This window comes from Dromiciops gliroides, chromosome 1 (assembly GCF_019393635.1).
Source record: "Dromiciops gliroides isolate mDroGli1 chromosome 1, mDroGli1.pri, whole genome shotgun sequence".
NCBI lineage: Eukaryota > Metazoa > Chordata > Mammalia > Microbiotheria > Microbiotheriidae > Dromiciops > Dromiciops gliroides.
In genome coordinates, this window is record NC_057861.1 from 711,826,856 (window position 1) to 711,971,034 (window position 144,179).

Consider the following 144,179-nt stretch of genomic DNA (forward strand, 5'->3'; position numbering starts at 1 on the left):
CTACCAATGTTACACATGGGGCAATCTTATAAATAATTACCATCTGTGTCTAGATCAGAAAACATTGTCCCATTCACTCTTTGGTCAGTTCAGATTTCTCTTTCATTTTATATACTTTCCTCACATTTTCTTCTTTAAAAAATAAAACACACCCCTGGAATTTTCCAAAATCCTACTTTATTTGTTGAAAGTCACATACACTGGTCTTAATGTGAATTAGCAGACACTATGCGGCCAACTTTCAACCTCTACAGACTTGTCTTAACTGTTCTCCATTTACAGGCATAGCTTGTTTTATTGTGCTTCACAGATAATGTATCTTTTACAAATTAAAGATTAGTGGCACTCTTGTGCATGAGGGCATATGTAAATGAGTACACTAACTACCTTGACTTGCTTCAGCTTCCTAATTATCCAGGTAACAGAGAAGAGCTGTATGAGGACTGGCTGTATTAACTAAGGAGCATACTTTCTTTTTCTTTTCTTTTTCTTTTTGAGACAATTGTGGTTAAGTGACTTGCCTAAGGTCACACAGCTAGTAAGTGTCAAGTGTCTGAGGCCGGATTTGAACTCAGGTCCTCCTGACTCAAGGGCTTGTGCTCTATCCACTTTGCCACCCAGCTGCCCTTGGGAGCATACTTTCTTGACAGTCCTTTGTGTCTTAGCTGGAAAATTAGTAACTGAAGCCAATTAAGCTCATACCATCTTTGAAGTGGATCCTGAACTATTTGGTGGTGGTGGTGGTTTATAGTTGTTGTTATTGTTGTTTGTCCTTTGTTCTTGAAGAGGATGGTGTCAGATGTCATGACTTGCACTAAGGTGGTTTGTGGACCTTCAAGAGACATCCCTATGTTCAAAGACTTACCTGACTGCAAGTTATGAGACTATGAATATATGCTTCTTATAGCCTTTTTGGAGACAACCTTATTTTAAGCAACTCCCCTAATTTTGGTTATGGGGCTCTCAGAATTATCCTGTCTTGTTTTGTTTTGATGGTTGTTGTTTTTGAGAAATCTCCTTATCAAGATATCTCCTAATCAAGCCTTAAACTGTGAATTGCTTATCACCAAGGATGCCTTCTGATTTGTGTATGAAATCAGATATGGGATGGAACCCACTGACTCATTCCTTTCTAAAATTTTAAAATGCCTTACCTGCCTTTGTTTAAAATGGATATAACCCACACAGTCTATTACCTGGTGTCCTATTCAGCACAGGCTGGAGAGTACCCATAAAGCATGTTAAAATTTTATTTTTCTTCCCTGCTTAATAAAACCTTTCTCTAATTTTATAGGTATTGCCTTTCTTTGGTTTCCTTCCCTTTTAGGAAGAAGGGTATTTAAATCTTGAGAACTGACCTTAGTATTCTCTGGTCTTTCCCTTTGAGAAAAGAGAGATTTAAATTCCATCAAGAGAGCATTTGCAGGGGGCAGCTAGGGGGCACAGTAGATAAAAAAACCAGCCCTGGATTCAGGAGGACCTGAGTTCAAATCCAACCTCAGACACTTGACACTTACTAGCTGTGTGACCCTGGGCAAGTCACGTAACCCTCATTACCCTGCAGAGAGAGAGAGAGAGAGAGAGAGAGAGAGAGAGAGAGAGAGAGAGAGAGAGAGAGAGAGAAAGAGGGAGGGAAAGAGAGAGAGAGAGAGCACGCGAGCACATTTGCCTCAGTTTATACCTGAGTTGAGCAAGTCTATCAGCACCTTTTTCCCAACAGCATGAGCTTATGTCATGTCTCTGTGTCACATTTTGTTAACTCTTGTAATAGTTCAAACTTTTTCATTATTATTATATCTGTTATGGTGATCTGTGATCAGTGATCTTTGATGCCCATATAGGATGGCAAAATTAATCTATAAATATTGTGTGTCCTGACTGTGCCAGTGACCTTCCATTTGTCTCTCTCCCTTTCTTTGGACATCTCTGTTCCCTGAGACATAACAATATAGAAATTAGGCCAATTAATAACCCTATGATGGCCTCTAAGTGTTTCAAGTGAAAGGAAGTGAAATCAATGTAGCAAACTTCATTGTTGTTTTATTTTAAGAAATTGCCACAGCCACCCCAGCCTTCCGCAACCACTACCCCATTAGTCATCAGCCATTACCATCAAGGCAAGGCTCTCTGCCAGCAAAAAGATTAAGACTTGCTAAAGGCTCATATGATGGTTAGCATTTTTTTTTAGCAATGAATTATTTTTTAATTAAGTCATGTATGTTGTTGTTTTTAGACATAATACTATTACACTTAATAGACTACAGTATAGTGTAAACATAACTTTTATATGCTCTGGGAAACCAAAAAAAAAATTGTGTGACTCAATTTTATTGTGGAGGTCTGGAACCAAACCTGCAATAATCTCTGAGGTATGCCGTTATTGACTATTTTAAAAAAAATAATAAATGTTTTTATTTAAAGTTTTGAGTTCCAGATTTTATCCCTCCTTCCCTCCCTCCCCTACACCCTCCCTAAGGCAGTAAGCAATCAGATATAGATTATACATGTGCAATTATGCAAAACGTGACCATCATCAGTTCTTTGGGAATGTGTCTTGACTATTTCAAGGCATACCTAATGTAAAAAAAAAATAGTTCCCCATTGTTCTGTAAGTCAACTTATTCTTTTAAAAAGAGGTATATGATCCCATTGGTAAAGGTATGAACTCCTTAAAACTTTGCTCAATTAAGACTTCCCTGGTCCATAAGATGTCTGCCTTTTAGATGGAAATAAATGGTAGCAATCTGGACAAACAAGGTTTCTTCTCTAGGGATCCAATTTTGTTGGTGAATAGCACAATCTGTTGGATGGTTTCACTACTCACAACATCATTAGGTTACCTATCTCCAGATTTTTCTTATATGGCTTATTAGAAGGTTGGTGATACATAAATCATTCTAGTGGCAAGAAATACTATAAATTCATATGTGACCTTTAATCTCAGTGATATCTATTTGAATGAAACACGTTTGGGTAACATCAGATTACCCAGCTCACTACACACTTAGATTTGTACGTAAGATTATAGCAAATTTTGACTCATAGAATCTTATCATTATTATCCAGTATCAACCTGGGAATGTCTGCCTCGTGTGTCTGCCTATTCTATTGTATCCACCTCTCAGTTGCCCAATTGATTTTCCAAAAATGAAGATATGACCATTTGGCTTCCTTCTCATCACCCACCCTCCCTTCCAACCTCAATAAACTCTGCGAGACTCTCTATTACATCCAGGATCAAATATATTACCATGGCTTGGCATTTAAAGCCACCACATGACCTATTCCTACCTTTCCAAGCATTTTATACTTTCCTCCCTTCCAGAGAGTCTATACTCTAAGCTACACAGGTCTATTTACTGTTCCGTCTACACAATACTTTATCTCCTCTCTGTGTTTCTTAACTGACTGTCCCCCATCATCCCTGTAATATTCTGCCCCCTCTGGTTTTCTTCAAGGTTTAACTCAAATCCTGTCTTTTATAAAAAAGCCTTTCCTAGCCCTCCCAGGATGCTAAATTAATCCTTTTCTCCTAAGTTATGGTTCTTAACCTTTTTGTGGTCATGGATGCCTTTGTCAGGCTGGTGAAGCCTGTGGATCCCTTCTTAGAATGTTTTTAAATGCATAAAATAAAATACAAAGGATTACAAAAGAATCCAATGTATTAAAATAATGTTACCAAAAAATTTTTAATCACAAATTCATAGACCCTAGGTTAAGAACCTTAGCCAAAAGGTCAGGTTACAGCCATCTCACACACACACACTAGCTGTGTAACACTGAGCAAGTCACTTAAAACCTTTTTTCTCTTCTTCATGTGTAAAAGGGAAATGATAATAGTAGCACCTAATTCACAAATTTGTTGTGAAGATCAAATAAGATAATATTTGAGAAGTATTTTATAAAACTTGAAGTGCTACCTAAATGTTAGTTATTATTATGACAACAAGACAGAGGGGAAGGGCCCTGAACAGTAGTGATCAAGGTACACTTAGGGATAGAAGGAAGCCTGTAGTAAGAACATACCTACATCCTGAAGGTCAGAGTGAGGTCATGAGTCAGAACCAGGCAGGCAAGGTGAAGTCAGCAAACAGACCAACAACAAGGGTCAAAGGGAATAGTAGGTCTGGTACTTGGGGATTGATTCATGGTGAGACAGGGGGGCTCAAAACAGGAAATAGATATTGAATCCAGGGAAAAAGAAGGCTTGACCAACAGTCGGGTATTCAAGGCAAGGAAACTAGGAAATGGGATTGGGATTAGACCTAGACATAATTCCTGAATGATGGGTGTAGAGCTTTTTTTTTTTAGCAAGGACTGTGATAATGTAGGCAAATGTTGCTTCATCCAGGCAACATTTATATCTTTACTCTTAGGGCAGGAACTAATAATAATAATAATTTTGATATTTATTCTCTCTGTTTTTCTCTAGTTTACAATGGATGAATGAATGAATGAATGAATAGCCTCCAAACATGGCTAGCTTCGGGTTTCTGGGCATAAGTGATGGGAAATAATTGAAAAATTGACTTCAGTTTGAAAGAGAAGAAAATAGAGAAGGGAAGCTTCTGAAAAGCATTACTGAGAGACCCATAGCCCTACTTCCTAGATCCTTAGGCTTAGGGTTAAATAAGGTAGGGTCTCTTGAGCTCGTATTTGTAATTCCAATTCAGCTGAATCTTGATGGTTTAGGAGACAATAATGTAGATATGGGACAACTGGACTCTTGGGTTCATTTCCTCTCTTCTTTCAATTTTTGGGGCCATTTCACTCAGATTGTCACTTCTCAGAGGGAGAACACAACATTCTTATTAGCACATGACAACATGGAATTTAGCATTAGTCAGATAATTATTTCCCAGGGGAATATGGCAGAGTCACCTCATTAAAACACTATTGCAGGGGGCGGCTAGGTGGCGCAGTGGATAAAGCACCGGCCCTGGATTCAGGAGTACCTGAGTTCAAATCTGGCCTCAGACACTTGACACTTACTAGCTGTGTGACCCTGGGCAAATCATTTAACCCCCATTGCCCCGCAAAAAAACCAACAAAACAAAACAAAACAAAACAAAACAAAACAAAACAAAACAAAACAAAACAAAACAAAACAAAACACTATTGCATATTATATACGATCTCAGACATGCCCTCCAAAGTTAACAGTGAGATGGTGAGAGTGAAAGTTTGTAAGATGTAGTCCAGTTAGTTTTACTGTTCCTTAATGTGTGTAGTAAAGAGTATTGAACTGATAATTAAGCAAGTTGGGTTTTTAATCTTCTTCCTGACACTAATTATCTGTGAGAACTTGGACAGATCATAACTTCTCTGGATATCAGCTCTTCGTCTGTAAAATGAAAGGGTCAGGCCATCAAAGATTCTTACCCCAGGAATTGTTTTTTGATAATTATATTTCAACATAATTTGTTTGATCTATAATCTTGTGTATTTTATTTTATGCATTAAAAAACATTAGTTTTAGAAGATAAACTAGACTTCCAAAGGTCAATGACAAAAAAGATTCAGAACTCCTAGGTTAGATTATTTCTTTCTTTTTTTTTGGCAGGGCAATGGGGGTTAAGTGACTTACCCAGGGTCACACAGCTAGTACGTGTCATGTGTCTGAAGTCAAATTTGAACTCAGGTCCTCCTGCAATCCAGGGCTAGTACTTTATCCACTGTACCACCTAGATGTGCCAGAACTCCAGGATTAGATTATTTCTATGGGGTTTTCCAGTGCCATCATTAAGTGGTTCTCCATAGTTCTCTTAAATGGTTTAGTATGGTGCTGAAGGAGGTGCAAGGTAGGAAGTAATGGCTAATTTCTTCCTGCAGATTAATCTTTTCCATCTGTTCTATTATCAAACATTATCAGACACTGCCTATGAGGTATTTAGAATAGCTTTTGTGATTTGAAGAATAGAAAATAAATAGCCCTAGGGAGAGGATAGTGTGAAGGATGCTGGCTTTAGAGTCAGAGAAACTGGATTCAAATTCTGGCTCCCCTACTTAATATCTTTGGGCAAGTTATTAAAAAATCTCTGGGCTTCATAATCTGCATCTGCAGAAATGAAAGGATGACCTTTAACCTTCCTTCCAGCTTGAAATCGATGATCCTGCAAACATAATGTCTATCTTATCTTTTCAACACCAACAGATTTTTCCACTATTGCCTCTTAAGAAGAGTGAAAATGGTAAACTTTGTATCTTCAGGTAGAACCTTGAAGAGGGTTGTATATACTGCAATATGTATCACCTGGTGTTTAGGGCTAAAAAATTTATTTTCATGTTATTGATCAAATTTGGGTCCTAACAAGTCTCACCCCCTGAGTACCAATGAGGATGTGGTGGGGTGAGATGGAAAGAACACTGGGTTTGGCAGTTGGGTTCAAATCCTGACTGTGCCTCTTATTCCCCATGTGAACCTTGGGCAAGTTCCTTAATCTTCCTGGTCCTTAGTTTCTTCAAATGTAAAATGAAGGAAGGTTGGATTAAATAGCTTCTAATCTCACTTCCAATCTTTAAATGTTTTATGATCTCTCAATGTATATTATCTCTAAATGTTTGATCTTATGATCATAAATGTATGATCTTATGACAATTCACAGGCAGTAGAAACCTTGAGGAAATAGAAGGCTAGAGAGGTTCTACTTTGGCAGCCCAACCTATCACAGGGTCTACAGGTCCTAAGAGTAAGCAGGGCTTTGCCTTTTGTAGGCAAAAGGATGGACTTTTAGGATATATACCCGTACATTGTACAATCTGCCTGCATAGGCTTCCTTAATGATGTAGAAATGTTTCTTGTCCTTTTTAAAATTTCATTTTTTAAAAAATTTATGAAATAAAACAAGCACTTCCATAACATAGAATAAAAAAAAAGATTATTGCACACGAAGCTGCAAATCTCTTATGTACAACTTGGTATTCTTTTAAAATATAGAATGTTATCTTGTAACTTCCTTTTTTCTCCCTCCCCCCACCCCAGATGACCACCATTAGACACAAATATGTGTATATAGGTAAAATCATTCTGTACAAAGTCTATCAGTTCTTTCTCTGGATGTAAATAGCATCTTTCTTCACAGGTCTTTTGCAATCAATTAGGGTATTTATAATAGTCAAAATTACTTAGTTGATCAAAGTTGTTCTTAAAAGAGTATTGCAGGGGGTGGCTAAGAGGCACAGTGGATAGAGTACCGGCCCTGGAGTCAGGAAGACCTGAATTCAAATCAGGCCTCAGACACTTAACATTTACTGGCTGTGTGACCCTAGGCAAGTCACTTAACCCCAATTGCCTCACTAAAGAAAAAAAAAAACAGTATTGCAGTTACTGTATACAATGAGCATTAATTCGAACCTTTCAAGCAGTGGACAGTCCAAATAATCAAATAAAGAGAAAGATTTTGACTTAATAGAACTTTTATTGAGAATGAGCTTATCATGCAAAAAAAAATGCACTTTGAAATTTGAGTTATATTTGAAAAGGAGGCTGAAAAAATCATTGGAATCCAAGATCCCCCCATCCCCCCCTCTCAGCCCTGGATGTTTTAGGAGCTCCTGTGTTCATGAAAAAGCACTCATATTCTATTCCTATCGGATCTAACCCATTAGACTGACATCCTAGGAAACTCCTTCTAGAAAACCCCAGTGGTGCCATGCAGCACTCTTCCTTTCTTCTGAAAACAACCTTCCTCCCCATGTTTACTCAGAACATTTTTTGGTTTTGCAACTATCTACCCACAAGCATCTTTCCTTTAAAAAAATATCCCACTGAGTAATATGCATTAAAGTTTCTTGCTCAAGCACAGACATTCTCTTCTTCTGCCTCAGGGTTGAGATGGCAGGGATTCTGGCTATCTCCCTCCACTCAGGCTCCAAGGGGACAGACAGCCCTTAAGAACGCTGGGTTTTGCTACAGGTGGGGCACAAGAGCTGGCCCTTGGTCACGATGTAAGCTCGGCCAGTCAGTGACTGCTCACAGCCCTCGCAGACAAAGTGCTTTCGGTGCCAGGCCAGATCTTCCACTCTCTGGTAGTCCTCGGAGAATATTAGCTGGCAGAAGAGAAAAAAAAATTAATAAATCACAAGACTCATTTCAGCCCTTGGGTAGGGAAAAGAACTCACTCTGATTTACAAAAGGCAGTGATCTAGCAATATCATAGGTTTAAGAGTCTAGACTCAGTCTATTTAACAAAAAAACAGACAGACAGACAGACAGAAAACCATCTTTAAGTTGATCCATAAGAGACTCAGGAGAGAAATTCTGTACCCAGTCTCTATGTATAAGCGTGGTATTTGGTGTATGTGGAATGCAGAATTCCTAGCCCCAGATGTGAACGATTCTTCAGCTGGGGACTGAGGTTACTTGCAGTCAACTTATTGCTTCATGATATCCTGTGACATTCTTTGGACCGAAAACCAAAAGCCAGCTCTCGGTCCTCATGTTCCCCTGGGCCTGAAGGATTAACCCCTCCTCTTATTCTGAGGCATTTTCTCTGGGTGAAGTAAACCCAAGTGCAGTGAGTTTGTGGTGCTACGGACCTTCTAGGGCTTGATCATTGATTAAGAACATATTTGGGTCCCCTCAGTAGTAATCATCTTAACCTCTGTTTTCAGGCTAGTGGAGGCAAGGGAATAAGTCTGATGTTCATGTAGGTCAGAATCATGTAGACCATTTAAACTCCCATCACTATATTCCTGAATACTCACATGGCCTTGGAAATGACCTCAGAACTAGGAATCTTGGATGTCTCAGTTTGGTATGGACAGTAAAACCACAGGGAACAGGAAAAACAGTCAGGCCAAAAGGGGTCATGTTTTATTGAGGTCTCATGAAATGGGGGAGAGGACGCTTGACTAGGAGTCAAAAGACTTGGCATTGATGTTAAACTTGGCTAAGTCTTTAAAACTCTCTGGGCCTCTATTTGCTAGTCTGTCAAATGGGGTTTATGATGCTGCTTATTCTAAATCACAGACTTGTTGTGAGGACTGAATAAGATGACTCTCTATAGTTATAATTACTAAGAGGTTATATTGTTTTACTGTTGTGGTTTGTCTTTGGTTCTCAGAAAGGACCAGTGACATCAGGAAGGAGATGTCTTTGCTTGCAGTGAATTTAAATGAGAAAGGACTATACAAAGCCATCAGCCTCACTCTCTCCTCTAGAACCATCTGGGTCCAGTGGCAAGATATAGATCAGGACAACTGGAGATGGGTCCAGACACAGTGGGAGACCTTGGCCTTTTTAAACTAAGGTCTTTCCCAGGTTTATCTGAGGCAACATCCATTCAGTGATTAAGGTTAGGTAAGAAATGAAGCAAAAAAAATGGCCTTTTTTACCTACTTAAAATAAATCAATTTGGGAGGGGAAGACCTTCAGGGTTTCTGGACAGAACAGAAACAATTGCTATTTATATTCACTCTAGGCCATCAAAACCCGAAGGATGACCAAGTGAGGATTGAGCTGCAACCTAGTGTTGGCCAACTGGTGAGACCCAGAATGATTTGGGTTTAAGGGATCGTCAAATAACTCCATTTGAATCCCAATGGGCTTGTAGTTTTCTACTTCAGAAAACCCTGCGTGTGACTAAGGACCTGCTTGCTTCAGGGAGAACTATAATCTCTCCTGGAAAGTTGGGGTATAAAAATTCCCACTACTTGGCCATGTGGTTCCCCTCTTCATGGCTACCATCTCTTGAACTGAAAGAGAGAGACGCTACTGCTTCTCCATGCCAAAAGCCAAGAACTTGGGGCCATAAAGTTGCGATGCCCTATAGTTGCATTGTATCCTTTTCCCACCAAATATTAATAAGTATCTTTGGGGCAGAAGCACAATGCAGTGGCCTTTGCTCTTACCCACATGGTTCTAATAGAATGTAAGCTCCTTAAGTGCCTAGAGTATAGTAGGCACTCAATAAATATTTGTTGAATTGAACTGAACTGGATTGAATCAAGAGGTTGCAATGAGAGACAGAAGCAGGGCTTTCAACTCTATGGTGCCAAGAGAGCATCCCTGGTCATAGACATGGAGAGGCAGTGACATAACCATCACCTATGGAGAGGGGAACCATTTGGTAGAAGTTCCCAAAGCCCAGACTTCTGGGAGATAAGACTGCATAAGGAAAAGTGAACCCAATACCATGGAAAGAACACTGACTCTGTAATCAGAGGACTCGGGTTCAAATCCCAGCTCAGATACTTACACCCAATATAATGTTGGACAAGTCACTTAACCTCTGTGGGTTTCTTTCTCTATTGAAAGGATGGCTCCTGAAGTCCATTCTAGTTTGAGCTCTATGACCCTGTGTGACTTGATAATTCCCCAGAGACATATGGGCTCCACAGGGAAGGACTATCTTTACAAGAAATAACAAGCTTACCTCATCGCAGCCCTTGCAACGGGGCCTCACACTCTCACAGTAATGGCGCCCACACAGGGGAGCACCATTTTTCCAGAAGTAGATCAGGTCAACCAGAGGTTCAGAGCACTTGGCACACACAAAGCAGGCAGGATGCCACTGCCTGTCATAACCGGCCCTGTCTGCATACACCACAGGGCAGTCTGAGGGGGCAGCCTGCTTACAGTGCTCACAGATCTGAAAGCAAAACAACAAGAAGGGATGTACTGAGTGGATGGGTCAATTCAGTCACCATGTTGAAAATCAAAGCGGTAAAAATTTATTGAGAGCTTTTGCTGGGCATTGTGGAAGAATCAAAAATATGCCAGAGGCAGTAGGGTATAGAAAAGTGAGTGCCAGTCAAGGAAACTGGGGTTCATATCACACTGCTGACATTTATGGGCTCTATGACCCTGGATGGGTCACTTATCCTCCTGGTACCCCAAGCAGCTTTCTAATACTATGTTATTATCTTCACTGATAGGGGGAACTGTCTTACCTGCATTTTCCTGCAACAATGAAATTATAGGTCCAATTGAAAAACCAAAAAACGACATGTTCTTTTCCCTTGGTGAATTATGAATACATATTATTTTTTAGGAAATGTGACAATAGCAAGAGACAATGAGCACTAGGAGATAATATATGTTTAAGAGCTAAATAGCATAGTTCAGATTAGTGGTGTCAGTTTCAAATAGAAAGGGATTCATGTGGGCCATGTATTTTCTTAAGAAAACCACAAATTCATATTATGTCAGAGTTTTTATTTATTTTGTAAAACATTTCCCAATTGCATTTTAACCCAGTATTTCTGCCACACTGGGAATTTTGGACAACCCCATTTGCCATCTCTTATTCAGACTCCCTGGTCAAGTTTGATGGATTACTTGTTGGGAATAACATAAAAGGGACTGTTGATCCCACACTCTGTAGACTAGCTAATCTCTGAGGTCCTGCTCAACTGTGAGATCCCATGATTTGCTAACCCATGCTAGAGAAGGGAAAGAGCTATATAGATTGGAGTACTCAGGGAAGGCTTCCCAGAAGGGGTGGTCCTTGAACTGTAACTTGAAATGGGTCTAGAATATAGATTGGAGGTAAATGATTCCATTCACTACACACTTATTGACCACTGACTACACAAAAGGCATTGCTCTAACTGCTTCATTACAGGCAGAGAAAGTATGGATTACACCCAGGCTCACAGTCTTACCTCTCTTTTACCCCACATATCAAATCAGTTGGCAAATCTTATTTATTATACCTTTCCTATATCTCTCATATCATCTCAATTCATACAACCACCACTGCTGTGCACACCCTCATCTCCTCTCCCCTGGAATGTTGCAATACTCTTCCACTTGGTTTGTCAGACTTTGTTCTATCTTCACACTCCAATTCATCTTCTACTCAGCTGTCAAAGTGATTTTCCTGAAGCACAGAAATGACTATTTACACCCTCCACCCCCTGCTCTATAAACTCTGATGGCCGCTGGGATGTCCAGGATTGTATATAAAATCCTTTGGCATTTATAATGGGGTCTCTTCCTACCCTTCTTGTCTTCTTACACTTTACTTGCCTCCAGTTGCTCTAAGACCCATCTACATTGATCCATTTGTTGTTCCTAGCACAGGACATTTACTCTTTCTTCCCATGGAGCTTTGAACTGCATCTCCCACCCACCCATGCCTGGAACCCTCTCCCAAGTAACTTCACTTCATGGTTTCCTTTAGGACTTCGCTCAAATGAGACATAATGCAGGAGGCCTTTCTGATAGCTTTCCCCAACCTTGCTCCCTTCCCTCTGAGATGATCCTTTATTTATTTATTTATTTGTTTGTTTTTTGGTGAGGGTTAAGTGACTTGCCCAGGGTCACACAGCTAGTAAGTGTCAAGTGTCTGAGGCCAGATTTGAACTCAGGTCCTCCTGAATCCAGGGCTAGTGCTTTATCTACTGCTCCACCTAGCTGCCCGAGATGATCCTTTATTTACACCGTATGTATCTTGCATGTACATCGTGACTGGCTCACCAATTAGGATGTGAGCTCCATGAAAGAATAAAACTGGTATTTACCATTCTTTGTATCCTCAGGGCTGAGCACAGGGCCTGATACATAGCAAGTACTTAATAAATGCTTGTTGACTGACTGTCAGATCTACAATCTCACCTCATTTTGTTTTCAAGACTGCATTGTGAAGTAAGATCAGTGATAAAACCCCACCTGGAAATTCACTTGGGTTGCCTGTTGACTGATTAATTTCACTGGAGTATGGAGTTCCCTGCTAAGCAAATTCACTCTGTCAAAAGCAAGTTGGGGGGCAGCTAGATGGCACAGTGGATAGAGCACCAGCCCTGGAGTCAGGAGGACCTGAGTTCAAATCCAGCCTCAAACACTTAACGCTTATTAACTGTGTGACCCTGGGCAAGTCACTTAGCCCCAATTGCCTCACAAAAAAACCAAAAAAAGCAAGTTGGTGTCTTCTGGGCAACATGTTATTAGAGAGTTGCTTAGGGCACCAAAATCTTAGTGACTCATCAGTCATGATGTGGCCAGGATGTGTTAGCATCTGGACTTGAACCCAAGTCTTCCTGACTCCAAGCCAAGCCACTGGGAAAAGTCCTGGGCCTGGAATTAGGAAGAATTATATTAAAATATGGCCTCAGGCATTTATTAGCTGTATGACCCTGGGTAAGTAAAAAAAACCTCTGTCTGCCTCAGTTTCCACAGCAATAAAATGGGAATAATAATAGCACCTACCTCACAGGGTTGTCATGAGAATCAAATGAAATTTTATATACACATAAATATATAAAAATATGATAAGTATTATATAAAATATGTATGTATGTGTGTGCGTGTACATGTCTATATATATATATGCATGTATATAGTGCTTAGCACAGTGACTAGCACATAATAAGCTCTATAAAAATGATTATTTCCTTCCTTTCTACTTCCTTAAAATTATCCCATATAAAATTCTAATCCAGAGGCTTCCATTTTTCCTTAAGGTTTTTCTTCCTAGTGTGATATGTATGTAATGTGACTGTATATGTAAACTTTTCTGGATCACTCGGAGCTAACCAGAGGTCATTTGGCAAACTGTATTTATGAAATTAATTCATTAGTTTCATGATAACTTAAAAATAGCTGAAGAGGAAGCTGTGAGTGCTGTTAGGATGAAAAATGTATTTTCTACCTGGCTGGCTGAAAACCCTAAAAGTTTTTACAATTTCGAAGGTCATGACTCCCACACAAATGGAATTAGCTTATTTTTCCCCCAGTGAATACATTCAAGGGACCTGAGGGTCTTATAAAGGATAGCTCAGGATTCTGAAATTTCCTTCTATTGTCTTGAGACCCTGAAGGCCTGGTATTTTTAAATAATTAGGCCTGCCTGGTCATTTGCAGTCCATGGGATTTCTCCAGTGGGTTGGAGTTTGGATCTGATGACCTTTGAAGGGAACTTTCAACTGCAAGACTCTGCTAGTCTGTGAAATCGATCAGGCCTCAGAACATGTCTTCTGATGCACTTTCATTTTGAAAACGTCGAGTGCTGTGGTCCAGGAAGAGCTACGCTCAGCATCTATAGCATTACTGGTTAAAGAAGGGAAGGCATGTCTGAGCAATGTCAGTTCTAAATCCTCAGGGACAGAGGTACAATGCAGTGGCCTGTGCTCTTACCCATATGGGCAATGGGAAAAATTATTTAGAAGAGCTAGGCCCAAGGGGGCAGGCAGGTGGCATAGTGGATAAAGCATCAGCCCTGGATCCTCAGACACTTGACACTTACTAGCTGTGTGACCCTGGGCAAGTCACTTAACCCTCATTGTCCTGCTGAAGAAGAAGAAGAAGGAGGAGGAAGAAGGAAGAAAGAAGAAGGAAGAAAGAAGAAAGAAGAAGAAGAAGAAGAAGAAGAAGAAGAAGAAGAAGAAGAAGAAGAAGAAGAAGAAGAAGAAGAAGAAGGAGGAGGAGGAGGAGGAGGAGGAGGAGGAGGAGGAGGAGGAGGAGGAGGAGGAGGAGGAGGAGGAGGAGGAGGAGGAGGAGGAGGAGGAGGAGGAGGAGGAAGGAAGAAGAAGAAGGAGGAGGAGGAAGGAGGAAGAAGAAGAAGGAGGAGGAGGAGGAAGGAGGAAGAAGAAGAAGAAGGAGGAGGAGGAGGAGGAGGAGGAGGAAGGAGGAAAAAGAAGAAGAAGGAGAAGGAGAAGGAGGAGGAGGAGGAGGAGGAAGAAGAAGAAGAAAGAAGAAAGAAGAAGGCGGCTAAGGTGAGTTCTCTGTCTAACCATAAGCCCAGGACTACTGGAAGGGAGCCTAGTTCTAAAAAGGTAAGCTTTGTCCCAAGCTTGTCCCAAAGAAGAGGCAGGCAGGATGAATTCCCAGCACGCTAAGTCTTCAGATTACTCCAACTTCCCTCCCCAGTCTTGCCTAAAGGGGTAAGCACTTCAGATCACCCAAATACTATGGGTGTGTGCTAGGCTCTGCTAAGCTCTACAAGGCCAAAAGCCAAAAGAGTCCTTGACCTTGAGAGACTTATATTCTCTTGTTGAAGCAACGTGTACAATAACAATTGGTCTGGTGTTTGCAATTGGTTATCTGTAAAACTGGTGGCCCTTTGGACTTGATCTAAAGCAGGCCTATCCTGTATCAAAGGACCTGAGGACTTAGAACTGAAGGGCATCAATGGCCATGGAATGCAATCGTTTCCTCAACACTGTTTTTCAAATGAAGAAATCAAGACCAGAAAGACTTGTCCAACCTCACACAGACAGGAAATGGAAGAGCTGGGATTTGAAGCCCAGTTTTCTCCTTCTGAATCCAATGCTTTTTCATCAACATTACAGTACCAGAACTCTCCTAGGTTCTGTGGAACTTAGAACTAGGAATATTGTTTCCACACTGGAGGATATTCTCTGATCTCTTATTATATAACCTTGATTTTCCTGGCTACATTAATTCTCATGGATGCTCTATCTGCCCCTGGTTTCAACTTTCTCAGCCATCCAAGGGTGCTCTAGGGAATAATAATGCCTCTACTGCCTTAGAATATCTCAACTGCAGGCTTTATTTCTTCCAGTAGCCTTTAAAACAAACAGCCTGATTGCCATTTTATGAAAACAAGATGTCCCAAATAATAAGGTCTGTCAGCACATGTCAGGAATTAATTTTCTTTTCTTGCCGATGAGCTGTTTTCCACGTCTCTTTCTTGTGAAATCTTAAGAGCTTCCAGAGAGTAATGACTTTGGTGACCCAGAAGAATTCCTGTACCCCAACTTCTTGGTCTCCAACATGGAGTTGGGACTCAATCGTGACTATTATTTTTGTTATGGGCTAATAAAAGCAGGGACAGAGAGAGTATAAGACCCTAAGACAAAGGTTTGTTTTTTTTTATCTTTTTTCTGGCCTTACCCCCTAAACATGAGTCAGCTAGAGGATTATTTTCCCTTTGATATTTCCCCTAAATTTAGCTTTTATTCAACAGGACATGGGGCAATTCAGCCACCCTGTTAAACTGCTATACTTCCCAAGGGACTTCATGCATTGTAGTCAAGCCTTTCTTAGCATCTAAATGGCCAGTAGATAGAGAATACCAGGTTTGGAAGCAAACAGACCTGAATTTGAATCCTATCTCAGATGCTTACTAGCTATGGGACTTCTGGTAAGTCATTTAATCCTTTTAAGTTTCAATTTCCTCACTTGTAAAATGAGAGAGCTCCATTCAATGGCTTTTCAGTTTCCTTCCAATTCTACATGTATTACTAATGTTCATTTTCTTTCCTCTGGTTTCCTTGTTCGTCTTCCATTTCCAACTGCAAATCCTATCTCAACTTTTAATCCCTATCTCAAGTCTATTTTGCCTCTTCCATGAAGCCTCCTTTGATAACTTCAGCCCTCATTTATCACACAGAATCATATAAATCTATGATATTGCAGAGCCATCTGAGGTTATCTCAGCCAATCTTTTCATCTTAAAAATTATTAAACTGAAACCTCGAGAAGTGACATTCAAAGTCATGCAACTAATAAATAGAAAAGTAAGGATTTGAACCCAGGTCCCTAGACTCTCATCCAAGATTCTCAATCCTCTGAAATCCTGAAGTACTTTGTTGTTATTAGAGGGTGGGGATGTGCAGTGGTGCCAGAGTCCAAGATTAGCAATACTCAATCAAGTTGATATTTCATAAACAGTGTTCTAATGACAAGTCAGAGGGAGAACAAAGGCACATCATTACTGGAGAATAAGGGAGAAAAATGTTTCTAGACTGACTATTGATTGACTTGGGCACCATGTATCTCATTTGATACCCAACCATTGTGCCTTGGCTGACCGATTGCATAGCTAATAATGGGCATGCTGTAAGAGCACATATTTTCCTATCACAAGGAGTATAGCATGTAGAATTGAAGCTCATGTGTCATGAAAGGGTAGAGCGTCACAATGATGAGTCTAGGAAACTGGGTTATATGTTTCCCTTACCTTCCCTTTCAAGCCTGGACAACCTAAGTCACAGAGGCAGGCTTGATTCAAGGGAAGAGTGATGTTTCCTTGACTGTAAAAAGTGGGAAATGGTATCTATAATGTTCTTATAGAAAAATACACCAAAACAAATACAAATTGTAGCAGAGGTCAAAATAATTTGGTAAAAATGTCTAAAATACAGATTTTTTTTAAAAGGAAAAACGGTTATGATTCTCAAACATATTTTGAGAGTAAGGCAGTGTTGCCCTGCAGAGATCCTCTGGTTCTTTCGTTATGGATAGATAAGAATGATTTATAATTAGCATGCCACTTGTTTCCAAAGAACTTAAAACAGGTTAGTCACTTACAGAGCTCAAACATTTGTCTTCTAATTTTGTCCAGATTTTTTTTTTTGGGGGGGGGAAGAGAATAAACATTTATTAAGCAACTACTATGTGTGATATTATGTTAGGCACTTTATAAATATCATTTCATTTGATCCTCACAACAACAGTGGGAGGTATGTGTTATTATTAACTCCATTTTATAGTTGAAAAAAACTGAGGCAGAGGGTAAGTGACTTGCTCAGTGTCACGCAACTAGTAAGTGTCTGATGCTGGATTTGAACTCAGGTCTTCCTGACTCTAGACCCAGCACTCTATCCACTGCACAGCCTAGTTGCCTTATTATGATAAAATTGTTGATATGAGTAATTTTTTTTTAGTGGAAAACGTCTGTTCAAAATCTATCTTCCTTGTGAGTGCAAAGAATAACAAAGTGATGAATACTTTTATATCCTCCTCCAATTAGCATTTATTAAATTACCAAATCTATTCAAAGCATCAACTAAGCCCTGAGAAAACAAACACAAAAATGGTTGCTGCCCTCAAGGGGCTTACTGTCTATTAGGAGGACAAGGTAAGAGACTGGAAATGATAAAATCTCTAAATGGAGAGAATCAAGAATTCTCTGATAAGAACCCCCCCCCTTTTATTCTTGACAGAATCCCTAGGATTCTCCCAGTGGGAGTAATCAATTTATATTTTTATTTCAGGCAACAGCAGACTAATATGGTCAATAGTTACACATGCTATCCTTTTGGCCGAAACTTCACCATCTTAAAGTGATGGATGAGAAAATCCCTCTAGACTGTGGTGGCTTAACACTATAATCCCATTGGATTGAATGGCCAAGAGTCATATCCCCATCACACACTGCTTCTTTTTGGAAACTCCTTATCCAAATGCTGACCCAAACTAATCCAGAGAGGATTGGGAAAATTTCACTATTACAACACAGTAAATATTAACACAAGAGCCTTAAATCCAAGCTCTGGTTTCTTTCCAATGCAAATACTCACAATTTATTTATAAACACAATCTCCCTATTTCCTCTTATGGTGATCATTCACTATCTTCACTTAGCAACCAAATAGATCATCAGAAAAGGATTTTCTCCCGTACTGTTTCTGATGTCTGTAGCACTCTCCCCCTCCTTCATTGTGAGAGTATTTAAGGTTATGTGTGTCTAATATCTATACTGCCTTTATCTTCCATCTCCACTTCTTTGGGAAGGAGAAATGCATTTGTTATTGAACATGCTGTTCTCTGCCATCAGGGGTAAAAACATCAACAGTTTCTAACTTAAAATTTCTCAAGTCTGTATCTTATCGGTTGTTAGGGGAAGAGGAATAGGCTTCATATGCAGTATAGCTGGTGAATCTTAATGAGGTGTCATTGGGCCTAGTGAACTATAGGGCACAACAGCTCCTTTGGACTGACTGTTTCCCATATGAAAGAGAAGTAACATGGTATAATGGAAATAATGCTGAATTTATAGCCAGAAGTCCTGGGTTCAAACCTCTCCTAGTATGAGACCTTAAAAATTTCTTCTCCCATAAGAAAAGGAAATTGGATCAGATTGCATTTTCCAGCTTTGAATCTATGAGGCTGTGGGACCTGAATAGGGTGCCAGAATTCTGGTAACTACTTGGTTCTGCCAAAAAAGCTACTGCCTAGGCTGAAAGAAAGGACAGGGTTTAGAGAACCCAGAAAACTGATAATTATTTAGGACTATTCCAAGGACTATTCTGGTAGAGCAAGGGGGTAAATAAGATGTCTATTCCATCTCTGCCCTTTCTGTTTGTTCATTTTTCTTCCTTCTTTCATCTTGTTGCTTGACCATATAACAGAGTCTGAAAACAAATTCAAACCCCAGTTCTACAACTTACTTAACATCTCTGGGCCTCAGTTTCCCTGTTCAATGGGGCTGGGGTGGAGCGGATGATCTCCACGGTCCTTCCCAGCTCTAAATCCAATGATACTTTATTCTTCTGGTGATCGAGGAGAGCTGTTTTCAAATTTCCAGAGAAGATTCAACAGGAAAGAAAAAAAGTTGACTAGCCCACAAGCCAAACATTTGCTTGGACAACGTCCTGGAAGATTCATTTGCCCACAAAAATGTACCTTAGCAGCAGCCTATACAAACTCCAACTAAGCTCTCAAGTTGCCTGGAGTTTCCGTCTGTGTCCCAGACATTTGGCTGCTAGGACTGGGAGAAGTGTGTATTTAGGGACCCTCCCAGCCTTATATGGCCCCTGAATGTTCACCTACTGAGATTCTGGGTGATTGGACTCAGTGTGTTCTCTGTCCCCACTGTAGAATTCCAGCCCAAATTAATGGAACTTTATGAATGGAAGGAATGTCCCAATTTTCCTTTTCCTTTTCCTTTTCTTTTTTCCACTCAGGGCCTCCATTTCAAGATTAAAATGTAATCATTTGACTTCATAAAAGGGATTCTGTAAGAATAAAAACCCATGTCCAATAATGGGGATAGAGTAAAACTTTATTTATGGGCCGTGGTGGCTTTTTTGACTGAGGTTCTGGAGTGGGCTCATAGGTTAAGAACTGGAAGGGCCCTTAGAGCCCACCTAATATCTCTTTCATTTTTACAAATGAGGCTAAGTGACTTAGTCAGGGTCACATAAATAATAAGGGACAGAGGTGAGATTTGAAACCAGTTTCTCTGACTGAAAATCCAGCAGTCCTTTCACTGTACTGCAATATTTTGTAGAAGAAGGGAGAAATTCTTGAGCAAAAGGAATCTACTCAGAAACCTGGGAATCAGATTCCTGTAAAGGCATTCAGAAAGCTATTCAAATTGAATGAAACAGCTTGGCATAGACACTCCTTGCTTTAGCCCAGCTCCCTAAGCCTGGGGACACCTCTAAGATTTCATCCCTGTCGGTTAAGATCTTGAAAAATGAGGGATATTGGCCAGATTGAGGTAAACTTGTTTTAGGCTGACTGCCAACCAGGCAAAAGACTCTTTAAGGCTAACTAATCAGGGGTCCATTCATGGTCTATGGAGATGTGTTGGGGGAGAGATGGGGAGGCTGGACAAATGTTCAAAGATTGATTCCTCATCTTAAATTTTCAAATAGTAGGACTAGAAATTCTGAAAGTTAGCTGGCACTGTTTACCCTAAAATCTTTGGTTTCTGGTAGACAACTGAAACACTGATCTTATTAGATATTATGATAATATTAATATTAGATATTAGGATCTGCTAAAAATTCATCAAAACTTCCCCCACCTAAACTAGTAGGAAAATTGAAAGTAAGAGTTGTGGACCAATAAAGTTGGTTTAACATTCCCTTTTTTATGATCTCTTTGGGGAAAAGACCCAGTAATGGTATTGCTTGGTCAAAGGGTATGCATAGCTTAATAGCCCTTTGGGCATAGTTCCAAATTGCTCTCCACAATGGTTCACAGCTCCACCAACAATGCATTAGTGTTCTGATTTTTCCCCAAAAGATCATAAAAAAGGGAAAAGGACCCACATGTACAAAAAATTTATAGCTGCTCTTTTTGTGGTGGCAAGGAATTGGAAACTGAGGGGATGTCCATAAATTGGTATATGAATGTAAATGGAATACTATTGTGCTGTAAGAAAAAATAAACAGGAATATTTCAGAGAAACCTGGAAGGACTTACATGAACTGATGCTGAGTGAGAGGAGCAGAATCAGGAGAGCATTGTACAGAGTATCAACAACATGGGGTGTTGATCAACTGTGATAGACTTGACTCTTCTCAGCAGTACAATAGTCCAAGATGGTTCCAAAGGACTCATGATGGAAAATGCTCTCCAAATCCAGAAAAAAAAAGAACTATGGAATCTAGATTGAACCATACTATTTCTATTTTTTGTTTTTCTTTTTTGAAGTTTTTCCTTTTTGCTCTGATTCTTCTTTCACAGTATGACCAATGTAGAAATATGTTTAATGTGCTTGTACATATGCACATATATAACCTATTTCAGATTGCTTGCTATCTAGGGGAAGGGGGAGGGAGAAAAATTTGAAATTAGAAATCTTATAAAAACAAATGTTGAAAATTATCTCTCCATGTAACTAGAAAATAATAAAATACTTTTATGGGAAAAAAAGCCATGCTAACAAAGTACTAGGAAGGGAAATTATTCCTCCTTACTTCCTCTTCTTGGAAACATTAAGTTGCCCACAAGAAGACTTTTTTGATTTTGCTTAGTCTTAGGTGGCACAATGGACAGATCTGGGACCTGGAGTCAGGAAGATCACAGTTGGAATCCTTCCTCATATGTTAATGAGGTATGGGACCTGGGCTAGTCACTTAACTGCCTCAGTTACCTCAACTGTGAGGATCTACAATCCTTAAAGTGCATATAAATGCTAGCTATTTTTGTTATAAATGAAGGCAGACACCCTGGGCACATAAATAGAGACATCCTAGTTGATTTCCATCAATCAACATTATTTGGGTTTGATTATTCAAGCAGCTATGAACCATAAGACCAGACCTAGAAGAGACCTTACAGGTCATCTAGTCCAACCCCAACCCCCTGATTTGGCTGACAGGTAAATTGAGGCACAGAGAGATGAAAAAGGCACACACAGGGAAGAAGCATCAGAAATAAGATTTGAACCTAGGTCCCTTAATTTCAGAACGCTTATCCTTTCACTGTGTCCCACAGTCTCCTGCACTATCAGTCAGCCCACATTTCTCTGACTTTCTTTACAAGGCCAACAACAACAACAACATTTATATGACACAGAGAACGTTTATGCATGCTAACTTATTGGATCAAGACCATGATGATTTTTAAAAACACTCTGCTGAAATTCAGATACATTGGGCTGCAAGATTTGTCAGGCATCTTATCTACCCCTTCATTCTATAAATCCATGTAGCTGTTGAAAAGGACAATTTTCTAATCTAAATAAGCCAACCTTACCAGGATAATTCTTATGAAAATTTCAATGAAAAATCCCCTGGATCCTCATATCCTCATATCCTCGTTTCTCGTTCTCTCTCTCTCTCTCTCTCTCTCTCTCTCTCTCTCTCTCTCTCTCTCTCTCTCTCTCCCTCTCCCTCTCTCTCATTCTCTTTCTCATCCTCTTATACTTTCTCTCTGTCTCTCTCATCCTATCTCATTTTCTTTCTCATCCTCTCATCATTTCTCTCCCTCCCTCTTTCTCTCATCCTCTCTCCCATTCTCTTTCTCTCATCCTCTCTCCCATTCTCTTTCTCATCCTCTCTCTCATCCCCTCTCTCTCAATCTTTTTCTCATCCTCTCTGTCTCTGTCTTTCTCTGTCTCTCATCCTTTCTCTCTCTCTGTCTCTCTCTTATCCTCTCTGTCTCTCTCATCCTCTCTGGCTCTTTCATCCTCTCTGGCTCTATCTTTCTCTGTGTCTGTGTCTCTCTCATCCACTCTCTCATCCTTTCTCTCTCTGTCTCTCTATGTTTCTGTTTCTCACCTTCTCCCTCTCCCTCTTTCTCCTCTGTTCTTATGCATCATCGTTCGGATTATGGTTGCCTCACAAGATTGAGTTTTCTCCTGTACACCTTGGACCTACGGGCCAAGCTGCCTTTCTGACATCTGGCCAAGTTAGCTTCTCTTTTAGATGGGCACAGACCTGCAGCACTTACCCTAAGACCACCCCCCACCGCCCAATTTGGTTTTAAGTGCAGATCAGAAAATTAACAGGTGTAAACAAGGCTGGCAGCACAAAGACTTCTTTGTGGGAGCAGCTTAATCCACAAAATATGGCCTCTTTTAGGCACCCGGCCAAACTGCAGAGGCAGGGATACCCCCACTTGCATCCACACAAAGGAAGCTAATGTTAACATATTAGAGCAAATTCTAAATAAGAAACAGACAGTTTACCAGGCCATCATAGGCAGTCTCCTACCAGCTTTTACTCCCCGGCCTCAAAAGCTAAACAGGGAGTTACTGAAGGCAAATTCTTTGCCATCGGCTGGAACAAACCATAATACATTCAAACTCTGAAAAAGTGTAGTCACCCTACCAGGGGAAAAAGGTCAAGTAAACTCTCCCCAGCTCAGGTACCACTGCTACATGCAGAGCTGGGTTCAAATCCTGGCTCTACTCCTAACCTGAGTAACCTTGGGCATGTCTGTTAATCTCTCAGAAACTCAGTTTCTTCATCTCTACCCTAATAATAACTAAAAATAGTTCCATCTCTATAATGTTTTAAGTTTTACCAATTGCTGTACCTGTTTTCCTTTGATATCTAAAGTGGAAGGTTAGAGTAGATTACCTCTGAAGGCCCTTCCTATTCTAAATCTACAATTCATTTATCTGAGAGTCATGGACTTGACTCTAGGACCCAGGTTCTTAACGGGGGGTGAAGTGAACAAACTGCATCACATCTTTGTTTTCACTAACTTATAACTGAAACTTACCATTTCCTTCCATTATAAATGTAGACAACAAGTATTGTTCTGAGAAGGGATCCTTAAGCTTCACTAGGCTGTCCTAGGTATCTCCAGCATAAAAAGGGTTAAGGACCCCTGCTCTAGGGGGAAAAAAAATTAAAACCCCAAACAAAAAAGCATTGCCAGATCAGTGCATCGTGTTTGCTAGCAAAATGAATGGCAAGAGATTCATGGCACTGTTATATGATGAAAAGGGTCCAGGCTTTAGACTCTAAGACCCTGTATTCAAACCTCAGTTTTCCCAATTACTGGCAATTTAACTTGGGGCAAGTTCTAGACTCTCTGTGTCTCAGTTTCTTCAAATGTAAAATGAGGAAGGTGGACCATGATTTGGAACCATGTCCTTTCCAGCTCCTCATCTACCATCTCCTCCAGGGATGTTGCACAGACTTTGAAAACTTAATTATTCCTTTGGCATTCTATTCTATTTGTTTCAACTTGAAGGTCAGTCAGCTGGTGGGAAACAATTGGATTATGAAACAGTGCAATGCAATTGGATCTTTCCTTTTTCCCTGTGCCACTGGGCTGCTATTATTATTATTAGTAGTAGTAATAGTAGTAGTAGTAGGAGGAGGAGGAGGACAATGAGGGTTAAGTGACTTGCCCAGGGTCACACAGCTAGTAAGTGTCAAGTGTCTGAGACTGGATTCGAACTCAGGTCCTCCTGAATCCAGGGCTGGTGCTTTATCCACTGTGACACCTAGCTGCCCCTGTGCCATTTATTCTTAAACCAAACTATAAAGTCATTGTCCATTAACAGCTGAAGGAAAAAAACAAAAAAGGAGAGTTCTTCAGTTTTACCTTTTGTCTTAAGTTCTCAGAGAAAAAAATGCTAGAGGAGGTCGATTGTTGGCTTAAAGATCTACATATTTGATCACCAAGATGTCAGTTTCTCTAAGAAAGGATATCTCACTCAGGAAACCCCTGGGCAAAGATGATTTGTGTCAAAGCTCCTGAACATGTGCAGTTGGCTACTGATACGTATCAAGAGGTCCTTGATGGAAACTTTCATCTTGATAGTAATAGCTCACATGCATCTAACCTTGGATAATTTAGAAAGCATTGTTTTCTCCACAACTATGATATTGTGAAGTGGAAATATTGGTATCCTCATTTGACACAAAGTACAAACAGTTGGCTACAGTCACATGGCAAGTAAACAGGAGCATTGTGATTGGAATCTAGATTTCCTGGCTGACGAATGTCTCATTCCATGTTCTTTCTCTCATAGGAAGCCTTCCTAATCTTTATAAAAATGTAGGTTTCCAAGCAACTTTGGGGAAGTGGAGAGGACCTGGGATAGCCCAGTGAATGTTATTGAGGAACAGGCTATGATGCCTTATAAGGAAAGCTAAACTAGGAGTCAGAAGGAGAGGTAGATGGGTGGTGCGGTGGATAGAACCCAGACTTGGAGTTAGAAAGACGGGAGCTCAAATCTAGGTTTGGATACTTAGTAGGTGTAGGACCTTGGGTAAGTCTCTTAACCTTTGTTTGGCTTAGTTCCCTCAACTGTGAAATGGGAGATGATTGTAAAACACACCTCATGGGGTTGCTGTAAGGATCAAATGAGGCACTATTTGCAAAATGTTTAGCACAGTGCCTGATACATCACAAAAACTATAGATGCTTATCTCCTTCCCCCCTTCCTTTCCTTTCTCCGTCACCTCTCCCTTCCCCGCTCTCCCAACCAGTATAGTATTATGGAAAGAGCATGGGGCTTAGAGTCTGACATGCTGGTATGGAAATCTCAATTCTGACCCTAGGAACAACATGGGGTAATAATGGATGAGGTGCTGGGCCTCAAGATCAGAAGACTTTCAAATCCTGCCTCTGACACTCGTTGTGTGACCATGGGAAAGTTCCTTCATCCCTCTAGCCTCAGTTTCCTTATCTGTAAAATGTGGGGGTTGCCCTTGTTGTCCTCTTGGACATCCTGAGAACATTTTAGCCTGACAGAAATGGTGTTGGGGCAAGATGGCTAGGACCTCAAATCACAGCTCTGCTGCTTACAAAATGGGAGACCCTAAGAAAGCCTTTAGAAACTGGACTTTAGTTTCTTCATCTGTTAAATGAGATGTTTGGACTACCAGCCAACCAGCTTTCATTAAATATTTCTTATGTACTAGGCAATGGACTAGATCAGAGATGTCAAATAGATGGCCTGTGGGCCATACAACACTCCCTAGTGCTGTCCAAGCAAGATTAAATTGTAATGGGTAAGGGGCGACTAGGTGGCACAGTGGATAGAGCACTGGCCCTGGATTCAGGAGGACCTGGGTTAAGGTCTGGCCTCAGACACTTGAAACTTACTAGCTGTGTGACTCTGGGCAAGTCACTTAACCCCATTGCCCCACTAAAAGAAAAAAGAAAAAAGAAAAAAAATGTAATGGGTAAATATTTAATAACACAAACAAAAATACATTAGAACATAGCTAATGGTAATATGTAGTTTTCTTTGTTTTGTTTTGGGGGGCAATGGGGATTAAGTCAGTTACCCAAGGTCACACAGCTAATAAGTGTCAAGTGTCTGAGGCTGGATTTGAACTCAGGTACTCCTGAATTCAGGGCCAGTGCTTTATCCACTGTACCACCAAGCTGCCCCCTAATATGTAGTTTTCTAAGTCAATATGCTGCTCAAAATTATGTATAGCTTCTCTTTGGGTTTGCCTATATGGTTTCTAAGATTCCTTCTGGCTCTATATCTTATAACACTATTCATCATACAACTTCTCTGAGTCTTAGTTTCCTAAAAAAAAAAGTGAGGATGACAATTCATGAGAGAAAAGGCATGAAATAGTGGCTAGAGAGCTTCCTCTGAGTCAGAAAGACCTGGGTTCAAGTACCATCTCTGACACATTCTGGCTTGAGAGCCTTAAACAAGTCATTGGACCTCCTTAGTGTATTTGGTAGCTCTTTAAGACTATTGAAATGAATGAAAAACCCTGAGAGACAGAGCTTCTGGGTAATTAATAATCAATTTATTAATTAGGCTAGTTGACAATCAATCAATCGATGGTCAACAGTTTCTCTTGGTAACCAAAGATGCCCAATGGAGACCCCGGAAGCTTTAATTACCTTTGTAAAAAGGAATGCCCCCAGGGAAGCTAGGTGGCACAGTGGATAAAGCACTGGCCCTGGATTCAGAAGGACCTGAGTTCAAATCCAGCCTCAGACACTTGACACTTACTAGCTGTGTGACCCCGGGCAAGTCGCTTAACCCCAAGTGCCTCACAAAAAAAAGGAATGCCCCTAAGAAGTGAAAATCATTGGTTGACATTGAATGAGGAGGTAGGTTATAAATCTTCAGCCCCTCCTGCTAAGAACATAGTTTGATCATGAAACTCAGCAACTTCCAGCAATCTAGACATGGGAATCCATCTCCATCTAGACCTATGTAGTTGGTTTTCTCCTTCATGAGGCAGATCACCCTAAACTCTAATGGAGGGGATATATGGACAGAGGATTCTTTCCCCAAGTCTAGAACTCACCCAGAATGGATTCTGTTTATATTCTAGACAGAAATTCTCCTAGTTGGGTGGGGTCCCACCCAGGATTGAAGAGCATATTCCTTAAGGGCTAGAAGTTATGTCTTCAATCAGTCATGTCCTTCAGAGATTAACTTTAACAAGAGCTGGGACTCGATGAGGAAACTGGGGAGTAAAGCCTGGATCCCAACTTAATAATTGGTTATTCATATAATAGTAAAAGAATAATTTCTCTCGCTATTAAGTACAAAACAGTTCCCTCACTGGGGGTTCTCTCTGCAAATGGAATCACAGGAATGGACTAAATCCAGTATGACCTATTTCATTGGGTTGTTATGAGGCTCAATTAAAAGAATTCATATTAAGTACTTTGTGACAACTGCAAAGTGTTTAGTAATTTCTGATGAAAAAGAAGAAATAGTTTATAGCTTTTAAGTGCTGAAGATAAAGAAATACTTAGAGGAAGTTGAATGTTAGACAAAGTATTGGACTAGCCCTAAAAGCCAAATGCTTTTGCTGCCTGTTATCACTTTTGTTTATAAGGAAACCTGACTCGCAGTCCAACTTATAGCTGCTAATGGTTTCTTTATTTTGCTATGTGTTTTTTTAAATAGTTGCTGATAGACACCATCATCCTTAGAATCCTTGGTGCAACACAAGATAACAAGACCATCTCTATGGAAGAATCGACCTCAGCTACTTTATAGGATAACAGTTGGACAGAACCATCCTTCTCTGACCTCTCTTTGTCCTGGCTATAGTCTATGCCTATAATATTCACCCTCTTCAGCTCTACTCTTAGAAGCCCTGGATTTCTTCAAGACTCACTCAACTACCACATCTTTCAAGAGGCATTCTCTGCTTCCTTCAGATGTTCATGTTATCTTCTCAAAGTACTTTGTATTTCATTTGCATATATTTTATATTGTTTATCTACGTATATACCAGTAGACTGTAAGCTCTCTGAGGACAAAGATTTTCATTCTGTTTTGCATCATCAATGTTTAACACATTTTAGAGTGCAGAGCAGATTCTTAATTAAATGTTTGTTAAGTTGAACTTAGCCCAGTCAGGTCGTTAGCTTGAGAGAGAAGGAAACTTAGGGACACCAAATGAAACCCATGCTAAGCAAAATACTTACATATTCCACTTCCTTTGTTGAGTCACCAACACTTCCATTTGTGGTGGGTGCTGTGCTTCCTGCCCCTTCAGATTTTTCCTGTTGCTTTCCCTCATCTTTGGGTAGGCCACCTTGTCCTGGGAGGGCTACTTCTCCCACTCCAAGGGCATCACTTTTGTATTTCTTGACAAAATCTTCCATCAATTTCACTTCATTTTCTAAAAGGGTGCGACATCGAGAAGGGTCTTGATCGTAAATCGGAAGTTGCCTCATCAGTTGTCGCCTGCGGAGGAAGGCTCCTTCAGTCCCTGTGACTGGCTGCATTTCTTTTGGAATCAATTCCATATAGTGGATAGCCTGCCAATGAAGAAACAGGACATGGCTAGAACCCAGAAGAATCTTTAATTGAGCATTGCAAATAAGCACTAAAAGCCAACCTATCTCCCTGCAAAGAATAATTGGTATTATTATCACTTGGACAATCTCACCCTGTTCAATAGGAACAGCAGGTGCTAATAAAAAAATCATTTTTATCACTTACCCACTAGAAATTGTGGGTTGTTCTCAGACTGGTCAAGTATCAATTTACAAAGCTTTTCATTCGCAAGTGAGAAGTAATGAAAACCTGTTCCCATCCCACAACGATGGCTGTTTTCAGGCCAGTCACGTTACTGTCCACCAGGGATCCTCTTTGGCAAAAACCATTCTATGCCCATTCCCACCATGCCTTGATTTATGTTGGTTCCTCTATTTTATTCCTCCCGAGACTTACCAAATCTTAGTCAACCTTCAAAAGCCAGTCTAGGCCATACTTCATTCACTCATTTTTTTCTGTCATTTCTTAAATATCTACAATGTGCAAAGCACCTTGGTAGATGAGATACAAATATCATTCAGACTTGGTCCTGATCTCTTAGCATTTCAAATTTAGAGGAGATGAGAGGAAGGGAGGCAAAAAAAGAGAGGATGATAGAACATAAATAATATATAAGTATATGTAACACACATATGCAATAATTACATAATGAGTCTTTTTTTTTTTTAAGTGAGGCAATTGGGGTTAAGTGACTTTCCCAGGGTCACACAGCTAGTAAGTGTTAAGTGTCTGAGGCCGGATTTGAACTCAGGTCCTCCTGACTCCAGGGCTGGTGCTCTATCCACTGTGCCACCTAGCTGCCCCCAACTTAACCCTTTTCCAAGACATTATCCATATGTTGCCAAAGTCATCTTTTCAATACAGTACTATGATGATGTATCTCCTCTATATTAAAACCTAGAGTGGCTCCCCAGTGCCTACTGAAAAAAGCAGAAAAATTCCCTCCCCCTAATCGGATCTTCTCTAGAATGTTAAGTTCAGTTTTGGCCATCAGTAGTTTGGTCACTGGAGAGTGTCCAGACATGTGCAATTAGGATGGTAAAGATGCTTAACTTTGTGCCATATGGAGATTCACTGAAGGACATGGGGTGCTTGGCCTAGAGAATGCTCAGTGGAAGCATGATATTTAAAAGATCTGTCCCTCTCTGGGAGAGGGATTTACATTTGTTTTGTTCAGAGAGAAGAGCTCTAAGCAATGGATGGGAATTCAAAGTCAAACTTAGGTGGCTGTAAGGACAAATTTCCTAACAGTTAGACCTGTCCAGAAGTAGAATGGTATGCCTTGGGAAGACGTGGATTCCTCTCATGAAAATCTTCAAGTAAAGGCTGGATGACTGTGTGTCAATTATGTGACAGAGGGAATTCTTTTTCAGGTATGGGTTATACCACACTACTGTGAGGCCACTTTCAACTCTGAGAAAACTTATTAGTTATTGATCATGATATTCAAAGCTCTCTACAGCCTAGCTCCAATCTACCTCATACGACTCCACCTCACATAATCTAGGTTCTGGCTAAACTACAGCTGACCACGTCTTCATAATCTAATTATCTGAAAAATGGAGATCATTGGCTCTTATTCTGAGGTTCATGACCTTGATTATTTAAAATTCATAGCTATTTCAATATAGTTGATTCACTTGTTAGTCCTATGTATTTTATTTAATGCAGCTAAAATGCTATTTTGAGAAAGGATCCATTGGCTTTGCCAGAGTACTAAACGGATCCATTACAGAACAAAGAACCCCTGGTGTAGAGAATATAAAATACCACTATTGCTAGTATTTGCTTCTTATTTGGTAGAATAAAATATTGTCTTTCGTCCAAAAGGGTAACTTATATCCCCGATAAGATCATTAAAGAATCTATGAGAGGGGCAGCTAGGTGGTGCAATGGATAGATCACTGGTCCTGGATTCAGGAGTACCTGAGTTCAAATCTGGCCTCAGACCCTTGACACTTACTAGCTGTGTGACCCTGGGCAAGTCACTTAACCCCAGTTGCCTCACCAAAAAAAAAAAAAAGAGTCTATGAGAGACACAACCTCAGAAATATCTTTGCTTAATGATAGTCTGAGTACTGTCATCATGCAAGGCATAAAACAGGTAGATATCTACTCACCAAAGATGGCCACCATGTCAAAGAACTGGGCACAAATTCTAAATATAGGAATGATTGCTCTTCCCAACTTGCCAATGCATCCGTCTCTATATTGTGAATATATATATATGAACTTTCCTCAATACCAGGGATGCAGTCCCATCTCATTATTGCCTCTTACTTTCATTCAAGGCTTAGCTATTATTCCATCTCCTCTATAGAAATCCATACCATTTTTGTTGTCATGTCCACAAGTACATATACCATAGGTAGCCTGGGCACTGCTCGATGTACCCAACAAACACTTATTCCCCATTTTCTTGAAGACTTCCTTTTTTCCCCCTTTCCTTTCCTTTCCTTTTTTTTTTTCTTTTTTTCTTTTCTTTTCTTTTTTTTTTTTGGTGAGGCAATTGCTAGTTAAGTGTCAAGTGTCTGAGGCCAGATTTGAACTCAGGTCCTCCTGAATCCAGGACCAGTGCTCTATCCACTGCGCCACCTAGCTGCCCCTCTTGAAGACTTCCAATGACAGGAAACCTACTTCTTCCCAATTGGCAACACATTTCACTTCTAAATAGTTCTGTTTGGAAGTTTTTCCTGCCACAAAGCTTAAACTTGCTTCTTTGCCTCTTCCACCCATCCCTCTTAATTTTGACCTCTGGAGCTAGCAGTGGAGCAAATCTAATTCTTCTTCCCCATGATTGACCTTAAAAAAGTTAAAGATACCTATCATCCCTCTGTTCCCTCCTTCTCCCCAACCCCTGGTCTTCTCTGCTCTAGGCCAAGATGTTCCTAGTTTCTTGTATGGCTCTTTATCTGATGTGGCCTTAGGCTTCTTCATTACTCACACACTGCCTTCCTCCATATTCTCTCTCTTGTACCTGAAACTCCACACAACACTTTAGATGTGGTCTGAGGAGGGCAACAGATGGTAGGACCATTTATCTCCCTAGACAATCACATAAGTGAAATTGACATTAGTTCTATCTTGCTGGTTTTGCAACATGGATTTTGTTTCCCCCCAAATTGAAAATCAGCACCTAATTTCATATACAGGCAGTATGTCTAATTAAAAAAAAAATTGACAGTCTAATTTTATATTACTTTCCCTAGAAAATTGTAATGAAATCATTAAGGGATTTAAAAGCATTCCATAGTTTGCTGAGATCAAAAGCATTGGTATCTATGCCCTAAAGAATAAAACTAACATATTTCAAGGCAAATAGAATTCAGAAATTGATTTGGGAAATCAATATAACTGATAACTGTCTGATTGTTTTACACATAATTGGCTGGTTACTGACTCATTATGTAAAAATAAGTATTATCCATGTTAAGGGCCAGAACAGGGGAGAAGGTGAAATCTTTAAAGAAAATAAAGTTTCTATGTTCTTCTTTCCATTGTAGATGTAGCATATCAATAGAGGTTAGAGTACTGAGCTTGCTTTTAGAAAGATGGGTTCAAATCCTCCCTCTGACACTAACTGGGAAGCCATGGTGGTAATAATAATAATTTAATAAATTATAATAAAATTATATATAGTAAATAATAATAATAATAATAATAATAATAATAAAACTACTACTAGTAGTAGTAGTAGTAGTAGTAGTAACAATAACATTCATATAGTTTTGGTCAAGTCATTTAACCTCTATGTGGCTCAGGCATCTTCCTAGGATCTATTTATTAAGTCATAGATGTGCTGAGATATATACTGGTAGAGGTATTGACACATAGGGAGTTGCCAAGACTGAGACTCTCAGATTTGCTTATGGCTTACCCTGATCCCCAGGACTAAGGCTATGCTTTAAGAGAAAGAGAAATAAACACTTCCATCTCAGAGTTAGGTCAACATTATGCATTTTCCTGTGGTTAGAAAAGAATTATCAGCAATGATTAAGTCACAACCTCTGTGTGGCTCAGATAACTTCCTAGGATTTATCTATTAATTCATAGATGGACTGGGATTTGCATTGGTGGAGGAATTGGCACATGGAGAGTTCCTGAGGATGAGACTCTCAGATTTGTCTATGGCTTATCAGAGCCTCTATCTGAGAGATATTTGAAATATCTAGTTCTACACCTTTTTTTTTTTTTTTTTTTTTTTAGTGAGGCAATTGGGGTTAAGTGACTTGCCCAGGGTCACACAGCTAGTAAGTGTTAAGTGTCTGAGACTGGATTTGAACTCAGGTACTCCTGACTCCAGGGCTGGTGCTCTATCCACTGTGCCACCTAGCTGCCCCTAGTTCTACACCTTTTTAGAGCCTAGTGAACAGCATGCAGTTTCCTATGGTTAGAAGGGCATTGTCAACCCTGTGGAATGATTGGATCTTGAATAAGAAAACTTGGGTTGGAATCCTGGATTTACTACTTATTACCTGGGTCACATGAGGTCCAATGTCTCTGAACCTTAGTTCCTTTTTTTTGGTGAGGCAATTGGGGTTAAGTGAATTGTCCAGGATCACACAGCTAGTAAGTGTCAAGTGTCTGAGGCTGGATTTGAACTCAGGTCCTCCTAACTCCAGGGCCAGTGCTCTATCCACTGCGCCACCTAGCTGCCCTCCTTAGTTCCCTTTTCTATACAATTACTGGATTAGATGATTTCTCATGTCTCTTTCTACCCCTAAAAATCTATGATCCTATGACCTATCTTCATAGGTTTCCTTCTAGGATTTCTCATGTCTCTTTCTACCCCTAGGATGTTTGGACCTGGACACTGCCTGTGAGGCTGGGCATCAGGCACAACCAATTCAAATTAGCCTGGTTCCTTCCCTGCAGCAGTTTACAGCTTAAATACCGAGAGTCCCAGACTTTTTAGAAGGTCCTTTTGTTTTGATTGAGATTGTTTGCTGAATTTTGAAGTTAGCTGATTTGCAAAAACGGGAAAGTAAGAGTTCCTGAGCATCTAAAAGAGTTCTCATTTCCTTTGTAATCTGTTCCATGCTAAGCATAAGGACTAGCTGTCATCTGTGCTCAGTCATTTGTCCAGGTTTTATGTCACAAACTTGCTAGCTAGCCTCCACCCTGAGGCTATTAAATATCAGCTACTAGAATACATACTGGGCAATTAGGTGGCTGAAGACTCATCTTCCTAAATTAAAATCTGGCTTCTGACACTTACCAGCTGGGTGACCCTGGGTAAGTCACTGAACCATGTTTGCCTCAGTTCCTCATCTACAAAATGAGCTGGAGAAGGAAATGGTAAACCACTCAGGTATCTTTGCCAGGAAAGGAAGAATCAGACATGACTGAAATGGTTCAACAGTAGAATCTACACTATTTTTTATATCAGCTTAAAGAAAATTACCTTGACCATCTGACTGTTTCCTACAGTATTTGTTGGACAGATAGCTGTTTGTTTTTCATGGGATTCATGGTATCCAGTGGAATTCTACTTCTTTTTAAATTACACGTTAGGGGAACCAATGAGTTAACTCATTTCTGGTCAGAAGCCTGGAAGAAAGGGTGTTTCCTTCCCAGGAGACCAGTTTTCCTATTGTAGCTTCAGGCATGGCTGACTAGTTGGCCTTTTGCCATTGTATTGTAAAGACCACAGCTTACAGCTGTCACAGATGTGCTTATACGGTTAGCATTTGCAGGGCCAACTAGGGATTAAGTAGGAAGCCAACCAATGACCAACTGTGTGTAGCTTGATGAGGAGATAGATTTACCTCAGTGTCAATTGCCTGGAGCTGTCCTGAACCTCCAGGAAAGCAGGTTGTGAAATTCAACCCTATTAGCCTGGGGTTTTTCAAAGGTTAGTTGAAAAGATTGGATCAATGTTAAAATCTTTCATGTGAATTGCCCTGTCTTTCAAAGATAGCTCTGCCTAGGCATTAGAAGCAGGAATGGTTTGGGGAAAAAAAGTAAGATCATAGTAAAAAACAATTCAACAAACTTAGTTCTCAGAAATCAGTGGAACATGTAGAGACATGTCCCTTGTGTTATCATTAGGGATGGAAAGGACCTTAGGGGTCATCCAGTCCTAGTCCTTCATATCAGAGATGTCCAAAAATAAGGTCCAGAAAGAAGTGGCTTGCCCCCAAATTAATGTGGTACAGACCTCTGGGTATGGAGCCAGAGGATCTGAGTTCAAATCCTGCTTCTATAACTTACTAGCAGGGTGACCATAGCCAACTTCTCTGGCCTGCATCATTGGCCTAGATGACCTTTGAGTTATCTTCTGGTCTATGTAACATAGTTAAAAGAGCTCCTTCCCCACCCCACCCCCATTCACCATGACCATAGTTCTTCCTCCAAGCTCACAAGTCTGAAGGTTCCAAGGGAATTTAAAGAAATGGAGCTCATCCTCATCAATCTTTGGTTCTTTGGTCTCACTCCCCCCCCCCCATATCCTATCAGTGGCCAAGTCTGGGAGGTGCTACTTTGATTATACATCTCTCATCCCCCCACCCCTCCCCACCCATGTTTACACAGCTACTACTTTAGTTTGGCTACCTGGGTGGCCAAGTGGAGAGAGCATTGGACCTGGAGTCAAGGAAGACTGAGTTCAAATACTGCCTCAGAGACTAGCTGGGTGTCCCTGGGAAAGTCATTTGACCTCAGTTTCCTCACCTGTAGAATGGGGACAACTCCTACCTCATAGGGTTGTTGGGAGAATGAGATAACTTATGTAAAGTACTTTGCAAACCTTAAATTTCTATATAAATGGTAGATATTATTATTATTACCTGTTCCTTAGACTACTATAATTGCCTCCTACCTGCCTTCCCTACCCTCAGTCTGTCCTATCCAATCTATTGTCATGGGGTGCAGAGCACCCCAGAAGTTCTCTGGGGCACACCAAGGAATCTTCTTGAGAAACTAAACCAGAGGACAGATAGCGCCTAGAGAGATAAACTGAACCAAACCTGACTGAGCTAGCTTCGGATTCCTACCCTTCATTCTGGTCTCCCTTACCCTGGGGAGATAAGTTTGGGTGTGGCTTCGGCCTTTGTGTTCTGCAGAGGGATCCCTAGCCACCCCTCACCCAATTCCCGCAGCTACCACCAGTGGGGGATGGTCCTCTCTCACTAAAGGAACTTTTCATGGGCAGATAGTCCACCCCCATCAGTCCTCTATAAAAGTACCTTCCAGTCTCCTGTTCGAGGAGATTTGGTACCTCTGAGCCATGTGCTTTATGCCAAATCTCCCCATGAAACGTCCAAGGATTTCTTTCATGGTTTCCCTCCCCCCCACCCTTCCCTTCCCTAGCTCCTAAATAAACTACCACCTTATTCTAACTAAGTTTTGTGTGCAAGAGGGTGTAATTCTTTAAAGAGGAATTCCTAAGAACCCCAACTCCCACCAACCTGTACCCCATTTTCCCACCATATCACTATCTTTTAGAAACTTGCCAAATTAATATCCCTAAGAATAAAAATATTAAGTGTCTGGTCTGAGTATGTCATTACACTGCTTCAGAAGTTTCAGTGACTATTTCCTCTAGGATAGAATACAAACATCTGTGTTTAGTATTTAAAGCCCTTCCCAATGTCTCCGGTCTGTCATTCTAGGCTGATTCTATGTGTGACTTCCCATTATGTACTCTATATTCAAGCCCAATTGGTCTATGTGCCACATACTCTTCCTTTTTTTTTTTTTAATCTCCTGCCTCTCTGTGCCTTTGCTAGGCTCCTAAAACCTCGAACCACCTCCCCCCCCCATCCCCCCGCTCCCCCCCCCATCCCCCAACGTGGAACATTCCTCCTCTTCTCTTCTGCTTCTTAGAGCCCTTAGCTATCTTAAGGTTAAACTCAAATTCCCCCTCCTACAAGAAGCTTTTCCTAAGTCTCCCGTTTGTTAATATTCTCTCCCCACCCAATTACTTTGCATTTATTTTGCAAGGATTTTGTCTTTGCTTTTCTGAATCTGTAACCCCACTCGCCCCACTCCTCCCTCTCCCCCCCTCCCAGTAGAATGTACACTTCTTGAGGGCAGAGGTTGTTTCATTTTTGTCTTAATATCTATGCCCAGTGCTTAGCACCATGCCTGGCACAGAGTAGTTTTTTAATAAATGCTTATTGAATTAAATTGCATTTCTACTGCCAAAAGGCTGCTGGGACTTTGCTGTTTTCTAGATGAAGTAAATTAACAGAAAGGAGGTGGCTGGGGGAGCTCTTCGATTTGATGACTGCCATTTGTCCCTGAATATTGTTGGCTGCTCTCAATGCAGGCGATCCAACTTTGGAGAGCATCCAGCTCTTGAAATAGTACTAACAGGACCACAGAGTAAGGGAGCTGGAAGGCATCTCAGAGATCAGCTGGTCTGACCCTCTCATTTTACAGATGGGAAAATTGAGGCCCCGGGAGGGGGGGAGTCACCTTGAGTTGTCCAAAGAGATACAGGTAGTAAGAGGGAGAAATAGTATTAAAACTCAAGTCTTCTGGCTTCTAAGTGCAGAATAGAATTCCCCATTTTCTTTATTTTTCATTCTGTGTCCAAGGTCAAGAGCTTGCCTTAATATAACCAAAGAAGAACATTTATCTTCAGAAGATATTTTTTTAGTGAGGCAGTTGGGGTCAAGTGACTTGCCCAGGGTCACATAGCTAGTAAGTGTCAAGTGTCTGAGGCCAAATTTGAACTCGGGTCCTCCTGACTCCAGGGCCGCTGCTCTATCTACTGCACCACCTAGCCTCCCCATCTTCTGAAGATTTTAAGTGACTTTAGGAAAGCCTTTGTTCTTCTTATGTCAAAGGATATGATGCATACACACCCTTTGGAGCTGGCTACAAAAGAGACATTATTGAAAGAGTGCTGACCCTGGAGTCAGGGAGAACAGAATTCAAATCCTAACACTCAACGCTTACTGGCTCTGTGACCTTGAATGCTATCCTTTATTTTTCTGAGCTCCATTTTCCTCTTCTGTAAAATGGAGACATTAATTCAAAAACACCTTTTAAATCCTTAGGAATCATAAATATGATCCCTTATTTTAAAGAATGGACTATCCCTGATTCATATCATGCAGCCAAAGTTCTCTTAGCTTTTGAGGCTCAGTTTAAGTCCCACCTTCTCCATGAAGCCTTCTCAGACTGCCTCTGCTTCCAGTGATTTCTCCCTTTCCTGAAACTTTTGGGTATTTTTGTTTTCTAAAGGGGGCAATCCCTTTATTTATTTTTGTGGGGCAATGAGGGTTAAGTGACTTGACCAGGGTCACACAGCTAGTAAAGTGTCAAGTGTCCGAGGTCAGATTTGAACTCAGTTCCTCCTGAATCCAAGGCCAGTGCTTCATCCACTGTGCCACCTAGCTGCCTCTACTTTTGGGTATGTTTTGAGATTGGAAGCCAGAATGGTGGGAGAGTGTGTACTGAGAGGAAAGGGGGAGCTGTCCATCAAGTCGCAAAAATCAAACTTGCCAACATAGCCTGGATTCAGGTTAGACTGGGAGAGGGTTTGTTTTTGTTTTGGGGTCAAGTTTGGATTTCATGGCTGATAGTAATAATATTCTGATAAGTGAGAGTCACTGTGGAGCACTGAAAAGAGTGCTAGATCTGGAGTTAGAAGTCTTGGGTTCAAGTTCCAGTGCGGCCACTTACTATTTGTATGACCTCAGGAAATTCAACCAATATCTGTGAGCCTCAGTTTCCTACTTCATAAAATGAGTGAGATTTATTCTCTCTGAGGTGCCTTCCATCTCAACATTTATAATTTTAGGACCTAGATTGGTTTGGGACTGCAGTCCTTTGCATTCTCCCTAACTGGCTTTTGACTTCCACAGCTAGAGACATCATGCATTGTCTTCCTGGCAGCCTATAAGTGATGTGATAGTCAATGTTTAAAAATCATCTTATTGGGTGGAAAAATGAATCCCCGACACACTTTAAAGTTTAATCTGAATTATTAACATTTTCACCATCTCATTCTTAAGCCTTGCCAATCAACAAGGCAATATAACAAGCCCCACTTTGTAGCATTTGCCAATTTCTGAGGTGTAAATGCTCACATTGAAAATATTGACCGGCTCCCGAATGTCCCTGTAACTGATTTAGATCCTGACTCTCAGTATTGGTCCAGCAATTCATTTATACCAAGCATTTGCAGTCAGGAACATGTTGCCATTTTGAAAAATGATGTAGAGCTGCATGGCCTAGGTCCTCGTGGGCTCTATGAACCTGTGCTTCTGATTCTTCATTTTGTAAAGTAAAACCTTGCCTTAACTTACCTTATAGGGGAAATGTTATGAAGTGTTGTGTGAGCAATGTTTAAAGGGGAGAGAAGGGGATGGAAGAGAGAAGGAGAGGAGAGAAGGGGATGAAAGGGAAGGGGAAGAAAGGAGAAGAGTGGGAAAGGAGAGAAAGAGAGAGAAGGAGAAGAAAGAAGAGAGGAGAAGAAAGAGAAAGGGAGAGGAGGAAAAGAGGGGGAAAGGAGAGAACAAAGGAGAAGAATGAAGAAAGAAGAGAGGATAGGAAAGGGAGGGGAAGAGAAGGAAGGAAAGGGGAGGAGAGGAAGCAGAGGAAAAGAAAGGGAAGAGAGGAGAGGCAACAGAATAGAGAGAAAAAGAGAAGGGAAAGAAAGAGGAGGGAAGAGAAAGGAAAAAGAGGGAAAACAAGGAAAGGGAAAGGGAGAGAAAGGAATGGGGAAGAAGGGGAAAAGGAGGGAAGAGTGGGAATGCAAGGGAAGAGAGGATTGTGCTCCCTGGGACAAGCTAGGGACTGGATTGCTGAAATAGCAGAGCAAGGGGAGCATGTCTTGCCTATGACCCTTTAGAATGCTGCACCTGGAGGTTCTGACATCTGTTACTATATCTGTCCTATGCTATTCAGAGTCCAAACATAAGGCAAGGGGAGGAATGTGTTATCAGATCGGGGGTTGTTTTTTCCTTTTGACTTTTAATTCATCCTAATTTTATGGCATCCTGGCCTTGGTTTGACTCGGGATTTTCCCATAGCATCATAAAAGCAGAGCTGAGTTCAGCACAGACTTTGGTCTAGACTATGTTTAGAGATGTGTCCTGGGGTTAGTGGACAGAGGGCTGGCCCTGCAGCTAGGAGGCTCTGAGTTCAATCCTTGACTTTGGCCCATACTGACTATGTGGCCATCAACAAGTGATTTAACCTATCAGTGACCTTGTTGGCTCTGACTAGAAATTATAGACCCTGAACTGGAAGGGAAGTTAGAGGCCAGCCACACTAACCTCATTTTACAGATGACAAAACTGAGGCCTGGAGAGGTTGTGTCTTTCCCAAGGCCACCTAGATAGTGAGTGGTAGAGCTGGTTTATGGTTCTGTTATCTTGGGTTGATTTGGATGAAGGGTAAAATTTCAGAAAGTCAGAATCAAGGTCAGTGGTAGAGGGTAGGCTTTGTATGAACTCTGGAAGTAGAGGGGTGGGAGTATGTAATGGAGCAGACTGGTAGAAATGCCTTGGGTGATGAGTAGGGACTAATTTAGCTGCTAGAAGTTTTTATTCAGCAGACTGGGTCAATTTCTAGACAAGTCAGATCTGTGTCCTATTTATAATTCAGATTTATATAATACTTTATGGTTTGCAAAATACTTTCTTCACAACAAAAACATGATATAGAGAGTATAATATTATTATTCTGATTTTATAGATAAGGATTCTGAGGATATGAGAGTGTTTTGTTTTGGTTTCTTTTGGGGTGGAGATCCCTGATCACAATGCTAATAGGTGTCTGAGGTAGGATTTGAATCTCTTTTTTCTTAACTCTAAATTCAATGTTCTTCCTACCATGAAATACTGTGTCTGTACTATGATATGACCTGCTACTGTCAGTGCTCAAGCACTATTCAAGGATAATCATTCATTTTTTTCCTCCCAGAACTCTCCTGGAGTTTTGTATCTCTTTTATGCAGTCATGTTCCACATTTGATTATATTATCATTTGTGTAGCTGTCATCTCCCTACTAGAACATCACTTCCTTGAAGGACCATGTATTGTGTCTCATTCTATCTCCCAAAGTACCTCACTCAGAATAGGTACTTTGTAAGTACCAGTTATATTGTGGAGAGGTAATAAGATGCTCTTTTGAGAGAGGGTGATGTTAGTGCTAGGAAATGAGAACATTATGTGCTTGACTGATTGGGGCATGGCTCATGACACTTGGCTGGATAGGTTAGAATTCGGTGTGAATGAGGCTCAGGTCATGAGATCAAATTTTTTGTGAACTAGTCAACCATAACCACATACCAATTTGGGTGAGAGAATGTGATTGGATCCATGTAAACCTATTCTCATAAAGGGGAAAATAAACTCTGTTTTCTTCCATGGATGGGGGGTCGGGGTAATATATTGGAAACATGGAATGCTAGGCCTGAATCCTTAGAGAGAATATAGTTTTCCTCCCTTATCTTGGAGAGGAAACTGAGTCCCAGAGAGGGCAATTGATTTGGCCAAGTTGGTAAGGGGCTGATCACAGAGTCTTTTTTTTTTTTGGCAGGGCAATGGGGGTTAAGTGACTTGCCCAGGGTCACACAGCTAGTAAGTGTCAAGTGTCTGAGGCCGGATTTGAACTCAGGTACTCCTGAATCCAGGGCCAGGTGCTTTGTCCACTGCGCCACCTAGCCGCTCCTGATCACAAAGTCTTTTGATTCATGTGCACAGCATTTAACTTTAAAGACAAAAAAAATCAGGTGCAGACTTTCATGTAAGTTAAAGAATGCATCAATTTCACTTCAGTCTTAAGAGTTGTTAATCAAAACTGCTAATATTTGTGACATTTACAGAGAGACCACTTTAGGACAGTTCAGCCTGAGCCCTTAAGATGTGCCCTAAAGTTTGCCTTAAAGAGGAACCAAAAATGCAGTTGCAGATGCATGGGGTCATTTGCTGATTTACTAAGGGAAATGGGCAATCTGTGGGCTGCAGACTTAACTGCTGAGTCATGACACTCAACATGTTCAGACCATCAGTCATCAATAATGATTTCAGCAGACACAAAAAAATGAATGAACCATAGTTTACTTTAACATGGAAAAGAAACCTGGAAGTACAAATTTAGAGCTTCATACTTGTTAGGAATGCTGTAGTGGAAAGAACATTGGACTGAGTGTTCAGACACCTGAGTTCCAACCCCAGCTCTACTAATAACCAGCTGTATATGTCTGAGTAACTTAATCAGTCTCTTTGAGCCTGTTTCCTCATCCCTAAAATGAGAGAGCTAGATTAGACAATTTCTAAAATCCTTTCCATCTATAGTTTTCTATGACAATATCACCTTGAGGATTATCTATTTTGAACTCTGCTCTTGGTCCCCCAAGGCATGCTGGTATTTTTTTTTTACCCAAGAAATAGAAATAAAACAAAACTCTTTTGAGAAAGCAGCTCATTGAGCAGCAAAGTTTAGATAAAAGGAGTGAAAGAGAAGGTAGAGACATCTAGTTTGGGGAAAATACAGTTTTAAAAACTAAAAAGCAGAGGGAGGGAGTGTTAATTACATTAGGAATCTTAGAAATCATTGCATAAGATGCTTCCAAAGTAAAACATTCCTTTTAAAAAACTATTGATGGATAAATTATATTTGTAAGGTCATCCTTGACTTCTCCTACCTGTAGGTATACTTTTCACTACTTTCTTGATCTTTGTTGTTTTTGAAGAAATGCTTAAAGTCACATTGGCAGGGGGAGAGATATATTTAATTTTTTGTAACATTTCTAAAATCTTTGCCAAAAACTGCTTTGCCTTTCCATTCATTTGGGGTTTCCTCACCAGGGACTATTGCCATCTCAGGATGAGGGCAAAATTAAGATTTTTTTTTTCTTGTTCTGAACCCAGCCTTTTGGGTAGGGGAAGGATAGGAACCTTTCTCTGTTTACAATCTTTTCTCTTCCATGCAGGATGAGCCTGGTTAGAAAGGAAGCAATGGGTCTCTAAATCACAAGATCTCAGAATCAGAAGCGACCTCAGCTTCCATCCAGGCCAACCTGTACCTGCAAAAGAATCCTTTCTACAACATAGCCAGCAAGTGGTCATTGAGCTTTTAAATGGTGGTATATAGCTAGAAGTATACATGCCTGGGTTTTCATATAGGAACCAAACTACCTTTAGTGTAGCATTGGAGCTATGAAACCCAAAGGATTATGGTTGAGCAGGATTTTGGTTGTAAAAGATGAATGTTCAAGATTATTTAGTTCCACTCCTTCATTTTACATAGCAGGCAACCCGAGGACAAGAGAGGAGGTGGATCTAAACAAACAAACAAACGAACAAATAAATAAATAATTTTTTTTTTTTAAATAGAGAGAGAGGAGGTGGAGGGGTTTACCCAGGCTTTAGAGCATCCAGATGAGGGCAATCAAGATGGTGAAGGGCTTTGAGTCCGTGACATATAGGAATCATTAAAAGAACTGGACATGGGGTCAGCTAGGTGGCGCAGCGGATAAAGCACTGGCCCTGGATTCAGGAGGACCTGAGTTCAAATCTGGCCTCCGACACTTGGCACTTACTAGCCATGTGACCCTGGGCAACTCACTTACCCCTCATTGCCCTGCAATAAATTAAAAAAAAAGAACTGGACATGTTTAAAATGGAGATGAGAGGACTTGAGGTGAGTGGGGTGAACTACCTTTAAGTATCTGAAAGTCTGTCATACGGAAGAAGAATTAGAATTAATTTTGTTTGACCCAAGAAGAAGGCAGAACCAGGAGCCATCAGTGGAATTTGTGAAGAGGCAATTTAGGCTCGATGTTGGGTTGGGAAGGAAACAAAACCCTAAAGCTCCCAACAATTCCAGGCATCCCAAAGTGGACTGGCCTGCCTCAAGAGATGGGGGATAGGGGGAATCCCTCTGTTTGGAAATCTTCAAGTAGAGGCTGCATTATTACTCAGTGAGTGTGTTACAGTGTGTATGGTTTGGACTAAATGGCTGCTGAGGTCTCATTCCACTTCCAAACCCTTTTATGCTCTTTCGACTGGCAAGTGAAAGAATTAGGATTGGAATTTAGGTTGTAATTTACCAGCTTGCTTGCTAATCTAGTGCTCCTTCCACCTCCTAGTGCTTTCTGCCTTGTGTCACACTGCCTCTCACACTTGTGCTCACTTACTGTCTAAATGTATCTCCTCAGAAGAATGTAAACTCTTTGAGATCAGGGACTGATGCATTCTGTTTTTGTATCTTCAGAACCTAACATGGTGACTTACATAGGAGCAAATAATTAATAAATATTTGTTGAATAGAATTTTTCACCAGTAAAGTAAGTGAACAGACAAAGAATCATAGTCTACCACTGGAAAGGACCCCAGAAACCACTTTGTACAACCATGTCATTTTGCCAATGAGAAAACTAATATCTGGAGGTGGGGGGGGCGGTTTCTCAAGGTCATACAGGTAGTAACCAGTTACCTCTGCTGTCCTGGGCTACTCCATGTCTCTAAGATATCAAGTAACAAGTAACAGGAAACATCACTTGCATATGATACCTGAACAGAAGAAAGGCATTGATTTGAGTGACACTTTTTCCGCTACCTCCCCAAGCAATAGCCTATCAAATTCAGGACCCCAGGAGGTGCGGGTTTTCTCAAGGCCAGAGAGAAATACTCTTACCAGTTTCTGAGTCAGTCCTGGAGGAGCCCATTCATATGTGATGGTATCAAAGGTGGGATCCTTCCCTGTTGCAATAGGGTTGGTCATAATCATCCTGTTCCTCTTGTAGATGCGGATGCCATCTCCACCTTTGACCCGGGCTGTGAGGGTGGAGTATTTGGAATCTGTCAGCAAGCGGCCAATTTTCCGATCATCTTCCATTTCGGAGCTCAGGCTGTGATCTTCATAGCTGCATTTACATGACTTGCATATTTTCCTGTGAGGGGGGAGGATGGTGGGACAAGTGAGCTCATCCTTTGGCTATGAGCAGGACTGGGGCGGCATTTGCTGTTTTGAAAGCTCAAAGTTTAACTTAAGTCCCTTGGAAAGGTTAGCAACAGGATCAGATTGTGACCCTAGACAAGGAGCCGCCTTTGTGATTGAAAACCTTATTTGGGAAAAGCCGGCATGATATTTCTGCAAGGAATGTGCTGGTGATGTAGAATAAGATTTTTACTGCTTTCCCATGTGGAAAGGGAAAATGTCTCCCACCTTCCTTCCCTTGCAAAAAAAAAAAAAAAAAGCAGCAACTGATTTGTGTGTGTTTCAGTGACAGGGAAAGCTCATTCATTAAAAAGATGCTCCCAGGAGTTTTCCTCCAAGATTTATGGGCCCACAACAACAGACATTTGTACATTTGGCTATGCTAGTGCACTTTTGACAGAAGGCGGCTGTGCAGTTTCTTGGGGAAGAGTGGACAGCGCCCAGAGGAAAGGAAACCTATTAGAACCCTGGAAACTAAGCAGGAGATATTGGAATGGATGAAGTCTGGCTTCACTCCTGGTGGGGGAGGAACCTGAGGGGTGTGTGAGAGTGCATAATTATGTCTGTGTGTATTCATGTGTGTGATAGAAGATTCATTTGTAATATTCAAGTTCTGATACTTCCTCTGAACGGTATTCACATCAGCATCTGGCTACTTTGAGGCATGCAACTAAAACTTAGCTATCCAGATACTCTTACTGTCTGCAGAAAAATCATTCTTTCCTTTTTAAAGGTTCACTGGAGATAGACTCTGTTTCCAATTCCTTGGCACACATAAGAGCCTCGTATCAGTAAGGGGCAACTCACCATTTGATTAGCAACTGAGCTTGATACGCTTTGTTTCTAACTCAGATTGAGACAGCCAGGTAGCGCACTCCCCACTCACCCAGGCCCCCACCTGCCCCCTCATTCCCTACTCACAGGGCTTCTTCAGATCAGCAGAACCCTCTGTATCCCCAGCTCATGAGATCATCAACTTCAAGCTGCCTCAGTAGTGGAGATTAGAGGTGTGCATCACTGTGCCTTACAAGCAGTTTTTATTTCAAAGCACGTCACATATTTATATCTCACCTATAGTATCTGTTTTCTCATATTAACAAAGAAACCCTGGGTGACTCCCTCATTCAACTTTATGTGTGTAAACAATGGGGAGGAGGGGAGAGGAGAGTATAGGGAGACAAGGGAGATGGTAAAAACACAGAGGGGATGGTAGAGACATAGAGGGATGGCACAGAGAGTAAGGCAGGAACATTGGAAGGATGATAGGGAAATAGAGGGGATGGCAGGGATACAGGGGGAATGGTAAGAACAGAGTGAAGGATGGCAAGGACAGAGGGGGGATATCAGAGGCATAAGACAGAAGGAAGTACCTGCCATTTTTAGACTCCAGGTATTCTATTATTATATGTAAGAGTTCTCTTGGGAGAATTTCTGAAGGAAAGCTCATTCTTTGTGGCAGCTTCTTAAAGGGGAAGCTCCCTTTGTTCTCACCCTCCAATTTTGGTGCCTCTTTTATGTGGGTTAAAAAATAGGTGTGATTTTACCTAGCTTGTTTCTAGTCTTCCATCTCACTTTACAGCAGAGGAAGATGAAGCCAAGAGAAGGCAAAAGGACTGCCCAAGGTAGCCCAGCTGGGGCAGAGCTGGAACAAAGAGCCAGCTCTCCTCACTCCCCATCTAGGGCTCTTCCCACTACTCCATCTCCTCTCCTTTGAGTCTTCCCCAGAAGATAAGTAAAGGAGTTTGGGGAATGTAAGTTTCATGTTGTAAGGATATAGATACTGTGTCCAAGGCTGTGTTGGGCTAACATCCCATGAATTTTAATTTGTATAAGTCTAGTAGGAAATGAAGAGAATGTGAATTAAACTTAGCCATTGTATTTCATAGCATACTGTCTCATAATTCTGGGAAAGGCTTTGGTTACATTGAAGATACTTAGGAAGCTTGGTATAGTAGAAAAAATGAAATGGAGAAAATTGGATTCAAGGCTTGACTTAGTCTCTTTGGTCTTCACTTCCCTCATCTGTAAAATGTGGGGCATTAGACTAAAGAATATCTATTGTTCTTCCTATTACTCTAATTCCATCACCTAGATATTTTGAATGCTCTTGCCCATCCTCAGTCCCCAGTAAAATGTTTTTTCTGATCTTTACTGTGTTAGTAGGTTTTGTAGGTCAGTGGCCCATTATTTAGAAGACATTTTGAAAATGAAAATTTCATTTAACCTCTCAGACTAAGTTAGATTGTAGGCTTCTCCATTAGATTACAAGCTCCTTGAGGGCAGGGACTGTCTTTTTTTTTTGTATCCCCAGTGCTTAGCACAGTGCCTGACACATAATAGGGCCTTAATAAATGTATATTGAATTGAATCCAATAGGTCACCACCTATGAAATCTGATTTTATAGGTATTGAAAGGCTTCTTTCTCTTCCTCAACCCCACACCTAGTATATCCAATGTCTTCTTTACATGCTACTACCTTCATTCAAATCCTTATCACCAGGGGCACAGTGGATAAAGCACTGGCTCTGGATTCAGGAGGACTTGAGTTCAAATTCCACCTCAGAAACTTTTGACACTTGCTAGCTGTGTGACCTTGGGAAAGTCACTTAACCCTCATTGCCCCACAAAAAAAAAAAGTCCTTATCACCTATTGCATAAAGTAGAACAGGGCTTCTCAAAGAGTGTAACCTGAATTTCAGCTAGCTGTTTAGTGAACTGCATGCAACTTTTAATTGCAATTCATAATATAATAATGCACGATATAACAATGTATACACAAGTCTTCACAAATTGTATGGAATTCACACTTGTTCTCACATTCAGGATTCTTTGTGGTAAAGAACAATATTATGATGTGAATAAAATAAGTCTGAGAATGATTTGTTTGAGAAGTTTGGCCCAGTAGAAAGGAAACGGAATGGAGAAAATTGATACCAGTCTTGACTTAGCTTCTGTTAATATGTATGTATGGATCGCCTGGATTTGATGGAGGTGCCTTATTATCCACAAGCATTTTTTATGAAACCCTGGGTTAATAGGAACAAAATGTCCTTCAACTGAACTCCAGACTGAACCCAGATAGCTAGCAGATAAAAGTCCCTACCTAGTAACTTCTTTCCTTAGGATAATCAGTCTCTATCTTATGGGGACATCTGGGCATCCTCATCCTTGCAAAACTCCTTTTTGAAATCCTGTAGCCTTTTGCATAATGAATTAATGATAGCTTGTATAGGAACCATGACATTATGGGAAGGAGAGTATGTCAGAAGTCAGAACATGTGAGCCCCAGTTTTAAGTCAGACAATTACTAGCCCTGAGAGCTCCAGCAAATCAATTTACCTTCTTGGCCTCAGTTTCCTCTCATAAAATGAAAGCTCTGGAGTAGAAGATAATCTAACTTCCCTCCCTCTCCAGCATTCTTTCATTCACTGTATGTATCCAGAGTCTGATGGGATAGAATTTCTCTTAAACAATACCATAAATATATAGCAGCAGAGTTAGCTGAGACAAGAAACTCTGTTCTTCATCATCAAATGTAGGTTGAAAAGTATCTCTTCCATACTATTGTGCTGTAAGAAATGATGAGCAGGAGGAGTTCAGAGAAACCTGGAGGGTCTTACGTGAGCTGATGTTGAGTGAGATGAGCAGAACCAGAAGAACATTGTACACAGTATCATCAACATTGAGTGTTGATCTACTGTAATGGACTATATTCTTCTCACCAATGCAATGGTACAGAAGAGTTCCAGGGAACTCATGATAGAAGAGGATCTCCAAATCCAAGGGAAAAAAAAAAGAATTGTAGAGTATAGATGCTGAATGAACCATACTATTTCTTTTGTTTTTGGTACTGTTGGTTTTTTTTTTTCTATTTTGAGGTTTTTCATCATTGCTCTGATTTTTTTCTCTTATAACAGGACTAATACAGAGATAGGATTAATGTTATTATGTGTATATATATGTATGTATAGATATATCTATATGTATATGTATATAGATATAGATATATAGATATAACCTATATCAGATTACCTTGCTGTCTAGGGGAGGGGGGGAGGGGGGAGGGAGAAAAAATCTGAAATTGTAAAGCTTGTATAAACAAAAGTTGAGAACTATCTTTACATGTAACAGAAAAATAAAATACCTTATATGTAAAAGAAAAAAAGAAAAGTATCTCTTCCAGAAACAATCATGTTGGAGACAGTTTGCTCAAAATTTAGATAAAGATGGAATTGTTGCTAGGAATCTTCTTCTGCAGAATTACCCTTGGAGTTGGCAGTTGTTAGAAGTTTACCACAAGTAGGGATTAAAAAAAAGGAGATTTTTTGGAATCTCAAAACAGATGTCCTAGCTTCATGACCCTGGGCAAGTCACTTAACCTGATTGCCTTCAAGAAAACAAAACAATACCCTAAAAACAAACAAACAACTACAATAACAACAACAACAAAAAAAACATGCCATGCATCCTCATACTATATGTGCGTGTGTCCCTGTTCTCTAATTTCTTTCCTTCCCCCTTCATCATATGGGATTTTCTCTCTCCATTGAAATATAAACAAGTTCTAGGTATGTCGAATTCTAAGGCTTGATTGATTTTAAATGAAGGCTAAAATGAAATAAAAATAAAAATCTCCACATGCTCAGAAACCCACCCTCTTTGATTTACATACTTTGAAAGGTATTTGCACTGAAGAAATCCCTCAGCACTGTACTCTGGAATCATATTTCTGTCTGAACTGGGAATCAACCTTTACAGCAGATTAGCTAGACTGAAAGTTCCATTCAGAGAAAAGGAAATTTGAGGTTGCTCTGGGCCAATCCTTCGTTTTCTTTGCTCTACTGTGTTGTGTAGATTCAGCCTCCAAACAACCGTCTTCTTGTCTGCCTTCACTGCCTCTCTTGACCTTTTTCAGGAGGCAATGTATCATAGCAGATAGTAGTCAGAAAGAGGCGGGTTCGAATCCAGCCTCTGACACTTACCTGGCCATGCAGACAATTCACCACAAGCTCTCTGGGCTTGTTTCTTCATCTGTGGAGTGGGGTTAGAAGTCATGGCCTCTGAGGTCTTTCCAGTTCTAAATCTATGACCCTGTGCCTTCCATATTTCCAACTCACTTTGAAAAGTTACAATTGATACCAGCCTGTCACTGTTAATGGACACTGAACTTCCTGACTGTTTGCTTAGCATGTGATCTAGCTTGGTGATATCCACTTTTATAACTCAAGACAAGAGTAAATAGTGACATAGGATCCACAGTACACCACATTTATGGCCTATTTTTAAACAAAACAACAAAAAAAGGTCATTTATTCAATAAACTACTATTGCATATGCACTTTCTACCAGGCCCTGTGGTAAGTACTAGGGAAGATAGAAAGGTAAACAACAAACCTGAGATTTGCCTTCTTGCCACTGATAAGCAAGTAAGGGTAATAGAATACATGCACATATCACATTGGGCCATATTAGAGAAATAGTGGGAAGTAAGGCCAAAAAAATTCAAGCAATTAATATTTAAGTGTTGTACTATGTGCCAGGCACATATGTGAAGTGCAGAGATGCAAAAAGAGGCAAAAATAGGGGGAGTAGGAGAGGGGAAAGGAAACAAGCACTTTGTAAGTGACTTCTAGATACCTGGCACTGTCCTAGACACTCTATAAATGTCTCATTGATCTCACAAAAACCCTGGTAAGTAATTGCTATTATATTTGTCCCCCATTTCAACAGAGGCTGTGACCTTTCCAGGGTCCCAGAGCTAGTAAATGTCTGAGGCTGTATTTGAACTCTTCTTCCTGATATCCAGGCTCGGCTCTGTCTAGGGTGACATTTAGCTACCTTAGAGCTGAAGGAGCCATTAAAGATGACCTGGTCTAGCTTCATTTTATATTTTTATATTATTGGGAGTGAGACCATGACATAGTGTCAAAATGACCTGATTTGAAGTCAGAAGACTTGTGTTTGAATCCACTTATTACATGTATGACCCTGGATGATAAATCATTCAAAAACATATTGGGGGTGGCTAGGTGGCGCAGTGGATAAAGCACCGGCCCTGGATTCAGGAGGATTTGAGTTCAAATCTGGCCTCAGACACTTGACATTTACCAGCTGTGTAACCCTGGGCAAGTCACTTAACCCTCATTTCCCCACCAAAAAGAAAAAACAAACCAAAAAAAAACCCCACAAAACATATATTAAATGCCCTATGATGTGCCAGGCCCCTGGGTATACAAAGCCAAAGATGAAGAAGACAATACCTCTTCTCAAGGAGCTTACATTCTAATCATCCTCTCCGTGGGGGATATAGATGGGACATAGAGTAAAATGCAAGATCATTTGGAAGAAGGAGAGCAAATCTGGGGAATTGGGAAAGGCTTCATGTAGAGAGTGGTACCCGAGCTGTATTGGAAAGAAAACCCGAGATCCTAGGAGGCTGAGGTGTGGGAGGGAGAGCAGCCCAGGCACAGGTAGGGCCAATTCAAAGGTACAAAAATAGAAGCAGCAAAAGCTCGGCTTGGCTAGACCTTAGGTGTAGAAGGGGAGTCATCCATAATAAGGCCTAACAGAGAGGTTGCAGCCAGGTTGGGACAGGCTTCAAATGTCCAACAGAAGAGTTCATTCATTTGTTTATTTATTTTGTCCTAGAGACAACAGGGAATCACTGGGGTTTCTTGAGTTCCAGGAGTTAAGTCAGGCACATCACCAGGAGCTCTATGGGGGATGGATAGGAAGAGGGCAAAAGAGTCTTGAGTTAAGGAAACTAATTTAGGAAGCTAGTGATCCTCCATTAACACCCATGAATCTTAAGTTACTCATTTATGAATGAGGTGGGGGGGGGGAGTGTTGAGTTAGATGACACCTAAAATATTTTCTATCTTTTGAATTCTAGGGACCTCAAGAGGAAAGGTAGATGAGCTACTTTCCTTGTGCATCACCCATCGTTAGAGACTTTTGAACTAGGACGTACATAAGGTGGGCAAAAAAGGAAGCCAGAGAGAACACCAAGGATCAACTTCACAATGTTTTGGCAGCCCTGTATAGGGGAAAAGACACTTCTATCATACAGCTGTGTGATCAAGAGCTGTGTGACCCTGGGTGAGTCATTTAACCTCTCTTCCTTTCAATTTCCTTATCAGTAAAATGGGAATAATAACAATAGGGTTGTTGTGAAGATCAAATGAGAGATTTGTAAAGTGCTTTGCAAACCTTCAAGGTCTATAGAACTAGATTTAATAATAATAATAACAAGAAAATGCCATTCACCATAATCAACATATAATTCATTATTAACACACTTATCATCCTAACTCTACATCAAGTATATAATTAATTTCCACTAATAATTATTTCAATAAAATGTATGGTTCATAATAATATCATTAATAGTCCTCTTCCTGGAGAGAGCCTGGTACTTGGGCTGAGCCTTGAAGGAATGAGATTCTGAGAGGACAAGGTAAAGAGGGAGAAACCAGTGGAAATAACATTGGAGTGGGACTCCAAGTGTGTCCTCAGGCAATCACTTCATCTCTGTGGGCCTCAATTTCTCCTTGTGTAAAATGAGGGGATTGGTCTAGCCCAGGGCTTCTTAAACTTTTCCTACTCTCGACCTCTTTTGACCTAAGAAATTTTTGTACCACCTTGGGTATATAGGTATATAAAATAGGTATACATAACTTTTTTTTGAGGGGGGGGGCATAACTTTTTACTGTTGCTAAGTTTTATGTGACCACCATGTTCAGTTACGTGATCCCATATGGGGTCTCAACCCAAAGTTTAATAAGCTCTGGACTAAATAATATCCAAAGTCCTTATTTCAGCCTCAAAAAAAAAAAATGTGAAATGTGTGCAGGTTTAGAACCTTCTCTACAATTTATACTCTTGGAGAGTTTTGGGGAGCATTAAGAGGTCACAGGACTTGTCCGGGGTCACACAACCAGTATGTCACAAGGTAGGACTTAAACCCCAGGCTTCCTGAAATTTGAGAACAGCTCTCTACTCTGTTGTACCTCCCTTATGTTAGAATTCCATCAAACTTCGGTAGATATGGTCACTTCGTTAGTCTGGGTACTATCTCTAAAAATTTCAAGACCGCCTTCAAGAGGTGAGCCATTCCAAATTCAGTGAGGCTAAGCCTTGGAAGAAAGTCCATCAACCCCATTACTCCTTGATAAGATCCACCAGAATTATCCTCTAGTGGCATAAACTTTGAGAATTCAGTATCAATTTAGTGCTAACACAGAACTTCAGAACGGGACTTCAGTAGAAATAACCTACCATTTTGGGCCAAACATAGGCCAGCCCTGACTACAAAACAAAGAGACAGCTGGTGACTCAGTGAATCGAGCACTGTGGCTGGAGTCTGGAAGATCTGAGTTCCAATCTGGCCTCAGATATTGTTTGACCTTGGGTAAGTCACTTAATATCTGTTTGCCTCAGTCTCCTCAACTATAAAACAGGGATAATGACAACCTCTACCTTGCAAGGTTGTTTGCAGTATTAAATGAGATGTGTATTAAAAAGTACTTAGCACAGTTACCAACACATAATTGATATTATATAAATCCTTATTTCCTTCCCTCTCTGTATCCCTAACATGAGATGTCTCTGTAAAAGAACTATAACAGAGTATTAGCTTGGAAGTTGTATGAAGAGGGGCAGCTAGGTGACATAGTGGATAAAAACACTGGCCCTGGATTCATTAGGACCTGAGTTCAAATCCAGCCTCAGACACTTGATACTTACTAGCTGTGTGACCCTGGGCAAGTCCCTTAATCCTCATTGCCCCGCAAAATAAATAAATAAATTGAAATGAGAAGTTGTATGAAGAATGGGTAAGAGAAGGAAGTGACTAGAAATGGAGCCAAATCAGGAAGCTACTGCAATAGTCTAGTGAGATATGAGGGCCTTATGAATGGAGAGAAGAGGATGAATAGTAGAAATGCTGAGATAGTATAATCTTACAAGCCTTGGCAATTGCTTGACTATGGAGTGCAAGGGAGAAGGAAGAGTCAAGGATGACTGATGTGAAGCTAAGTGACTGGCTGGATGGTGATGCACTTAACAGAAATAGAAAAGTCTGGAATGGGTAGTATTTTTCAAGGTTACATAGAATTAATTATGTTTTGAGCTCAGATTTACTTTGGGCTTCTGAGTTTGAGATATAATATGGGTGAAATTCGAGGACATAATGCCATCTGCCTTGGTTGCTTCACAAATCTGTTTTGGGAGTAACTGAGGTAAGACTATATAGATCTGAAAGTGTTTGAAAGGTACCACGCAATTATAATTAATTTCATACTTCTAAAGACCTATGCTTTCTTCAGTGTAGAAACAGAGGTAGATGCCAGTCCCTCCATGATATGAGTCTTGTAGATGGTATCATTAAGTTTTTGTGACTACCACCCTCCCCACCAAAAAAAAAGAAAAGAAAAGAAAAGAAAAGAAAAAAAGAAAAAGAATCAAACAAAGAAATCTTCTTCTTAGCTTTTCCTAATTTAACTGGATTGGTTCTTAAACAGTCAACATATGTTCATTCCTGGCTCATAATAAGCATTTAATAAATGTTCTTGGGTAGAATCAAACCCCCAGGTCTATGCTGAAAAGTTCTTTAATTGGGTAAGACCCTCCACCAGGGATTTTGCTCTTTGGCCTTCAAGAATCTAGGGTCACTTCTAGGTCATGAGGCACTGGAGAAGGACTTTAGTAGAGGGGTGTGTATCATGTATCACAATTATTTTTGTATGCTCTGGAGAGCCCCTTGTCCAATGTGCTTACTCAACACATATTCCCTGATTAACAACATAGCCCATATATTGCATGCATGTCAGGAAAGAAGATCTGGTCTTAGGGCAAACCAGACCAGAGGGGTAAAAATAATGCATTTTGTACCAATTTTCCCCTCTCCTTTCCATTTCTATCTGGTTCAAATAAATATCCAGGGAAACCTGGAAGAAAAAAACAAGTCACCACAAGGATAGTCAGAGGGGGTTGGGATAGAAGGAAGAAGGGAAAATCCTTTCTGATCTCTCCTTTTGCCTTGGGAATTAGAAGTAGAGGCAGTTATGGACCGAATGCATTTTAAGAACCATGGGTCTTTTTTTAGACTTGGTGCTTTTGCCCAGGCTTTAAACCATGCCCATGCCTGGAACATTCTCTTTCTTCACCTCCACCCTTCGAACCACTAACTTCCTTCCAAATAGGGCTCAGATGCCAGTTCCTATAGGTTTTCCCTTACCCGCTAGAATTCTTTCCTCACCCAAATCCCTTTATATTTGCTCTGTATATATTTTGTGTATAGTAATATGGGTAGTTTTGGGGAGCATTCCTCCAAATGACTCCTCCAACCACACACACAGACACACACACACAGACACACACAGAGGATTCCTCCACCTGAACATAAGACCCAGAAGGGTCTAGACCATTTTGTTTTTGTGTTTTCTAGAATAGTAATAGGAACTCGATAAAATCTTGTTAAATTAAATTGCTTCCAGAATGACTTGGCAGATTCACTTTTCCTTTTCCCTGCTGTTCCTTTTGAGATTACATCCCATCAACACTACATATATCATGTGTAACCATAGCTATTTACAGTTTGTCTCTCCATTTGAAATGGATGAACTTCTTTATGTTCCCAACCTTACAGGGTATCTGGCATATAAGAAGTACTTAACAAATGCTTGTTGACTAGATGAGTGCCTGCTTCCAAGACTCACTACCCATCAAAAGATGCTTGAAGCAGAACCATAGCTAAAATGGGGCAGGTGAAACTTTGTCCAAGAGCACTGAAATTTATAGGGTCCTCTTCTGGGACATCCCCTCTCCCCAAACTTGAAGCAGTGGCCAATTTTTCACAACATGGAAACTTCAGTGTTTCCAAGGGCATGGTTCTTTTGACTGGCTGGCTTGTTCCAGGTGAGCTCCTCTGCCCTACTCTTTTTTTTTTTTTTTTTTTTTTTTTTTTGGTGAGGCAGTTGGGGTTAAAGTCACTTGCCCAGGGTCACAGGTCACACAGCTAGTAAGTGTCAAGTGTCTGAGGCCAGATTTGAATTCAGGTTCTCGTGAATCTAGGGCCGGTGCTTTAACCATTGTGCCACCTAGCTGCCCCCTCTGCCCTACTCTTCACCAAGACAACATAATTCTTAATTATATGTTATTTTGGCTAGAAGTAAAAGTAGAGGAAGAGGTAGAGTTAGGGCTTGGAGATAGACAAGGTAGGAAGCCATTTAGTAAAGACAAGGACAGCTCTTTTCTGATTCCTCTAGTTGTAATTGCTCTCCACCACTAAAATTCCTTTGCATTTGCTCTATATAAATTTTGCATATGGTTTTCAGTCTACATATTGTCTCCTCCCCTACCCTCTTCCCACAGTGTAGGAACTTTTTCTCTCTCTATCTCTGTCTCTATCTCTCTCTCTCTCTGTGTCTCTCTGTCTCTCTGTCTCATTGAATCTCTTTGTCTCTGTCTCTTTCTTCCCTTACCACCTAATGTGTTGCCTGGTACATAACTAATCAATTAAGAAATACCTGCTGAACTGAAATGAATAGAATTGAATTAGGCAATATGAAGTCTTTAAAAGTTTTATGAAGAGTTAATCTCAGGCTTTATGCTTCCTCTCATTTGCCAAATATTTCTTTCTCCCTTTTTTTCCCCCCTTCAAATTGACAAGGCCTCATGTTGAATAAGATAAATTTCAGAAAAGTAAGAAGTGCATTCACTTTGGACTCAGTACAGGCCATTTTGAACTGTTTCTACTTAGTGTGGCATGTAAGCTAAGCAGGCTTGGCATAGAAGAATGACCAACATTATTAAAGAGGACAGTTAGGAAATCAGGGAAGGCAAGGGCCTTTCCTACAACCGCTCCATTACCTCCAAGGATGTGGCTCGAAGCCTGCACACGTCCCCTTGCATCTCAAACAAGGCACACCTCTGGCTGATTGCTGTTGGCCTAGGGACATCTGGAAAAAAGAGACAAAAAGAGGGTGTTTTCCTTCAAAACATCTTGGACTGGGATGCTTGACCTCAAAAAAAAAAAAAAAACCCAAAACTTGGCAAGGGGGCCAGAGGATTGTGTTGAGTACAGCGGGCTTGAGATGAATAAGCTCCATCACTTATTGTTTACCCAAGGGGTACATCAGGGGCCAGCTAGGGAAGTGGCTCTCCTGGATGTTAAATCTGAAAGGGTGGGGTCCTTCAGGATGAATATAGGGGTGCTAATTCCCAAGGTGCATCCACTGTTGTTTGTGAATCACCAAGGCAACATTTCAATGCTCAGATGTGAATTACAATCCCTGCCTCATTTCCCATCTCCCTCTACCCCCTTCCCCACGTACTGCAATGGAATCTTTGGGCTCATGCTCTCTGCTTCATCTATCTGTGATTTATAGACAGAGCATGATTAAATCAGAGTGGCAAACACAAACAGATGTTATTCTACCACATGTTTATGGTCTGAAATAGAACTTAAATAATTTTGCTGAAATGTTTAATGTTGGAGGCTAGTTCCAAGCAGGCCTCCATTCTGATGAGGATACATTCTGTTTCCATTATACGGGCAGAGATAACCAGCCACAGGGCTTAGTGTGCATAAGAACCTGATCTGTGAAAAGTTGTAAAAATAGTCCCCCCAATATCTGTCTATAGATTTTTGTGTGTAGTGTGTGGGGGAAATGAGGGTTAAGTGACTTGCCCAAGGTCACCACAGCTTGTAAGTCTCAAGTGTCTGAGGCTGGAGTTGAACTAGGTCCTCCTGAATGCAGGGCGGGTGCTTTATCCACTGCGCCACCTAGCTGTCTCCCTAGCTATAGATTCTAAGCCTGCTTCCTTCCCAGAGAGGGATTGGGAAAATTATCCTTAAGAATGCTTTTTTTTTTCTCTAGTCCTAAAACTCCAAATGAAAATTACTAGTTGACCTGGTCAATGTGGTATTTTCTGTTTTATAACCTCTTTGTTCCTTCTATAACTGTCTCTTCGATGTTTATATAACAAGTTCTAGGGGAGAAAGAGAATATCACATGCATTTGGAGCAAAAACTTGAACATACTTGAACATGCTTAGAATCAAACTGATGTTGGAATTGAAAAGCATGTTATAAATGCACCTTTATCAACTTACAGGTGTGAGATTTAAAATTGAAATGTGGTAAAAAGTGAAAGCTTTTACTTTTTACCACACAGGCAAAGATCTCGGGGTGTCTTTTATCATTATTATTATTATTATTATTAGGGGTTTTTTTGGTGAGGCAATGGGGTTTAAGTGACTTGCCCAGGTGGCACAGCTAGTATAGTGTCAAGTATCTGAGGCTGATTTAAACTCAGGTCCTCCTGAACTCCAGAGACAGTACTCTACTCCACTGTGTCACCTAAGCTGCCCCCATGATCTGGGTGTCTAATGAAGTTAGTGGGAAGAAAGTTGCTATCTGTAAAATGCATAATTCCTAATGCTTGAATGAGGACACTTAAATTTCAACAGCTGGGGCTAATATCTATCTGTGTTTAAATTAGTATTTAAATTATATCTGTTGCTTTAAAACAAACAAACAGGGACACCTAGGTGGCATAGTGGATATAAGCACCAGCCCTGGATTCTAGAGGACCTGACTTTCAGATCCGGCCTCGGACACTTGATACTTACTAGCTGTGGTGACGCCGGGCAAGTCACTTAACCCCTCATACCACCCCCCCAAACCACAAACAAACAGACAGACAGATAGTAAAACACATTTTAGGATCATGAAATGTAAATCATGGAATGTCTTTAAGAAGTGCACCTAGTGTAATTTCTTCATTTTACAAATGAGAGAACTGAGGTGCAAAGAAACTAAACGACTTGTTCAGAGGTTACAAGATGGCAGAGATGGGCACAGAAATAAAAGTCTCCTGGTTCCATGCTGATATAAGCCTCACCTTATGAGGCTCTTAGGCTCATAGATTTTAGAATTGCCAGGAGATCTTAGGCATCAAATCACCTAACTTTTCATCCTGCAGATGAGGAAATAGAGGGCTATGGAACTGAAGAGATTTGCCCATGTTCACACAGGGTAATAGAGGGAGAGAGATGTTTCTGTAACAGAAGTCCCTTTGACTAGAAATCAATATCTGAGTAAGTGTCAGAAGCGTGATTTGAACTCTGGTCTCCCTGCCGTGAGCTCAACAGTCTATCCCTTCTCCAGTCCATGATTCCTAGAAAGCCCAGGGAGGAATCTCACCCACCAATGGGTTCAAAGATTGGAGGGAAAATGAAACGAGTAGTCAGCATGCTAAGGAAGACCATTCCCTGGCAGCAGCCTCAAGTTTCCCAGAAAACAGTACTTTGTTATGTAGAGGTCAGGACTTTGGTTACACATCTGATATATAGCTCCCTGTGCCACTGAACTGGACTCTTGGGGCATTTCCCCTCATAGAAGGAAAGCACATTACTGGACATGTTATGGGAAATTTCACAATTTGTTTCATCACCTAAATGTTCAACCAGACTCTTAAGGTATTCTGCCTCACTTGTGTTTTTTGCAGATAGTCAACTGGAACTCCCTCCCCAGAGGAAAGAAGAAAGTTGATATTATGGTCACACAATATGTTTCTAAAATGAATGTCTTGGGCAGCTAGGTGGTGCTGTGCCTGGATTTCAGGAGGACCTGAGTTCAAATCCGGCCCCAGACACTTAACACTTACTAGCTGTGTGACCCTGGGCAAGTACACTTAACCCCTAATTGCCTCACCAAAAAAAACATAATAATAATAATAAATAAGATGATATGTCTTTCCCCCTTTCACTATAGGTACATACCAAAAAAAAATGGAGCCTAAGAAGGTAAGTTCTAATATAGTTATCTTATAAGGAAGGTATCTGGAGACAGCTTATGGGAAGGATCATAGACCAGAGCAGGAAGGGGATGTAGGGTTATCTAATCTTTTTTTTTTCTTTTGTGAGACAATTGGGGTTAAGTGACTTGCCAAGGGTCACACAGCTAGTAAGTGTCAAGAGTCTGAGGCTGGATTTGAACTCAGGTCCTCCTGAATCCCAGGGCCCCGTGCTCCATCCACTGCACCACCTAGCTACCCAGGGTTATCAAATTCTAATGTCCTCATTTTACAATGAGGAAACTGAGGCCCTAAGGTTAGGTGACTTGCTCAAGGTCACACAGAGAGTAAGTGGCAGGAGCTGCGATTTGGATAATTCTTTGACACCAGATCATCCATCTTCCCTATGTAATACACTAATGAGCAAAAAATCACGTAAAATGAGAAGGGATAGAGAGAGATGGGGGAGAAATTGTGTTGAGGAGGGACTGTGCATATTGGAGAGAGCAGAGATTCACCAAAGTATTGAAGAAGTACCTCAGAGTTTTTGCTGTTATTCAATTGTTTCAGTTGTATCTGACTCTTGTGACCCCAATTTTGAGGGTTTTCTTGGCAAAGAAACTGGAGTGTTTTGCCCATTTCCATCTCCAGTCATTTTTTATGGATGAGGAAATTGAGGCAAACAGGGTTATGTGACTTGCCCAGGGTCATCCAGTTAGTAGTGTCTGAGGCAGATGAGTCCTCCTGTCTCCAGGCCTGGGACTCTATCTACTAAACCACCCTAACTGCCCCAGGTGCCTCAGAAAGAACTTAATTTCTGACACTAGAGCTAGGCTTCAGTACATCAGTTCAGAATTTAGTTTGGAGATGGTGAAAAGAGACTTTCTTTGAAGTCCCATGTTACTACTTGTCTACATTATAATTTATACTATCTCATCCTCATCTTTTTCTTCCTCTCATGTAAGTCTTAACTCTCTTGTTATAATATCAACTAATTAAGAGCAAGGGCTATGTATCTTGCATCTCCCATAACCTAGCATGGAACACAGTGCCCAGCATATGAGGTGGTCAATGAATATGTGACCTATGGACTCATGGGATTTCAGAGCTAGTATGTGATCTTAGCGGCCATTTACCACACTCCACTCACCCCCCCCCAAAACAAACCCTAACAATCTGCTCTAACATATTCAATGATTGCTTATCCAACCTTTGCTCAAAGACACCCCCACCCCTGTCATCACTTCCCCAGGAAGCCTGTTACACTTTGGGATCACTCTAATTGTTAGAAAGTTGTCTCTCTCCGCCCCCCATAAAACTTAAATCTGATTCTTTTCGGCTTTTACCCCACTGCTCCTGGTTTTGTCTCTAGGGGACCAGTAGAACAATTGGAATACCCTTTTCAAGATAATCTCTCAAATATCTGAAGACAGTTATTCTGTTTCCTTGAGTCTTCTCATCTCTAGATTAGAATAAAACAGTCCCAGGAGGAAGAGAAGGAGGAGGAGGAGAAAGAGAAGGTGAAGGAAAAAGGAGAGGAAGAGAAAAAAAAACACAATAAGGATAAGGATGAGTAGGAAGCAAAGGATGAGAAGAAAAGACAGAACCAGGGGATAAGATATATTCTCTTTATGTTATATCATTGAATCAAAGATTTTGAGAAGAGAAAAAAATCTCAGTCTTGAGCATTTCCCCTGTGTACATGCTTTGTGGATGGCTTCCATAGTAACAGAGGCCCCTGGGGAGGAAAAAAAATGAGTGTCCTACCAGGGAAGAAACACATTTTGGCCAATCTGGCCATACTTGAAGCCAGACCGCTGGCAAAAGGCTGAAATAATATTTCTTATTTGCTTGTTCCTGGCCATTTATCCAGAAACCAGAATAATGCAATCTTTGGACAAATCATGAGTGTTGTGAGATCTCATAGAAGGAACTCAGAGAAGAATGATGATATTGTTTCATTGGGGGGAAACAATGTTTAAAACCCATATATTATTGTCTATAAACTAGGCTTATATATGGGGACTGTCTTTTCGAAAGAATGTACAATTTCTCACAGGAGTCAAGAACAGAATAGGTTTAAAAGGAAAGATTAAAGGGATAACCTGCGAAGGAAGGCAATGTCTTATTGGAGTTTTTCCTTGGGATAGGGGTCCAGCCGCAACAAACTATAAAATATTCCTCATCTATTTGCAATATGTTGGTACATCTTAGTTTTATCATGTGAAACACCAGTTTATGTCCAGGGACTACAAAAATGCTAGGCAGGCCTAAACCTACGAAGGGCCAAGTAATGCCATATGTGTCCCCTTCCCTCAGTCTCCCACCATGTCTATTTGTGTGGAATTAGTTGTAAATGATTATCGAGGGCAGTTCTCAATGGGTAAATAAATCAGATATATCTATCATGTAGGCTAGGTAGGGTGGGAAATAGATCAGCAAAACAGATTCTTCTCTGAGCCTCAGTTTCTTTGATTGGAAAACAGATGATCGTAATACTTGGGGAGATACAGTATGTCCTATTGGATAGAGGGTTCTCTTTGGGGTCAAGAAGGTCTGGGTTCAAGTTTTGTCTTAGACAGATGCTAACGTTGTGACAAAGGGAAATTGATTTACTATCTCGGTGTCCCAGGCAAAACTCTAGGGTGGTAAGTTACAAATAAGGTACCAGTCGTCTTGGAGGAAGACATTTTGCACACTGAGAGTTTTCTAAATTGGTGAAATTACAGGTCCTGACCACCTTCACTTCCCAAAATAATCCTAACAGTAATTATCCTTATGTAAACCAACTCCACAAGGCTGTTAGGAGCATATGTTTTGTAAGTCTTGGAGCACTAGGCCAATGGAAGCTATACTATACACATATGACCTTCTTTCTTGACTGATGCCAGGAAATTGAGCTACCTCCCCTTCCTGAGTTTTGGTTCTTTTCTTCTGTCTCCAACTGAGGCTTCTAGAATTGACTGCCCAGGATTGCCAACCTATTTTTGGCTCATATGCCTCAGGGCTGCTTGCAGGCACACAGTCCTTGCTAGTAATAAAGTTTCTCAGCCTGCAGGGTCTGGGTGTTGAGGAGGACTACAACTATAATCTATTGAAACTAGGAGCAACAACTCCATAATTCCCTACTTGGAACATTCCTTGTGGCCCTGTCTGACTGCCTTGGTTTCTTCATACTATCCTCAGAAATAGTCACCAACCTTTTAGTGCTGGCTTACATGAGAGTTCTGGAAAGCAAGACTGGAGTAGGCCACAGACATGGGAAGAATGAAGCTAATTCCTGCTTTCTTTTGTCTTCTTCTATCTTGTTTTTTTTTACATTTTCCATTAATTTCAGAGCAATTATGAAAATGTATGCAAAAGCTTTTATTTAAAACTATGCAATAATTTTCCATAGATTAATTTTTTTAACAAAAGGTTTTTGTTCAAATGCAAAGAAAATTTCAAGTGAAGGTAATTTTACTTTATGGTTTTCTTAAGTTTTTTATTTTTAACTTCAAGTTTTCTTGTACAAAATGACTAATATGGTAATGTTTTACATAATCATACATGTTATAACACATTATCTGATTGTTTGCTGCCTTGGGAAGGGGGAAAGGGGAGGGAAGGAAAGAGGATAAAAATTGGAACCCAAAATATAAATAAAATAGTGTATTATTAAAAAAAAAAAACGGGGGCAGCTAGGTGGCACAGTGGATTAAAACAACTGGCCCTGAATTAGGAGACCTGAGTCTCAAATCCAGCCCTCAAACCACATGACACTTACTAGCTATGTGACCCGGGCAAGTCACTTAACCCTCATTGCCCTCCCCCCCCCAAAACAAAACAAATTAAAAAACCAAACAAACCTTTAAGTTGGTGGCACTAACTTTTAGTCTAGTACCAGTTGGTTCCACGACATGGCAGGGTTGGGAATGAATCACCTTCCCCAGCATTGTGATCTTGTCTTCCATCTAACATTATTACTTTCCTTTCTGCTTCTTCTTTCTCTTTCTGATAATTCTCTCTCCTCGATTCAATTCAGCAAAACATTACACAGACAAAACTAAACAGGCTCTGGGTTCTAGTAATTTACACAGTCCTCCCTAATATCCCTGCTCACTTGGGGACCTCAGACACTAGGTGCCCGCACTCTGCATCCTGGGTACTCAAGGCTTCATCGACCAGTTTTACATAGACACTATCTTGATGCTCTCAAGTTTCCTGCACTCCCCTACTACCCTCCACACTCAGAAAGGATATGCAAGCCCCTCTAGTCCTCCATTCTGTTAATAGGATGAAGTAACACTTGGGACAAAGCAGCGAAATGACCATGCTCCCCCTCTAGGAATTCCAGACGGACAGAGGAGTGAGAGGAGGGTGAGTGGACTATTTAGCTTCTTAAGCTCTCTTACAGTGAAGACTTTTATGCTAAAAATACCCAGAAGGGGCAGCTAGGTGGTGCAGTGAGATAGAGCACCGGCCCTGGAGGTCAGGAGTATCTGAGTTCAAATCCGGCCTCAGACACTTAACACTTATTAGTTGTGTGACCTGGGCAAGTCACTTAACCCTAATTGCCACACTAAAAAAAAATACCCAGAAAAGTTATGGACGTATATAATCACTCTCATCTCTCTGGCTCAGTTCGTCATGTTGAGAAAATGGGCCTCAAATATCCTTTCACCTTGAAATCTATGATCCTGTGATTTCTTTGGCCTAATTATAAGTAATTGGGAAGCCTGAGTGAGAAGGAAGACTTCCAGTAGTGACCTGGTACCTTCAGTAGGGGATGCCCTTAAATGTCTCAATATACTCTGGGGGTCATTATTTTGTGATTAAAAATATCACAAAGGGGGACAGCTAGGTAGAGAAGTGGATAAAGCACTGGTCCTGGATTCAGGAAGTCCTGAATTCAATATCTGGCCTCAGACACTTGACACTTACCTAGCTGTGTGACCCCTAGGCAAGTCACTTAACCCTCATTTCCTGCCAAAAAAACCCCAAAATGACCAGGAAGATTTAAATAAGTAAAAGAGAGATTGTCTCACCTTTGTCTGCGTACCTCATTCTTTTGTTCTTATTATAATCTATCTAGTATTTTAATTTGTACAGTGTTAATTACCCTCTCTATTAGATTGTATACTTCCTGAGGGCAGGCATTGGCTTTGAAAAAATCTTTTTATAGTTCCTAGCATCCCTTTTAGTGTGAATGCTTCATTCAAGTTTATTGAATTGATTTGGAATAATGCTACTGTTGTCACTCAAACTTGTATTAGCCTCTTCCCCAAGATATTAAACATCTGGGGGTATAATTTTAGAAATAAGAATGTCATAAAGTCTTCCAAAGACCATTGTATTTTGGAGATTTCTATAATAGAAACTTGTTGCTCTTCTCAGGAATACTGGTCTTCCCATCAGAACTTGTCCCTGTGCTGTCCAGACTCCTCAGTATTGCCATCTGCCTGTGACCCCTGGATCTTGCTGTTCTGTTTTGTCATGGGACCCAAGAATCACCAGAACTTTCTGTCCACTTTAACCTTCGTATGTGTAGTGTCTCTACCACTTAGAATGTGATTTCTTTGAGAACAGGGATTGCCACAATGTTCTATTTGTATATTCATCAACTATTACAGTGTTTGGCATATAACAACTGACAAACAAATGCTTTTTCATTCATTCAGTACACTCAGTAGGATAGTACCCTCCTTAGGTTCCTAAAATTGGTTACTTAGATGATATATGTTTGATGGGTGGAGACTAACCTAAGCTATGAAAGGGAAAAAAACAAAGAAGAAACCTTTGGTTCTTTTCCAAATCAAAATTCTATAATAAGCCATGAATTTGCTCTAATGTCCCCAACTCCACTTATGCCCATTAGGGGGATTTACCACATTTATAAAAATGAAAGATAAAAGTCCAGTTAAACAGATTTTAAATAGAAAACTCTTGCAGAGATTCAGTGTACTCACTTGCAAGCTACCAAAGCTTCTGAGAGCTTACAGAGATAAGCTTATCACACAGGGAAAAAGATGGAGACTTGGAACTGGGGTGGTGTAATGGGAACCAAGGCATCTTGGAAGAGAGGGAAGGGGCTTCACCATCTGACAAAGCTCTGGGCAGGAACTACCCAGGGGATAGGTCTCTATGTAATTTATCCAGTAGGCAACAACATGTCCATGGCTCTTGGCCCAGTTCCAAATCCCCTCCAACAGGCAGCCTGTCAAGATGCCATTCTTTAATAGTTGCTGGCCTCTTTATGACAGCCCATGAAAGAGCAAGAAACTCCCTCTGACTCTATAGATCCTCTCACGGTCTTTACCCTTGACTTCTGAAAGCAGGCCAGCTAGGGCCAAAGATGGTGAAATCATCTGACAGATGGGCGGTTGGGGGGAGGGCATGGGGGGAGGGGGGAGCTTTGGGGGAGGTAGGCACATTGTGGTCACTGGGTGACTCGGTTTGAAGGGTGTGGGGCACAACTTAGTTACTCTCACCCTGGGTCTCGAGTTTCCCAAAGCCAGCCTTATTCCTTGAAATAAACTTGAGTGTTTCCTTTTGTAAATATCCAGAGAAACACATAGATTGACATTTCTAATGGACGAGTGGTAACTGTCAGTGGGCAATGGACCAGAATGATGGCTTTCCTTAGAGGGAAATGGGGACAACACATCCTGGCTACACATAGTTTTCCCATGAAAGGCCAGTCTGAAAATCCACTCCTTAAACTTGTGCCCCTTAAGAGAAAGGCAGATTTGCACCAGTGAAGATTTGGAGAAATATAACATTTGAATTCTGGATGTGGGTGGAGAAGGGAGGAGGGTAAAGAGGTGTGTGTACCTTGCAGACAAGTTTCCTGGAAACCACCATCCCTAAAATCACAAACAGGCAATAGGAGTAAACTAGCACATTCCTGATTCTTAAGCAGTTTCCCTTATTGTTCATCTAATTTTAGAGATGTATTCAATCAAACTTTCTCAGTTTGGGGCCTATGAACTTGGTTTAAAAACCATTTTGATGACTAGAGTTCAATATAATTGCTTCCCTTTGGGACTGTATGTATTTTTTTTTTTTATAAATTTAAAACATTATTCTGAGAAGGAGCCCATAGACTTTACCAGCCTAAGATAGGAATCCATGACACATAAAAAAGTTAAGAACCCTCAGATTAAATACTCCTGATAAAATGGACCAAGGGGTTTGGTAGATTTGGAGCACCTAAAGTAGAGCATCAGGCTCACATAATCTGCCTCCACCATTATCTGGCTTTATCTCCTGCTAGCCCCCCCACCATGAACTTTCTACATTGGACAGGCACCTCCATTCCTCCAATAGGCCCCAGTCATTCCCACTTTGGTGAAGTTGCTCTTTTGGAATTTCGCTCCTCCCCTCTGATGAGCCCTTACCCCTGGAAGTCATGTTTCCCTCCCATCTCCTAATCCAGTGCTACCTATTTGTGGAATTATACCATTTAAGAATATATAGAGGGGCAGCTAGGTGGCGCAGTGGATAAAGCACCGGCCCTGAATTCAGGAGTTCCTGAGTTCAAATCCGGCCTCAAGACACTTGACACTTACTAGCTGTGTGACCCTGGGCAAGTCACTTAACCCCCATTGCCCCGCAAAAAAAAAATAAAAAAAAAAAGAATATATAGAGAAGGGGGCAGCTAGGTGGTGCAGTGGATAAAGCACCAGCCCTGGATTCAGAAGACCTGAGTTCAAATTTGGCCTGAGACATTTGACACTTACTAGCTGTGTGACCCTGGGCAAGTTACACAACCCTCATTGCCCACCCCCTAAAAAAAAGAATACACAGAGAACCTTATTAGTCCAACTCTCATTTTACAAAAGAAGAAAACAGACAAGAACAATCTGTTAGGGAGGGAGCTCAGACTACACCATCCAGCCCAATCAGCCCAAAACATTTCTTAGCATCAGAAAGAGAAATTTGAATCCCAGCTCTAACACATATTATGGACCTGGATAAATCATCTGAGTTCTTTGTATCTCTATTTTCTCATCTTTAAAATGGGTATAATGAGACTTGTATTTATATACCTATATTATGTATCTATCTATGCATCTAAATCTGTATGTATGTATCTATCATCTGTATGTATGTATGTATGTATGTATGTATGTATCTATCATCCATCTGTCACTTAGTCTGTGAGAAAAGTATATTGCGAATCCTAAAGAGCTATGGAAAGGCCAACTGTTTTATTTGTTCTCCCAAGAACACACCTGTTAGTGGCCTGGGCCCCAAAGGGAACTAAATTCCTTATTCTAGTCTGGAATTCTTCCCATTATTCAGGATCAGTTCTCATCTAACATCCTCCATGGAATTTTTTCCATCTATTTAAACCCACAGTGATATCTTCCTTCCTTTGCCTCCACAGAGGCAGTTAGGTGGTAGAAAATCTCTCCTCTACTCCAAATATTCACTTGGTATTGATCTCTCACACACACCTGAGATGAGAAGACAGGGATGCAAATGGGATTTTATTCTGTAAAGCAGATAACAAATCATTAGTTGAGATTTATCACTTGGATTTCACCTTGTTAGGAGCCCCCTCAGGGGTGGAGGTAACCAGATTTGCTTTGGTTCTCTAGGTATCCTGAGTTATTTCCATTTACAATTGCCTGTCTTCCCTTTGCTTTCTTTGACTAAAGCCCAGAGAGCTTAATGTGATGGTGGGAAATGCAGTGTGAATAGCACATGCACCCTCCAGTTCTAGCTGTAATGACCTTCCAATAATTCCATCTGCATGGTACTGTCTGTGTTCGGCAATTTATCTAGCCATTAAATTCTCCTAAGGGATTTACTCTGATATCTCATCTTAAACTTCCCACTGACCTGTGAGGACGGTACTACCAGGTCATTATCTCTGTTTTTGTAGATGGGGAAAATAAAGTTGAATAAGAATATGCCTTGTTCCCACAGTGTGAGTCACCTTAACTCAGGTCTTCTGATTTTTAAGGCCCATATCCGCTCCATTTTTTATACTGCCAAGACCTATGACACACCTTACTTCTTTAGAAGAAATGGATTAGAACGCAGGAAATGTTTTATTTGGGAAAGAGCAAGCATTTATTAATCACCTATTTGTGTCAGACTAATTATGATACAACATTTTAAAAATAGCTCATTTTATCGTTTGCAACAACTCTGGGAGGTAGTTGCTGTTATCACCATTTCACAGTTGAGGAAACTGAGGCAGGCTGTGGTGAAATGACTTGCCCAGAGTCACAAAGCTAGTGAGACAAATTTGAACTCAGATCTTCTTGACTGCAGACTTAATGCTTTTTGTATGTACTGTGCCACCTAGCTGCCTAATTATTAGTTTAAAAGAGGTAAAATAGATTTAGTCCTTTAAATGTATAACTAGAGAAATTGCCTCTTACAGATAACTATGTATGTTAAAAGTCAGCGGAGAAAGAAGGCTAGCTTTGTGAGATATATGGGAAATTTGGTCTCTTCACACTCCATTCTCCAGCCAGTGTTGACACTGAGTATAAATGAAGGGTTAAAGTTATGAAACTTGAGCAAGAGCAAGTGGGTAGTTATACTTAGCAAAGCAACTCCATATGGAGAGAGGGAAAGATTGTAAAGTGAAAGATTTCTCTGTCTAAAATGGAGAGCCAGTTTTCTGTGCCCTGAGGCTGAAACCAGCCTAACAGTCAGAGACATGGTATTAAGAGGCAAATACAGATGGGTGTCCAACCTCACCCAAAAGTTTTAATAACATTGGTGTGGTCCTGGCCATGGGCATAAAACAATGACCACAAGCTTCTAAGATTTTAAAACTGGGATAGGGGGGATTTTTGAGATCATCTAGCCAATTCCATCATTTGACAGATGGTGAAACTGAGGTTAAGAGAGATGAAAATGACTTGCCCAAGGCTACAGGTGGCAAAGTTGAGAATTGAAGTCATATTTGAACTCTGCATCAACAGTTTCATGAACAACCAAACATAACAGGAAGGAGAGATCCCAAATACTGACCCTTATTCTCTGGCTTGTTTTCCTCAGCCCTTTTCTTTGATAAGTCCACGTGTCTTATGAACTTGAGAGGAAATTCAAGGATTTACTTTATCCAGTCATCATCAGTCTACCCACACATCCAGTACCTTACTTACACACATTCGTAAACACAAACTATTCTTCCCATATCCCACAAATGTCATTAGCACAAAAAAGGGAATATTATGGTAGTATAGCAAATTATCAGCTCACACATCTGGAAAATGGTCCTACTGGAAATAAAAAATGTTTTTCAAAGGGTGTTCCTCACTGTGATTCCCCTTATAAAAACTGTGCATCACTACACAAGGAAGCTTTGGTTAACTGCCTCTATGTTGCCTTAGAGTAGGGGAAGGATTGTGGCTACCCCAAAAGGGAGGATGCAGAAAACAGTTGTACTTGTTTTTACATCATCTGCTGAAGGTGACATAGAAATCTCAAATATATTTGGAGATTTATCTCCTATTATTACCTTATTCACCCTCCTAGGAAAGAGAAGGGTTCTCATAAGACCATCAAAGAACAGATTCATCATAAGCTACTCCCTACTGGCTAGATTTGTGACCTGACCTCAAGATAATTTACCAAGATCTGTGTGATGCCTTGAGATACACCTTGCCTCATTTCCATTCTAGGAAGGGAGGAATTCCAGAAGAGAACAGGGAAAAAACAGGCAGAGGGAAAATGTTCCCCAGGATTACTTATCACTACTACCTTAATTGCTTCTTGGGTGAAAAGGTCCCGCTTGACTGCTTCCTACTTCTCCCACACTTTATTCTTCCACTTTGGCTAAGTTGTTAAGGAGCCATTTCAAAGGTCTCCAGAAGCCATGGTTACCTTGCCTCTCTTGTTTAATGCCAATGGCTCCCTTTTTCCATCTCTGTAACTTGAGAGTCTTGATATTTTCACTGGGCTAACCCGGTGAATGAATTTTGTGATCCCCATCTTTAAAAAATTGAGAATGGGGTAGCTAAGGTGGCTCGGTGGATAGAGCACCGGCCCTGGATTCAGGAGGACCTGAGTTCAAATCTGGCCTTAGACACTTAACACTTACTAGCTGTGTGACCCTGGGCAAGTCACTTAACTCCAATTGCCTCACCAAAAAACAAAAACAAAATGAGAATGCAGCATAATCTCAGAATGTGGAATAATTTGGGGATGAAATTCTGTCTGAATTTCTGAAAAACTTTGCTTTATGCTTTTTTATTAAAGGAAATGTACTTAGTTCAATATCTATAGCTTGAACTATGGGACTATCAAAAGGAGGTCCCACTAGACTTGCTTAGTGAATAGTATGAATTCTTTAAATCCAACACATTGCTTATATGCAAATAAGTGCCTAAGTGCCTTGAGTAGAATTTTCCTTTGGGAAATCTAAACATTCCATCTGCAATTTGACCTGATTCATTTCTCTTGACTGCAAAAAGATAAACTTTAACCTACCTATATGTGAGTGTAGGGATCTGATAAATATCTTCCCAGAGTATTTTAATATTCCTAATATGGGGGGGGGGTGTTGAAGGAAAGATAGTTTACAGTGGTTGTTGATTCATTTCTGACATATGGTAAGAGTAAGTCAACTTGCCAACGTAGCCAAGCAATCAGTTCAGGCCTTTAAACAATGAGATGAGGGAAAAACAAATCAGAATGGGCCAAAACACACAAGGGAGGGGTACTTTGGGAAATGTAGGTGATGTAAAAACAAACAAAAATCAATAAAAAGTTATCTTTTAAAATGTACTATTGTTCTGTAAAATAAAACCTGGAAGCTCCCATGTCTGAAATTGCTTTTCTTCATAGCACTGAATTCTGACTAGAGTTAGGGACATCTTGTTGCTGTTCAGTCATTTTTCAGTCGTGTCTATCTCTTCATGACTGTGTTAGAGGTTTTCTTGGTGAAGATACAAGAATGGTTGCCATTTCCTTTTGCAGCTCATTTTATAGATGAGGAAACTGAGATAAGCATGTTTAAGGTACTTGCCCATGGTCACAAAGCTAGTAAGTGTCTGAGGACAGATTTATCTTAGAAAGATGAATCTTTGGGGCAGGCTAGGTGGCACAGTGGATAGAGCACTGGCCCTGGATTCAGAAGGACCTGAGTTCAAATCCAGCCTCAGACACTTAACATTTACTAGCTGTGTGACCCCTGGGCAAGTCACTTAACCCCAATTGCCTAACCAAAAAAAAAACCAAACCAAACCAAAAACCAAAATTTAAAAAAAAAGAAAGAAAGATGAATCTTTCTGACTCTAGGCCCAGCACTCTATCTATCCGCTGTGCCACTTAGCTGTGCAGAGTGGGCATGGGATGTTTATATAAATGGGGCCATTTTGGTTAATCTGGTACTCACTATGAATAGACCAGGGTCCAAGGAACTAAAAATGCAACAAAATATTACTAATAAAATTATTTTCAACATACTTGAGGGTGATGCGAGAGGCAGAAGTCTCCAGAACATAGGCAAGTCATTGAAGCTTTCAATGAACTCATCTGTAAATGGGTATGGTATTCTGAGGGTTGGTGTATAAAGAAAGTATTGTACAAACAGTAAAAGGTTATGAAAATGTGAATGGTTAGTGTTGGCTTTATATTATTTTGGGGATGTTATATGGCCATGAGTCATGGAATATGATAATTTCCAAGAATTGAAGTTCAGGGTCAACCAAAAGGCAATGCAGAGGTACATAAAATTCCCCTAAATGTTAATAATTCTTAGGGAATAGAGAAAATGGGGATGACTAGACTGCAACACATTACAAACAAGGAATTAGGAAGAAGATGCCAATGTAAAAGATGACACTAAAGACAAGCATGGTCAGAAAAGAAGGTAGATTCCTGTGGCAAGGCAAGCATAGGGGATAATTTATGGATAGCCTATATGCTTCATGGCTGTCTTTGGGATGTCAAGAAATTTCAAGGGAAATCCCTAGTACTTTGAATGATCCCCTAGGAGTGAACTTCCAGGAGAATATAGAAGAACTTCACACAGGACAGTCAAGCATAGATGTGTTGGAGGAATGAGATTATAGATCTATCCATTGCAGTAATTGAGTTATCATCTAGTAATTCACAAGGCACAGGTGACTCTTTTAGTGCTTGGGATCCTCCTTATTAATGCCAATCACTACTTTAATATCCATATTTGGAAGTAGTGGTGGTGGTTGTTCATCCTTCATTTTTTTAAGAGCACCAATGACAACACAGTGTGATGTCAACTTGGGTGTATTTAAGTAAGGCAGAGTTACACAAAGTCATTCGCCTCACTCTCACTTCCTGAGTCATCAAAATCCAGTGGCAAGGCAAACGGCAGGACCACTGGTGATGATTCAGGATGACCTTGGTGTCTTTGATCTCTCACTAAGCTCTACGCACTCCACAGTGCCTGCTTCAGTCAGAAGTAGCAGCCAGCAGAAGCTCTGGAAGGCTAATTATTGGATATGTTATAGAACGAACTGTTATTTAGGTGTTTGGAACTGAAGAATACTGAGGTTCTTTCTAATTCTGAAATACTGTCATTCCATTTCACAGATTGCCATGAAAAGAACTCTTCTTATATTACTAATTTCCAAGATATATAGATGGACAAAACGTGCTTAATTCTCAGTAGATTATTCCTAGGTATGGATTTTCTTGGCCTCTCTAATTCTTCCCATCACAATTAAAAACAAATCAACAAAAAAATCTTTGACTGATTTTTAAAAATCACCTCAGACTAAGTAAAATAAATTGAGAAGAATGAAAAGGTCATCTTGGAACTATTGGAATAGCTGAATACTAGGGAAGGTTCAACCAAAGAGGCCCAATAGTTCTATGTGATTGTGGACTTATTGACATTGTCTCTCCCAATTGGACTGGACCTTTGGAATTTGTCTAGACTTTATTTAATAGTTAACAGGATGTAGACCAGGACTACCCTATACTGAAAAAGTAAAGTTACCCTAAAAGCACCATGGATAAAGCAAAGTTGTTTATAGCCCAAGTCTTCCTCAATTTAGCATTTGGCAGCCAGGTGCCAGGACCTGCTCTGGGGGATAGGTTCAGCATGGAAAAAATAGGAAGTCTCCCTGAGCAAGCCTGACTGGAGTACCAGCTAAGTACTCTGGTTCCTTTTCAGTCTGCCAGCGGAATGTTAAACAAAATGATTACGACTGGCCACGAAAGAAACCAGTCCTTCTCCTGCCAGTTTCTTGCTGATAGTTGATGTTTACATGTACTTGTGGCCAAAGTCGTCCACAAAATCCTATGTGTACAAAGACCCCAACTGGATAGCACTGATAGGATTTTACTGCTATGCTAATATTTTCCTTTGACACCAGTTCCCTTGGAACCAGACGGAGACATTGCCCCTGGTGAAGACAAACTCAGACTGGCAGAATCAGTGGAATTATCAAAACCCCGTCTCTGATGTGTCTGTAAACTGCCTGCATTTCCACACAAATTGATTGGGCCTTTTATTTGAAGGCCTTGTGACTTATTTAGTAGTCAGGGCAGGAAAGTATTTCCTCTATTTCCCTAACAATTCTTAAAATTTAGGGGAACGTTTGAGGTGACTAGACCCTTCCCCTCCCAAATGCAACCCTTCTGTTTTCATAAATGATGAAAAAGATCATTACAGAATGACCGCTGACTTCACTTGGTCTCCTTCAAAAAAGTCAAATTGAAACAGAATAGATCAGAAGGCTCCCCAAAGTTCACTTTTCCTTTAGGATTTGTGTTCTTTCTGGGGACTACTCTCTTGCCAGCAAATGCCTTTTATGACAAGTAACTGGTAATTCAAGTCTCCTGGGAATCATTTGTACAGGGATTTCCCAGCCAACTTTGGAGATTCAAGATCAAGGAAACACCGAAGCTGAAAGTTACTGTTGTACTCTTTCTTCTTCTACTGCTTACCAAAAAAAAACCAAAACCTTTTCCATTTCCTAATTAAACACAAGGCCATCCCCACCATCAAATGATACCTTACGGTTATTTTTTGGAGTGTTAAAAAAATGAATTGTCTTCATGGTTCTCTTTTTTTCAATCTTAACAGCCTGGTTCATCAGTAAACATCTGTAATCCCACATTCTGCAACATTTCCCTAGTCTACCCTTTTGGTTTTACAAATATCCCCTATTTTATAAGACTCTCCTGTCTTCTACAAATGTTTTCTTAAAGATTTCTAGGATATAATTTGGGCATTTCCTTAATTCAATAGTGACCATTCCAAGGACAGTACACCTTTTCATTAGATTTCATTTTGGCAATGTGTTTGCATCAGGAAAATAGATCTTGGCGGGGGAGGGGCTTATCTTGCTTGATTAATTGATTGCTTAATTTTTAAAATCTTTTACAAATGTAAGTGCTTCACAAATGCATATTTTTTAAAAGCTCATTCTAAAATCTTTGTTTATATAAATGCAGTCTTACTAAGTCTCATTCTTAATTTCTTAAGTATACCTACCAGACAATGGGAGGATTGAGGGAGGGACAAGAAGGGCATTTCCTTAAACAAATGATGGTACCCTGTACAGTGAAAGCCATAGTTTGAAATTTTGAAGACAAGCTTGTAAAAAGTTATCTCAGCTTAAAATGAACCTTTTTCTTTTTCCAAATGTACCTTATTTGCCTCTTTTCTAGTAAGTTTCTTTCAAGTGATGTGAAATTGTGTTTTTACTGAATATCTTTCCTCTCCTTCTTGATTTTTTGCCCAGTAAGGCTCATTAATTGATTGTATAGAACGGCTCCCTTGGTTAGGAAAGACAAACTGATGAAGTAGATGATGCGATGTGGTTCAAATAGGCTCCCTTCTTTCAGAGGGAGTCAGTGAAATATACTGTAACAGCTAGAATGACTGATGGGGTCCTGAGAGGTGGTCCCTCAAACACCAACCAACATCATGTTTACCAACCCTTTGTGCATTCTTGAACAGCTTAATCAAGATGGGTGTATTTATAAAGGTAACTGAGGTTTGCTTATTCTCAGATCTAATGCTCTCTTAAAGGGCTTCAGTCCATATATCCTTACATCCTTTTCCTGCAAATTACCAATGGTTTAGGATTAGAGAGTCATTGATTTCAAGCTGGAAGAAGCAATAGATGCATTTACCTCCAACACTCTCATTTTTATGGAAGAGAAAAATTGGAGGCCCAGATTGCTAAAGTTATTTTGGCTGAATTTAAACAGTTGGAAATGACCTGAGTTCACATAGGTAGTAGCAGAGCCAACACTTGAACTCATTTCTGTTTATAGACTATAAGTAAGACCCATGGTTGGATTGAGCTGAGTGAAGGGTTCTGTCTTTGTCCTTTGAAATTCAAAAAATGGCCTGAAAAATTGATGTCAATGGATGATTATTCCCTTGACAAAAGGGAAGGGGAGAAGGGGGGGCAAGCATTTATTAAGCACCTACTATGTGTCAGGTACCATGCTAAGTGCTTTACAAATAACTCCCATTTTACAGCTGAGGGAAGTTGAGGGAGAGGGAGGGTAATTAACTTGTCCAGGGTCACATATCTAGTAAGTGTCTGAGACTAGATTTGAACTGTGGTCTTTCTGACTTTATACTAAATGCTCTATCCACTACAGCACCAAGGTGTCTTAAAGTTTTCAAAACAGGAGGCCCATCCCATGAAAACAAGGACTTGGCTAGAATTACAAAGAAGCAATAGTGATGAGAGCTGGGCCTTGTTTTAAGAATGTGATTGCCAACACTCAGTCTTCAGTGCAGAAGGACATGGGAGGGTTCCAGGCCTCCAATATCTTGTACATTGAACAGCACATATTTGGCAAAAAGGGAATTCTGGGAAAAGGAAAGGTAGTGGGAGTGAGGGAAGAGGACACCCAGCAATATGAAAGGAACTTTTCCAGTTGTCTTAAGTTGGGCTTTGAAAACCCAGAAACTGAAAACTAGGAACTGATGTGAACTTTCAGTCACTTTAAACGGATTTTTGGTAAACTTTACAGCTGTCACTCAGGATAATGTGCTCAGCCTTATTTGGTGGCAGAAAAGGCAAGCTATAGCTAAGATGATGATTATGAGCCAACCAGAACCCTCCACTGGAGAGCACTTTGAGGATTCTAGTCTCTTGAGACTCCCAGAAGAATGGTGAGGCTTAAATGAAAGTTCAAGGCTTAGGTTTTAAAACAACTGAGGAAGCATGCATGATGTAGTAGCTAGAACACTGGACTTGGAGTCAGGGAGACTGGAGATCCTGACTCAGACATTCTGGGACCCTGGGCAAGCGACTTAGCCTCCTGGCCTCAGTTTACCTTAAGGGCAGGGGCACTGGATGTAAAGTGCTTTGTAAACCTTTAAAGCACCATGTAAGGGCTAGCTATTGTTATGATTGTGATGATGTAATGACCTTTAGATCTCTAGAATTCCTCTGAAGTCTAACTCTATAATCATAATTAAAGTGGACCAAATTCTGGCTCGTCCATAATATCCACAAAAAGAAGCATCCATACAAACAAGTTGGGGAGAAGAATGAAGCTGGCCAAACTCAATAAGTCCTATATTTAAAGTCTACGGGCATCATTCAGAAAAAGGACACCATTTCCATTTCCCCCATCTCCCCCAGTACTTCCCAAAGTACTCTATTCTTCTTCTGACTATAAGTTTCTATAATCAGGACATAATTAGGTCAGAACAACAGGCCTTTGCTCCCAGGTTATGATGGCCTGTGTTCTTTGTCTACAGGTAGAAACCACTGAGATCAGTACCTCATTAGAAATAATAATTAGTTAAAATAGGAAGATGCCAGATGGTGAACTTCTTCACTACTAACAGGGCTGCAGCCCAAGTGAACTCCTTCCTGGCTCAACCCTGTCCTGCTTTTTTGTGCCCATGTCTTCCTAGGAATGGATTCTTTCAGTGTCCTAGAAGAGCTAAGGGGGACATGATCATTGTGTTCAAACATTTAAAGGCCCCTTATGTGTGATTTTACATCGTATTGAAATTACATTTTATTACCTTCTATGGACTCTAAGTGAGGATGACCTAGGTTTAGAATCTATCTTAGATACTTGCTAGATATTATTAGATGTTCTATTTTGTCCTATAAGGCAGAACCGAGAGTAACAGGTAGAAGTTGCAAAGAGGTCAATTTAGACTTGATATTGGGGGGCAGCTAGGTGGCACGGTGGATAAAGTACCAGCCCTGGATTCAGGAGGACCTGAGTTCAAATCTGGCCTCCAACACTTGACACTTCCTAGCTCTGTGACCCTGGGCAAGTCACATAACCCTCATTGCCCCCACCAAAAAAAAAAAAGTAATAAACTTGCTGTTGGAAAAAGAATAAAAAAAAACTTCCTAATGATGAAAGCTGTTCAAAAGTGAATTGGATCTTGAAAGGCAGGCAGGATTTGGTCCAGAGAAGATGAAAAGGAGAGTGCATTCTATGTGGGTGGTATACCTTGAACAAAAGTGTACACTTGGCACTATGGGAGATATGAAGAATGTATAAGGTAAGACACTACAAATAGAAGAATAAGATGGAGGAGGCATGGCTAGGTGTTAGTTCATTAGAAAAAATCTGGGGCCTTTAGTGGGCCACAAGCTAAATATGAGACAACACTGGCCACAGCAGCCATGAAACCAATATGGTTTTGAGCAGCATTTTAAGAGACTTAGCTTCAGAAATAAGGAAGGCAGAGTCCTACTATGTTCCATCATGGTCAGACCACATCTAGAGTGATGTATTAAGCTGGAGCATCACACTTTAGGAAAAATAATAATACACTGGACAGAATCCAGAGGAAGGCAACCAGAATAGTGGAAGACCTTGAATTCTTGCCTTATGAAAATTGATTCTATGTTTAGCCTAGTGATGAGAAGACTCAAGGGGAAAAATGATAGCTATCTTCAAGTATTTGAAGGCAATTTTGACTTATTCAACTTGTTCCCAGAGGGCCAACATAGTCATAATGGATGGAAGCTTCAAAAAGTTAACGCTAACATATAGAACTATCCTTAAAAGGAAAAGACTTGGAGGATAATGAATGGTTCCCTTCACGGGAGTTCTTTTTTTCTTTTCTTTTCTTTGTTTTTTCAGGGCAATGAGGGTTAAGTGACTTTCCCAGGGTCACATAACTAGTAAGTGTCAAGTGTCTGAGGCCAGATTTGAACTCAGGTCCTCCTGAATCCAGGGCCGGTGCTTTATCCACTGAGCCACCTAGCTGCCCCACTGGAGTTCTTGAAGTAAAGGCTGGATGACCACTGATATGGCACATTATAGAGGGGACCCTTTTTCAGGAATGTGCTGGACTCAGTGATCACTCAAGTCCCTTCCAACTCTGAAATTTGACATTTCCCTTTCACCTAGATCAGCTTTCTCTTTCCAAAGGTAGCACCAGGAGGAAGAGTTTATCTCACATAGTTGAAGCTTATAATAATTTAAGCCTGAGCCACCTCTTGGGCCCATGATCATAAAGGTCCATAAGCTCCCTAGTAGCTATATAAAGGGGAACTTCCTCTTATTTGTCCTAAAGTAACCTCTTTTCTTCAGAAGACGGGAAGCTTCAAGGGAGGCTCCAACACTCTTGGATTTGTTGAAGCCTCCCCTGCTCATTCTCTCTGTCCCCTTCAAGTGTTTGGAGTCTTGGATGAATTCCCACTTCATCCTTCTCTTTCAAGACTGAAAAGTCCCAGTCTGGTTAGTCCATCCTTAAAAGAAGGCATGGCCCCATCCCCACGATCTTTCTAGCTGGCTCCAAATTACTTCAATGAAATTATTTTCCATCATCCCTTTAAGTCCGATGGCTGTTTAGGGAGGCAAAGATGAGGCAGGATACCTTTCTTATCCACCCCTGTCTATTCTCTGGGCCCCTATAAACAAAAGGATGATCTCTCTAATTTCATTCTCCAGATAACTGGCGGAGAACCATGCGTGCTGTCTGGTTCTTTCTAATGTAACCATAAGCAACTGTCAAAAGTCAAGAACAATCACCCAAGTGGCATTTTGATATCAAAACCATGTGTTCAGCATTTCAGCACAATACGGGCTCTCCAAGGCTTCAGAATATCATGAGGAAAAATATACATTATGGCCTGACAAAAATCTGCAATGAGAAGCCACGGGGGAACTGACTCTAACTGGAGATTTTGGATCCTGTTAACTGAGTTTCCACATTTCAGAAGGGTTTGTTTTCTTCTTCACAGCTCATCAAGGATTCCTATTCAAGTTTTCTTTCCTCTAATTATTTAAATGGTTTCAAAGCTAAAGGTGAAATGCTGAGCACACCCTTTCCACATGGTGCCTTAAATGGTGTTTTGTCTTTTTCCAGGACATAGTGTACTGTGTTTGGCAGGTGGGTAGTTATATAGGTCATCACACCCAGACTGGGCCACTGGGTACATTTTGTTGGGTCTCTCCTCTTCTCATATATGCCCTATGACTTCTCAGCCCTTTGGTCACAGTGCAAAGCTGAGACATAGAAAAATGAGGCTCACTGGGGATGAGGATATTAGGAAAGTGTTCCTGGGCTGCCTTTCAGAATGTTGGCCTCTCAAGCAACTGCCTTCTCAGGTTCTCACTGTGCCAGGCTGGCAGGCTCTTTCTGCCACCTCATTGTCGTGGAATGGATTTGTGCTAGAAGGGAAGGAGAGGAAGAGATCAGAGGCAAAGGAGGGAGTGCAGCCCATAGATGGAGAGTCAATTCAAATGTATTGTCTCAGGCTGCAAAGCCAGAGTGAATGAAAGGGCAAAGATGTTCATTTCCCAAATTAGTATTCAGATAGATAGGATGGGAAATGAAGGCAAAATTTAGTTGTAAACAGAAATTATTCATGTTCTTTGTTATCCTATTATTAGATTACCAAAGCTTGCCCAAATGGGTAAAAGATCAATTCAAGATTCAATCAATTCCAAAAGTATTTATTGCATACCTGCTAAGTAGAGATAGGATATAGAAAGACAAAGGAGACATAGTCCCTATATGTTGTTTTGCTGTTCAGTCATGTCTGACTCTTCATGACCCTGTTTGGGGTTTTCTTTCTTTTTTTGGTTGGTCAATGAGGGTTAAATGACTTGCCCAGGGTCACACAGCTAGTAAGTGTCAAGTGTCTGAGGCCGGATTTGAACTCAGGTCCTCCTGAATCCAGGGCCAGGTGCTTTGTCCACTGCGCCACCTAGCTGGCCCCCGTTTGGGGTTTTCTTGGCAAAGATACTGGAGTGGTTTGCCATTTTCTTCTCCAGCTCATTTGGAATGAGGAAACGGAGGCAAACAGGGTTAAGTGACTTGTCCAGGCTATTCTGAGGCCAGATTTGCACTTAGGAAGATGAGTCTTCCTGACTCCATAATCAGTATTATATTCATTGCACCACCTAGCCTCCCTCAGTCCTTACATACTATAGTGGCAAGCGCATTGGATTTGGAATCAGAGAATCATGAGGTAAAATCTTGGCCCAGTTCCATACTACCTGTGTGACCTCAGGTTAGTCTCCTAACCTTCCAGGATTCAGTTTTCTTGTCTATAAAACTAGAAAGGAGTATATCCATAGTGCTTTGTGGCTCTAAATTTTATTTCCTTTCATGAAATATATAATCTTATAACCATCCAGCAGAGGAAAGAGGCACTAGAGGTAGTGTGACATAGTGGGTAGGGAAGCAGGCCTGGGTCTGAGTTCATCCTTAGTAAGTCATTTAACCTCTCAGTTATCCCAGCATAGCTATAAATTGAAAAACAGGTGCTGATTTGATTGGAGAAAAGAATTTTCTTCACCTTCATTTTCTTATACCAAAGAAATCACCAGTATTGTTCAAAGTTTAAAAACAAACAAACACCTAGCCAATAATCAGCTTTAACAATTTACTTGTTTACTCATGGGATGCAGCAGCAGGAAGAACACTGAATGTGGAGTCAGAAGACCTGGTTCAAATCCTAGCTCAGCTATTACTGCCTGCAGCATGACCTTGGGTAAGTCAACTACTTTGGGCTTCAATTTTATGTGTAAAATGGAAGAACTGGATACTAAGGTTCCTTCTTATTTTAAATCCATAATCCTATGAGCTCATTCTCCATTGAGCAAGACAACTGCTGGGTATAATAATTGCTTTTTAAAAAGGTTTAAACATCAAAGCCAGAGATAAGAAAAGAAAACATGGGATTGTACAATCATATATTTAGAGAGACAGGTGACAGACAATATGCCTTTAGGGAAAGCAGGGCAAGGAGGAGACAGGGATCTCTGTAAGTCACTTTCCTAATAAGAGAGTTGGACAAGTCATGAGGCAGATCCTATTTCCTCTGGCATCTTATGGATCCATGTGTCTCAATGACCTCTGTTGGGAGCCTTGTGAATTAGTACCTAGAAAAACCTGTTAGTCATACTGTCCAAATAGATGGGAACATCTTAAGGGCAGGTTTCTTACTGGGGAAGATGAGGTAAGAATTCACTCTTTTTGGAACCTTTTTCTTTAAGCATGGCTCACTCTAGTCCTTTTGACATTGCTAACACAAAATAAAGTTTTCAGTGTTCATAAAAGAGCTATATGTCTTCCACAAAAATAGAACTGCCTACTTGAATCACATGATTCAAAGGGTACTAAAAGGCCTGCCCAACCCAAAATAGTACCAGCCTACCTATGACATCTTTGTCATTTGCTCTAAAGAATACCATTAAAAATGCAAATGTGATACCTGGGATAGAAGAAAACATCAGTCTTCTAGTAGCCATAACTATATTGGTAGCAAAGATCAAAGTAGGCTTATAACAACCTGGAACACAATACTGTTTAATTGGGGGAGTGAGGGAGTGGCAAAGGGTCAGATGGAAATATCGCATATTAGGAAGGACACTGAAAAGATGGAGAATATTAAAAGGAGAGTAATAAGGATGAGGAGGGGCATTGAGTTCATATGAAGATTGGGTAAAGAAAATGGAATCCCATCTTCTACAAGGAGCCTTTCCTAATATTCAACAATGCTTGTGCCTTCCCTCTGAGATTATCTTCAGTTTACCCTGTATATATCTTATTGGTACATAGTTTTTTTGTTTGCTTTTTCCCTCACTAGAGTGTGAGCTCCTTGGAAGAAGGGACTGTCTTTTGCCTTTCTTGGTACCCCTAGTGCTTAACGTATTGTTTGCCTTAGTTTCCTTAACTGTAACGTGGAGATAATAATAGCATCTTCTTCATAAGGTTGTGGTAAGTGCTTAGAACTGTGCCTGACCCACAGTAGGTGCTATAGAAATGCTTATTTCCTTCCTCTTTCCTTCCCTTATTATTAGATCCAATTTTTAGGTGAAGAAACTGAGATTCAAAGAGTCAAGTTATTTGCCCCATGTTTATGCAACTAGGAAGTATCAGAGCCAAGATTTGAACTCTAGTCTCTTGACTCTAAGTCCAATATGACAACACTTAGAAAATGATCAAGTACAAGAGATATGTTAGATTTATATAGTTCCTCATATCTCTATCCATGGTAATATGATAATAACCAATGAGATTATGACTGATTTTTGTACGCTTCAGAAGATCCAAGTTTAGCCTAGACATTTGGAGATAGAGAAGAAGAGGAATAACGTATCCCTCCTGGCCAAGAAGTGGAGAAGAAATGTCCGTCTTTTACTTCACCATTCAAAGAAATGTGGTATAGAGAAGTAAACAATTCATTGATAGTTTAGAAACTTTAGCTTTGCTTCTTCTATTCATGACAACAAGTAGTGATGTGACCTTGGCCAAGACTTTGTCATCCTTTGATAAAAGAAGGGATTGTACCTGATGATAAAGACCCCATGTGGGCAGTGGAAAGAGAACTCAACTTTCCTTCTGAATTTGGAGTCATAGCACTTGAGTTCAAATCCCAACTCAGGAAAATACTATCCCTGTGACTTTAGGTCAGCCATTTTTCACCTCTATGGACTTCAGCATCCTTATTTATAAAGTCAATGTTTTAGACTCCGACATTCCAGCTTCAAATTTATGATCTTATGATCTCAAAGAGTCATCGTCCTATAAGAGCTTTTTCTTAAAGACCTCTGGTGAGGGGTCAACTTACTCCCCTAGTAGTCAGCCTGCTTCCCTTTGGAACAGTGCTGTTAGCTACTCAGCTTTTCCTTACTTTGACTTGAAATTTGCTTCTGTCATTTTCACCTATTGTTCTCATTTCTGACCCCACTGGGACCAAAAGAACAAGTTTGATCCTTTTTCCATGTAACAGGCTTCCAAATACTTGAAGAGAGCTATCAGTACTCCCTCCTTCTTAAAATAATTTTGTATATTCTTTGTATTTACTTATCTGTCATCTCTCTCTCTCTCTCTCTCTCTCTCTCTCTCTCTCTCTCTCTACCTGTCTGTCTGTCTGTCTATCTATCTATCATGTCTAATCCTCAGTAGAATATAAACTTCTTGAGGGCAGGTGTCCATTTTGTTTACTAACAATATCCTTTGTATTTATTTATCTCCTTACTGTAGTCTCTCCTTTCCCCTCCCCCCAACCAGTTTAAAATGTCTTGTAAACTCTTGGGAGGGTAAGGACTATCTTATTTTGCATCAATATCTTCAATTCCAAGTACAGTGGTTAGATCACAGCAGGCACTTAAATTTTTGTTGAATTTAATGAAGAGTCTATGCTTAATTCATACTCATCCTCAAAGTAAAAAGAATCCAATGTTTAACTACAGAAAACCAAGACCAGTCCATGAACAAACAGGCAGGATTGGAAACAACTGCCATCTAAGCAGAGTGTTCAGCTATTTCTCTTCAGATTGGAGGATTTACTAAGGGGTTCCTCAGTGTTCATAGGTCCATGAAATAGAAATAGCATTTCCTTTTTAAGTATGTCCGAGTGGGGGCTTGGGCCCGGTGTTTTGTTTGGTTCTGATTCACATGTTACAAGGCAGACCATGAGTCAGACCAATTAGACAAGCAATGATACACATCCCAGAGGCCAAGTACGTGCCCTGGACTTGTATTTCCTGGAAGTTCCCAAGACAGCAGATCTCTAGGATTCTTTTGAAAGCCAAATCTAGACATACGAAATAAGTGGACCATATTTACATGTGGTAAACATATTTTGAGAGTGTTAGCATCAAATTTGTAGTTTTTTCTTTGGAGGTTTTCAAGTTCAAAATCGTGTTCTTGGTTCCTTTAAATTGATCTGCATTATTTCTCCCCATCTGCCTCCAGAATTTAGAAGTCCTTGGGGAAGCAGGGGACATCCCTATGACATACAGGGTGACAGCAATAGCCGCCTCAGGCAACAATTGAGTGGCTAGCCCCTTGGGATGGCATTAGCTCCTTGTTAATATGCATCTGGCCTGGATCAACAGAGATCAGTGCAAAGTGGGTGGTCAGCAGAGGAAGAAGTTTCTGTATAACATCTGGGGAGTTGTTCGGTGAATACTGGATCAGACTTTTTTCTATTATCTATAATCTGCACATACAGCCTATAACAATAACCGCTGACCTCTCCAATCCTTGTTTTAGCACAATGTATTCCTGGATCTCTACCTGCCCCCATTTTTTAGCCCTGAAGAGTAAGACAAGTTTGTTAGAGATTCCATCTTATTGTGAGTCGTACATGCTAGTAGTCCAGAGAAGGTAGGCTGCTGGGAGAAAAGCAAGTGTTTTGTGTTTGTGAGAGTGTGTGTGTGTGTGTGTGTGTGTGTGTTCCTGTATGTGTGTTGCACTGATGAAGCATGTTTCTTATAAACCCATCTACTTTTGTTGTTTCAATAATAATAAAAAATAAGACTTTCGAGTAAATTATTATCTTAGATCATGGATTTGAGTGAAGTTAGAGTGCTGATATAAACTCAACTATTAGAAATGGCATTGTTGGGCAGCTAGGTGGTGCAGTGGATAAAGCACCGGCCCTGGATTCAGGAGTACCTGAGTTCAAATCCGGCCTCAGACACTTGATATTTACTAGCTGTGTGACCCTGGGCAAGTCATTTAACCCCCATTGGCCCACGAAGAAAAAAAAAAGAAATGGCATTTGTTGGGCAGCTGGGTGGTACAGTGGATAAAGCACCAGCCCTGAATTCAGGAGGACTTGAGTTCAAATTTGGCCATAGACACTTGACACTTACTAGTTGTGTGACCCTGGGCAAGCCACTTAACTCTCATTGCCCACAAAAAAAAAAGAAATTGCATCATGAATACTTGAGATGAAATTGATAGTTCAATGTTATCATTTTGTCATTTTTTTTCAGCCATGTCTGACTCTTTGAGACCCCATTTGGGGTTTTCTTGGCAAAGACACTGGAGTGATTTTCCATTTCCCTCTCCAGTTTATTTCACAGATGAGGAAACTGAGGTAAACCGGTTTAAGTGACTTGCCCAGGGCCACACAGCTAGTAAGTGTCTGAGGCTGGATTTGAACTCAGATCTCCCTGACTCCAGGGCCATGCTCTGTGCACTATGGAGCCTCCTAGAAGCCCTTGATAGCTCATACATTTTGAAAATGTTATACATTGCCAACAGATACACCAGAAAGTTCTAGAGCTAAGGGGAGTGTACATATTTTCACCTTAGAGGCTAGCTTAAGACTTCTCCTTAGAGAATCAAGCCATTTAATCATCTTCATGGAGCCCTACTATGGTGATGTCTGTCAGGAATGAAAAAGGAAGGTCTTTTAAAGTGAAGATTTATTGTGAAGGACAGTAGTTTTCTTACACTGGCTTTCAGGTGTTTAGAAATCTGTATTCGGGGCAGCTAGATGGTGTAGTGGTTAGAACATTGCCCCTGGAGTCAGGAGGTCCTGAGTTCAAATCTGGCCTCAGACACTTAATACTTACTAGCTGTGTGACCCTAGGCAAGTCACTTAACCCCAATTGCCTCACCAAAAAAAAAAAAAAAGAAATCTGTATTCATAGGACCTTGGGTTAATATCTTGCTTCTGGTACTTAAAATCTGTATGACCTTGGACAGGTACTTTAAAGTCCTTGGGCTTCAGTATTCTCCACTGGGATATATGGCTTCTGAGGTCCTCTCTAGCCCTTGAGCTAAGACCCTCCAAAGACTCATTCCTTTGCCTCCAGCAGAGATACATTGTTTGTGGGTTTTTTTTTTTTTGGACCAGCCTAACAAGACCTGAGTTCAAATTCTAGCTGTCACGAGTTGTGTGGTATTGTGCAAAGTACTTCCTTTCTCTGCTCAGTAAGAAATGTAGGAAAGGGTCAGTTTGTGACTGACTTTAGAAGCCAAAGAGACTGCTTTATATTTGATTCTGGAAGCAATAGAGAACCATTGAAATATATCTAGTGTTGAGAATCATGGTCAGAGTTGTGTTTTAGATTACTTTGACAATTGAATGGAGGATGCATTGGAGTGGGGGAGAGAATTAAGACAACTAGTTAAAAGAAACCAATTAAAAAACCATTATTACTATCATGATGCCCCTAGAGTTTTTTTCTTTTCCAGGCTAAACATTTCTTTCCATTCTTCTTAACAACAGTGAGGGGCTTAGATTCTTTTCATCATTTGATGAGGCACATCATGGAGAGAACACTAAACTCCAATCAATGAATGTGTTTACATGCTAATAGAATTCCATCTTTCTTTCTTCAAACTAAATACCGACATAGTTACCTTGGTATGTGTTCAATCCATGTAAGCTCCCAGATATCAGGAGCCAAGTTGTTTCTACTTTGTGATCCCAGCACCTACCACAGTTCCCTGAATACAATAAGCCCCTAAAAGATGTTTGCTGAATTGGTAAATTCTGTGCTGATTTTGAAACTGAAGGCTTAAAAGCTGAGGTTGCCAGCTTTTCTCTGGATTTTAATGATTCCCTATTCTCCCCATAGCCTCAGGTAATCCAAAGTTGGCTGTCTTTGCAAATGTCAATTGCAAATCTTCTACCAATCTAGGAACTGGAGCATATCCACAGAATACAGTAAAAAATCCTCAATTTTCAAAGTCCCATCTTCAGTTTTAATTTTCAGAGGCACTGGCACAGGGAATATTCTCCTCTAGCTCATTTTGGGCCTAAGGAGCTGTACCTATGGGCATCCTTCCAATGTCATAGTAATTAAAGTCTTTAAAGGATGGCTTAGTATGTTTTGAAGATGGAAGGAGCCAATGTCAATTCCCCAGGAGCCATGTTTATGTTGGATTGCTTGCCTGGAGACCATGCCAAGAAGCACAGTGCAGGAATGAGAGGTGAAATCAGGGAAGGTCCACTGAGTACCAGGGGGAGATCTAGCCTGGAGCAAGATAAGGGGAACAAAGATGTGATGGGGAAACGTCCAGAGACACCCCATAAGATCTGGGAGGCCATTTGGGATTATAGATTTCAAGCTGGAAGGGAATTTAGAGGTCATTTATTACATTCCTGCATTTTGCTTGATGAAGTTGAGGCCCAAAGAAATTGTGACTTGTCCAGGAGATGCCTATGGGACGACCAGTCCAAAGACAGTTGCAGATACATGACTGTGGCTCTAGATGGAGACGCAGGCTGGACAGATACAGAAGGAAATCTCCAGGTGCTCTTTGTACAGTGTCCCACAGACTCTCCTTTTGGCAATATGCTCTTGTACATAGAGACTGTATCTATAATCCTGATGTATGAAGACCAATTGAATGAATGGGTGGGTCAAAAGGTACTTTAGAGTTAAAAGAGCAGCCGTGGGGTGTGATGATTACTTTTGTTCTGTGTAGCCCCAGAGGACAGTTAAGAGCAATGAGAGGAAGTTGAAAAAGGAAAATTTGGGTGTGAGGTAAAGAAACATGCCTAATGATTCCAGCCATCCCAAAGTGAAATGAGCTGCCTCTGAGCAGGGAGCTTCCTCCTCATAGAACATTTTCAGGTAAAGTATGGATAGGTCTTAATAGGGTTTATTGTAGCGGGAATTCTTGTTCAAGTATGACTTGCATGAGATGGCTTCTGTGAGTCTGTGCTTAACAGAATGACCCAGCACTAGGATTTTTTTTTTTTTTTTGGTGAGGCAATTAGGGTTAAGTGACTTGCTCAGGGTCACACAGCTTGTAAGTATCAAGGGTCTGAGGCCAGATTTGAACTCAGGTCCTTCTGACTCCAGGGCTGGTGATCTATCCACTGCACCACCTAGCTGCCCCTGTACCATGATTTCTAACAGACATCAACAAGGTTGTACAGTGTAAAGAACAACGGATTTGGGATCAAAGGATCAGGGTTTAAATTCTGGCTCTGGAACTTGTGTGACCCTGGAGGAACCTCTGACCTTTTAGGCCTCACTATCCTCATACATAAAACCAGGGAGTTAAATTTGGTGGTCTTCATAGTCCCATCCAACCCTAAGTTTATGATTCCAGAATCTCCCCATTTTATAGGAAGCTCTGTCCATTTGGACACCCCTCTCTCTGAATAGCAAGTACAATGAGTTCTCAAGTGCAGCTGTCATTAAGTGAAAGTCACATCAAGGCAAGGCCCCTGAGGCACTTTGGGGTCATTAGATTGTTTGGGGGGAGAGGGATTATTTTATGATCTTTTGTAAATTCATTGAAATGACTCCATCTGTAAGCAGATCCTCTTCAAATCTCAATTCCTATGAAAGTATTTCAAAATGTCGGTGAATCTGCATCCACCAGTCAAATGGTATTCACCCAGTTGTGAATTTAATAAGTAAAAACATAATAAAACATTCCAACATACATTTGAAGGGACATGAAGCTTCATGACTGCGATTCTTTTCAAGCACAGCCAACCCCACTTCCCCCATTTTTCCTTCTTCTTTGTACATAAGACACCCGGTAACCAAGCTATCCTCATCTTTTTGATTGTCACAATCCCAAGAGGCATAAAATGTCTTTCCTTTCATCTCTGTACCATCACATACCTTTTCTAAGCCTGTAATTGGATCCTAATGGAAAATCTGTCCTGTGTAGGTCAGGGAAGTTGGCATTTGATGGTGGCAAGAAGGAGAAAATGTTCTTCCTGTAAGCCAGATAATCCTGTTTTCCCATGCAAAAGAAAATAAAATAGCCATGCAAAACCAAAATGGGGCTACATCAGGGCTGTCTACATGCTGCTGGAGCAGGCTTGGGCCTGCTACCCTTATTAGCAATTAATCAGCTTGAGCCAAAAGACAGAATTACAAAGTTTCTAGGAGAATGTGTTCTTCCTCTTAAAATACTATCTTCATGGGGCAGCTAGGTGGTGCAGTGGATAAAGCACGGCCCTGGAGTCAGGAGTACCTGAGTTCAAATTCGGCCTCAGACACTTAACACTTACTTGCTGTGTGACCCTGGGAAAGTCACTTAACCCCAATTGCCTCATCAAAACAAACAAACAAAAACAAAAAAATACTATCTTCATTAGGTCTGGGGGGGGGCAGAAGTTTGGGCAGAAAATACATGCTGTTGGAATAATCTTTCTTGATTCCCCCCTCCCCAGTAAAAACAAAAAGGTGATCACTATATCACCAGTGGGGCCACAGGTTGGGAATACATGCTTTTATTTGGGGTCTCCTGTCAATTACTGAAGTAATATGACAAGATGTAACTCACTACTGACACAAGCTCTGTGGCCATGGGAAAAGTAACTTTTTCCTTCTAAATATCAATTTCCTCATCTATAAAATGGGGTTAAGAACTGTGGTTCCTATTTCACAGAGCTCTTGGAAAGCTCAAATGAGCTTTTGTAGACTTTAAAGTACTTTATTTCAATCCCTTTTTTTTGGACTCATAAACATGTATCATTATTTATCTAGTTCTCTTTTTGATGGAGTTAAGAGAAATTTGGTTTTAGGACAGCTCTTCTGGTATGCTGTTATATATAATGTTCTGTGGATTTTTCAACAGGTAGATACAATGCCTGCTATTTTGTAACTGAATCAAGGTATTGTCCTGGGATACAATAATGATTGTAACTGTTGGTATCCCTAGTATAATTTATAGCTACTAGTCTATAGGTTCTGAAGAAGCCCTTAAGCAAGTGATCAGACAGAGGGGCTGCAGTGGGGATTGGCCCATAAATGGGATTTCCCGCTGATCGGCCTCCAGAAAACTTGCCTTCTTGTAGACTTTGGAATCTGAGGATAGCTCCTTTCACAGGGTTAATAGCAAGGAGGTACATTGACTGATTAGCATTTCACCTTCTCTCACAGCCCAAGCTCCCTAGGGAATTCCACAGTTTCCGATTTTAGTGAGGTTCGTTGGAAAGAATGCTGGTGTTAGATTCAGAAGGCGAGTTCAAATCCTGACTCTATAAGTTGCTACTTGAATGATCTGGGATGAGTTGTCACTTCTCTATCTGACTCCCAGGCTCCTCTTCTCTAAAATCAAGGGTTAGCAGGTGAACCATTAGGCTCCTTCCAGTTCTTAATCTTACATGGTGTCACATAGAACATGGAAAGTGCCTTTGGAGTCAAGGGTTCAGAGTTCTAGTCATTGGCTTGTTCTAGTTATTTAGCTATGTGACCTTGGGTAAGTCATAGCTTGTTCTTAAGCCTCAAAATCGTCAGCTGTGAAATAAGAGACTTCAACTTTCCATGGTCTCTTCCTCTTCTCCCTAGCATTCTTTGATTCTCAAACTTTTCCTTTTCCTTTGACCATGGTCCAGGTAAATAGCATGTTTCTGAGCTACGGGAACAACTGAAGCCCTCTCCCTCAGCTTGATTTCCTGTGACCTGTGATTCTTTACACACTGCCTGCTGGGCTTCTGGCCAGGCCTTCTCAAGAGGGAAATGTGCAGACCCCGGGGGACAGAAATGAGCTCCCTTGTGCTTGAATTGCTGTTCCGGCTGCCAATATCAGCCACTGAAGAAGCCGTTTTGGCCATGACTGGAATGAGTGGCGGAGAAACCCCAAGGATGAAAGCAAAGGAAGAATTTCCCTTTTGGCAAAAGACCTTTTCAGGCTGAAAAATGAAAACTGTTCTTACCTCCCCAGTGCTGGGGAATAGGAGAACAGACAAGTTTCATCTGTCAAATTAAAACTTCTATTTAAACTTTCACAAAGGCAATGATGGGAATCAGATCACCTACAATGATCTAGTTTGGTTTTCATTGATTGCGAACTAATGGGCTTGGGAACCCATCACTTTGGTGCCTAGATGTAGTTGGAACTTTTCATGGTGGCCTCGGATTTAGTGAGAATCAGAGAGGAAAAAAAATAGCAAATACTTGATCATCCTGAGAATTCCAGGTAAGCTTCAGGAAAGTGGAAAAGTAGGAAAAGAACGTTAACCAGGGTAAATAAAATCTCAACTCACCTTTTGGACTGCGGGGTTCAGGTCCATTGCCGATTTCACCTTTTCTTCTAGAACAGAGACAAATTGAGGGTTTAGAGCACGATGGAGTGACTGCCCTGAGAGCTGTGGCGAGCACTTCTGACAGCTCTTGTTTGAATGACTGATGTCTGGGAGATGTTGAGAGATGGATAATAATACTCCAGTTCCAGTTGTGAGCTCTGCACCCAGCCTGTCTGATTCAGGGGGCTTTAATTGGAGAACAGGACTCCCTCTAAAACCTTGCCAGCCAATCGCTGAGGACCTGCCAACTTTTCTGGCCAATCCCAGGGCGAAGCTTTGCTCCTTCTGTCACTTTTGCCTGGGAGGCAGAGAGGAGAGGGGAGAGGTGTCACCCAGCCTGACGTCAGGCTCAGGAAGCTGAGCCAGCTGCCTGAGGCTTGATTCACATCTGTCCCACTGGATTGTGAGCTGCTGTGTGTGGAGGGAGCCGGGAATTCACACTCCCTGGGTCTTGACTAAACTATACTCGCTCTCCCTTCCACCCCCAGCCCCACCCCACCCTCTGCATTGCCTTTAAAGGAAAAGAGAGGGGAGGAGCAGTGGTTTTAGTAATTCATTCAGGTCAAAAGGGAGTGTGATTTGACCAGGAAAACACGGGTATATTTAGTTAACTCGATCCAAAAATAAACTCTGAGCCAAGCTCCCCTTCCCACCATTTCTGACTTATAAAAAGGGGGAAAAGGGGGCGAAGTTTGCAGTCTTACTTAGTGTTGACTCAAAATTTACTAATTTTTTCCAAGGCCCAGTAACATTTTCTGGTAATCTGGGAGATACAACCATGGAGGTGATTTACAATTTAATGGAAACAAAATGAGGAGTGAGTAATTACAAGGTTTGGCATGGATGACAGACCTCCTACAGATAATGTCACCATGTGAGCCAGTTCCTTGATCCATAGATTCCACTGGCTGGCATCTGATTCATGAGAATGGTGGTGGAAAGTCTCAATTCAGTTCGGTTCAGTAATTCAGCTCCCTCAGCAGGCACTAAGCCCCTACTATGTGCAGGGCTCTGGACTAGTGGCAGGGCTCAAAAGACAAGAATGAGACACTCCTTTCTCTCTCTCCTAACATTCTTCTGGCATGATACAGAATGTTCACTGATCTAGAGATTGGGGGGGGCGGTGTCATTGACTCCAATCTCTGCATTTTATATATGAGGAAACTGAGGTCCATGGGGGTGAAATAACTTTCCCAAAGTCAGACAGGCAGTCATTAACAGAAATAGAATTTGAACCCATGTCCTCTGACTCTAGTGATCACCTCATTGTACCTCCCTCCCTCCCTCATTTGCATACTCTATAGAAAATCATTTCAGGAGGGAGCAAACACTAATCAGGGGGGTCTCCTGGAGACTGTGGCAACTGAGCTGTGTTTTGTAGGAAGTGAGGGATCTCACAAAGCAGATGAAAGAAGGGAGAGCACTTCAAGCTGATTCAACATAATCATTATTATTTGCCATAGGAAATGTTTTTCACCTTAGGAAGTACTGGCAAGTACATTGAGAGGAAAAGCCATGGAGAATGGAGCAGGGTGTGGTGGAGGAGGGAAGAAAAATATTATTTTGAATTGGTCTGCTATAGGCAGCTCTGCTAGGACCTCATACAAGGAGGGGTTTTGCCCATTCTTTGGGATGAAACTTGCTTGTTGCTATTGGGTTAGCTACTCCTGGAACATAAAGCCAGCCAGCCCTTTTCTTTTTATGCCTCCTCCTACAGCGATGGGTCATCATTTTGCTTTTAATGAGTATCACAGATCTGGGCCCCTGAAAGCATTTTTCTTCCCCTTCTCAGACAGAGGATTAAACGCAGACCCCTTGAATCTGGGTGAGAGAGAATTTCTGTCTATCTTCCTTCTCCACTCCTGATTGGAACCTGGCACTGCCACCTGTCTGCCTCACTACCTTGCCAGAAATTAGTGATTACCAAGGAGCAAAACACCCGGAATAGGCAGTCTGTTATTTAATTGCTCTCTGAGGTGTGCTGTTCATTAGACGAGGTGGGGGTGGGTTGGGACAGGGGGTAGAGAGAACTAGTTTTGATCAAGGCATTTTTGTTAGAATCCTAGATTCCTTGCACGGATCAATAATTCCTCCAAAAATATTTTATTGGTTTATTTATTAAAAGAACATAATTCTCAGGGGGTAGCTAGGTGTCCCAGTGCATAAAGCATGGGCCCAGGATTCAGGAGGACCTGGGTTCAGATCCAGCCTCAGACACTTGACACTTATTAGCTGTGTAACCCTGGGTAAGTCACTTAACCCTCATTCCCCTGCAAAACAAACAAATAAAAAAACCCAACATAGTTCTCACTTCTCAACACTCATCATCTAATAAAAAATCCTTCCTTGTTACAAAGTATAATAAAGCAATGATACATGATCATGTATGGTATTATATGCTTCATTCTATCCTTAAATCCTGTGCCTCTGAGAAAAGTCTATATAATAATCTGTAGCATTTATAAAAACAAACATTAGGAGGTGGGTGATATTCTCACTCCCATTTTACAGATGAGGAAATTTATGCCAATGGCAGTTAAGTGACTTCTCCAGGATCACACAGCTGAGATTTGTCTGAGGCAGGATTCTTCTAATTCAAGGTCCAGCACTTGATCCACTGTGCCTGCCAGCTGCCCATATGCTTTATTAACAGTTCTCGATCATCAAGGTTTGTCATTTCCTTATGCTGTATCTTTTAGGGTTCTTTACCTTTATTCTTTGGACATATTCTTGAAAGGGGCTTTCAACAGTTGATCACCTCTCAGTACTGGCAGTGGTTGAGCCAATGGCTTGTCCACCTTCCCCCCCCCCCCTTTTTTTCCTTTTTGGGGCAATAAGGGTTAAGTGACTTTTCCAGGGTCACATAGCTTGTGTCAAATGTCTGAGGCCGCATTTGAATTCAGGTCCTCCTAAATCCAGGGCCTGTGCTTTATCCACTGATCCACCTAGCTTCCCCCTTTCCCCCTTTTTATAGGCTACCCCTAAAGAGTCTCTTGATGGCATTGTTTTTTGGTAAGTGACATTTTAAAAGTGGGTTGTGAATGACACCCATTCCTGTCAGTATGGCACAGTAGAAAGAGTTTTAGTTTTGAATCAGAGTATCTGCACTTGAATTCTATTATTGCCCCTTACCTCCTGTGAGACCCTTGGCTAAATCATTTCATCTAGAGGCATCTAGCTGGTGCAGTGGCTAAAGCACTGCGCTTGGAGTCGGGGAGTCCTGGGTTGAAATTCCACCTTGGACTTGCTGTGTGATCCTAACCAAGTCACTTCACATCTCTGTGCCTCAATTTCCTCAACTGTAAAATTAGATTAACAATAGCACCTTCCTCCCAGGGTTGTCATGTTGATAAAAGGAGATAATATATGCAAAGCACTTTGCAAATCTTAAGAGTGCTAAATAATTTCTAGCTATTATTAACCTCATTGAGCTTCAGCAGTCTCTTCTTTAAAATGAGGAAGCAATTGAACTAAATGATTTTAAAACCAAGCAGCATTATAGTAGATTATTTTATTCCAATTGGTTGTTTAAGAAGAAGTAAAACCCCTTTGCTTTGGTCTTACATTTTATCCAATGAAGACCTTTTCTGTCTTCCTATGTTAAAGTTATTCTATTGGTAAAAGACAGGGCTCACTTTAGAGTCAAGAATTCTTACCTCTTACACATACTAATTACACACCCTTGGGCAGATCATTGGACCTCTCAATGCCCCACCCAGCTCTCTAGGACCAGAAATCTTAGAGATTTGAGTAGATGGTTTTTCTCTCACTAACCAATCTGTGTCTGTGGAAAGAGTTTCTATCACGGGTGCTCCTTATACTGATGAAATCATAGGTCTGGACTACTTCCCCTTTTCCCAATGAAGTGGGGTCTTATTAAATGGAATGCAAATAGACATGAGCCAAGACAAGCATTGACTAATGAGGACGACTTCACCATGAATAGCCCTTTCACTAGCAAGGCCTAGGAAAAGTGGCATCACACAGGGAAGCCAGGAGCCCTCATATTTGCAACTGTCTTACATGTGTCAAAGAGAACAGCATAACGACATTTTTCTCTGGTATCTTTACAAAAGGAAAAATAAACAAACTCCCAAATAAAGTTATTTTTCATCACTTCCCTAGAAATTTTTCCTGCTCCTCATCCCAGTTAATCATGATAATAATATTGACCTACATATGACTTTAGGTTTTCATTATACTAATAGTATTTACATAGAGTGTTAAGATTTTCAAAGTGTTTTATCCATGTTATCCCATTTTACTTCAACAACTCTGCAAAGTATCATTTTACAGATAAGGAAACTGAGGCAGACAGAAATTAAGTGATTTGCCTAGAATCAAACGGTAAACATCTGAGGCATGATTTGAATTCAGACTTTCCTAATTCTAAACCCAACATTCTAACCACTGGACTACCTAGTTACTTTACAAAGCACTTTAAGTTCGCTGTCTAATTTGAGTCTCACAGCAGGTAGTTTTATTGTTGTTGTTGAGTTGTTGTAGCAGAGTGATTTGCTACTTCCTTTTCCAGCTCATTTTAGAGGTGAGGAACAGAGGAAAACAAGGTTAACTGACTTGCCCAGGGTCACACAGCTAGTATCTGAGGGTCAAATTTGAACTCAGGGAATCTTTCTGACTCCAGGCCCAGAGCTTTATTCACTGTGTCACCTAGCTGCCCCAGTTGGTAGTACAGGAACTATTCTCTCTCTTTTACCGTAGTGAAATGACACATAGCTAGTATGTGGGAGAGTCTGCATTTGAATTCTGTTCATCTGACTATGTAGCTGGAAGGAACCTGAGAAGTCATTGAGTTCAATCTCCTAATTTAACCAGTGAGGGAACTGAGCCTGAGTGGAGTTGAATGATTTTACCAAAGACACAAAACTACTGTGTGTCTGAGAAAGGATTTAAACTAGGGTCTTCCTGATTCCAACCTCAACACTCTATCCACTGTACAATCCAGTTGCCCAAAATAGATAAGGAAACTGAGGCACAAAAAGGTTAAGTGTTTTGCCCAGGGTCACATAGCAAGCTTGTATTAGACTTTCTACACTCTAGCCTGTATATTATGCTACTTCCTGAACCTGGCCATTTGCTTATCCAGTATACCCTGAAAGCTTGTCAATAACCAGTTTCCCACTTCTTAAAATCTTTTACCACAGACATACATAATCCTCCTTTAATCTATCAATCCTCCAAATTCATTAGATTAGGAAGACAAGTACTATCATTCTCATTTTCCAAGATAAGGTACAAACAAATGAATGTGCCTAGTGTATAGTGAGTGCTTAATAAATGCTATTTGACTATTTGCTATTGTCTCAAAAAGACAATTGATTTTAAATCCTAATTTCTCTGTAGTACATTATGAAAATACATTATGACTCTATTTGAAATAATTCACATTTACACAGTGCTTTAAGATTCAAATGTTTTCCTCATAATTACCCTATTAGATCAGGGATATAAATCTTATTCTCCCCACTTTACAGATGAGGCAACAAAACTTAGAGCGATCAAGAACCTGATACAAGATCACATAGCTAGTAAATAGTGGAGCCAGAACTAGAACAGGTCTTCTAGCTCTTAACTGAAGGTTCTTTTCATTGCCTACAGCATAATACCTCACTGGTATTGTGAAAAGTACACTATGAGCCCCCACAACCCTCCAGAAACTCAAAATCCTTTCATCAATGTATATTTTATACTGGTTTAATATAAGCAAATTTAGATTCGCTTCCCTTCACCTTGCCCAGGAAGATGGATAGAATTCTAATTACGTAGACTTCTAGTGCTAAATAATCTAAGGTCCTCTAACTTTAGAGTTCATATCTTTCTTTTTTTTCTTAAGAAGAAACAGACCCTGAAGGCTAGCATTTCTTCCAGTTCACACTTATATGACCAAACCAAGATTCAACTGTGGCTCCCTTGATTCTAACTTCAATCTTCTTTCCATTACACTTTGGAGCCCATTACTCTGTCAACAATCAAGACAGAGTTACCTATTCTCTTATTGAAGAGGAGATTCTTGGAATATATCTGTGATGAATTAAATACTGTTTTCTTTGGCCTAGGGGTCTCTTACCGCAACTTGTGGGAACTGATGTCAGCTCATCACCCAGGAAGAAAGACTAAAATCATAGTGTCATGGAGAGAAAGGCTTTAGAACTGGAAAGGACTTCTTCCAGTCTATACCTGTTTCCAGATTCACAGCTTTGTTGCTCCATAACATTGGTCCTAAGTTCAAGTCCAAAGGCATATTTACTGCCTTCTGAATCAGATCTGGGTTAGGGTCCTGAAGGCCACTCTAAAAGATCTCTTCTTGATCCTCAGGGCACTGATGCTGGGCTGGCTGCAAAATCCAGCTTAGATTCGTGTAGTTTATTCTCTCAAAAAATTCTCTTGCTTTTGAGACATCTACCTGAGTGTGACATTCTTACTATGGAGGAAGGGTACCAGTTATGATTGAGGCCCCTAAATCATTATCTAAGAAGTCCTTTGAATGCCTTGGTTAGGGGCAATGAACAAGCTCTGTGCTAAATGGTAAGTCTTCTGTACCAGGTTCATCCTGGTTCACAGTGGCTGGAAACAGCAGGGACTATATAGTTTTTTTGGTTTAGCTTACTTTAGTTTTTTTTTTTTTCAGGGCAATGAGGGTTAAGTGACTTGCCCAGGGTAACACAGCTAGTAAGTGTTAAGTGTTTGAGGCCAGATTTGAACTCAGGTCCTCCTGAATCCAGGGCTGGTGCTTTATGCACTGCACCACCTAGCTGCCCCCTAATTATATTTCAATGATTTGAAGAAGAAGAAGAAGAAGAAGAAGAAGAAGAAGAAGAAGAAGAAGAAGAAGAAATGTAATTAAGTTGAGAATAAAATTAAAATGGCAAAAAAGAAAATTATTGAGTCACATATGGCCCCAGAGGTCTTCTATGTTGACCTTTCTCAATCATCTTTACTAACAGACTATTCAGTCAATAAAGCATTTATTAGGGCCTAAAATGGGCCAACTACTGTGCTAGGTGATGAGATTAGAAAGACAAAAAGATATAATACTTACCTGGCAGGGGTGATTCCATGATCACGAAGGTGGTTTCCCCAGGGTGAGGCTTATCCATTGCACTCTGGATGGGCTGACCCCTGTGATTTCCCCAAATGTGGGAAACTCGACTGCATAATTTGTGGTAGTGGGGGACTGAGTTCGCACTCTCCCCTGTAATAAAAAAAAAAGAAAGAAAGAAAGACAAAAAGAGAGGCATTTCTTTCTCTTGACGAATTTACCTTCTATGGTGTTATACATAGAACCAGACACACTTGCAGAATAAATACAAAATATACACAAGATGGTTATAACCTCTCTCTGGGTGTGATGCTGTTTCTCACCTGTATTATTTGAAAACTCCCCACATAATATGCAGAACCCCTATCTACCACATGCTTCCTGTAGGAAGGGTGTCATACAGAAGAAACTGGGCTTATTCCTCTAGTCAATACTCTTTTGAGCAAACCAAACACTGTGAGACCATTGTTTCTTAGGGTGATGATGTTCCTTGTCAAAGCCTAGATAACATCATAATAATTAAAACCTTCATTAGTGTGTTTTTCCCCCTCAAACTCTCATAAAATTTTTTACTGGCAGCACTTTCCTCCATGGAATATTGGGTTTCCACAGTTCTCCTCTGGAAAAGATGATGAGGATTATATATCGACTTAGGTACAATGGTAAACATGTTGACTCAGTTTAGATTGAAAATTTCTAAGGTCACGAACAATCTGTTAGGGACCCTCAAGATTGGGGAAGCCAATTCTACTGTTTTTTAGTGAGAGAAAACCATCAAATATGATAGGCGAAATTCGTCTTTTTCTTTCTTTCTTTTGTTTCTCCATACTCTAATAAACATTTATTATTATTGTAATGCTATGTACAAGATACTTTGCAAGATACAAAGTACTCTGGGGGTAGGTGCAAAGATAAATCTAATCTATACCCTCATGTGATTTACAAACTAGTAGGAATTTAAATGTTGCTGATCTTCTTTTTCAGTTATATTTGGAAATGTGTAACTTTTGGAGTCATCATTTCCAGCTCTGTGATTTGTGATTCCAATCTTTTCTTTCTTTCTATTTCTTTCTTCAAAATTGATCTGTCCTCTCTCTGATTACTTCAGGACCTTTTCTTTTAAGTGAAACAAGGCTAGCTAGTCTGATCTGGTCTAGCTAATTTAAGAGAAATTTATTTGACCCAAATTGTTAATAGCGATAAGGATAAAGTATGTTTCTCCTACAAGCTATTTGCATTTTAACAGGGGACTTCAATGCTTTAACCCAATGGTATGAACACCATGGAAATATCAGTGATATAGCCCTGTTTTCTCCCCATTCTTCCCCTAGCAGGATGTTTAGGAGAGAGGCCAGAAAAATCTGCAGATCTAGGTTGGAGCAGCTAATCAATGAATACTTATTAGTCACCTACCATTGATTGGTTTGTAATTTAAAAACCCAATGTACTAATAATACTTAACAAAATTAAAAGTGGTAAAAAAAGAGGGTTATTATCCCATTTAAAATTATCATTATTATTTCTGAGGCAATCAAGGTTAAGTGACTTGCCCAGGGACACATAGCTAGCAAGTGTCTGAGGCTAGATTTGAACTAAGTTCCTTCTGACTCCAGGACCAGTCCTTTATCCACTGCACCACCTAGCTGCCCCCATTATTATTCCATTTTGAAGATGAGAAAAATTGAGGCTGAGAGTGGTCAGTCTCAAGAAGGTTAAGTGACTTGTTGAGGGATCACATAGCTAGCAAGATTTGGGGCAGGATTCTAACTCATGTCTTCCTAACACTAAGTAGCAGTCCAATATTGGGCGGCTATGTTAGAAAAAATAATCAAAAACTTGCCTCATCAATTGTTAATAGTCAGAAGGGTTTTCATTCATTATTATGTTGAGCTCAAATCTGTTTTTTCCTCAGTAACTTCTTCCTACTCCCAGTACCTTTTTCCTGGGGATATACAAAATGCTTTCCCCCTGTCCAAATAAAATACCTTCAAATATTTGGAGATGCTTGCATTTTCTCTGCCCTAACTCCTTACATTTCTCATATGATATTTTCCAGACCCTTTGCCATCTTGTCCACACTATTATTGACACGTTTGACTTTAGAAGAATGGGCTCTTTGGAGCTGTGTCTTGGGAAAATGACTGGAGCAATATATAGAAAATGATGAAAATAATACTAATAAGGTGTTTGGAGAGTAGAGAATATGTTGCTATTTAGTCTTTGTACTATATGATTTCATTAGTTACTTGTGTACCAGGCAGCATGGTACAGTAGAAAGAACACTGGACTTGAGCTTAGAGGACCTGGGTTCAAATCTCACTTTTGTCATTTACTACCTTTGTGACTTTGGGCAAGTCGAGTTCCTTAACTTCTTTCTATCTTAGTTCCTTATCAGTAAAGTGTTGGGGTTGGACTAATTGACCTCTGAAGTCTCTCTTAGTTTTAAAACTTCAATCCTTGATATTGAGCTAGTCCATGGAACAAGATCCATTTTGGACACTTTTCCAGGGAAAGAAGGGAATAATCAGGGCTTTTCTCTTGCACATTCTGCCTGCTGATATTAAGGGATTTGCCTGGCTTGCATCGTGGAACACAGCTCACTCTGGTGGCTGGACATAGAGGCACTGAAAAAAGCTTTCGCTGATCACTTGCATCGGTCCCACTGGGAGAAAAGAGACTGGTAAAACCATTATTGTCTGGGCAGTTTCCGAATTTACTTTCTTGGTGTGCAGATTTTCAGCATGGTTACCACACCACAGCACATCCTGAGAAATGGCTGGCTGGGAACCAGTGAGATGCTCAGACTGTCAAAGGGAAGAATTCCAAAGCAAGTGGATCACAGAGGACTGCTGAATGACGAGTCTGTGCTATACTTGGCTAACAAGGCATGAAGGCACCAAATCCCCTTGACGAAGGCCAGCCATGCCTCTCCTGTGACTGTCTCTGGAAGCGTACAATGAGCTCAGATCATCAAGGGTGGGGAAATCTGGGGGAAGATGTTCAGTTTATTGGAATAAAATCCAGTGTTTCCGGTTTCTACAGTCATTTACACAAGACCAGGGCATTGCTGGCCAGCGGTATCTTTCTAATATGCAGGATGGAGGTGGGGAGGGAAAGAGGGTTGGGATGGGAAAGGGCGAAGGCAGAACATTGAGGGTAGTGAACTAGCATCATAGTATGGGGCAGGGGGAGATTACAATTATACAGTGATCATATGGTATCGAAATTTTACCAATAATTTTCATAATAATTTAATTCTGTTATTCCAATGATATAAACAGGCACCACAGTATAGTAAACAAACAAAAACACACACATTGGAATTTAGAATAAGGAGATACTTATGTGGGCAGGAAATTTGGGGTCCAATTGATCGTGAGTCATCCCAAAAGAATTACAAGACTCAGTGACTCAGTTTACCAAATTTTATTGCAATGTTGTGAATGATCACAGGGAGAGAACCAGAAAAGTGGAAAGGTATCTCTTGAATAGTGAAAGAAAAGACAGTTATATTTATAGTATAGATAAATTGATTATCAATCTCATTATAATAATCTCCACCTTGGGGAGGTACAAGGGAGGGTTTATCCTAATTTGGAGTTCCTGGGGGTCCTAAGCCAACCCCCTAGGCGAGTACCTTTTTCAGTGGAGGTGTGTTTTTGAGTTTTCACGTCATAAGGTGAATCTGGGGACAAATTTAGCCTTTTCTGTGCATGTCTCTTTCTGATTCCCATGGCTAGTTTCAAAATATAATCATTTTTCATTAGAATTTCTATAGGTTGTCTTTTCCCTTTATTGTTATTTGGACTTGACCCGTTCTGGTCCGTTATGGATGTTGATCACTATGGGTAAGAGAACCTAACATAAGTTATCCATTAACAGGGATCTGACTCTCTTTTGGAGCTAATATCTGAATTAGAGCTTGGGTCTTAGGTTTTTCTATTAACCCCCTTTTGCCTCCTACATCAATATCTGCATTCAAATTCTGTCTCTAACAGTTACCAGTCATATGGCAATAGACTAATCATTTAACCTCTTCATCCTCAATTTCCTCATCTTTAAGATGGGGATATTAATATGCACAGTACCTAGCTCACAAGATTTTTGTATTAAACGAGCCAATATATGTGTAACCTTTTTTTTTTTTTTTTTTTTGCTCCATCAAAGTTTTGGTCATGGAGCAAAGCAAAACAGTTAAGGCTGTACAGTTCTTCCCAGCCCCCCCCCCGCCCCCCCCCCCCCCCCCTGCAGCATTTCCTATGTTTCAAGGGAAGCTCAACCTTGACCATCTGAATCCATTCTAGGAAAAGGACTAACAAGGAGGGGAATGTAGAAGCTAGAATATCTAGCTAAGCAAGCAAGAAGAAAGGGTAGGCATGTGCCTTCACAAGCAAGAGAAACAAATGCCAGGTCATAGAGAGGCAATGGAAGGTTGTGAATGAGTCTGGAAAAAGGGCAGTGAGGATACCTCAAGGGTGAGTTCTGTCCTGAGTGAAACAATGCTGCTGTGGATTAATTTAGGGAGGGAGATTGGTGATATCCTTCTCCCTCCTCTTTCCTTCTGTGGGTTTTTTATTCACTTGAAACTCTTTGTTTCCTTCCAGGATTGGGAAACAGTATACTTTTGTTCTATATGTTTTTACTTTGTTTCTTAATCTGGTAAAACAACAACAACAACAAAGACAACAAGAAAAACAAAGAAAACCCAACCCAACTGTTGATCAGTGGGAAATCACTTTGTTATTGTATTTCACTCAGAGTTTAAGTATATAGACAAAAGAAGAGAGAGAGGGCAGATGGATTCTCCTTTCCAAAGACAGGAAATTTTACCTGAGTTAATTAGGATAGGGGCTTTGGAAAGCATACTTTGGGGAAAAAAATTGTGTTCTTGAAGAGGATCTATGAAATCATGAGGGGGATGTCTTGACTTGCATATCAATTGGGTTTGAGAGAGGCAGAACTGGGTAAAGTCATCAGTCTTGCTCTCTCCTCTGGAGTCATCATTGTCCAGCAGCAAGACAAAAGTCAAGACAACTGCTGATGGTCCAGGGTGTAATGGGTGACCTTGGCCTTTCTAAATGAAGGTCTTTTCCAAGTCCCTAGCCAATTGTTATAGGGCCTAGCACCCCAGAAGTTCTCTGGGGTACATCAAAGAACATTCTCCTTGAGAAAGGAAACCAAAGGACAGACACACCTAAAGAGATAAGTGGAGCCAAATCGACAGAGAGCTCCAGGACCACCACCTTTCATTCCAGTTTCCCTCACCCCTGGGGAGATAAGATTAGGTGTGGCTGCTGCCTTTGTGGTTTGAGGAGGAGAGAGAGAGCTTGAGAGATCCGCAGCCACCCCTCACCCAACTCCTCCTGACAACACTAGTTCGGGATGATCCTCCCTCAATAAGGTAACTTTCCACAGTCAGATGATCACCCCCATCAGTTCTCTATAAAAGTATCTGCCTGTCTCCTGCTTAAAGAGATTGGTATCTCAGAGTCAGGTATTGTGCCATTCCTTCCCCCCATGAGAAGAAGTTCAAGGATTCCTCTCTTGGTTTCCCTTCCCCAGTCCCTAAATAAACTATTATCTCATTCTATTGGATTTGTGTGCAAGAGGGTGTAATTCTTTAAAGAGGAATTCCTAAGGACCTCAAACCTCAAACCCCTATCTCTAACCCCTTACCTTATTTTCCCCACAACAAAATGGAACTATTAGATACTTAGCAAAGGATCCAAAATCCAGATATCTCTAGAAATAAAATTGTTAGCATGCAAGGCTGTGAGGGAGCAAAATATAGGCATTTTTCCTTTCCCATTTTCCTAACGTGCAATCAAAGGGAGTGAGTTTGAAAAGGAGAAGCCAGAACTCAGAAGTGGAGTTCCCTGACAGGGATGTTTAATCCACATGAAGGGAGGGGGAAGGAAGTAGTTCAGGCCTACTCAGACAAGTCCTCAGGCTCAGGGGATGATTGAGAGCCCAGCCTTCCTTGGTTTTCAGCACCACCTATTGTTTACATATGTACAATACTTTATAAACCATAGGGTACTCTAGAAATGCCAGCTATTGTTTATATGTATATAATGCTTTATAAACCTTAGGGTACTATGGAAATGCCAGCTATTAAAATGACAAAATCAAGTCAATAGACATTTATCAAGTGCCTCTTATGAGCTAGCTAGTTCTAAGAGTTAGTGATACCAAAAAAAAAAAAAAGAAAAAAAAAGAAAAGAAATCCTTGTTCTCAAAGGGCTCACAGTCTTATGGGGGAGACAATATGTAAACCAGTAGATATAAATAAGATAGGAAGAAGATAAATTGGATATTATTTCAAAGGCAAGACACTAAGATTAAAAAGGACTGGAAAAGTGTTCTTGCAGAAGGTGGAACTTTAGCTGAGACATGAAGGAAGCCAGGGAAGTTAGCAGGAAGATAGAAGGGAGAGAGTTCCAGGAAAATGCCTGGGGTTGGGAGATGGAACATCACGTATGAAAAACAAGGAGAGCAGTGTTACTGAACAGCAGAGAACTTGGAGGGGAGTAAGGTACCTAAACACTAGAAAGTAGGAGGGGGACAGTGTTAGGAAGGCTTTAAAAGATAAACAGGATTTTACCTTTGATTCTGGAGGTAATAGGGAGAAACTTGAATTTCTTGACTATGGGGGTGATATTGGCAGACCGCTAGGTTCAGGAAAACAATCTGATGGTCAAAAGGAGGATGAACTGAATGAAGAGAGACTTGGATCTTTGCAATAATCTAGGTGGGAGCTGATGAGTCCTTGTCCAGGGTGATGGCTGTATCTAGGGACAGATTGGAGTGTAGACAAGACGTATCATGAAGGTAGGAATGACAGGATTTGGCAGATTTCAGAGAATGAGCCTGGTTGGAGATTTGACTTCCTTCCTGCCAGAAGAATGCTTTCTCTTTCAGCATCTTATTTCACCATGAGCCCTGACAAAGAGTGTGACTGTCTGGTAACTTTTGCATAAAATCTATTCCCATTTTAGCAGCTTAGTGTTTCAGTGTTTCAGTGGTATTCTACCTGTAAGAGTGGGATTGAAACTATCCTTGCAAAATACAAAGCAAGGTAGAGGAAGATCTCCACCTTGTTGGGGATACTCCATCTACTATATGTAGATCAGTTTAGATGGACCGTAGAGTTTCCTATCTATAAAATGAGAAGGTTGGACTTGTTGGGCTTCTAGGGTCACCTTTCAGCTCTAAATTTATCATTTTATGGTAGATTAAGGGGCAGCTAAGTGACACAGTACATAGAGTACTGGGTATGGAGTTAAGACTCATCTTCCTGTGTTCAAATCTGGTTTCAGAGTCTTACTAGTTGTTGTGAGATTTAAAATTGGATATAAGATCATTAAACTTCCCCTTTAACTTTTTCCTTTATATTTCTCCCAGACCAGTAAGAAAAGAAGCCTCTGAGCTTTAATCAGAGAGGGATTAGCTTTTATTGTTTGGGCAACAAACAGGTGATACTGATTAGGGAAATAGGAAAGTAGAAATACAAATGAATAGTCTTAGATCTAAGATTAGTCTATATTCTTTTATAAAACTCACCGAATCCCCAAACTGCCTCTCAGGCTGAGAACCAGAGTCAAACGTGGGCAGCCACGGAGAACCAGAGACGATCACCAGAAGCGCCATCACCGCTAAACTCAGAAGCCAGAGTGTGCGAGCCGAGCCAGAACTTCCATTCTACTACTCAGTTTTTAAGTTGGCATCCTAGAAGTATGGCATGCTTGGCCATGCTCTCCCAGGCAGCAGCTGGCACACAGCTGTTCCTCACCATCTCCTCCCCAAAAGGGCAGTCCTTCAAAAACCGTTTCAGTAGTATGCGTTCAACTCTTAAATTTCAGTTAAAACTTCTGTTTTGTACCACACTGTGTGACCCTGGACAAGTCACATTTCCTTGTTTGCCTCAGTTTCCTCATTTGTCAAATGAGCTGGAGAAAGAAATGGCAAACCACTCCAGTATCTTGGCTCAGAAAACCCCAAAGAACATAACATAATCAGACACAACTGAACATAACAGATAACAACATAACAGATTTAAGGGAGAACATAGGAATCACAATGCATTATTATGCATGGATACTTTCATAGATTTAGAACAGGGAGAAGCATTTAAGATTGCAGAGTCCAACACCCTCATTTTATATTTGGGGATTGTGACTTACACTATTGGAGGAAGTACCTACATGGATGACATCTCTTATACCATGAAGAACCACAGGGGAATCTAAAGAAATTAATTAGCTATAATTCTTCCAAACCTACTTTGTTGATGTTTCTCTTACAAACTTATCTTTCAGATTTTATTTTGTATGTGTTTGAAGATGTCATGTGTGTAAATGAACTAACTACTAGCTTCTTGAGTACAGTGCTATATCTTACTCATTTTTGTTTCTTCCAATGTTGAGTACAGTATCTTCAACATGTGAAATCAAGCTTGAAAGAATATTGGGTTTGGAATCAGAGGATACCCCTTACCAACCTGTGAAACCTTGGGTAGGTCACTTAACTACCCTTGGTCTCAGATTCCCTAATGTAATATGAGGGGAAGGAGTTGGATTAGAGAGACAGTCTGGCATAATGGATAAAGCACTGACCTTGAGAGTCAGTAAGCATTGGGTCAAATCCTGCCTGAGACATTTACTAGCTGAATGACTCTGGGTAAGTCACTTGAAACTTTCCAGTCTTTGGTTTTGGACAAAAGCATTTACTATCTGAAAGGCCTTGTGCCAAGTGCTGGGGCTACAATGAAGGGTAAAAACCAAACAAACAGAAAAACGAAAAATAAAATCCAACACTCCCGCCTTCAAGAAGCCCACCTTCTAGGCTAGGCATGGGTGGGGAAAAACAACATATAAATAACTAGAAGCATATAAGATATAGAGAAATTAGATGAGGATAATAAGAATGGGAAAGATTAAGCAGCTGGGTGTGGGGGAAACCAGGAAAGGCCATCTGGTGGCAGAAGCTGATTTTTGATTGAAACCAAGGAAGCTAAGACGCAGAGGTGAGGGGCCTGAGCCTTACATGCACAAAAGACAGGTAGCAAAAAGGAACTGGGATAACAGGTATATCCTGTTTGAGGAACTATAAGTAGTCCATTTTTGATGGATTGTAGAGTTTTCTCATCTATAAAATGAGAGGGCCAAACTCAGTGGTTTCTAAGGTCATCTTGTAGGTCTAAATTGATGATCCTGGAATGATATGCCTTCCAAAACTACTTCCAGTTCTATGAATTTCATGCAATGGGAATGTTCATTCATTCCAGTTTAATGAAAGAAGTGTATTTTCCAAAATTCTTAGGTCTGGAGAGTTTTTAGAAATAGTCACTGTATACTTTTGACAAGGGATGTACTTGAGGCTCTCCTTAGCTTACATACCAGGAGCCACAATGCTGGGAAGATCTGGGGAGAGTCAAGAAAACTATTGAGAAACCAGATAAAAGAAAGCATCAACTTGCACGGGGTTGACTGGGATTAGAGGTTCTAAATTGGGAAAGTTGCATTTCTACTTCCTGGGTGATGAGCTGATTTCAGTTCCCACAAGTTGCAGTAAGAGACCCCTAGGCCAGAGAAAACAGTATTTAATTCATTATGGATATATTCCAAGATTCTCTGTCTGGATATCTTAAATAAGATGTCTTGACTATTGACAGAGGAATGGGCTTCAAAGTGTAATGGAAAGAAGATTGAAGTTAGAATCAAAGGATCCATTGGAAGCCATTTCTTAGAATAGAGAGAAGTCTTCACTTTTAGCAAGAATGGATGCCTTGGACAGTTAAAGTCAGAAATATCAGTCACACATTGATGTGGACTTTGAATGTGGATCGAAGAAAAGAAACTAAAATAGAAAGATTGTACCCAAACAGCATCTTTCATCTGCTAGATCTTAATATAGATTTAAAGTAATCCATTACACACATTAATTTTTTCCAGGAGCCAAAAAAATGTGAATCATGTACTTGATTGCAAAAATAGGCCTAAATGTCACATGAAAATAAATTGCATCCTCAGAGAACATAGTCTACCCCCATTCCCTTTTGACCCTCTTCTGTCAGGATTAGCCATCTCTTATGAAGATAGCAAGTTAGGGGATTTTCAGCTAATTTGGAGATGTATAGGAATCATTTAGAAATGATTCATAAATAAATAAGATATTGCCTAAGTTTGGCCTAGAGTAGTGCAATTGCTATTGGCTTTGATGAGTCATATTGTGGTAGGTGATGAGTTAGCCCAGTAAACTATTATCACTGGGGAAGTTTATAAGTTGTACATATTAGGTTGTAAAGATACTACAGTAAGAATGTAAACTTCTCCAGAGCAGGGATCCAGGTATTAGCTTCTTAATGACATTGTTGGTGCCATAAACATTACTCAATAACCCTGGTTGGATATTGAAAGAACAATCATTTAAATAATAAACATTTTTAAGTGTCCGATCATGCCAAAATTTACCTTTCTACCTTTGATCTTCCATTTGAACTCAACTCTCATATTCCCAGCCTTCTATAAGTTATCTTCATTTGTCATTGACCATAAACTCAAATTTTATCATCAGGTTCATTTTCACCTTCCCCAAACTATCTCTTTTCCCCACTGTCTTACTTCTGTCTTCATTGCCACCATTTTTTTCAGGTGTATTTTGGAGGTGGGGAACTTTGAATTCATTTATAAATTTCTCCTGCTATTTAGAATAATAAGTAACAATATGGTGCAAGTACTTATCATGGGGAAAAGGGATCTCAGGGAAAAAATCTTGTTCTTCCACTCACAAGGCCACATGGGAGTACAGTTCTCTGGATATCATTCTGTAAGGTATGAAAGAGACCCTAGCACATGAATCCCATATCCCTATTCCCAAGCCATGGGAAACTGGAACACATGGGGGTCAGGGGAATCTACAGGGAAGGTAGAAGGGTTGGGAGCATAGGACTGGTAGGACTTCATTTAGGGTGTTACCAGTGGCTAAAAGTAGAAGAAGGGGGGCAGCTAGGTGGTGCCGTGGTTAAAGCACCGGCCCTGGACTCAGGGGGACAGGAGTTCAAATCCGGCCTCAGACACTTGACACTTACTAGCTGTGTGACCCTGGGCAAGTCACTTAACCTCCATTGCTGCACCAAAAAAAGAAAAAGAAAAAGTGGAAGAAGGGCATCTACTTATTTGAACTAATTATTCTTATTTATTAGATGCTACGTTCAATTGTTTCTTCCTGCTGGAGTATACATATTGTTAGTGTCTTCTTAATTTTGATATGTTTCCTATGGAAACCAGTTTAATATTTGCCCTTCTAAAATCCTGTAGTACTTCCCCAATTTTCCAATAAATGCTTTCTGACTTTTCGATTGACTCCAGTCTTAGATAAAGCTCTGCCTCTCCTTCATTCCTAAATCCAAATCAATAATTTGGCAACACACAATTCACCTAGAAGTACTCTTGGCCTCTAAGAATAGTACATGTTTGCATAGATAATGAAAAGCCTTGTGTTCCATGAGACATGGAACTTATCATGGCATTCCTTTTATTCTGTCTTATTTGATTAAAAACACAACAGCAGCAACAACAACAAACAAAAATCAAACGGCCAATTGAAAACCCAGTCTGCTCCTATCCAGATGTGAGTGATTTAGCAGTGGACTCTTGGATTGTAACATCTTGGCAGGGTGGGGTGGGGCCGTAGAATGGCACACAGATTGGATTGGTGAGTGGTATTCACCATTGTTTGAAGCATACATTCTCTTAAGTCTCACTCTGGATAAATTAAGTGATTCCAAATGAACTGATACTGTAGATAAAGAAGACAGGAAGAACATAGAAGCTTAGTCACTTTCTAATCAGGGTGCTGATGAATAGTAATGACAGAAATGAAGAGGATAATCAGAGAATCTCAAAGTTGGAATGGACCTCAGAAGCCGACCAATCTAACCCATGCTTGAAAAAGAATTCCCATGACAACTTGCTCAACAAATAATCATCCAGTTGTTGCTTGATGACTTTGAATAAGATGTAACCAGCCCTGTGCTGGTATAGCAAACTATTCTCTGGGGGGAAAATGTACATGTAACATATTTTAAAATAAGAGATACTACGCCCTGAAGCAGATCACATCATTTTGAGATTGCTATAATTGTAAAGAAGTTTTTCTTTCCATCAAGCCTACATTTGCTTCTTTGTAACTTTCACTGATTTTGGAGTCAAGTGAAACAAAGTTAATTTCTCTTCTAGGAGAGAGCTTTTCAAGTGCTTAGAGACAATTATTATGTCCCTTATATTGTTTCCTCTCTATTGAAAACATACTCAGAGCCTTTAATCAATCCACTTGTGGCGAGAATTTTAATTTCTGGTTGATCTTCTGTGGAAACTGTCCAGCCAATCTATGTCCTCCCTACCCAGAACTGAATATAATACTCTAGATGAAGCATGATCAGGCAGAGTGCAGAGTGTCTATCACCTCATTATTTTTGGAATCTAGATCTCTGTTAATGCAGCCTAAAACTGTATTCACTTTCTTAGCTGCCATTTTAAATTGTAGAATTATATTGAGGTTGTGAATCACAAAAATCCCAAATTGGTGTCTTCTTCTTTGAGATGAAATCAATGCTCAATCTAGTTACAATCCCCCATCTTGTACTAATGAAGTTAATTGTTTGAACCTTTCCCCATCCCCCAGATGTTAATGCCTTCTCCTCCATAATTACCTTTAATCTATTCTTTATATATCTTCTATGTAGTTTTTTTTTGGGGGGGGGCAGGGCAATGAGGGTTAAGTGACTTGCCCAGGGTCACACAGCTAGTAAGTGTCAAGTGTCTGAGGCTGGATTTGAACTCAGGTTCTCCTGAATCCAGGGCCAGTGCTCTATCCACTGTGCTACCTAGCTGCCCCCCTCTATATAGTTTTTTACATGTTGTTTCTCCCATTACAATATTGAAGTCTTAGAGGACAGGGGAAGTTTCTTTTCCTTTTTTGTTTTTTTGGTATTCTCAGTACTTCAAAAACAGTGCTTGGCACATAGTAGGCACTTCATTAATGTTTTCTTAAACTTATCTATTGACTAGATTTAGCCTTACTAAGTGTCATAATTTTGAGACCTATCATCTGATGTATTAGCTATTCCTCCTAGATTGTGCTATCTGCACAGTGAATCATGTCATATAAACCTTTTTCTAAATCACGGATACACACACACAAAAATAAATTGCAGATGCCTAAACACAGATTCCTGGGACCCTCAGTAAGATATCTCCTAAGTTGGCACTGAATTTGTAATTTCTGCTCTTTAGGATGGGTTGTCCAATCAATTCTGAATGCACCCAAGTTGTCTTACTAAGTAACCCAGAATTTTTAATCTTTCTATAAGAAAAGTATGATGGACTTGATCAAAGGTTTTGCTAAAACCTAGGCAAACAATAGCTGCAGCACCTCCCACACCCCCTGTTAATAGCTATGTCAAATAAGGATATAAAACTAGTCTGGCACGACCTGTTCTTAAAGAAACCATGCTGGCTCTTTGTGATCCCCACTTCCTTTTTTTTCAGTGTTTACTGGGCAAGACTGTAATAACATCCTAGGATTTTACCAGGAATCTCAGTCAGGCTCACTGACCTATACTTCAGATTTTATTCTCCATACTTGGAAACTGGTTCAACATTTGCCCTTCTAAAATCTCACAGTACTTCCCTGATTCTTCAAGATCTTTCAAAGATCACTTTTTACAGTAGCTTACAGATAGAGCTGGTTTGGGAGGAAATGGTGTTTGATTTTAAATATGGTCAATTGGAAATCATAGCAAAGAAAGATGCCCTACGGTTAGAAAAATGGATGAACAATTTAAACTGTACCTATTCTCAGTAGATAGTGTCCTAGGCCTGGAATAAGGAAGACTCATCTTCAGGAGTTCAAATCCAGCCCTAAACACTTACTAAATGTGTGACCCTGGGTAAGTCACTTAATCCTGTTTCCCTCAGTTTCCTCATCTGTAAAATGTGCTGGAGAAGAAAATGACAAGTCACTCTAGTATTTTTTGCTAAGAAAACCCCAAATGGGGACCCTAACAGTCAAAAATGACTGAATGATGGCAAAAATTTGCACCTAAAGTCCCCCTGTTCACAAGTAACATCTAGCAAAAATAAATTCCTTAAATTAAAATAGAATCCTAGAATTTGAAGAGACTTCAATAGATTGATGACCCTGGGCAAGTCACTTGCCCTAGTCCTTTCTAGTTCTCTAGCTATGATTCTATGATTACCTTGTTGAACCCTTTCCCTTAAGTAACCCCATTGGATAATAGATTTAGAGCTAGAAGGAACCAGAGTCCACCTAGGCCAGTCCTTTCATTTTACACACAATAAAATGGAAGCCCAGGGAGATTAAATTGAGAGCCAGCATTCTATCCTTTACAACTAAATATTATATTTCATAAATAGTACTCTTATGGATTTTTGGAAATGGTTTCTTACTTCAGGATATGCTTTCTCTTGTCTCGCTTAATTCTACCTTGCTGCAATATAACTTCTTCCCCTCTGCCATTTTTAATGGTTAGCAAACTTCTCAGAATTCAAAAGCACTAGTTAACTCTCTGCATAGCCATCTTAACTCTAGATTAGACTCTATGTTGTGTCTGTAAGTTGGGGTTCACACCATAGTTTCCAACTGTAAGTTCTGTGAATCTGCTCCAGTGCTGTTGCTTACCACCCACAGTCATTAATATAGTGGCTGTTATTGATTCGCATATCTCAGGATTGTTTAGAATTCTTTTTTCTCTGGTGATAAAGAGATTCCATTTACATCGTTGCCATAATAACACTTCAGTATTTCCATTTACCAATAGACCCACCACAAGACTCTCGAGGACAACGGAATACCATTTTCTCTGTCACCATTTGTCTTGTTTCCAATAAATAATGTGGTCAATTAACACTAACATTTATTAAGATGCTACTGATGACCACAATGGATATTCATTAGTCCCCGGAAGATGGGAGAACAACTGTTAGAAATCAAAACACGTTTCTTTAGCCTGAGCTATCTCATTCCTAAGTTCAGAAAAGAGTAGGAATACTTCTATGCTGCATTATTTCTACAGCCACAAGCTGTAGGAGATTGCTCTTTTTGTCTAATGTAACCATACTTGAGGAAGCTGAAAGAACAATGTTAAGACAGATCCTTTGGCATCTGACAGAAGATACACTATCAGATCATTTTTCTCATCATGGAATCCAGAGACAATTGTGAAGGAGGCCAATATACCCCCTAGTACTTCTATTGTCTTTCTAACCTTTCCCCGGATATGTTTTCTTCACCAAAACCCTCTTACTGGAAAAAAGGGGATATCATGTCACAAATGCCTAGTTAGAGTAATTCAATCAAAATTTATTACTCTCCTCAACTTTATTTGTATTTTATAGGAATGATACTGGAAGAAAAACCTAAAGGACTGAGTATGGAGTTTTGCATTGTAGGAATGAATGATGTTCTTGCAATTAAACTATGTAGGGAATAGCCTTTTCTGTTTGAGGGCAGTTGTGTGATTTTCAAGAAGAAATCCAGAATCAGAGTATCTATCTTCCTTTTGAAAATAAAAAAAGGAAACTCAAAGTGGTTCTCTGACGTAGGTTTAAACCACTCGAGTGCCAAAAATCAGTCCCAATTCAAGTTTGGATGGAATGCTGCCAATTTTTGGAAACAAAGGCAGTCATAGATTCTGGGTGTGGCTCTTGTCTCTAAAGTCCTAGCTGTGATCTTGTTTAAGCAGATGCTTTTGTTCACCCAACCAACGATACCTTTCATTCCACTGGGGTGAGCTCAGGGAATCTCTTCTTGCCAACTTCCAAGCTCAGCAACCTGATAGCTTCCAGGTTATAGCCATGGGACATGCCAGTGTTGTCTCCCTTCTTGGAGGCTAATAAACAGGGCTAGACAGCCTTATCAAAGCAATATGGGCCAGTTACTCTTAAGTTAGGTCATTAGGCAGCTTTTTTTCCAGAGGTGACAGGCCATTACTGTTTCCTCTCCAGCTCTAAAAGAAGCCAAAGTGGATAAGCCCATAAAAGGTCTGAAGAAATGCCCTGGTACCCTCTGGTGTAGTTTCAGTCTGTATGGTTATGCTATGTTCATGGATATTAGAGATGAAGGCAAAAAGATTGAGTTATATGGATCTTCCTAGATATTGAACTTTTCCCGTGTCCAGAGAAAGAGGTCCAAAGTTAGGATGAACAGTAATCAAAATTTCCCAGACTTCTTTGTAATTGGAAATGTGGTGCATGAACATTCCCAAAGGCTCTACAGTTGTTATATAAAAATAACTCTGTATTCTTGAAAATCTAGACAAAAGCAGATGGGTAGCAAATGGGTACTCTTTCAAATATGTATGGAGTGGGGATTGCTATGACATCATGAAAGCTCCATCCGTAGATGGGGTAGATGCCTCCATGGAGTGGTTTGAAATTGTAGCAAAAGGCCCCTCTCAACCAGAGTTCCTTTACTAGTCTGTGATAGTGCTTTAAAATGCTTCAGTAATAGTAATTCCTGTGAGTTGTGGTATTGTAGCTTTAAAAGCAAACGTGTTATTTGTTCAAAGCACCTTAAGTCTCTAGAATCCACTAACCATTGGCACCGATAAAGCTTTCAGGAGAAAAGAATGGGGCCTGAAGAGAAAAGAGCAGCTTCTTATAGGGCAAGGTATCATTGCAAAGCTTGGAGTAAGGTGATGATTTAGGGAAGGTAGCAAAGTTTTGACTCTAGGTAAACAAGGCATATTAGAATAGTGGATAACTAGAAATCAGAGGCCATACAGAAGGGCTAAGAAGAGATAACAAAAGGGAAGGGAAAGGGGCACCCAACTCAAACCCTTCTTTCTTCATAATTCTGTCACAGGTTGATACTATTTGCCACTAAGAGGGTAAATGTGCCTTTGATGGGCAAGTGTGTGTGCTCTAGTGTATAAGGGTGTCCTTCTGGATGGAAGTGTGTCTCTAGCTTTCTGTCAGTTCCTATGGATGCTCCTCTCTGGCCAACCAGAGAATAGAGTTCTCTACAATACCCTGACTGTTAAAGAGACAGAGAATTTAGTTTTAGAAACAACCATAGACTTAATCTTCCAGTCGTCAGCTGAAAACCATGTCTCTGTTTCTTTTGGCTAATTTACAAATGTTAAAGTATTTTCAGATAAGTTGATAAATAGAGGGTAGGATACATGAAAGAATCTGCTGAACCTTCTGTTGATAATGGTCAAATGAAGGTCACTGAGATCCTCCACCTTAGAAATAAAGACAGAGCCACAGCACCCAGGACAAAAACAAGGCAACAATAACAGACCCTTTGCCCCAAGGAATGGTGGCAGCAATAGTTACTTCAGTAATAATAGCATAGGAAGAGCAGTGATTTTGATGTTGGCAGGAATGAGGGACAAAAAGTCTCTAACCCCACCCTGCCTTTCCAACATTGCTAATTAAAGCTCCCATGGTGGATGTTTGGAAGGACCCTGACTAGAATCTGAAAATGGAAAGGAATTTTCTCCCTTGAGTTCAAACAAGGGAATGAACTAAAAGAATAGCAGCTCCGATAAGATCAAGAAAGTTCAAAAGACAGATTTAACCTAAGCCTGAAGGTTTCTGTTCCTTAGGGGTGAAGAGGAACAGGAGGGGGTTACCACAAAAGAAGGAGATAGTTCCAAGGGAATTAGAACTAAACCCCCCTCCAAAGGTGTGCTGGCAAATGTTTAACAACCAGCTTTTCAGAAAAAAAAAATTATGGTCAGTACAGTTCTAAGTTGAATCTGCATGATTAACATTTCCTCTTTCAATTTCTTAAGTCTAGATGATAAACAAAACAATAAATCAAGACCTGATTTTCAGCTTTGCGATCTTGAGGTGCAAATGCTCATACTTGAAATTTAACAATTGGTTCTTTGGCTGGCTCTAACACACCCCTTAGTTAGCCCTTCTTTCTGGGAATAGAGATCCATACCAGTGGTGATAGCAGAAGTCTGGCAAATGACAGCGAGAGAATAACAGTGTACTCAGATAAAGCAGCTGCATTGCAGATGAGCAGCATATAGCAGTAGAAAACATCCTGACAATGAAGGATTAGTGGATGAACAGAGAGTGGGGAGAATAGCCCTAAAACCCAATTTAGTAATTTGTACTAGAAATGATTGGCTCAGCTAGACAGCACCAGTGGTTCAGCAGGGTGTGTATATGTATGTGTATGTGTATATGTATGTATCTATCTACTTGTGTGTGAATATACATAGAGAAATAGGGAAGCATTCAAATATCTAGGGTCATTGAAGGTTTCCAGCAAAGATATCCTTCTAGGAGGAGGCAATGTCCTAGTGATATTCCCAGATATTTATACTATCCATGTGTACATCCTTAACATAATTGAGATGCTCACTCAATGAGTATTCCCTGGATATGCTTGCTTGCCTTGGTATGGTTGTCCATAGAAATATTTGCATGGGGAAGGGATTTTCTTTGCCATTTATTTTTCTATGCTATTAATTAAATGTCTTTTGTTTCAAAATGTTTCCTGAAAGAACCTTGTGAGCTATGGGACTGAGAGGATATCACCCCCAAAGCATGTCATAAATGGGGGTCCATGACAGAGGGAGGCAGGCATTGTAATGGGTTGTAATGGGATAGTGCCTGACACTGAAAGTCAAGTACTTTTATGCACATTTTGTTATTTGATCTTTACAAGAGCCTCATGAAACATGTTACCAATATTTTTATTTTTGTTTTACAAAGGGGGAGACTGAGACTCAAAGAGGCTATCTGATTTTGCTCATGGTCAGACACATAGTATCAGAGAATGAGTTCAACTCAATTCTTTCTGTCAAGTCCAGTCCCCTATTCAGTATGACATTCCATTTCTCCATCACTTGTATAGTACTTTAAGGCCTGCAAAATGTATATATTATCTTATTTCATCCTCACAGTAACCCTCTGAGGTAGCTACTATAAGGATTTCATTCCCATTTAAAAAAGGGGGAACTGAAGCACAGAAATGTTAGATGACGTGGTGTCAGAGGTGGGATTTGAATCTAGGCTTTTCTTGATTCTAAATCCAATGTTCAAGCTGGCTTGAATATACAATATACACCAAGTTGGCTCAGGTGACTATGCCCAAGGTCATATGGATAATGAATGGAAAATCCAGGTCTAGAACATAGACTTCCTGGCTTCTTCTCTATTGCTTAGGATTGTGTAGTGGAAAGACAAGGCTGTAAGTTTCAACAGATCTGAGTTTGAGTGTCAGCTCTGACACTAACTAGCTATTGGATTTTGGTCAAATCAGTTAATTAATTTCACATTGGTATCCTAACATGTAAAATGAGTGGATCTAAGTAGATAATTTCTAACAATCTATGACTCCATGAAGCCATATCACATGGTTTTGTGAGATTTAAAATTGGATATAAGAGCATTAAACTCCCCTTTAACCTTTCCCTTATATATCTCCCAGACCAGTACAAGAAAGAAACCTCTGAGTTTTAGTTAGAAATGGATTATTTAGCTTTTATTGTTTGGGAATTAATTAGCCAACAAACAAGGTGATGCTGATTAGAGAAATAGGAAAATAGAAATACAAATACAAATAAATAGTCTTAGATCTAAGCTTAGTCTATATTCCGTATAGAACTCACCAAATCCCAAGGCCACCTCTGAGGCTGAGAACCACGTCAAGCACAAGCTGTTATGGAGGACCAGGCTGATCACCAAGGACCACGCCGTCAAACCTGAGTCAGCGTGTATGTGCAGAGCGAGAGAGACCACTTTCATTCTCTCCTCTTTTTTAAGATTGCACCCCAGAAGTGGAGTGCTTAGCAGACGCGGCTGTTCGTCATGGTCTCCTCCCCAAAAGGGTGGTACTTCAAAAACTGGTGTCCTTCAGTTATTGCTAACCAACTCTTAAATCTTAGTTAAAAGCTTTCATTTTTTTATCACAGTTTCTTAATCTGTACTCATCAGTCAATTCATTTAATGTAAATAAAAGAGACTCCCCCACCCCAAAAAAAAGAGCAACTTAAGAAAAATTAGCTAGGACCAAGAAGAAGATAGACTGACATTTCAATGTGAAAAAAAAATCAACAAGAATTGAGAATGTGACTTATTAAAAAATTCAAGCATCCTTTTAGGCAAATAACTATTGACAGTGACTAACTCATCTCTGTATCACTGGTTAAAAACAACCACAATGGGGGGGGGGATGGGCAGCTAGGTGGCACAGTGGATAAAGTACTGGCCCTGGATTCAGGTGGATCGCAGTTCAAATCCAGCCTCAGACATTTGACACTTACTAGTTGTGTGACCCTGGGCAAGTCACTTAACCCTCATTACCCTGCAAAAAAAAAAAAGGGAACAACAACAAAAATACTTTAAAGTTTCAGTAAACTTTTTGCTGTTGGAATGGTTTGTATGAGTATACTTGTATTTGATAGTAGAATAATTATTATTTTGATTAAAAGAATGGACCACTATTATCAATAAACAGAAGCAGTATTTTATAAGCCATAAAGTAAAAACCCTGATTTTATGGAGTAAGGCCATCATGTAGGTCTAATTCTAAACCTTTAAAAAGGGTTTCCTTTCTATTTTATTATAAGCATTTTAGGTCATTAATATTGAAGCCAAGTTGTTTGGAATTTGGTTTCCAAGGTAAATACAATTTTACAGGGGCCATGTTTGGAAGGGAAAAAAAAATCTTGTTTGTTCCAAATACAGACTGATAACCAGAATAATGAACATTTCTACTTATTTCCTTTTAAAGCATGACTATTGTTTAGCAGAATGAATGTTTTGTGGTGGAAAAAGCAATGGATTTGGACTCAAAGATCATGGATTCAAATCTCATTTCTGCCATTTTACTTATTAGTCACTTAACCTCTCATTTTTTCATCTTTAAAATAATGGGGTATGATGTTTAAAATCTAAATGTGGGTTCTAATATGCCTCCCCCAGTTTTTGGGGGAAACTGGCTAAGATTACTGATAAATTCAGCAAGAGTTTAGGCTTTTAAGGATTTATTAAAGAGTAAAGACAACACATGGGATTCCATAACACCAGAAAAGTCTATCTACTTTCTTTCTACTTTCCTCTCTTTTTCTCTGTCCACCTTTTCTCTGTCTCCTACCAAGCCAAAATCCCGAACAAAAAGAGGGACTCTTCTTTCCTAGCAACCCATGTGGAGTTCTGCCACCAAGCCAATATCCGAACGAAAAAGAGGAAGATTCAGCAAGCCAGCCTTACCCATCTACTTCCTGTCTCCCTCCCCAAAAGGGGAGGTCCTTCAAGCTGATTGGTTGAGAGTGGTCTCTTGCTGTCAGTAGTACTCTGTTTCTGAGAACAACACCCCACTCAGGGATAGCCAGGTGTTGTCTCAATTTTGAAGGTCTTCAGGTAGGGCCCCTGGGCATCTGCCAAATTCCATTATTTCATCACATTCCCCCCTGTGCTTCATTAAGAAACAATTGTTTCGTTAATGAAACAATAACATTAGATACTTATGATTAACAAAGTAAAGGGAATGAAAAGAGAGAAAAGGAATTGAGTAATGGATTAACAAAGGCTAAAGGGGCACTCCCTTTTTAGCAGGAGGACATTACAAACAGAGAAAAACTAAAGGGGGAACTCTCCTTTAGTAAGTTGACATTATAAACAGTGCATACAATGAGGAAGAGGAAAACAGGAAAATGTCCATTTAAGTCTTTGGAAGTCTTTTCTCAGATGATGCTTGGGATGTCCTCTAGGTGTAGTTGTGGCAAGGAAGTCATTCAGGTGTGGATACTGAAGATCAACTAACAAGTCTCAGCTGTAGAGTTTTGGGTGTGGTTGTAAAGTCCCTCAGGTGTTCCAGATACTGGTAATCAGCTGGGAAAGTTTTCTACAAAATTGGGCTTAACACAACTTTAAATAGCCTTGCCAATAATAGCCTTGCCAATAATCAAATCAAATAATGAGAGTTCTCAAAAACATGTCTAAGGAAATTCAGAATCTTTTAGAAATTTTACAATTATTATCCAGTTGCTACACATGAAACATATGATAAAAACAAAAATTGAAACATTCTCTAAAACTTAATATTACTAAATTCCCCCCCCTCCCGTGGGGAATAAATTAAAAAGACAATTATGATATTAATTAAGAAAATTTAAAAAAAACAACTTCATTTCATCACTTTTTGCATCATCTGCCTAATTATCCTCCTGCCATTATGAGAAATTAAAAGATCTAATATAATTGGTAGCAGATGTCAAGGCCAAATCCAACATTGTATTTATCATGATACCTGAGATAATTATGGGGGTTACCATAAAAGAACAGAGAAATAACTGAGTCAGGCTTAATCAGATGCATAGGATTGAGATGTCCATGACATCAGGCATATAGGAGGGGGAATTGAAGTCAGGTGTCAAATGAGATGACATAGCCCAGCCATCTGGTGCCATGTGGGGGGAAAATTAAATCAAAAGAATCCAACCTTGACTCTTGCCAATAGCCGTTCTCTCGGCCTTTTGTAAGGCAGTGCACTACCTGAACTTCATGTGTCTCCCCTTCTGTGACAGTCCAATGCCTGCTTTTGTATGTATTCTTCTCATGGGTGAAGGCAATAAAATGTCTTAAATGGTAGGTTCTCATAATCCAAGTCTCATATGGATTTAAAAATTGTGGATAATAATGATCGTAAAAAATGTGAATTTGCTTTGACTCAGAATATAAATTACAACATGCAATAATTCCAAATAATAATTTTTTTGGTAAAAATAGTATTTCTAGAATTAATTTACACTTGTCATGGTAATCAATATACCAAGAAAAAATGCTTTATATAATTTGATCGAATAATCAGTTGGAAAAACAAACAGTTTAGAATATGGGACAATACTACTTCCAGACTTGATATTGTATTATGAAATCAACACCATCTTGCATTGGTTCAAAAATAGATGAATAGAACAAAATACACATGGACAATAAAAGACAATGAAATTCAAACTGGCTTAAAACACAATCTAAAAAGAATGAAAATCTGTATGAAAATAAACTCATACTATTGATTTAAAAATGTAGATGTAATAGCATAGAAATCCTTATGTAACATTTGAATGGACATTATTTCTCTGAGTGAATTTAGAACATTTTTGATTCCTATATCTAAAATCCCCAACTCTCATATTAATATCTTGCTGTCTACTTCTACATTTCTGCAAAATACGTCCCCGTCTATGGCAGTAGAAGTAGATTCTTGAAATATGATGATGAAGTTTCTCTTGTTTTTCTTCAACCCCTTTATTTTCTCTGTTCATCCTTTCATAATACAAATGCTTTATAAGGTTATTAATTAAAGGCAAAATCAGATTAACAAAATAATTAAGAATGAAGTGAGCACTTCTGGAATTTAAAGGGTTTTCCTCTAAGGTTGGGAGTAATGTAGAAGGACTACAGGAAAAATCTAAACCACAGGACTTGGTGCTATGGTTCCCAGTGTAAGATTGTATCTTGTGCCTATGGGAGAATAGGAAGTGGTGCCTGGGGAGGGGGAGGAGGTGGGGTCTGGAGAGTAGGGGGCAGGACCATCTCTCCCATGTGCCACACAGTCACAGCCCTTACATTCAAACATGTTGGCTTAGCTGGGGAGGGGCCAGGGCAATTTGGGGTTTTAGCCTGTGAACCAGACTCGGATTTGAACTCAGGCTTGGATTCCCCTTCCCCCACTGGTAGGGGGATAAAGGCTTCTAGAGGAAGCTGGGTCTTTGCCTCCAGGTGTGCAAAAGAAGAGAAACACTTAGTGTTAGAATTTGAAAAAAGTGCAGGAGTCAGAGGTTTCTCTGAAAAGGCACAGTTGGCAGGGGGGGGTATTTATATTTATATTGAGGAACTGGCATGTGGCAGCAGAGATGGAGAAAAAGAGAGGGCCTCCTTTTGTCCAGGACTTTGGTGTGTGAGGGACTTCAGGTGGGCTGCTAGGAAAGGACATTTTTTTTTTTCTCTCTGGCTATATGGAATAGATCTAAACTAAGATTTTCCATGCTATAAGGAATCTGTTCTCAGTCTCTCCCTCCCTCCCTCCCTCTCTCTCTCTCTCTCCACTAATTTCTAATACACTTTAATAAATACCTAAAAGCCTAAACTCTTTCTGAATTTATCAGTGATTTTAGCCGGCTTCCCCCCAAAAAACTGGGGGCGGGGATTAGAACCCACATTTAGATTTTAAACATCGCAGGGGTTAGATTAGATCACCTTTATGTTCTCATCCAGCTTTAACTTTATGATCTAAAGAAATTCTTTTTATTTAAAGTCTGCATATGGAATTATTAATACCTTTTTCTTTTTATATAAGTCATAGTGGATATATTTCCATGAACTGGTAGCAAAGGCAAACAGTCTCTATAGTGACTGTATCTGACAGAGTAGACAATATTCCAACCTCCTCTCCTTCCACTCTCCTGAAGGAAGACAGATGTGCTTCAATTACTGCTGTCAGTACCAACATGGGTCATCACACTATAATTATGTAGCATTTTGGCTTCTTTTTCATGTCTAGAGCATTTTTCTTAAGGAGAATAAAAATGTTCTTTGTAATTAATGTTAATAACAGCTAGCATTTCTATAATGCTTTAAAGTTTGCAAATATCTCATTTAATCTCCACAGGAAACCTGTAAAATAGGTGCTGTTGTTTTACAGAGTTTCTCATTCTACAGATAAGGAAACTGAGTGACTTGCCCAGGGCCACACCAGTAGTAAAAGTCTGAGGCAGGATTTGAACTCAGATCTTCATTTCTCCACATCCAGCATTTTTTTCCCACTGCCATAGAGACTCAGTGTACTCAGTGCTGCTATTTTGGATGCCAACCTCACCCTTACTTAATATCCTGCCTTGAGTGGCATTGTGTATCTTGCTTATGCTATATTATGGAGTCAGATAGTAGGATAATACTTTTTTTTCTTTTTTCTTTTTGCATGGGGCAATGGGGGTTAAGTGACTTGCCCAGGGTCATACAGCTAGTAAGTGTCAAGTGTCTGAGGCCAGATTTGAACTGAGGTACTCCTGAATCCAGGGCCGGTGCTCTATCCACTGCACCACCTAGCTGCCCCAGGATAATCTTGAAGTGACCTCACTGAGCACTTATGTACTATCGATCAAAAAGTATCATTAGTGGGGCAGCTAGGTGGCGCAATGGTTAGAGCACCAGTCCTGGATTCAGGAGGACCTGAGTTCAAATCCGGCCTCAGACACTTAACACTTACTAGCTTATGTGACCCTGGGCAAGTCACTTAACCCCAATTGTCTCACCAAAAAAAAAAATTAACAAAAAGTATCATTAGTTTTATCTTCATAAGGTCCCAAATACCAATCATCTATGAATTAACCAGCAAGTTATAACACTACACCATTTTAAATAAGGATTATTTAGAATAAGAACTTTTTCTCATAGACAAATAAACAGTTGAGAAATTGAGTTTTATCCCCAGGGAAATGCCCTTTATTTGGAGTAGGAGGGGAGAACGTCAACTACAGAAAATATTGCTGATTATTTTTGTACTGAGAGAAAGTAATAATAGGTGAACTTTGTACAGCTCTTAAAGGTTTGCCAGGCATTTTATATATATTACTTCCTTCGGCTTTTGTGAGGAAAGTGCTTTGTAAACCTTAAAATGATGCATAAACAAGTTATTATTATCAATTATTATTTTATCTTCACAATAGCCCTGTAAAATAACATAAATATGGTGAGTATAGTTGAACAAATTTAACAGATGAATCACAGTCACAGAGTTTCAGAGTTTTCAGCCATCTAATCCAACCCATTCCCAAAGGATACCCCATTATAATAGATATGGCAAGTGGCCATCCAGCCTTGACTTAACTTCATCCAATCCAGCCTTTACTTAACTTTATCCAAGGAAGGGGGGCCCGTCAGCTCTTCGGGAACCATATTCTACTTTTGTATAGATTGAATTATTTGCAAGTTTTTCCTGACACCAAGCCAAAATTTGCCTCTGAGGAAAATGAGCCTTAGTCACTTCCCTTAAGATCAAACAATTGATTAGTCTTGGAGACGGGATTTGAACTCTGATTCTCCTGACTCCTAGTACAAGTCACTTTCCATTACATCATGCTCCCTTTCCAGAGCTGAAAATTATACCTTTAGACCTTGATTTGAGTGTTGTTTCTCCACACCGTATTAGCTTCCCCCCACTTTCTATTTCTGCCCCCTTGCTCACATCTACCCATATTCTCTGCTACAGGATGGCAATGGGCAGATGGCTTCTGACTCACCCCAACACATCACTCACAGCTGTGATCTGCCACCCCTGGAAAGGTTTACTCTCTGCCACTTCCACAGCATGGTGTTGTTCAGCAGCAGGCTTCAAAAGAGATAAGAACCAATGAGATCACAAAGGGAGAAAAGATCAGACAGAATAGTTCAACTATTAATAAAATACTTTGGTTGCTTTTTGGAAGGTGCCAGAAATGATCACTATCTGTTATCTGTTAGGCAAAAAAAGCTTTAGTACTTTAAACAAAATTGTTTCTAAAAGGGATCTATACCACATTCATAAAATTAGGTAGACCTCTCAGGCATAGTTCAGGGAAATGGGTACATTTTTAGCCTGCTTCAAGCTCTGTTGTGAGGAGAAACTCCAGAAACACAAACAGGTAATAATCAGGCTTAGACAGCACATTTCCTCTGAAGATTTCAAAGCACATATAGCCCAGAAAACACATGGTAAGTGCCAAATCTCTTTTTGGACTGGCTGAAGAGGGTGCGGGGAAATTGAAGAATTCATGGAGGCAAATTTGTGTGTAAGAATTTTGCACATTTGTTAGAGGGAGGACGATGTTCTCAACCCCCATCTCTTCATTCCCAGCTCGATTCTCTATTATTCCAGGCATCAACCACGACCATGGGTTGGGTTCTTGGATGAACAGGAAAGTGTTCTAGAAGATACATAGCTTTTTTGAGAGGTGAAATCTGGAAGGGATGATCACTGGCACTGGACACTGCCATGATTATTGTGGAATGACATCTTCCAGAAACTTGGGGGCATCTTAGCAGTTTTTAGCATGCCCAGTTCGTCCAGTGGGCAAGACAGCTGGAGGATGAGATGGGGGATACTGGGACAAGATAATCAGGGGAGAAATTGTGATCTGGACCAGGCTCTGATACCCCAATTGCCCATTTTCTATTTTGTGAAGCTATAGCACTCCTCAATTTCTATGCCAAAGGGAAACCAACCTCTTTCTTTATAGCATTCTCTGGTTCCCTTGCCTACACCATACCATAAATATTCAAACTTGTCGTGCCATGGAGAGAAACCCAGTGTACCCAATATGACTATCCTTGGATGTCTACGGAGAAGCTGTGACCAGCACTGCTCGTGATGCATGTGTGGGAAGGCGGTAGCTTTAGGGAATGGGAAGTGAGAGTGGAGGGCTCACAGCTTGACTTAACTCCTCGAATTTAACTTAATTCTATTTTCAGTGAAGTTCCTTTGCCTTATTATATTGTAACATGTTTTATTCTAACTCATTTGGAAGAGGTCTAATAGAAATAGGGACTTGTGAACTGTGGATTGATAGAAATAATTACTTCTTAACTACCATGAATGTGGGAAAAATCAACAGGGGGTTACATTAGAGGTCCTGAATGCTACATTTCTCATTCCTAAAGGAAGATCAAGACCATGGCATGCTGCAAAAGAGAATGATAGAATACATTTCTACATTGATTTTTGGACTTTTAAGAATTGCAAACATGAGGATCTTAGAATAACTATATTCAGTCATTTTTCAGTTGTGTCTGCTTCTTTGTGACCCTATTTGGGGGTTTCTTGGCAAGGATATTGTAGTAATTTACCATTTCCTTCTCTTGCTCATTTGACAGATGAGGAAACTGAGGCAAACAGGGTTAAGATACTTGTTCATGGTCACACAGCTAGGAAGTGTCTGAACCAGATTTATTGATCTCTATCCACTGTGCCACATAATTGTCCTAGGGAAACTATACAAAGGTTTTTTGTTTTGTTTTTTAGCTCTGAGATGAGCTCTAGCTCGCCATTTTTGTGAATTGATGAACACTTGTAACTATATTGAAAAGAAACAATGAAGTTCACATCAAATTCTCTTATCTCTTATTTTGATTTCCCTTTGTTCAATGCCACTGGGAATATGGTTACTAAATCTGTCATCAATTGACTAAGGCAAGAAATAGACACTTTCACAGGTAGATCTTAAATAGACAAATAGAAGTATCTAGCATTTATATAAAATGATTAACATATGCTAACTCATTTGATCTTCACAACAACCTTGGGAGGTAGATGTTATTAATATCCCCATTTTCTAGATTAGGAAACTGAAGCACAGAGTAATTAACTGACTTGCGTAGGATCACACAGCATGAGGTAGATTTGGAAATGAGATCCTTCTGATGCCAAGTCCTACACTCTCTCCACTATATCATTTATCTTGACTGACAAAGCAAAGAAATGAATAATTATGGTCCCTGTCTTGATGGAGTTTCCAATCTAGGCAGAGGCTAAGCAGAAACTAACAATTACCAAGTAGGTGGTAGAAATAGCGCTAAATGGGAAATCTGAAGACCTGGGTTCGAGTCCCAGCTCTGCCCTAGCTAGTGATGCCACCTTTTGTGGGGGCCAAATTTTAATATATGGAGAGTTAATTGGGTGACTCACCAAAATATTGGGGTCCCAGAAATAAAGAGGGATGTCTAGGTTCAAAGCTCCCTCCCCTCTGAACTGCCTTTTTAGATATTTCTCCCAGGCCAATAAGAAAGGAGCCTCACAGCTTCTTTTCTACAAAAGGATAAGATTTTATTACTTGGGAATTAATTAAACAACAAAGGTGAAATTAATAAAAATCAAAGATAAGGAAATAGGGAAAAAGAAACACAGATAAATTCTCCTAGCTCTAACGTAAGACTATACAATCCCCACCTCATTTCCAATTAAGCTAATTCAAAGGAATGCAGGGCTTTCGTGTTTACTCACCACATCTAGGATGTCTGCTAGTTGCTCATGCCATCGGAAAGGCCCAGGAAGAAGAGAGGAACCAGCGTTCCAGAAGCAACTCAGACTCCCCTCAGCAAGCATTCAATCTTCCTCTCCCAAAAGGGGAGGTCCTGCAGAAACTGCCTATGGAGAGGTTTCTCCTTCTGACCTCAGTAGCATACTTAACTTCAGGGTGGGCTGGGTGTGGCCCCTCCCAAATGAATCAGCTAAACTCCAATAATTTTTACCACACTTAGATACATCAGTAAGTCAGTCAACAAACATTTATTAAATGCTTACTATATACCAGGCACTGTGCTAGGTGCTGTGAATATAAAGTAAGGAAAATGATGACAACAACAACAACAACAAATAACAACACTGCTCTCATAGAGCTTACATTTTACTGGGAGACACAACATGTAAATAAATAGGTACATATAAGATATATAAGAAGTAGATGAAAGTTAATATCAAAGGGGAGGGGAGGAGAAGCTGAGTAGTTTTCTCTTAGAAAAGGTAGGGGGGTTGGACTAGATCAGGGCTTCTTAACCTTTTTCCACTCATGACCCCTTTTTGCCTGAGAAATTTTTATGTGACCCCAGGTATGTAGGTATATAAAATGAGTATAATTAACATTTTACTGTTGTCAAAATTTTCGTGGCCCCCACATTCACTTGTGTGACCTCACATGGAGCTGCAACCCACAGTTAAAGTAGCTGGGGATGAGATGACTTCTAATATAATGTTTGCTTTAAAAGTTTGTGATTTAGTAAGTGGTTTTGCTTGTTTTAAGAATAATGGCAGAATTCCTACACTATCTGAAAGCAATAACCCATGTCACAACCTAGGCTTGTTGACAAAGCAAAATAAAGAAAATTGAAACACCAAAACAAAGCTTGAATCAGTCAGACAAACTTCTCGGAAGATGTGATGGGCACTGTCCTAGGTACTGGCTCCTGAGAGAAGAATTGGGTAGCAAATGGTAGAAAGATATGATGAGGAGGATGAGAATGATAATGATACTAAAAGTACCATGAAAATTGCAGCCACCTCAAAGTGGCTAATGGGTTGCCTTAGGTGGGAAGGTATTCTCCCTCACTGGAGGCCTTCAAGCAATGGCTATAGACTGATTGTTGGAAATTTCGAGGGATTTATTTTTGAGTCCAGTTTGAATTACTTGGATACTGGAGTCTCTTGCAAATCAGGATTTCTGTGAATCTGTGTTCCTGCAGGAAAAGACATACTGCCTATGCTCAAAGAGCTGACAGTTTAGTTCCACATGAAGAAGCTGGTGCTGAATATTGCCTTTATGAGTCATCAGTGGTATCTATATAGACTAGGCAGGTACTCTGAGGATCATCCAGTTCCATCCTCTCATTTTACAGAAGAGGAAATTCGCTCTGCCCCTTAACAACTTTCTCCCATAGATCTTGCTTAATATTTTGCTTTGTAATCTTGCTAATTAATTTATCACATAATATTGTGCATTATCATTTTTTGTGTTGCCAAATTCCCCTACTGTAGTATAAGATCCATCACTGCTGAGATGAACATTTCTTATCTAAAATTGGCAATTAGTTTAGTAAAGTCTTCTGCATACAGGAGGCATTTGAACAATGTTTGTTGCTATTATTGAAATCTCAGGAGAATTGAATCCCTTTGCCCTCCAGCGTGCTTCTGGATCACTTTTTCCTGGATGCTAGCCCACTTTTCTTTTTTTGGTGGGGAGGGAAGGAGTGTGGGGAAGTTCACCAGATCAGAGATTTCATCATTGTAGCAGCATTTTCTCTCCCTTTACCAATTGACACCTCCTCCATAATTTGAGGTAGCTATGTTGTATACTGGATAGAGTGCTGGGACTAGAATCAGGAAGAGTTCAAATCTAGCATTAGAAACTAACTGTGTGATTCTGGGCAAGTGACTTTACTCTGTTTGGTTCAGTTCCTCAATCTGTAAAGTGAATAGAGAAAGAAATGGCAAACCACTCCAGTATGTTTTCTGAGAAAACCCCAAATGGGGTCACAAAGAGTTGTATATAAGTGAAATGACTCAACAGCTATAATTTTATAAAGAGATATAGGGATATTGGGAAATTACATGACTAACCTAGGGTGACAAAATCAGTATATATCAGAGGTAGTATCTGAGTCTTCTTGACTGACTAGGAATTCAGCATTCTAACCATTATGCCATGTTGTCTCTCAGCTAGTAAAATCATTTTCCTATTAGCCTAAGCAATATACAAAAAGGAAGATAAATGAACAAAAGGCAGTCATTTAGTATAATGTCAAACTAAATGGGAATGGTTTACATAATGACCTTTTTTGGGAATCATTTATTATCTGAAATGGCCCAAACTTCCATTTCTATCTAGCAGTGCAAGCAATTCAGTTGACTAATACAAATCCTGAGACCATAGTATAATACAGATTGAGCTTGATGATGGCTTCTGAGGGCTGGTGCTAGTTGAGATGGAAGATTGCTGGATCAGAAGTTAGAAGATCTGGGGTCAAGTCCTGGATCTGCCATTTACTAACTAGGTTCTTTTGGTGAAACCATTTAAAATCTCAAAACTTCAGTTTCCTCATCTATGTAGATGCAACCTTTTTGTTTGTTTGTTTTGTGGGGCAATGAGGGTTAAGTGACTTGCCCAGGGTCACACAGCTAATAAGTGTCAAGTGTCTGAGGCCAGATTTGAACTCATGCACTCCTGAATCCAGGGCTGGTGCTTTATCCACTTCACCACCTATCTGTCCCCTGACTCATCCTTTTTTGGGGATGTAATGGTAGCTAAGTGATGCAGTGGTTAGGGTACTGGGTCCAAAGTTAAGAAGACTTGAGTTCAAATCTGTCCTCAGACACTGGCTAGCTGTGTGACCCTGGGCTAGTAACTTAGCCTTTATTTGCCAGGAGGGTGATAATAATATTACCTATCTTACAGTGTTGTGAGGAACAAATAAGGCAATATTTGTAAAATAATTAGCCTTGTCTGCCATATAACAGGTCCCTAATAAATACTTTTTCCTTTTCCCTCTTCTCCTTTCATGGGCCCCTTTGGCTGTCTATTGAAACCTATGGATCTCTTCTCAGAATAATGTTTTTAAATGGATAAAATCTAGTATTACAAAGGAAACTGGTTATATTGAAAAACAGTTATTCAAACAACTTCAAGGACTCCAGGTTAAGAATCTCTCTTTAAAGTCATTCTCAGATCAAAATACACAATTCCATGCTCTCTCCTTAAAAAAAAAAATTCATTAGATTAGATGCCTGAAATTACTTTCCTCCAAAACTGGTATGGAAAATAAACACATCTATTCCTCTGCCCCTCCCCCTGCAACTTTACTTCCTCCCTAAAATTGCCAATGTTCCCTCTATGTCCTCAGTACCAGAGTTCTTTCAACTTGAAAAGTCCTGCCAGAAAGACCACAGTGGAGCCAGATGCACTAGCAAAATATTTGCTTCCCTGGTTTCTGGGACTTTGGAAAGAAGCCCTGGAGTTTTGGCTTACCCAACTGCCAAGAGACACTCCCCTCCTCCACCTTGGCCAGCACCACTCCCCAACTTCTCCTCTACTCACTTGGGCACTTGTTATCAGATACCCAAGGTGGGGGAGCTAGTTAATGCCAAGACTACTCAGTGCTGGATTTTGGGGTGAAGTTTTTCTTGGAAGGCACTGGATATCTCCATAATGCTTTTCCATACTCCCATGGTATATAGTATGCTCTGAAAAGAGTAATATACAAATTATTAAACCCCTTTAATGCATTCATTTTATAGGCAGAAGTGGAGGCAGAGACAGGTAATATTGTTTTAAGGAAAGAGTTGACTGTGTTTTTTGGAGGCGGTGGTGTGTTATATATTTGCCCTCTTCAGACCATCATTCATTGAGGAAGCTGTCACTTACTTGGATCGGTCCTTGTGGCCCATGGCTTGGAGCATGTTTTCTCTCTCAATGGGAAAATGGAAGGAATAGGTCATTGAGACCTTTCATAGTTTTCATTCTTGTCGCATAAACGCAAAGAAACTGCCTTCCCTAAAAATGCTGGGAAGCTAGTGCTGCCCAGGGATATTTCGAGCTCACATTCTGGACATTTCCCTGTTTTATGTGCCTTTTCACTCTCATATTAGATGAAAATAGCACTTGCCATGGCAACCCGTCACACAGACAAGGCATGGTTTTTTACCCCTAAAGAAATCCTGTGTATCTGGAATTTGAAATGAATCAGATTTTTTTTTCTTTCCTGCCAGCCATACACGGGTAAGGCAGGGCCTCTGCAGACAGGCAGGCTCCCTTAGGGGGCATGTAAGGGCACCCTAGGCAAGTTCACTATGAAAAAACCTTGTCCTTTTCTCAGTCCCCTTCCCCAAAGGATAACCCTCTGTATTTTTTTTTAATCATTTTAACCTTTTTCCAATTTTTTTTCCCCTCATTGCATTTGATCCTGGCAATAATTGAACAAAGGACTACAAGTATTATTATTGCCATTTTAGAAGTCCATGGCATACATAGTATGAAGAGCTCCAACTCTGGGGTCAGAGGTCCTGGGTTCAAGTACCACCTCTGATGTTTACTATCTATGTGACTTTGAACAAATCACTCAGCTTCTCAGTTTCCTCATCTGAAAAAATGAGAGAGTTGGACCCAATCAGTGTTTTAAAAATATTTTGATAACTATTTTAGTTGGTTTCTTTTCTAATTTTACACATCACATTTTTATGCATTTAAAAATAGTATTCAGAGAAAGGGTCCATTGGCTTCACCAGACTAGCAAAGGGTTCCATAACACAAAAAAGTTGAACACTACTGGACTAGGGGTTCTCTGAGGGTCCCTTCCAGATCTAAATCTACAATCGTATAATCCTAAATCCATGTCCTGAGCTATTTCTGCTATATAATACTATTCTAAGTTTTCTTGATCTCTAAGGCATCTTCCAGCTGTAACATTTTTTTTTGGTTCTACCATGCTTTCTTGACAGTTAAGGATTTGAAGCAGGTTTAGAACAACTTTGGACAAATCATTTCTCTCTCTGACTCTCAATGTCCTCTTCGGTAAAATGAATGAGTTGGAGAATATTTTTTTTCTTTTGTTTTTGTTTTTTTGGGGGCAGGGCAATGAGGGTTAAGTGACTTGCTCAGAGTCACACAGCTAGTAAGTGTCAAATGTCTGAAGGCAGATTTGAACTTAGGTCTTCCTGAATCCAGGGCCTGTGCTTTATCCACTGCGCCACCTAGCTGCCCCCAAGAATATGATTTCTAAGGGCCCTTCCAGCACTAATACCTTCTGAAACTATAGTCAGATCAGGGATTCTTAACCTGGGGCCCATGACCCTTTAAAAAACATTTTTTGATAACTATATTTTAAGATAATTTGTTTTGTTTGCAATCCTCTGTATTTGATTTCTTTTATTAAAAAATTATGGGAGAAGGCATAGGCTTCACCAGATTGCCAATGGGGTTTCTGACATTAAAAAGAAGGGACCCCAGACTAGATAATTCCCTCGGAAGTCTCTTCCAATTTTCCAATTCCTTAATTTTGTGTTTTTACCTAGGAGGTGCGTGGAGCTTATTTTACAAAGAGGTAGAGGACAGCAACTAACCTTTGTACAGGCAATAGCCTGAAACCCAAGTCATCCAAGGGTAGAAAGCTCCTTTTCTGAAATTAGGACTTTAGTATTCTGGGAGTGCAAGTAAAGGGTTAGATTCATGACTTACCTAAGTGTACACAATTAATCAAACCAAGATTATCAGTGGAAACTCAGGTCTCCAATGAATTAAAGCCAGGACTGAAAGAAATTATTACTCTGGGCAGATGAGGCCAGATTTACACAATAAGCTATTCTCAAAATCCTTGATTAGGATTTCAGTCAGGAATTCAGTCAAACTCACTGTTGGGCCAGGTGTTAACAGACCATATACCTTCTGAATCTGGAGAGTATACAGAATGGGGAAACAGTGAAATGGATGGATCTTTTCAAGGGACTGACTCAATTCACTGGTATCACCTGCATATGTTCCAAGAATTATTTTTAAGTTTTCTTTTTTACTCCTTTAGTTTTCTTTATTTTATTCTGAACAAGAAATGAAACAGACATTTCCATAACATAGTAGAATAAAAAAAGGTGATGGCAGGGGGCAGCTGGGTGGCACCATGGATAGAGCACCAGCCACGGAGTCAGGAGGACCTGAGTTCAAATCCAGCCTCAGACACTTAACACTTACTGGCTGTGTGACCCTGGGCAGGTCACTTAACCCCAGTTGCCTCACCAAAAAAAAAAGTGATGCCACATGAAACTGCAAATCTATCATGTATAGCTTTCTATTCCTTTAAAATATAATAGCTATCATGTAACATTCCTTTTTTCTTCCCTCCTCTCCCCTGCCTTAGATATGGCTACCATTAGACATAACTAAATACACACATATACATAAAATCATTCTATACATCCTTCTATTTATAAGTTCTTAAAAATATGAGTGATGGTCCAAAATGGTGTTCAAACTACTGCCTCAGTCCTTGGCCATATCATGTAAATGAGTAATTCTGCTCAGGGGATCAGAGCAAAGGGAAGAGACACTTCATTAGAATGAGGAGGAGAAGCCTGACATTGCACAAAGTCCCCTTGATTTAGGGGTAACTGGGTTTGAATCTTACTCTTCTTCCTTGTTGCATGTGTGGCCTTGAGCAAGTCACTTCTCTCTTTCTGGGCCTCTTACTATCTGTGTGACTTTGAGCAAATCACTTCATTGATTCCTCCTATCCCCTGTTTGCACTTTAGAGATTTCAGGGAGTTTCCCCTTGGGTGAGATTCAGGACACCTTTTCTTGGTCAAGCTGAGTTATCTCCCTCCCAACAAGAGAGCTACATTCTTTATTGCCAATCTGCAGTTCCCTGTGTATACCTTCTCTGATTTCTGTTTGTTATGATTTGGATAAATGAGCTTCTTTGCTGTTTGACCTGTGTATTCATGGTGAAACTGGTATTAGATGGAAAGGGGGTCAAGCCTTGGATATGAAACTTAGGGCCCTCCTTTTCCTTCCTAATGACAAAAATGATCAGAATTTATATGGAATCTGATCATATCACCTACACTAACAATATTTAAGGGAGGGCAGATAGATACACTGCTAGTCTGGCATACCCTCTCCCTGAGGAGAGCAGAGTGACCTCTGGCCTCAAGCTCCTGTTTCCCCTGCTGGCAGGAATAAAAGTCTCCCTTGGAGATGAGTCTGGGGAGAAGAACCTAGAGATGTCTATTCTCCCTTCTTTTTAGCGACAGGACAGCATCCTAGCCACACATGGGTCTTCACCACGCACACATTTTGCTACATCCACATCCACAGTCCAACAGGAGAAGAATCCAGGCATCAGAAGAAAAAAAAGTGCTGATTCTGCCATCTTTCTCTGAAGAACCAAGAGAAAGATTCACAGAATCACAGAATGGAAAGACACTTCAGTGGCCATGTAGTTTAATTTATATTTAAAAAAGAATCCTTACTACAATATATCCAACAATCCAGAATCTGTCTGAAGACTTCCAGGGAGGGACAACCCCTACTCCCTTGGACTACATGTAAGACAATTTTACTCTCATGGAAGGAAACAATTTTTTCAAAACTTTTCTTATGAGTGTGACTGAGAAATGAAATACTTGTAAACTAAAGGGACAAGAATGAAATCATAAAATGTCATGAAGTCTATGCTACTGGCAGAAGCAGCTCCATGTAGTACATTTCTATGGATCTATACCTTCCAGGACGTCTGAGTGAGACCATCACACCAAATGGTATTTTCCTGACCTATTTGTTGAGTTTCTGTTTGCCTTCAAGCCTCAGCATAATTGTTGGCCTCCCTCTCTTTCCTTAGGGGCTTAGCAGCATAAGGTATAAATAGCATATCAGTAAACAAGACCTTTTTGGCCCAGTGAATCACATCGAAAACATTTATGGATGGGCTGCAATCTCTCTGCGGGTCAGCAGTGTATTTGCTGGAGGTGGGGGAGGTGTGTCAGTAGAAAGCAATGTCGTGATCTAGACAATTTTAATTGTTTCAAGCAATTATTCTTTGGGGTTTTATTGCTATTGCAGACTGAGCAAGTAGCACAGGAAAGCTGAGGTCAAGGCCAATGTCATGGCAAATGAGGCCCTTGGGGGAAAGAGTAAGTTGGAGAATGCAAAGGTAGGGGTGGGGAGAGGAAGTTGGCAGGTTTTGATAGAGCAAAGAAAGAAATCTCTATTTCATTTCAAAAGAGAGCTTTCCAATTTCTGATTTGAAGTTGGAACCTATATTTCTTTTTATGGGGGTATACTACCTGTCTAGCCTTATTGCACATTACTATGCTTCATGTATTCCACGGTCCAGCCAAATTGACCTTCCTATAGTTCTTTATACACACCCCGCCACTTCCAGTCTCTGTGTGCAGCATTGGATGCCCTTCTTCCCCCACCCACCAATCCCTGGAATGTTCTCCTTCCTTGTTTCCACCTCTTAGAATCTTAATTTTCCCTGAACTTTCAGCTCAAAGGTCCCCTTCTGCTTGAAACCTTTCCTGGTCAATTTTGTAGATACCTATAAAAGTACATGGCCTTGAGGGCAGAAGCCATTTCATTTCTCTTTGTATCCCCAAGGTCTAGCACAGTGCAAGAGCACATAGCAAGCACTTAATAAAGGTGTATTGATTGAATGATGGATTGATCGAGTAAAGGAGCTAGGACAAATTAAAGTGGGAAAAAAGCAGTAAATAAAGAAAATAATATATATGGATATTGGTTTGGTAGAGTAGTATAGATGTAGGTCCATGAAGACCTAGATACAAGCCCTGCCTCAGATACATACTAGCTATAAGACAGGGAAAGTAATTCATATTCTCAAGGGGCCCCAGGCAGTTCTTTAAAGTAGGGTTCCTAACTTTTTTTGGTGTTACAGACCCCTTTGGAAGTCTGGTAAAACCTATGGACTTATTCTCAGAATAATGTGAAAACATTATTAATATTACATATTATTATGACATTATATTAATAATATTACAATAATTATAATATTGTTATATAATATTAAAAGCATTTTAAAACAAAAAATACATAGGATTATAAAGGAAACCAATTAGTAATTACACAAGTGATAGTGCATAGTTAGCAAAACCTTAAAAAAAATTCATGGACCCCATATAAAGAACTTGTGCTTGAAGGCTATAAATTACAGAAGACAGTTTTAAAGGGAGAAGGTGGGTATTGGGAGGTTGTCCCAATTGGGATGCTACAGTCAAATGCCCCAGAGTGTGGGGAAGAGAGGACTTCTTCACTGGAAGATGGGGTTTCCATAGATCTGGACCAACAATGATAATAACATATAGAAGTAATATATGTAAGAAGGGTATGCACCTTTGAGTACTTTTCTAATCAGTTTCCCTATCTGCAAAATGAAATAGGCATAATGATAGTACTTTTCTACTTACCTCACTGGATTGTTGTAAGGAAAATGTTTTATAAACCTAAAAATAATATATAAATCTAGTTATTATTAAGGTAGCTTGGTGTCACAGTGGTTAGAGCACTGGGCCTGGAGTCAGAAAGACACATCTTCCTGAGTTAAAATCAGACCTCGGACACTTATTAACTGTGTGACCCTGAACAAGTCACTTAATTCTGTTTGCCTCAGTTTTCTCATCTGTAAAATGAGTTGGAGAAAGAAATGGCCAACCACTCCAGTAATTTTGTCAAGAAAATCCCAAATGAGGTCACGAGGAGTTGGACACAACTGAAAACTGAACAACAAAAAGTTGTTATAAGTTTTTAAGATATACTGAATATAATGACCCACTTTCTGATAAAAAGACATGGCTAATAATGAGGCTGTCACACTGAACCAGGCATACTCAATTGCCCAGTTCCCCAGATTACCAGGTGTGTATGGGAAAGCTAGCTAAGGTTCTATGATCATGGACAGAAATCAACACAGCAACATGGGCCCATGATTTTGGACAGATATTGTCCCCTTTGACTCTATGTTTTATAAAACCTGATATATAACTGGGAAACCTTGAAACCCAAGAGCTCAGCTTGTTGAATACATTACAGTTGTACCTGTAGTTGAATGTGAAGGGTGAATTTGGCATTTACTCTGATCGGCTTCTTGCCACCTAATTTCCCTTTGCTTTGCCTTGTGTTTTATTAATAGTAGACCCAATGATATGCTATGTGCATAACATACTTCACTGAACATGAAACTCATCAGGGTGCCTTGGTAGCAATTGCATACCACTAGTTTACTTTTGCCAAAGATGCAGCATGGCTTCAGGGAAACCAATCTGCATAGATATGAAGTCATAGGACCCATATACCTTCTAGGACATCATCCCTATATATTGGCTATAGCTCACCATTCTAAGTATAGGAAGCAGGCAAGGCATTAAGCTTGTATCTTGACTAACATTGCTTAGACTCCTGACTAATGATGCTTGGGCTGTGATTAGTGAATTACATTATTATAGTTTTCATGTAATGGATACCACACGGGGCAAACCTTATTTTGTTTTCCTGCACTTAAAAAAAGAAAAGATAATTTTATGTCCCATAAGAGAATGACAGAAAATGGTTGAAGGAATTGGAGACTAAAAGTGGAAAAGAGATCTTTCTTCTCCCAGAAAGGGACAACAAATAGTAGACATTAATGCAGAAGGGAAGGGGGTAGGGCTGAGCTTAGACAGAATTCTAAAGCATTTAAGATTGATCTTTACCAGTTACTCTGGATAGCATACTGCCTAAGACCTTTCAACAGCCTAATATCATACTCCTTCCCTTCAATATTTCAGTCAGTCCCATTTTCTGATCCTTCCTATTCTGTCTCTGATGAGTAATTTGATTATATATTATATGATATGTATTATACATTGTAATATGTATATATGCATGTGTACATGTATACACCCATAAACATATACATGTATATAAATACTGGATACATATACATACATTTCATGTTCTAATGGAGATCAGCATCATACTTATTAAGTGTAACCATCTTTTAAGAGGAGCCTCCTGGAGATGCAGTGCCTTAACCCAAAGGGGTAGCCAAAGCTGTGAGCGGTGTGTGATAACTGGTATTTTGTGCCAGGACATTGGCAGCATTTTTAATTTTCCAGTTGTTTAGAAGCAACAGAGGTTCCCACCCAGAATTTTTTAAAATAGAATATTATTAAAATAATAAAAAAATTATTTAAATATCCTCAGCTCTCTCTCCAAAGCAAACCAAAAAAACTTACCCATTTTCAACTCCCTATCCACACAAACTGGGCCATTGAAGGTGGGCTTGGACCTCTTCATCCAATTATACTGTATATTACTTGACTTGGGCACAAAAATGACTAGTTATAGCTCTGGGGTGACTGCTAGGAATTCCAGATACCAAAGCAACTAAAGCTTTTGAAGAACACATTTGGGATGTAGAGGAGACTTTAAGCAATTCTCAACTTATGAAACAGACAATAGAGTATTCATAATGTTAATTCTGAGGGGAGCAAAACTTTTATAATCTTTGGGGGAGAGGAGGGGAAAGATGGGCAAGAGACTCATGAAAAAACATCTGTCAATCAATCTATCAATTAATCAATCAACAAACCTTGGTTAAGCACCTACTCGGTGCCAGGTTCTGTGTTAGGTGTTGGTAATATAAAGACAAAAAGTGAAATAATTCCTGATCTCAAGATACTTACGTTGTATCGGGGAAGGAAGACATATGCAAACATGTATACACACACATACACACATATATGTGTGTATGTATATGTACATATATGCATATATGTGTATATTTGTATATATGTTATTATTCAGTCATTTCAGTTGTGACTGCATTTGGGCTTTTCTTGGCAAATACACTGAAGTGGTTTGCCATTTCCTTCTCCGGCTCATTTTACAGATGAGGAAACTGAAGCAAACAGGATTGCTCAGGGTCACACAGTTAGTGTCCGAGGCCAGATTTGAACTCTGGTCTTCCTTACTCCAGGCCTGCTGTACCACCTAACTATCCTGTATACAGAATAAGTACAAAAGAAATATAAAGAGGTTAAATACAAGGAAAATAGAATAGGTTCTGATTATTGACAAGCTTTGCTTTCTACTTGGCATATTAGGAATGCAAAAGTCCTGAGATGAAAAAAATAAAACAAAACAATATTGTCTTGGTGAGAGACTCCTGGGTACTATTCACACTAAGTAAATTGTGCAGTTTGGGAGCCAGCCCTTTCTATTTCACATCTTAAGTAATTGTTTCTGATGTGTTTTCCTTACTTTGCCTTACAAGAAATAAATACTTTGACTTTGTGACTTGGACCTTGGGTGAATTAAGTAGCAGAGAAGGGTGGGAGTTATAATAGATGTTGGATGTGGCTCTTAAGGATTGGCCTTGGTTGGGTCCCACCCCACTAGATACCTTTATCAGGTAAGAAGGTTTCTTGACTGAATCAAAGAAACAAAGGTGCAAACTTGGTGAGAATGAGGCCCAGCCATCTCCAACATTTGGACTAGCTGTAATAGGAAGTTTGTTCAGATTGGCTGAGGAAACACTACCATGTCTTGTGCCTTTGTCTATAAAATAGAGAGCCAATTCTGAATGCAGAGAGTTCAAGAATTGGGTGGCTTTGGGTGGCAACTTTCCAGAAAAATCCTGAGAAGGAATCACTTGGAGGAGGGTGTAGAAAGGAAAATGCCTCATTCTCAGCTTTGATCTTCCATACCACCCTGTCCCCCCAAGCTGGAAGAGGACCATGACACTTTGAAGGGTTCAAAGGGTTGGGGACTTTGCATCCTTTTAGCATCCAGCACTGTTTGTGCTGGCAGTGTCTGTATAAGAAGCCAAGAACAGACTGGATGAAATGAGGAAAGGCAGTTTTTATGAGAAGCCCAGCAAAAATCTCCATCCTATCTAAGGGGAATAATTTTTAAGAACTCCCTGCCCTGCCCTGCCCCTCAGGAGCTGATTGAGCTGATTTGTTACACTTCCCTCTTAGCTTTCTCCAGATGCTGTGCATGCACTTTCTAAAATGAGAGGCTACTCCCAACCCTAGGATAACCCCTAGACCCTTCAGGAGATATGGTAGCCTCACTTTAGAGTGCTGACATGTGAATGTGAATGGCAGTTGGCAGAGTAAGTCCAGTATCTATACACGCTTATATGTATATATTAATTATATATATCCATCCATATATATTTATATACATATACATACATACATGCACATAAACATACATATATACATATGCATATACATATAGATTCCACACTCTCAAAATGACTAAAGTATGAGGTTATTGAAGGTCCCTGAACTCTTTTCCACCAGTCATGTGCCAATGAAGGGTACTTTCTATGGACAGAGAAAGGGTGAGTTGCTCTGTTTTTAGTTTTCTACAGTCTCTTTTCTAAACTAAGGTTCATAAAATAAAGAAGTTATTCTGAGCCCCTTCTAGACAAAGCAGGGGTAGGAGTTTGGGCCATCTTCAGCATTTTAGGAATATGACAACAGGAATGCTTGGTTTTGCAATAAACTGCTATGCCAGGTAAATTTTTTTAAAACCCTTCTCTGTCTCCCTCTCTCTGCCCCTTTAATTTGATTGGCTTGTCCTTAGTACTGTGCATATTGTAAAGTGGGGATGGTTTAGTGGATAAAATCTTGGATTTAGAGTCAAGGGACTTGTGTTTAAATTCTAGCTATTTCAGCCTAGGTGACTGGACAAATCACTTTGCCTCTCTAGGCCTCAATTTCCTCATCAATAAAAGGAAGAGGTGGGACTAAATGCTCTCTTAGATCTTTGCCAGCTCCAAAGCTATGAACCTGTGCTCCCTCTTCCATCATAACCCTCCTATATTCCAGGAAATGGATATTTACTGGTTCTAGTATCAGAAGAATAAGCGAAAAGTAAATGCCAACCAGAGGAAATTGGAGTCAGCTCCTGAGGTGGGCCTGGTTATTTGAGATGCACAAGTTTTAAGCTGGGATGCTAAAAACATTTTATCACTTAGTCAAACTTTAAAAATGACACATATCCATCATTGTTTATAAATGGATACCACATACCAATTTGTGGATTGATTTAAATTAAGCAATATGTATGAGCATATGTATATCAGCTATCAATAGAAATTATTTATTTTCTTTGCTTTCTTTCACTAAAGCCTTACTCATAGAATCACAAAATCTTAGCAAAAGAGACTTTGGAAGCCATATAGTTTCATATAAACCAGAAGAGTGTAAGGGCTAAAATTCTAGCTATACTGTCTAAAATATCTAATGAGTGGTCGCCAATAAATTATAAGCTTTAGCAAGAGTTAGACTTTTAAGCATTTATTAAGGAGAATAAGAATTTGGTAAAGAGAGAGAGAAAGGCCTACATTCATCCATCTATTAAAGGGAGAGCGCATTTCTAGTTCCCTTCTCCAATGGAGCCCTTGGGAAAAAGAGTGAGTCAGAGCGTCAGACTCCCCCTTCTTCTTCCCACAAGCAAATATCACTTCCTGATGTCAAAGAAAAGATGAATGGTCTTGCCCTCAGAGACCTTCACCTCATGGCGGAGCTTTTCTACAGTAAGTCTCCAGCAGGTCATTACAAGAGGAATATCCTGTGCATCAGTGAGGAAAGACCTGTTTCAATTGTCTTTATATCTCCAGCACCTAAAATGGTGGCAGGCACAGTGGTATGAGAATAATTACTTAGTTGATTCTTAGTTGATTAATTATACCCAATAAGTAGTCTTTCCAAAAAATTGAAGCTATCCTAAATTGGCATAAACTACTTTAATTGAAGCCATCCAAAGAGGAGGAAATCATTGCTTCCTATGTGTAGTCTATTCCACATTTGGACAGCTTCAATTGCTTACAAGTTTTCCTTCACATCAATGTCTCTGCATTTTCCACCCATTGTTTCTAGTTCTTCTAGAACTGTAGGGGAAGGTACTATGGGTATTATAATCATTTTACAAATAAGTAAACCAAAGCTCTGAGAACTTAGGACATTTTCCCTTGCTTGCATAGCTAACAAGTGACAGTTGTGCAATGTGAATGAACCCAGATCCCTCCTGATTCTAAGTTCAGTGTTCTTTCCATTATACCACATTCTGAACTCCTATAGAATTTATTGTCTTAGATGGCACTTTTCATGCACTGCCTTGAATTATAGTTCAAAGGATAATAGACACAAAACTGGCAAGGACCACAGTGTTCACTCTGCCCTCTTATTTTTTATAGATGAACAAAGTGAGGCCCAAGTGCCCAAAGTCACACTTTTATCTGTACATGTCTTATCTCTCTACCAGATTGTAAACTCCTCAATGTCAAGGACCCTACCTTACTTTCTTTGTATCACTCACAAGACTGAGCTTATAGTAGGCACTTATCAAATAATCATTGAATGAATGAATGAATGAGTAAACAAATAAATGAGTAAACAATAAATGAGAATGGCCATACGTGGGCAGATGGAGTTTGGGAATATGACCATAAGAATCACAAAATCATAGGATTGTGAGAATATAGTTCCATACCTGGAAGGGGCTTCAGAGGTAAACTAGTTCAACTGCCTCATTTTATGTTATTTCCTTTGTTCTTTTAATTACATTTTATTGTTTTAATTAAGTGGAATCTATTTCCCCCCTCTATACTCTACTCTATTAAAAAAAGAAAAACAAATTCCCTGCAAAAACATACATAGTCTCTTCTATACCCTGAATCCATCATTTCTCTGACAGAAGGTAGAGAGCATGTTTCATAATCTGTCCTCTGGAATCATGAATGGTCATTGTATCGATCAGGGTTTTTAGAGTTTACACAGTTGTATTTACTTATCATGTTCTTGCTATATAAAATGTTCTTCAGATTCTCCTCATTTCATTATTCACCAGTTAATACAGAGGAGGAAACTCAGTTCCAGGAGGGCTAAGTGTCTTATTTAAGGTTTCGTAGGTAATAAGTGGTAGTAGAAGGGGTTGAATCTGGGTCTTCTGACTCCAGTGAGGAGAGTTTATATATTTGGATCTCAAAATGGACTGAGCTAAACTAAACATTGGAGTATTGTGACATACAGTTAGAAAATAAGAAACAGAGAGATGTTCCCCTTAAAAGAGTCCTCAGAAGGACAGAGATCTTTCAGGACATCAAGAAGATCAGAATGCATATTAACAATACTTATTAATCTATAAGAAAAAGACACTAATCAAAAGACAAAGGATCTGAGTTCAAATCCTACCTTTTTGGCTTAGTACCAAATGGGTGATATTTATGATTTGGGTCTAGTCATTTAACCTCTCTAGGCCTTGTTTATCCCATCTCTAAAATGGAGGAGTTACATTAGATCAATCAATTAGCAAGTGAATTAAATGCCTTACTATGTACCACAAATTCATAAACTCTGGCGTTAAACAAACATAAATGAAATATCATCCATCTCCAAAGAGCTGAATTCTGGGGGGTGGGGTGGGGCATATGAAACATGCACATATATAAGCACATACAGTTATCCCTTCCACATCATAGAGTTTACGGGCTCATTGCCCCTGTGATCTGGAAAACCAATGTGAGTTTTTTTTGGCCTTTCCTCTGTAACAGAGAAGTCTGGTTTTTTTT

At 40.1% G+C, this 144,179-nt stretch overlaps 1 protein-coding gene and 1 non-coding gene across 3 annotated transcripts; one reads left to right on the forward strand and one right to left on the reverse strand.

Moving 5' to 3' along the window:
* Window positions 1-7,413: 7,413 nt before the first annotated feature.
* On the reverse strand, window positions 7,414-91,755 carry LMCD1 (LIM and cysteine rich domains 1). Of its 2 annotated transcripts, XM_043975613.1 has the most exons (6): window positions 91,434-91,755; window positions 56,390-56,478; window positions 44,215-44,470; window positions 28,256-28,591; window positions 10,377-10,592; window positions 7,414-8,049 (listed from the first exon to the last, which is right to left on the reverse strand). In XM_043975613.1, the coding sequence occupies exons 1-6, from the start codon at window positions 91,458-91,460 to the stop codon at window positions 7,891-7,893; spliced, it is 1,083 nt and encodes a 360-aa protein (XP_043831548.1). In that variant the 5' UTR covers window positions 91,461-91,755; the 3' UTR covers window positions 7,414-7,890. The 2 variants fall into 2 exon arrangements, with proteins under 2 accessions (XP_043831548.1, XP_043831549.1); XM_043975614.1 differs by lacking the exon at window positions 56,390-56,478.
* Window positions 91,756-98,524: 6,769 nt separating this feature from the next.
* Window positions 98,525-98,688, forward strand: LOC122737608. Its single transcript, XR_006354427.1, has one exon. It is a non-coding gene; the product is annotated as a U1 spliceosomal RNA (small nuclear RNA).
* The last annotated feature ends 45,491 nt before the right edge of the window (window positions 98,689-144,179 follow it).

Excerpts from the sequence above, each read along its gene's own strand:
- LMCD1 (XM_043975613.1), bottom strand. The coding sequence starts at position 91,460 with ATGGACCTGAACCCCGCAGTCCAAAAG. Across the intron at positions 44,471-56,389 it reads TTCGAGCCACATCCTTGGAG|GAAAATATGCAAGTCATGTA; the intron begins GTAATGGAGCGG and ends CCCCCCTCACAG. Across the intron at positions 10,593-28,255 it reads CAACAAAGGAAGTGGAATAT|ATCTGTGAGCACTGTAAGCA; the intron begins GTAAGTATTTTG and ends TTTTGCTTTCAG.